The sequence below is a fragment of the Lathamus discolor genome, chromosome 2 (genome assembly GCF_037157495.1).
Source record: "Lathamus discolor isolate bLatDis1 chromosome 2, bLatDis1.hap1, whole genome shotgun sequence".
In the NCBI taxonomy this organism is placed as follows: Eukaryota; Metazoa; Chordata; class Aves; order Psittaciformes; family Psittacidae; genus Lathamus; species Lathamus discolor.
The window spans coordinates 80330750-80458887 of record NC_088885.1 but is presented as its reverse complement, the minus strand read 5'-3'; the positions used below and the strand labels follow the sequence as shown (position 1 = coordinate 80458887).

Genomic DNA, 128138 nt, shown 5'->3' with positions numbered 1-128138 from the left:
TCTCACTGTGACAAACTAAGTTTCTGCAACTGCACTACATGATGAACTTTAAACATTTATTTAAAACCCCTTCAGCCTCTTCTTTTCAGAAACCACAGTAGAGCGTTGTGGTCTATAAATTCAACAAATTCTGCAACTAGCCATTACAGAAGACAAAATGGAGTGTGTTCCCCTATACTATTTAGGAACCCAGTTGCTGAATGCTTTTTTCCTTCCTGCACCTTATTTGTTACTCTTCTAAGCTGCTATTTGCATTTACAGGACTATAGTCATGCCCTGCAAATAAGAATGTAACTGATTTCACTGACTGACATATTGTAGCAAATAATCAGGTTAGAGCAAGGAGTCTAAATATTACATTATTTGGCTATCTTCTAAATGTTCTTTCATTTTTTACTACTCAGCATTTTCTTCTGTAAGTACACAGGAACCCTGAAACATTATTCTGTGCCTCCTCCAACCGTCTCCACCCTTGATGGGCATCTCCCAGGTCTCTCTCAGTCTATCTAGTGAAGCTACTATGTAATGTTATAGAGTGATATGAGCTATTAACCACTCAACTAACAAAGCCATTCAGCCTTCCATCTTCTCCCCAATACTATCTGCCATTATCTGTTTTTCCTTACTTACTTTTTGCAGTATTTTTGATTGTACAAATTAAGATAAAGATAATTTTTAAAAAGTACTGAGAAGAAAAGGGAGAGAGATGAAGATTTCTAGAAAAAACCCATACTGGGCATACAAATGGAATAAAAAAAAAAAAAATTAAAAAAAAAAAAAAGAAAGTAGTTTGCCTGTTGCCTCCCTGAAAGGCTTTTATCCAACCAATTTTCTCACTGCAGGGGAAAGTGAAATTGGCATGCACTTCTCTGCAAGTCGTTGGAGCCTGAGTACTGTAATGGTCAGCCCTTCCTATTCCTCCTCCAGGCTGGCTGCCAGCTTGTCTGTGCCTGTTCTGGGAATACAGAAACTTTGGGAAGAGGGTTAAGACTGAGAACTCCCATTCACCTTTTACGTGACAGTTAAAATTTAATTTTAAAAAATTACTTTTATTAAAATTAGCAAAAGAAGGGTCTGCTGGAAGAAAATCCTATCTGTTTGAGGCTTATTAATGACTTCAGAGATAAATGGTGTGTGGATTTATTTTTTTAGAAGAAGGAAATTATATCTGTTAAGGTAAATAAAAAGATATTTAATGGTATTTTGTATATGGATTCAACTTAACATGATAAATTTAACATGTGCATTACCTTGAATCTACTGCCAGGTCCCATATATTATATTCAGAAAAGTAATACATGAATGTTTTCTGATTTGAAATTAAAATAGAACAATGATTTTTTAAAAGAACCATGTTCCCTAAAGTTACATCTTAATAGTTCCTCATTTTGTGCCTATCGTGTCAGGGCTGTAGGCATTAAATTGTCTGAAGTTTTATTTGTTTTATTAATAAAGATAGCTATCACACATGGCTTGCTTTCCCTTTTGCCAGTATGACTCCCTAAAGTAACTTTTGGGTGGCTGTTCTGAATGATCTAATGAATTAATGAAATAAATGTGCAAAGAACAAATGAAAACTTTAGGAAATGGTTGCTCACTGACCAAGTTTTGCTTACTCTTCTTATTTCCAGTCAGTGAGGTGTGGAAGAGTTCCAAGAGGCAGAGCAGATAGAGTGTAAAGAAATACAGTGTCTGATATAGTGCATGTGGAAAGGTTAGTAGTTTTTCAATTGCGAATGGATTAAAGGAAGTGTTGGCAATCAGTGGCTTCAGTCACTGCTGTGATAAATCAAGAAACCTCTCACTTAGCCTTCACATAAAATCTGAAAAGCAGCAGCTACACCTAGCTTATCCCAGTGTGCTGTCCCCTATTTGATTTTTCAGCTCACAGTTTCTCTGTATTGGGCTTCAGATATTAACTGTACATATAGACAATGAACGTAAGCACACTCACCAGTGTGCTTAAAATGCCTTTTTCCTACCATTGTCTTCAAGTTGAGAGGCTGCCTTAGTGGGGTTGAATACGTGAATGCTTTGTATTAAGCTTCCTCCAGTTAATTCATGTCGCTATTCAACATTTGATCCTCCAGACAGAGCTGAGTGGCAGAGGTAGCTCAGTGAGACTGCTGCTGTGCTGAGCTCCTTATAGTTATTCTTACTCGCTTATTCTCACAGCTCATATGCAGTACTGCTTGGCATAGCACCAGTCTGTGTATATGCTGACTTAAGCGAACGTTTTCAGGTTCTGTCCAATTTTTACTTTCCATTGAGGTCATGTTGCTACGCTGTGGAAATAGCTGTTCAAACTGCTGTCCTTTCCACTGAGGCTTCTATCAAGCCCATGACAACACTTATAGACTATGTTGGCTGAACTCTCTTTGCTTGATTCCTGAGGTTTGTTCCCATGCTATGATGCTCCCAGTATCTGTTGTACCCTTTTATCATTCATAATAATAACTCTTAAGCAGATTTTCTCTTTTGAAGCTGTTTTAAACAGAGTTCAGCTAAAACTTGCAAATGTCAATATGTTGACAGTCATATACTGAGTACATTACACCAGGAATCTGTTAAAACCCCTTGGAATTTTAACCTATGCATCTTTACATGATTTGTGACCTAGCTTCCCAGGAAATAGATAATGAATCAAGTTACTGTGGCTTACCAAGCATCAGCTGAGCTACCTTTCATGTACACTGTATGTTCTTAGCTTACAACAAATGTCAATAACATGATTTACCTGAACTCTTTTACTATGGGTTAAACTATATATGAATTAAGTGTGCAGACATGCTTTTAGTTCAGTTCATGCCATATTTTGACTGCAAGTATGAACATATTACAGAATAAATATTTGCCACCACATTCATATTAGTGAAGAGAAAGGGGAGAAAATAGTTGAGCAAGAGCCCCCTTGATCTGAGAAAGAGAAACTCATCAGCCAATTCAGCTACATTTCTTGGTGACTGCTGCACAGAACCAGGTGTTAGGGGCTTGCCTTTCGCTTTGCTCACCATGTTTCAAAGTCTCATTAGGCTGACCGAAATTCCTTGGAGAGAGAGGGAAACTCTCTGCAAAGGAACTGAGTTTTTTGGTCTACCCTGGGAAACCAAGTACAAAGAGTACACCAGGGAAGAGCCACGTCACCGTTCTTGTCAGCCTGCAACACAACCACAACTGTTGCTAAGTGTTCTACAGCTCAGATTTACAGCTCTAACCTGAACCTCAGTTTTTCTGCCAGGATGGCACACAATAAAAGATGCAAGAAAACTGCTGTTATTCCTTCTGTAATGGTATTTCTTTCTATGTATATATTTTTATTATTGCGGTTCAATGAGCCATACCTGATATTATTGCAAGTACCCAACACATAAGATGTATGTTAATGTATCACACATAAACAAGTAATGATTACATGAAATGTAATATAGAATGAGGATTTTAAGATCTTGTGTCTGGTCACTATAGTCTTGGCTTATGTACAGTACTTGCAATTTCATATAGAATTTGCTCAAGGCCAATGCCGGAAGAATCTCTTCTCCATTCATCTGCTGTCTAGACAGGCATACTTCTAAAGCTGTACAAGCTGTTTCAGGGTTTCCATGCTGATGACTATCAACTTTGTTTCCAAAGAAGTGCGGTGAACTTCAGTGATTTTAACTGCAAGCATAACATTATTTCAAATATTTTATGAGATTTTAATAGAATAGGTTTTTTATCATGTATGACAATCAATAAACATCAGCACCAATGAGGCAGTTACGTTAATGTTTAACTTTAAACAAGTTCCAGCATATAATAAAAAGAACATTACTAAAGGAGTCAAAGCGTCTGTAAGACACTGTGGGGCTTGCTTTGTTTTGTTTTGCTGGTCGGTTGGTTGTTTTTTTGGGGGGTGGTGTTGTGGGGGGGTTTGGGGGGGAAGGGTTTGTTAGTTTGTATTTTTTTAATGAGTCTTTTGCAGGGTTATGAATTTAGCACTAGCAAACTCAGAATTTCCTCCTAGTATACATATTTCTATAGTAACACTCACTTTGGAAATAACATAATACATATTTTTAATCAAAAGATTAAGTGACAATTTAAATACATATAAGTCTATGTTTGCTTAAGAGAAGCCTTGTAAAAGCAATGAAAACCTTCATGAAATTCTAACCTATGTTCATCTGTTACTAATACCGTATAGGCAGAGGATGATAAAACTAGGATCATAATTTTCCCATGTAAAAATGTCAAATTAAATCTCAGTTGTGTGCAGCAAGGTAAATAAAATTGTCTTTACTTTTGTTTCTGCAAAATTTTAACCCTATCTAAAGAAAAAAATAATCATTAGCAGCAGTTCTGAAAATAGTTATAGAATCAAAACAGTTTTTATAACTAACTTATTTTAGAAAGCTACAGAAATACTAAGAATTCTAATTTATTTTCCTCATCTATGTTAAAAAGTAACTTGTTTCATCAGTCTTTTATTAACATGCGTTTATTTTGTTCCAAGTACAAAACCATAATAATGCATTACACAATTTAAGCCCAATATAACAACTGATTCTTTTTATTGTAAGAATTTGTCGTTCTTTGTTTCTCTATCAATAAAACTGAAAGCTCTCTAAATTTCCAGAATAAGTGTATCACACATCCAGCTCCAAGTGATAACTGGGTTGTCGATGAAGTCCTTCCTTATGTCCATTTGACTGTAAAATGAATCCAGTCAGTATTGTGGGTTTCATTTAGCTTATTCAAAAAGTTACTTTGGTAATTATTTTAGGTACCATCAAGATTCTAAGAAGAAACTCTTTTCTTTTTCTCAAGAAATAGAAAAGAAGTCTCCATAAATGTAGTAAATGAGGCAATGATTGTGGTATTTTTACAGTGCTTGGGTCAACACAATCACTTAAGGCAGAATTGGAGTAGCAGATATATTTTTTAATAAAACAGCATTCTCTGACTACTCATTCATAATAATTTAAAAATGAGAAATTCATAGATTTATTTACTCACTATGTTTTAACCCAGGAGGTCACAGACCTCACCTACTAAATCTCATAAATAGACTTCTCACACATGACTTTTTTCATATACTGCATGTAGACTCTTTTTCCCATGTATGATATTCTACTTGACCCTTTTGTTTGCCACGAAAACTAATAGAAATTATTATGGAGGGAGAAATCTTACGAGCTTTATCACATTCTGCACCTTCAACCAGCATGACTGTTAGCACTTCCTTCAGAAATGTTAAATTAATTGTTTTATACTTCCTATGATTCCCTGTGCACTGTGATGTATTCATACAGTCCTGTAGGAATATGATCATTTGTTGTCATTTACTACTTGGATAGAGTACTCCTGTCAGAGACATACAAAATCATCTTCAACTACATGTACAGTGTTCTCACCACTACCTACAGAGGTACTAGCATCAGGGATCAGCTTGTGAAGGGCTATCCCATAAACCTTACAGCTGGAACTTGTTTGAGGAGGGAAACCCAAAATCAGAGAATTAAAGACTCATGGAATGGTTTGAGTTAGAAAGGACCTTAAGATCATCTAGTTCCAACCCCCCTGCCATGGGCAGGGACACCTCACACGAAACCATCTCACCGAAGGCTCTGTACAACCTGGACTTGAACACCACCAGGAATGGAGCATTCACAACTTCCTTGAGCAGCCCATTACAGTGCCTCACCACCCTAACAGTAAAGAGCTTCCTTATATCCAATCTAAACTTCCCCTGGTTAAGTTTTAACCCATTACCCCTTGTCCTGTCACTACAGTCCCTGACAAAGAGTCCCTCCCCAGCATCCCTATAGGCCCCCTTCAGGTACTGGAAGGCTGCTATGAGGTCTCCACGCAGCCTTCTCTCCTCCAGGCTGAACAGCCCAACTTTCTCAGCCTGTCTTCATATGGGAGGTGCTCCAGTCCCCTGATCATCCTCGTGGCCCTCCTCTGGACTTGTTCCAACAGTTCTATGTCCTTCTTAAGTTGAGGACACCAGAACTGCACACAGTCTTCCCAGGAAAACTATGTAATATCCTTGTGCTTTGCTGCCCCTTCAAGTAGAGCTGTCATTACGAACAAAAAAAACGAAAAACAAAAAAACAACAACAGAAAACATGTTTCCAAGGCACTTAAGCACAACAGAGTGATGACCAAAAGAAAAACCTGTCAAATGTGAGTTGGTCCACTGTAGTAGCTCTACACACTTTATCTACCTCAGGCGTCAAAGCTTAACAAAACCATCCATGTTTCTCCTCCACAAGAGGAGCATTACACTGGAGAAGACTAGTTCAGAATGTAGCAAGTACTACACACTAACTTCCTCCCTGACTGCTAACAGTGTAAAGCCTCACAAAGACAAGTGGAGAACTCTAACAAGAACTTTTAAAACAGAAATAGCATATACTATATATATATACACACATATTTATACAAATCCATACAGATGTAAAAAAAAAAAAAAAAAAGTATTTTTATGTCTATGAACATGCAGTTTGCCTTAATTTAAAGGTACAGCACCACCTGCTGTTAGCATATGTCATTAAACGTAAGCACTGCTTTTATGTATTCTAGTTGATTGCAGTTGATATTTCTTGGAAGCCTGTGCTGTCTACAGGTATTCTGGTAGTATCACTAAGGTTAGGATGTCATGTGTAAATTGAGCCAGAAAAGTTTTTGAGTTTTTTCCAAATAAAATTTATTTTTTCGATTTGGATGGGACAGAAATGAAGCCAGTGAACAAATTCTTGTTAATATATTGTGTATGAGATTTAACTTGGTCTTGTGAATGATTAGCAATACTGTAATTTGCCTCATGAATGCAAAAAAAAAAGTTCAAAAGGAGAATTTTCAACATGTTTTCATATGGAAAGCAAACAAATGTTTCTAGAGAAGTTTGTCTTATGTCCTCTTAAAAATACTGTTTTTAAATATTTACTTATTAGATTAATAATTTTGACCTCTTCTGTAGCAGAATGTCACTTCAAAATTACTCCACTTTTTTAAGACTACAATTAAAAATATATTAATTGCTAATGCAAGATGTACACATTTCTTAATACTTAAATACCTATTATGTAATGGGAATTAAATTTCACTGATATACTTTAGATTATCGTTGAAATGTCAGGCTATTATCTGGGTTGTGATCTCTACATAACAGCATTATTGGTTTTTTATGTTTGCTTAGTGACTCCTACAATGGGACCCCGGCCTGGCCTCAGTTTCATATCAGGAAATAAAAGTAAATCCAATAATAATCAAAAAGGGACCAGCTCTATTAATCAACCTTTCCCAAAGTTTCTAAATCCAGTCTTCACATCAGCTTTGTAAATGCTGGCAAGTAAACCCAAAGAAAACATAACCTTTCCATCCCCATTTAGTATACCGGAATATCACTTAACTTTTCAAACCTGCTAGAAAGATGATAATACAATACACTGATAAACCAGAAGCTAGCCAAATAACATCTCTGAATTAACATTAGATATTGTTATTTTGTTGTTTTTTTCAAGAATCTAGCTAAAATTTCACATCAGTAAAGTCAGTTAATTTTGCCAAGTTCTCACAGGAAGAAATTTAAACTCCCTCAGTACTGATGGAGTACCCAATAACCCAAACTGTTCCAAGGGCTTTTGGCCGGAATCCTGAAAATTTCCACTCAAGGATGCATATATTTAATGGATTATCAATGTATTTTAACTGTATCTTTTTTAGTGCCCTCCTGTTTTCCCAGTCACTTAGGATTACTACCATCATTACCATCAGCAAATGTAATAAAACCCACTGGAGTTGCAAGTACTGTATTATTTGTGTGTGTGCACAGTGTGAGAGACAATTGGCAGGATACAAGCTGACCTGTGCCAACACCATTATTAATTCTTCACGTACTATTAGTAGCTTCAGGCTACAGAAAAATAATCTACTTAGAAAAACAGTAGGGACATTTTATAAAATCTTGTAAGATGAAAAGCCATTTTTAGTTCTAAATACAGAAAGGCAGTAGTTTCCAGGGAATAAAGCACATTATCTCCAAGTAGCAATTTATTACCTAGTGCTTTGTCAGTATATTTTGTTAGTATATTTTGTGAAATTGTATTCATTACTCTGTGCATTTTTAAATCTGCTAATTTTTACTGTTACGCTAAGTATCCATATATTTTCCTCCTTGGAAACTGAGGGCTGCACTAGAGAAGTTAGAATCATACAATAGTAGAATAGTTAAGGTTGGAAAGGACCTCAAGATCATCCAGTTCCAACCCCCCTGCCATGGGCAGGGACACCTCATACTAAACCATCTCACCCAAGGCTCTGTCCAACCTGCCCTTGAACACCACCAGGGATGGAGCATTCACAACTTCCTTGGGCAGCCCATTACAGTGCCTCACCACCCTCACAGTAAAGAACTTCCTTATATCCAATCTAAACTTCCCCTGGTTAAGTTTTAACCCGCTACCCCTTGTCCTGTCACTACAGTCCCTAGTGAAGTGTCCCTCTCCAGCATCCTTGCAGGCCCCCTTCAGATACTGGAAGGCTGCTATGAGGTCTCCACGCAGCCTTCTCTTCTCCAGGCTGAACAGCCCAACTTTCTCAGCCTGTCTTCATATGGGAGGTGCTCCAGTCCCCTGATCGTCCTCGTGGCCCTCCTCTGGACTTGTTTCAACAGTTCCATGTCCTTTTTATGTTGAGGACACCAGAACTGCACGCAATACTCCAAGTGAGGTCTCACAAGAGCAGAGTAGAGGGATCACCTCCTTCGGCCTGCTGGTCACACTCTTTTTGTTGCAGCCCAGGATACGGTTGGTTTTCTGGGCTGCAAGCGTACACTGCTGGCTCATGTTCATTTTCTCATTGACCAACACCCCCAAGTCGTTCTCTGCAGGGCTGCTCTGAATATCTTCTCTGCTCAACCTGTAGCTGTGCCTGGGATTCCTCTGACCCAGGTGTAGGACCTTGCACTTGTCATGGGTAAACTTCATAAGGTTGGCATCAGCCCACCTTTCAAGCGTGTCAAGGCCCCTCTGGATGGCATTCATTCCCTCCAGCGCATCCCTTCACTCCAATGAAAGTTCCTGAACATTGCAACCAAAGATAACTGTAGAACCTCCGGAGATACCAGCCATACAACAGGTTTAAGTTAGAAACTTTCTCATAATCTAGAAAGATGACAGCTATGAATCAGACATGCACATAATGTGAAACAATAACTAAATCTTAATTAATCCATGTAGAAGTCGACAAATACTTCTGGCTGAGTAAAATCAGGATAAATATAATAATGTCAAATACCATTGTTTCTGATGTTCAGATCAATATATTTTAGATTTTAACTAAAAATTTTTTTTTCAAACAATTGTTGAGTATTGGGGTTTTATTTAGGTAACTTCAAAATGAAACATAGTATCTTGTTTCGTATTTAAAACAACTGATACACTAACCCCAAATAATTCCAGATTCCTACAGTTCAGATACCAAACCAGATTGTGTCATTCAGATAAATCTGGTCTGTTTCACTAGTGTCACTGTCTCATAGTGTTATGATAATTTGGTGTAAATACATATATTTGATAATACTCTGAAAACCACAGTCTAGCCAAGAAGTTAAGACTCTGTAGGAATAGGGTCAAGAAACAAATGCAGCTTCAATGAGGCACTACAGAATCTAAGGTATTTGCAGATTAATGCTGAAAACCGTTATTCTGCTTCTGGTCAGCTAGTCAGACCAAAACATGATTTAAATAGATACGCTAATGGCTAATCAAAATTTTTGCCTAAAACTGGGTTTAAATTAGCCGTAGCCATTGACAGTTTTTCTGAGGACATGAGAAGACTAAAAGATCTGGAGTCATCAGGTTACCAGCAAAATGCATAAAAATGCATACTTGTTGTCTAGAGCATGTGCTTAGGGAACAAACACGTCTTCACCTTTCTCCAGTGCAGAATCTTCCCCATCTAAACAGCAGCTCCATCGAGCCCTGGATGTGGCTGCTGCCATAAACTGCATACAAAATTGTACCATTGTCACATTTAGAAGGTGGGTCCGAACAATATTTAATGCATATGAACAGTTCCGAACCTTGTTTTTTAGTTAATTTTGTAAAGCTGTGTTTTAATTCAGCTTGCCTTTTATTATGAACCTAGTTATAGCAATATAAGAACAGCAGGCAATATCAAAGCGACCAAATCAGATCATTTGGGTATACTATCTTACAAAAACGAAATGCTTTAATAGTAGTCATTATCTAGCATTACAAAAAAGAAAGGAAACATATTTCTGGAAGATCTAGAGATCAGGATATCTAAAAAATAAGATTTCTTTCTAGTTTCACACTGGATGAACTTGCATGATTGCTGGTTTTCTTTGGGTTTATACATAGGTCTATACATAGAGAGGGATCAATATGTGTTACCATTTTTCAAGTATCAAATAGCCATGATAGAGGTGCTGGGGGGTGGGGGCGGGGAAGAGAGGGCAATGTTTTCGTAAGGTTTTTAGCTTATTTTCCAGAGAAAAGTTAGTTAAAATAAATTTGAAGCCCCTCTAAAATTTGGATGGCAATTCAAAATAAAATTCACCTCCAGACTTTCCGGGAATAATTTTCAGTATTTTGTTTAAAAACAAACCCAGTTTCCATGTATAAATAAGAGCCTTTTTAAAAGATGCAGGTCAGGATTCAGCCTTCCTAATTAACTCCCTGTGCTTGTATAGTTGGTTCGTCTCCCAGTACTGAGCTGCTAATCAAATTTCAGTAGTAACCAAATCCTCAGAACAGAATTTTAGTATGTAAGTTTTCATTTGCCAACTTCTCTTTGTGTTTGTTTGCCTGTTGCAGCTCTAGAGGTATTTTTTGGTGTTTTTTTTTTTTTATTTTTTTTATTTTAGGATCGGAGATTGAAGAGAAAAAACATCTGGATATCCCATCCTTCATGCCACATAATTATTTCTAGAACTAGCTCTTTCTCACATAAAAGCGGTATCTATTTTTATTGTCACTGCTGCTTTTAGAATACAAGATTAACCCTGTAACCACCTTCTTGCTGCTGACAACTCTATTTTCTGAATCAATTAAAAAAAAAAAAAAAAAGTAAAAAAGGTTTGTGTAGTAGAGCAACCATAATGAAGCTTCTATTGGATTATAATCTTCAATTTTTTTCTGCTATTACTTCTTTTTAGATTTGTTTCAAATTGTATCTACAGAAAGTCAACTGTGTCTCTGAATACCTGCTTCTTCACAAATAAGGCAATTCTTAAATGAAAATAATCTACAGCATTAATTTGCAAAGTCCACAAAAGAAATCGTGCCAGAGTATTAAAATAGACACTTCCAGAGCTATGAAATCTAGTTGTGCATTTTAATGCATACTAAGTATTCCTTAAGAAATCCTTCTGAGCCTATGTACTAATGAATGGCAGAACTGGGAGGGACACCCCTCTCTTCTGAAAGAATACACAGAAATGAAAAACTGTAAATTGCAAAGCTGTTAAGATAAATTTTTTAAATATTTTGGATTTTTTTTTTCAAAAGTAACCACCTTAAGAGAGACAAAAGCATGGAATAAATGTCTATGATTTATTACATAGGAAGAAATAAAAGAAGCAGAAACCTGATGATAAGTATGTCATGTTTATAGCTAAAAATAGTTACTTTTCTGGGTAGCTTTACTCTATCTAATCAAGTCTTTGTTGGTGTTCTGAAAAGTGCAGTTATGGGTCTTTTTCAAAAGACACATTCTTCCTTCAGCACATTGTACATAAATACACCAGACCCAAATAAATATAAATTGCATTAGGAATGACACTTTAAAAGCAGGACCTTCAAAACAGCAACAGAAATAAGTGACAGTGACTTGTTGCCAAATGCATTTCAAAGCATACAACTGGACTGCAAGAATTCATGTTAACTTGTTAAAAAACACATTATTTTTTAGTTTCTTAAACTCAGGAGTTTTACCAGTCTTCAGACATTAACAGCTGCTCACAGAGCAACTGCATTTTATTAATTATTTCTTTGCTGGGCAAGTAAAATTCTAAGAGAAGTATCATTCTTGGAGATTACGAGCAAGAACACATACATTGACTAGAACGTTTCTTTAAGAGTTGACTTTTACTCTGGTTTTGTATTGTGGTCTTTTTTTGTTGTTGTTGTTATTAGGTTTATTTTGTTTTGGTTTTGGTTGTGGGTTTTTTTTCCTCATTGATAGGAGTGTGAAACAACTAAAATTCAGTAAGCAATTTTTTGCTCCTTTATGGACAAAACACAATCTGTGATAACAGCCTAGTGGTCTTCACTACTAATTTAAGGGGTCTCAAGGAAAGAACCCTGCTTGTGGATAGGGCACCTGGGGAACTTTTCTGAGACTCATTTTCTGTCTTTTTTACTCGAAAAGGCATGGGCTGATCAGAGACTGCTCTAGAGTATATACAAAACCCCAGTAAAGTTGGGCCCATTAGAAGATTCACTACAGATGAGTATCCTGGGGCCAAGCTAAACAGTGATACAGCAAAACCTCAAGACTACTGGGGAACAATCAGCATGACAGTGGATGCAAACAGCTTGAACCCAGCTTTGGCCACCCGTACTTGGGGTAGTCTTTTCATTTACTACATTTCAGATTTCCAATTTCCTAAAATAAAAAAGTTATTTTGCAGTTTGCTTTTCATTTCATTTACATAATATAGACCTATATCATAAATACATAATTCGTTCCCACATATTTCATATAGATGAAATTCACTCCTACATCTATATTTCATATAGATGAAATACATAACGGGTCTTACAAAATTTAATTGCGTGGAAAGATGGAAATTATTAAGAAGTATCATACACCACAAGAAGAACAAGGAAAAAGATCACAGCAACTATTGTATCAATTACGAGGGGATTATTTTTATTTTTTAAATTTTACAAGAATAGAATATACACAAATTGTGGGAATTAGATTTGCACACTTGTCTGTTATGTATATTTTAATCTTTTGTTCATCCACTGCCTCTCTGGAAAACCTGTTCCAGTATTTTACCGCCCTCATTGTACGAATACTCAAACTATCCTTCTATAGCTTGTGAAAAAAAAAAAAAAACAACAAACCTGGTTATTTCAATTTCGTTCCTACCTGACTTCTGTTGTCTATCACAACAATAAAAAGTCAATGCAAAGAAAGATCTTGCCTTCTGGTCTTTTCAGAAAAGCGGTCAAGCCACACGGTAAACTCTAAGAAGTTATGCATTGAGATTACAGCTGGAGTTTTATTTTCCCAAAGTACTAAGACATCCAGTGTTTTGATAGTAGTAATTGAGCAAATTCTTCAGAAAAAGAACAGGTTTTCTCTTATGGCTTACCTACAGTCAACTTGCCTATCTTTTGTCGAGTCTTACTTGGCTGTATTTTCCATCTAAATAAATGTAGATACTTAATTTCTTTCATTCTTTGAAATGCCTCAAAATTTTTAAATACTGTCCTGGTTTCATTTAGGATAAAGTTAATTTTCTTCCTAGTAGCTGATGCAGTGTGGTGTGTGTGAAAATCAACTAGGGGGGAAATTAAAGAAACCTGGTGTTTAACAGAAGCTGTAGTGTTATAGAAACCTCTTCAGGGTAAAATAGAGTTGCTGCTTTCAGGAGGGTTGGCACGCACGGAATCTTCTTCACTATGGTTCCCTAGACAGCACAACCTGCTATCCTACAGGAGCAATGAAGGATGGAGCCGAGTGAGAGACACTGTGGTCAGGCTCTGTTGTACTCCCTGCAGGACTGGGAACTTGATGGTACCATAGAGCTGATAAACCACACAGGAGCTGTCAAATAGGAAATATATGAGAAGATGTCGGTTGTTGAGCCAGCAACTGTGGCAAAATAACTTTCCTTAGATGAACCTTGCTCGTTACAATACTAACGCACCCCTCCATGCCACATTACCCACCTCCAAGGTACAACCACTACTCAGAAAGGGTATAAAAAATTATATATATTATTTATTGGCTATATCTTTAAACAAGAAGCGAGAGAATTTTACACCAATCAATAAAAAATGAGTGCTTGACCAGAGTCACTCAAGCTCCACCTGAGAGTAAAGAAAAGTATAAAAGTGCATGAGAGAAGGGGGGATATCAGGAAGATGCCATTGTAACTTCTGGGATCAGTCAGGCTGAACCTGTTGTCTCCCCCATAGGGATGCCTATTAGTTAAAGAACTTCATGTTATGCACGCTAACAAACACTAGCTGTTATTAGTGATTATAGCCTGGTTGTGTATCACTACAAGCTTTTTTCTGACAGTCCCTATCACCATCAATCATTAACCTTAATTTGTCACAATTTTGTATTAATAAGGAGTGTTCCGTAAACTGTTAGTCCTTTGTGAGCACCAGCACTTACCAGTAGCAGGTAATCCTGCTGTGGGGTCCTCCTTATGCTGTTGGCACATTACCCTGAGCAAGTCAGTTGAATCACCCTCCAATCCAGCAGGACTGGTCATAATGTGTTGCTCACAGACTGGTTGGGCACAAAGGTCTTGGCTTTCCTGGGGTGCTGATAGATGAAACACTAGGGGTTGAGAAAATCTTCCCCCTTTCACGACAACTGTATTTAGCCTTAAAGGGGAACAATGTTGGTAGCACACTGATGTTTCAGTTGTTGCTAAGTCGCACTTACCCTGATCAAGGACTTTTCAGTATGACATACTCTGCCGGTGAGGAGGGGCACAAGAAGCCAGGAGGGAGCAGAGACAGGACACATGACCCAAACTAGCCAAAGGGGTATTCCATACCACAGCACGTCATGGCCAGCATATAAACTGGCAGGAGTTGGCCTGGAGGGGCCTATTGCTGCTCAGGGATGGGCTGGGTATGGTTGACAGGTGGTGAGCCATACACATGGTATTGTGCATCACTTATGTTTCTTGGATATTATTCCTCACTCTCATTTCCCTTTTCATTACAATAATTACTAATGCTATTATTATTATATATTACTTTATTTCAATTATAAAACTTTTCTTATTTCAACCAGTAGCATTTTTACCTTCTTCCAGTTCTCCTCCCCATACCACCAGGGTGGGGAGGGCGTGAGTGAGCAACCACATGGCACTTAGTTGCCCGCTAGGGTTAAACCACAACAAATACCATCTCCGTGAATAATTCCACAAAAAGGAACCTAAACTACTACAGATTTATCTAGATGATACTGTTTATTTATCTAGATGTTGCAATAATAGTCTTTTTTTTAGACTTCCCTCACACAAGTTCCTCCAAAAAATTTGTACGTAATTTTGTTAAATAACAAATTGCAAATGAGCTCATTACTTAATGTCATATAACTGTAATTTCTAATTGGCATTTAGGCTATCTGAAGCAAGTTTTTTTCTTTTTTGTTTGATTTTTTTTCTCCATATTTTTGCATATTTGTATAAATATCTGTAAATTAATAATTCAAATCCTAAATTTGTGCAACCATCTAAACTTTCAAGAAACATGATATGCCTTCTATTTCATGAAAATAAAATGCAATTCATGGAGTTCTGTTTAAAATTCCTTTTAAATATGAACATTTAGAAAATGTTTTAAAATGTATTTTCAGAGATTTTTCTGTCCTGTGTTGACTCTTAGACAAAGTAAATATTTAATATAGATACCAGGAGAGAAAGCCACCTGGGAAACACGGGCTATTATGTTTCATAAAATGTTAAGTGGTAATATTTAAATAGGGGAAAAAAATTTTATTTCTGCCATGGGATATTAATACTTTCTATTTTTCTTACGTTTGGACAGATTTCCAACCTACATTTGCTCTGCAAAAACCTGAGTATCATGTCAGTAGAAAATAACAAGCATGGTGACATTGGTTCCACTTGAGTATCTTTGAATTATGAAATGCACTAAAAACCTATTAATTCTTACGGATTCAGCCTAAATATCAGCTGTCATCCACTAATAAAGAAAACAACAGCAATATCGATTAGATGTCAGTTTGCAAATTTCCAAAGAAAGCAACTGTTTTCTGTGTGTGAAAAGATTCAGTCTTTGGAGTGAATAACTCTCAATGCTAGAGAGTTGAGGTGTTTTAGAAAGTAAATATTGACTGTTAAAATGTGGACTTTAAGAAAATAGTTTAATTTAATCTACTTTATGAGCAAAGAAATTAGGATAAAATAAATCTTTGACACTCCTGGCAGCCACTAAACATCCTCCCTGAGTTATAAAATGCTTGGGATGAAGTAACACCAGGATGAGCTTTCTTCTAAGTTATTAAAGGAACCTCTGCATACAATCTGAATGTCTGCATGCCTCAAAGACTGAGAGCAAGACACAATGAATACTGAGAAAATCTATCAAATACTGGTCTTTCCAGTCTCCAAAATAATGAATACTCCTTTTGACCAATATTAGTGGCTTTGCACTAGTAATTTTATTACTCTTTTTGAGACAAGCTGAAGTTCTGAAAAATGTTACAGGCACCTGCTATGTTGTTTTTCTTGTTATCACCTTTTTATTTCTTTCCAGAGCACTGAATCACTGGATTTGTCTACTCCAACTATTAACTTTTCCAGGAATTATAGGTGTTTTTAAAGTGGCTGCATACATAATAAAGACATTAATCTACATAATTAGGCTAAAATTATGTTGCCATATAGACCTAAGGCAGATAGGTTTTTCCAGAAGTCTTTTATGAAAGTAAAAAGTAAAATCAAAATAATTTAATAATATTGTGACTCTTTCAGCAACATTGCTCTACTATCTAGGTATAGAATCCAGTATCTCCACTGTTGTCCTTTTTAATCATAATCTTACACCTGTGGGAACCTTATGCCTGTGTCCTGAGAATCACTGATTTTCATCTTCCATCTTCCTCTCAATCCATTTCTGAAGATTTTCTAAATTTGGAAAAATGGAAGAAATTAGGCTCGCTATTTTAATGTATTGAAGACAAGTGTTCAACTCATTAAAATGCTAATAACAACTTGAGACCTCTCAACTGTTTTTTAAACTGCTGCAACAAGAAACATGATAGTTCTTGATCTGAGTATAAAGGTAATTCTTCCAAAATTACTTTCTTGGGTTTTTTTTGTTTGTTTGTTGTTTGGGTTTTTTTTTTGTTTGTTTGTTTTTTGTTTGGTTTGGTTTTGGTGTTTGTTTTTGTTTGGCGGTTTCCCTTTCCCCCCAAAAAAACAAACCAAATACCTGTCTACCCTGCTGAGGTGTACAGATCATAATGGTTATCCATATGTTCATATAAAATAAATGGGTGTATGTATCTGCCACAGACTGGAACATTGTTATAATTCTGTCCATAATGGGAACATTGTTTTGAAAGGAAGTATAAATTGTCAGCTTTATTCTTAGTCCAAGTTCTGTCAACAGCTAACATTTAGTTTAGAGAATTTTATTATGAGATGTTCCTAATTTCTTCTGTCATGCAGCTTTTTAATTAGATCTCAAATTAGTAAACATACTTAATCTCTCACTCAGTATTCCGCAGGCTGATAATGGCTGTGTTACACCGAGATTAAAATGTCTCAAAAGTTGTTTTGGGATTTTTTTAAATCTTCAGACTGGAAACCTTTTGGCAATGTCTTTGGAAACACGAACTGCTTCCCGATTCCATTTTCTTTTCCATTTATTTTCTTCAGTTTATAATATATGAAAACTATCTCTATTCCCTCAGTGTATGAGCAATGAAAACAGTACCTTTATTAGTGGGTTTTGAATGCTGACATAAAACCAATTTGCAGGACTTGACTAACAAACATAGATATTCCAAACAACAGTTACTTCAAACTTCTCTTCCTTACTTGCTCAGACACCAAACTGCAGAATAATATATGGTGCTTATAAGCAACCCAGATTGGCAGAAGAACCAGGCTATACCAAACTAAGGAGGAATAAGTTGCACACTGAGAGGTTTTTTTACTCTTAAAGTTTCCTGTACTTCTGATTTCCATTGAAAACTGTGTGCTGTTTTTGCATACAAACCCACTAAGTAATTAAAAGTAAAAAGAGATTCTCAGATAAATTATGGATGACAGCTTTAACTTTATTCTGTCTTTATTATTTTCTTTCTTCTAATAAAAATCTGTAATAAACATTCATTTTTATAAAAAGCTGCCTTTTAGTCTATTTACAAATCCATTAATTTGAAAGCTGCCTAAAGCTTTTAACAATTAGTCACAGCTAGTTGAACAGGGGAAAAAAAAAACACCAACACCACCCTTCAGCTGTGAATCATGTCAGTTTTCACTCATAAATAAACTATCAGGATAGTACACAGTCCTGTTTAGAGACCTCTACTCATTGAGCTTGATACTGTACAAAAAGAGACTGAAAATGGTCTTAACAGAAATTTCAAATTTAGTAATTTATGGAATGGGGTATTCAAAGAAGCAATGAAACTACGGGATCCTCCGTGGTAGGCCAATGCATATGACAACCGTTCAGACTGTTAAAAACTTCATGCAGGCAACACATAACAAGAAAATCTGAGGTAACATTTGGAGGGAAAAAATTGAAAAGCTGCTCATATGTTTGTAGGTAGGCTGCTGGGCAGCAATAGAATAAACCTGGTTGTGTTTATCTGAGAAGCATGGTGGAAACTGTCAGCATTTTGCTGTTGTCTGCAGCAATACTCTTGATGCTGAATTACAGATTACAGGAGGGGTGGAAGATGGACTTTGCAGCCTCAAGGCAAGAGGATTGTATAATTTATCACAAAAAGAACATGAACCAGTGAGGGGACAGATAGAGAAGAGTAACATGATAAAATCTGAATGCTTATAAAATTATATAGTATTAACACTGAATGGATAACATGAAGCAAAATTATATATGTCTAGGCAAGAGATGAACTTCTAAAAGTGATTGATATGCTAACATTCTGGTATGTAAGTCTCTGTCTCATTTTCTCTGATAACAATGAATAACCATCACATTTCCAAACTTTCTGTAATGGGTAGGGCTGGAATGGTATTAACTTCCACCATAGTAGTCCTCGGTGCTGAAGAATCAGTCTTCTAAATTTCTCAAGTCTATGTAATTTTTTTGCAGGGATGCTTGTTTTCCCCACTAGCATATTCACAAGCAACCTAATTCGCCTTTTTGGATCACTTATTAGAATCATTCTGGAATTATGATTCTTGAAGATCAAATTTTGAAAGAAGAGGAAGTGTTACTGTGGGTGTGCCACTGCAAGTGATTAGAAAGTCCTGTAGTGGAAGAGCAGAACACCACAGAGCTCTTTCCTCAAATGCTATGCAAGGAATTGGCTGGTTTACCTGGCTAGGCATTATTAAATTAGAAAATGGAATATCTGCTGAGTCAAAAGGACCCAAAGATGACTCAAAACATGATTAGGAATGAGCCAAATCTCACAAACTCTTACCAGGTAAGGGGACACAGACACACGATTGTAAGAAACAAAGTTCACTAAATTCAAGTCTAAATGTTCAGCTGGAGATTTCAGCTGGACAACACAGAATATGAATTTCAAGAGAAAACCTCCAATGAATAAAAATTCATATGTAATTCTGTCCTTCACTGTCTTTTTATCTTTATTGTTATGAATCATTCAAAAGTCAGAGGAAGGAATGACAGAGCAAGACTGAGAGTTTCACAGACATTTGCAAGAGAAAAAGAGAATATTGGAAGTTGAAAGATAAGAGGGGTAGTTTTGCCATAATAAGATAGTCAAATATATTACAGAAAATTCATGTTAGCATATATACTCAGGATAGATTTTCCAGTCTGTTTCATACAAAAGTAATTTACTTCAAAAATAAAACCTGGTTATACCAGGCCTCTTAGAACCTTGTATATCTTGTATGGCACATGCCAAATAACATTACAGTACATCCTACAAACATATCAAGGCAACTCAATGAATTGTTGTGTTATAGTCTCCAAAATAATCTCATTGAAGCCACACTTAAAAGCAATGTATATAATTTCATTGTGGAAATTATGTCTGGCAAAGATTAGATCACCCTGGTGAATCATCATAAAAGGATGCAATTTTTAATCTATTCCTTATAACAGTATATATGCAGGTCTGACAGAGAGTAAGAACTGTGAGAGAATATACAAGACCATGTAATACAAGTTATAGTTCTTTAGACCTATCCAAGTAAAATCTTAGAAAACAGTAATCCTTAACTGCTCAGTAAAACACCCGGGTCATTTGATAGACCTAGTTTGCGTCTTAAGGAGAAAAAAAAAAAAAAAAGGAATGAAAATCCTATATACAATGATGCCAGTCTTATTGTGCCCCTATTTGATTCTTGGATAGAAGAGCTGTTTAAATCTTCATACATGTAACCTTAGGTTGCATGCATGAAGTTATCCAGAGAAGATATCTGACAATTTCTTCCTCTCTCCAATACTCTCATGTAATTTTGATTGGAGATTGTGCCCAATGCAAGTATTTGGTTCTCCTTTGGCTTACTGCTGCAAATATATTTAAGGACAGAAATCTAATCATCTGAAATTAGGTATGCCAGGTTGGATGGGCTTGGAACAACCTGGTCTGGTGGAAGGTGTCTCTGCCCACGGCAGTGGGGTTGGAACCAGATGATCTTTAAGGGACTTTCCAACCCAAAGGATTCTATGATTCTCTTATTCTCTGCAAACACCAATTGATTGTGCACAATATGTATTTAAGTAAATAACAGTCATTTATAATCTTGACAATTCTTAGTAACTCCATTCACACAAAACATTGCATTACTGAACTTAAGAACTGCAGTAGATTGAGGATAGTCATAGAATCATAAAATCCTAGAATGGTTAGGGCTGGAAAGGACCTTAAGATCATCTAGTTGCAAACCCCCTGCCACGGGCAGGGATGCCTCACACTAAACCATCCCACCCAAGGCTCTGTCCAGCCTGGCCTTGAACACCGCCAGGGATGGAGCATTTAAAACTTCCCTGGGCAACCATTTCAGTGCCTCACCACCCTTACAGCAAAGAACTTCCTCCTTATATCCAATCTAAACTTTCCCTGTTTAAGTCTTAACCCATTAAAACTTAGTAAATCAAGAAGCAAGCAAATAACGTCAATTACAATTCTTTTTGAAAATACATGTGTGATGACATATCGACATGCACAGGTCCGTGAACATTATATGAACATTAAATAAGAGGAAAAATACTGAAAGTATTTCTTCAAAGCCTATTTGTTGTTTTCAGAGAAGCTTCTTCCAATTCCATTATTTCTTAGGCTATATTTTGATTCAGATTAGTCTGACTTGATCTGCTAATTTTGGGATTTAATGTATGGGATTATCTTCTACTGCCACAGTAGCCATCATTATAGAAAAGAAACCTAGTATTTGAAAAGCATGCTGTTAAAATGTAGACAATTTTGTATAGCTCTATAGCATAAAAAAAAACCCCAAAGAAACAACAGTCTGTAACAAAACAAAAAACAGTACTTCTGGAGCCTTATGTTTCCTTTAGGACGCAATGTATTTGCATTAACACAAGTCATGACTGGAAACTGATGTATTTGGTTCTGAGGCTTGAATTAGAAGCAAAAAACTATTTTGCACTATAGAAATTATGCCAGAGTGAATGACTCACTTTTTATTTTTTCTTTTTTATGTTGCACAGCTTTATGTCATGTCATAACATATCACAAGCTGTGGCTGACAAATAAGATAAAATACTATGCCAGTACAGCAGCCACAGAACACTCTAACCCAAGAGCATCAATTGCAATGTAAATGTACTCTAATGACAAGTACAATTACAATGAAAACATCAAAGATGGACCAAATAAATGATATTATTTCCTTAGCTACTTTGATAATACTCAAGAAATTTGGTAAACATATTTATTATTATATTTTTATATCTTTTAATGGTTTTGTATTTCCCCTCATGATGCAAATACTGGCATCTGCCACACAGATTAGATAATTAGCATGCAGAATCCTGTAGTGTTCTCTTTCTTACCTTCTTTTCATGGAGTATTTTATTTTGGCTGGGTTTCGATATTTTACATAGAATCGCTGATATGCAAGACTTCTATGTTGAAAATGACTTGTGAAAGTCATACAGACCAGCATTATGCTTTAAGCAGCTCCACTTAGAAACAGGTTGTTTAGGGCCTTGTCCTGTTCTCTTTTGAGTATCGCCATGACAGAGATCATCAACATCTAAGGGCCATCTGTGCCAGTGTCACACCACACTCAGGGTGAATTATTTTCCACTTAATATCTAACAAAACTTTACCAAGTTCCAGCTTAGTTATCTTGTCTTTTGTCCTACTGCTGTGCATCTTATGTAGGAGTCTGGCTCTGTTTTCTCTCTACCCTCACATCAGCTACTTCTATATAGCAACGTCTGCCTCCAGCCTTCTCTTCTTTAGACTGAACAAACCCTGCTCTTTCTGCCCCTTCTATCGTGCTTCAGCCCTCTTACCATGGTGGCTCTCTCTAACAGCATACCGCTGACAGTTTTGTACTGTGGAGCACAAAAGTGGACATTGAACACCAGATATGGTGTTATAAATGCCAGAGGGAAAGAACTGCTTCCCTTGATATTCTGGATATTTGATAATACATCCCAAGATGCAGCTGCATTTCTTCACTTCAAGGGTATACTGCTGCCATTTTTTAATATGCAAACTATGTTGTTGTGTGCATATGTTAGAGAAAGCACAACCAAAGAGGTGCCCTCATCTCTAAATCGTGTTATCTGTTTAGATAAAACAGTTAATAGCCTTACAATAGTCTTTAATTCCTGTGGGAGTACATTTCTCTCCCAAATCAGCTCTTCCTCCTACACAAAGGAGTGTTTGCATGGCTTCTATGTTGAAAATACTCTTATCCCATCTAGTTTCAGACCATTCATACAGCAAGCTAACATCTGCTATAAAAGCACCAGAATGAGGTCAACAATAAACGATGCACAAATTTCACAGCTAGTAAGTATTTAGAACAAACGAGCAAAAGAATTTTGTTCTGTTTAAAACTCTGCCCTGTTATGCACCACTGTAATGCACTTCTCCCAGCATGTAGTATATTCACCTAGTAAAATGCATTGTGCAAAATGGGTATTGGCGATTTACCTGAATGAAGGCATAGTTTTTGGTCAAAGCTGCATGATAGCAGTATGAAAGCCACATAGATAAAGTCACTGCTGAGATGTCACAATAGCAACAGGCAACTGAGTTGAGCCACAAATGACACATTCTTGGGCTGGTTTTTGTGTCACTAGTTTGTGTTGCTAGAAGAAAGCAGCTGGTAAATTATTGATCATATGATGATGAATATTGACAGACACAGGAATAAGCAAGTATAACCTATGAGCTATACTCTCAGGGCATAACAGAACAGTCTACAGATAAAGAGGAGACAAAGAACAGCTTATTACACTGAAAAGGAATCAGAAAATAGTCTTAAAGTTGCTGCTACACCGAGAGTTGCTAAGGGAAGGACCTAGATGTTATATATCCCTGTTTCACCAAATATCATTGAAGAAAACTAGAAGACAGTATCAAGATGCGTGTTTTAAGATGAAAGCTCTGCCAAAGCAGGAAACGCTGATTTTATAAGATGTACAAAGAACTTTTAAAGAGAGATGGATCTATAAATCCAGAATTCCATGGCTGTTTGCTTACAAACTCTCCTTTCTCACATTTTCCTTGCTGCTGCTTCACCCTCCTGACTCCTCTGTTGTGTTCCACTTTACCATGTTATCTTCCAAATAAATAAAAGCCATGGTGATAAAAGAATTGCAGTACTTGCAATAGTTTTCTACTATTTGACTTTCCGTCTGACTTACCTACTGAAAGTGTAAGAGTTGCGTTTTGTTCTACGTTTCATTGATCATTTTGATTTTGGGTTATGTTTTTGCTTGGCTGATTTGTGTTTTTTTGGTTTTATAAATCTTTCATTAAATACTTTTGAAATGTCTGGTTTAGTTTATTTTGGAAAACTGAATGCTTATATAAAGATTATAAATATTTTAGTGCAGTGGCCAGGAATATTATGTTTGCAGTATGGGCTATGTGATACATGGTTTGTAAAATTAATTTGATTAATATTATATATTATATAAAATATCATAATTTATGTAGGTTTTACTTCAAAGCATGAAAAATAAATCATTTTTTTCATCTTTTTTTTTTTCTTGGTAATTGTGAAAGTTCTAAAGTACACATTTTTAAATAAGCAGAAACAACAAAGTTGTTGTTATGCTCTTAGCTTCAAAAATAAAATACTATTTTGTGAATATTTATGTCCCTGAGTGACAGCTCAGCATCCTCTCATCCATGCAGACTTGCTCTGAAATATGGTTTCTACTCTGAGGTTACATATTCACTATCTGCAAAGATACAGAACATCTATTTAAGTATTCCTCACTGATTCCTCTCAAAATCACATTCTAGGATTCTGCAGTATTCACTTGTGATGTAAGACACCTGACAGTCAAGATTCTGAGAATAACAGTAGTTAGGAATGATTTTCTATATGCATCTGCACAATTATTTAGAAATCTGACATCTAGAAAAAATTATTTTAAAATAATATCATGAAGCTTAAATTAGCAAATATATTAAAAAGAGCTGTGCTAAATTGAAACTTCAAAAATGACAACAGAAAATTCTTCTAGGTTTCCACAACCATTCAGAGTATATTTCAACAAGCCAATTTAAATTTTAAATAATCACAAGTGGCACTACAAGTTGCATCTCTATTATGCCTGTCAGATGCTCTTCAATGTGATCAAGAGGGCCATTCAAATTTATAGAAGACACGTTTCACCAGATTCTTCAGAAACTGTATCTTACTTGAACGTTCTGACAGGACAAAGGAGAACAACTCTGAATAAAACAAAACCTTCCAAAGTCAGGCATGGTCTGATTCTGGCTGCCAGTGGCCAGCATACTAAAGATTTCCACAGGTAATAGGTTACTTCTCTGAGATCGTGATTTTTATGCAGCTTTCACAGAATGATACTGATGTGATTAAGAAATAATTAATCTAATCTGGGGAAGGAAAATGTCACATAGTAATTTCAGCTGTTGTCAAATTATACCAAATTTCAGAAGACAAATGCTATGATTAGCAGATGAAATAAGACGACTCTGGTTTACAAGGATTAGCACTACTCTATGGGAGAAATAAGGAATTAGTGAATATTGTTCTATTAAACAAATATGTGTGTATGCTGCTGGAGTGTTGGAGAATATTGTTTCAGAATTTGCAATCACTGACCATTTCATCCAAAACATACAAGATTATCTCTGGCACATGTGGATAAGCAATATCTTATATGGTCTGTGGGGCAAGCATCATGCATTTTTATCAGTTCTCTGAAATTCCTACCAATTCAAAGAGTAAGCCTTGCAAAATAATAATAATCTCTGAGAACTTTTTGATACAAAATTTCAACACTTTTATTCCATCTTTGCAAAAAAAAAAAAAAAAAAAAAATCCTAACTAGCTATGCAATGAATAGTGGTATCTAAACAGGACAGCTGTCATGGTTCAACATAATCTCAAAATTTTCAAGAGACATAATTAAGACCAGCAACTCTGTGTACTAAGAGCTCTTGTTAGTAAGAACTTGAATCAGCTGCTTTGTCCATAGTAGGCCTATTTTGTCTCTCTTTACAGCCTTTTCATACTGCTCCAAGCAAGTTTTACATATGCTGACAGTGATGGCCATAGATGTTCTTATGTAGAGCTGTTCATATGCTAGGGTTGATCTTTCTTTAGCTCAACAGACACCTGGAAGAACAAAATGTTTCACTTTGTAGAAATCCCCTGGACAGTCATATCCTCACACTACAAACAGAACCAAACCTTTAGGTGAAAAACTGCCCAATTGGCACTGATCAACAAAACTTCAAGGTTTCAGGTTCTTCTCCAGGCACTCTCCCTCACTAGGAAATGTTCAGAACACATCTACATTAACAAAGTTTCATGCTACTGAACTGAGATAATTGCAGATGTGGGCATACAACATACAGAAAGGATTCTGTGACATCCTGTGACATTGTTAAAAGTTGAACAAATCTTAAACCAGCTTAGCACTTCTGAAACTCATGTTCACCCTGATGCAATTCAGGAGAGCATTCTGCCTGTTACTTCCCTAATGTCTTCCAGTCTTTCTAGACTACCATGAACATAAGTTACCAATAGAACACTTTGTCCATAATAAACAAGTTTCTGTATTAAAATCAGAAGCCAAGAGAGTTATAAATGTTTCAGATAACAACCAATTTAATCATTCAAGGTCTCCCAGGACAAAATTCTGACTAATATGAAGATTAATCTTTTAAATACCTTTTCTGGTGTACCGTTAGTACGGCAACAACAACCATTCCCTAAGCATTTCTAGGCATATGCAGTGCTGGAGAGGTAATGAGTATATTATGCCATGCCCTAGAAGCAGCAATAGATTCACACCATAATGTCACTCACAATAATGGTATATCTATCTGGCAGCTTTAGTAATGTATGAATGAAAAAATGAATAATGCTGAATTTTCTCCATGTATTGTCTGTAAGGCTTTATGTAAAACAGTTTTATTTCAAAATAAAGTAATAAAAATTGTGTCACAGACTCGTTTATAAGGTCAAAATACTGCCATGTACCTTGACATGGAATAATTATCCTAATACTCTTTTAAAAAAGATATGGATACGTCACCTTTTCTAACACTTAAGGTTCACGTTCACCTGCAGATGTCATAATTTCTCCAGATCATTGTGTGGCTTACAAGACAGGTATTAGCTCACCTATACTTAATCTTGCATGTTCATTTCCAATATTTGGGTCCATTTTCAGGTTATTGTTAATTTTTTTTTAACTTCATACGTATAGGCTGAAACTTTCCATGGGAGGTAGATACCTCCTCATATTACTGCTTCAGGGATTTGTTTTTTAAAGTAGCAACAAAAAAAAAAAAACTATTACCATAATTAAAGAAATTATAGAATGGTTTGGGTTGGAAAGGATCTTAAAGATCATCTAATTCCAACCTCCCTGCCATGACCAGGGGTACCTTGCACTAGACCCAAGGTTGCTCAAAGCTCCCCTGCTACTTACACTTTGTTGTTCTTGTTTTGCTTTGTCACAATTTCTTCACTGCAGGTCTAGAAGCTTTGAAATTTAGCACACAGTGATCAGTTTGTCAGGTATGTACTCTTTGCCATTCCTCTGGGAAATAGTACCAAAGCAGCGTGTTTCTGCAGTAGACCCCTGCTAAGGCTCTGCCTCTGCAGACTGCCTGCATGGAGCTTGTTTCGTTCACCTTGCTTCTCCACATATACCAAGAAAGAGACATGTTTCAGAAATTACTGCTCTGGCAGCAACAGCCTGTACTAGGAAAGTATGCACCATTAATCCCTTTGCAATGTGAACAGAAGCTGAGACCCTCATGGTCCCTCCCACTCTCCCAGGCTCTGCTGTATGCTGTTGCCTTCTTTCTCACATCATCCTGTGCGCCCCACTGCCAGCCAAAAGTTTTTTAGCAATGTTTGCTTTCAGCAAACCCACGAGTATCTGTGCCAACGCCAGCAGGAGTGGGAACTATATGAACACACATTCAGATAGAGTGAGAAAACAAGGAGAATACTGATTTAGAGCTGTCATGGGACTGCACTCTCTCTTTCCATGTTTCTTGTGTTTCCACCTCTTGAAAACTGACTCGACCAGGATGAAACCGCTTTGCTGTCCTGCAGGAGACTAACAAGGAAACGCACTTGCACCGCAAACAGCCGGATTATGCACAGGTAAAGATCTCTACCGGCACTACAAAGAAAAAGCGGCGGGTCGTAGTAATAGAGGACTCTACTTTGAAAGGGATGGAAGCACTCGTCTGTTGGCCTGACCCCGTCTCAAGGGAGGTGTGCTGCCTACCAGGGGCACAGATCAGGGATGTTACAGAGAGGCTGCCTGCTCTAGTAAGTCCCATGGACTATTGCCCATTCCTGTTGATCCATGTGGGTGCTAGGGTTATAGATAGTAGTAGCCTGGGGACCATAAAGAAAGACTACAGAGCCCTGGGAGAGGTGGTTAGGGGCTCCGGTGCTCAGATAGTCTTTTCGTCAATTCTCCAGGACACAGGGGAGGACCAAGAAAAAGCTAGGAGGACTGGCCAGGTCAATAAATGGTTAAAAGGGTGGTGTCATAGTCAGGGGTTTGGGTGTCTTGAACATAGGACTGAAGTTAGTAGGCCAGATCTACTGAGGGCTGGTGGAGCTGCTCTGGTAAAGGGGAAGAACAGTTTTGGTAGGAGGCTTGCCAGACTGGTCAAGGAGGCTTTAAACTAGATGTATTGGGGGAGGGGGGCATCATTCCATCCCAACACACCCAGTCAGTTGCCAACACCTATAACAAATGCTCGTAACAATGCACATATATTCCGGCTGCTCCAGCCAACAAGCCGGCTTCAATTGGAGCTCGTCTCAGATGCCTCTATATAAACACCCATAGCATGGGGAACAAACAAAAGGAATTAGAGATGTGTGCACATCTACGGGGGTATGATATAATAAGCATCACAGAAACATGGTGGGGTGGCTCTTATGACTGGAGTGTTGGAATGGAAGGTTACAGGCTCTTTAGAAAAGACGGGCCCGGCAGGCGGGGAGGGGGAGTTGCCCTTTATGTTAGGGATAGGCTGGAGAGTATGGAACTCTGTCTGGGGGCAGGTGAGCAGTTTACAGAGAGTTTGTGGGTCAGGGCTAAAGGGAAAACAGCCATGGGAGACATTACTGTGGGGACCTGTTACAGGCCGCCTGATCAAGGAGAACCTGTGGATGAAGCACTCTACAGACAGATAGGAAAAGCCTCATGCTCGCAGGCCCTTGTTCTCATGGGGATTTCAACCACCCTGACATCTGTTGGAACAATGGCACTGCACGGCACAAGCAATCCAGGAGGTTCCTCAATTGTGTGGAAGACAACTTCCTTCTGCAAGTAATAGAGGAGCCGACAAGGAGAGGTGCCATGCTTGACCTTGTGCTCACCAACAGGGAAGGGCTTGTTGAGAATGTGGTACTACAGGGAAGCCTTGGATGCAGTGATCACGAGATGGTCGAATTTGAGATCCCCAGGACAGTGAGAAGAGTGTGCAGCAAGCTCACTGCCCTGGACTTCAAAAGAGCAGACTTTGGCCTCTTCAGGAGCCTGCTTAGTAAGGTTCCCTGGGATATAGCCCTGGAGGGCAGGGTGGCCCAAGACTTTTGGTTGATATTCAAGAATCACCTGCTACAAGCTCAGGAGTGTTGCATCCCAACTAGAAGGAAGTGCGGCAGGAGGGCCAGGAGACCTCCTTGGATGGATAAGGAGCTGCTGAGGAAAATTCAAAGGAAAAAAGAGGCTTATAAAAAATGGAAGCAAGGACAGGCAGACTGGGTAGAGTACAGGGATGTTGTCCGGGAATCTAGGGACCAGGTTAGGAAGGCTAAGGCCCAGTTAGAATTAAACCTAGCCAGGGATGTTAAGTATAACAGGAAGGGATTCTACAGGTATGTAGCAAACAAAAAACAGACTAGGGACAACATAGGCCCCCTGAGGAAGCTTCTGGGAGAACCGGTTACACAGGATTTGGAGAAGGCTAAGGCTCTGAATGACTTCTTGGCCTCAGTCTTCACTGACAAAGGCTCTGGCTGCACCACCCAGGTCTTAGAAGGTAGACACAGGGGCTGTGAGAATGAAGACCTTGGGCCCACTGTAGGAGAGGATCTGGTTCAAGACCATCTTAAAAATCTGAATGCACACAAGTCCGTGGGACCTGATGGAATCCATCCGTGGATCCTGAAGGAGCTGGCGAATGAAGTTGCGAAGCCACTGGCCATCCTATTTGAAAAATCATGGCACTCAGGTGAAGTTCCCGACCACTGGAAAAAGGGAAATATAACCCCCATTTTCAAGAAGGGGAAAATGGAAGACCCAGGGAATTACAGACCAGTCAGTCTCACCTTTGTGCCTGGTAAAATCTTGGAGCACATTCTCCTGGGCAACATGCTAAGGCACATGAAAAACAAGGAGGTGCTTGGTGACAGCCAGCATGGCTTCACTAAGGGGAAATCCTGCCTGACCAATTTGGTGGCCTTCTATGATGGGGCTACAGAATTGATGGACAAGGGTAGAGCAGTTGATGTCATCTACCTGGACTTGTGCAAAGCGTTTGACACTGTCCCACGCCACATCCTTGTCTCTAAATTGGAGAGACATCAATTTGATGGATGGACCACTCGATGGATAGAGAACTGGCTGGACGGCCGCACACAAAGAGTTGTGGTCAATGGCTCGATGTCTGGCTGGGGACCGGTAACGAGTGGTGTCCCTCAGGGATCGGTGTTGGGACTGGTCTTGTTTAACATCTTCATCACTGACATGGACAGTGGGATTGAGTGCGCCCTCAGCAAGTTTGCCAATGACACCAAGCTGTGTGGTCCGGTTGATATGCTGGAGGGAAGGGATGCCATGCAGAGGGACCTTGACATGCTTGTAAGGTGGGCTGATGCCAACCTTATGAAGTTCAACCACGACAAGTGCGAGGTCCTACACCTGGGTCGGAGCAATCCCAGGCACAGCTACAGACTGGGCAAAGAAGAGATTCAGAGTGGCCCTGCAGAGAAGGACTTGGGGGTGCTGGTTGATGAGAAAATGAACATGAGCCGGCAGTGTGCGCTCGCAGCCCAGAAAGCCAACCGTATCCTGGGCTGCATCAAAAGGAGCGTGACCAGCAGATCGAAAGAGGTGACCCTGCCCCTCTACTCTGCTCTTGTGATACCTCACCTGGAGTATTGTGTGCAGTTCTGGTGTCCTCAACATAAAATGGACATGGAACTGTTGGAACAAGTCCAGAGGAGGGCCACACGAATGGTCAGGGGACTGGAGTACCTCCTGTATGAAGATAGGCTGAGGAAGTTGGGGCTGTTCAGCCTGGAGAAGAGAAGGCTGCGTGGGGACCTCATAGCAGCCTTCCAGTATCTGAAGGGGGCCTATAGGGATGCTGGAGAGGGACTCTTCATCAGGGACTGTAGTGACAGGACAAGGGGTAACGGGTTCAAACTTAAACAGGGGAAGTTTAGATTGGACATAAGGAGGAAATTCTTTCCTGTTATGGTGGTGAGGCACTGGAATGGGTTGCCCAGGGAGGTTGTGAGTGCTCCATCCCTGGTGGTGTTCAAGGCCAGGTTGGATGAAGCCTTGTGTGGGATGGTTTAGTGTAAGGTGTCCCTGCCCATGGCAGGGGGGTTGGAACTAGATGATCTTGAGGTCCTTTCCAATCCTAACTATTCTATGATTCTATGAAAGGGGGACACAAAAATAAATGTGAGATGTAGTGGAAGCAGTCTTTAAGTAACAGTACTCCTAGACACAAAAGGATCTGATTGTAAAGGAGAAATTGTTATCAGGGAGCATCAGTGTTTCCCACCTAGGCCAGTAGTTGTGAATCTCGTAAGTTTCTCATAGATCTTAGAGTGGCCTAACTTTCCAAATGCATATTTTTCTGACCCTTTTTTAGAACACATACAAAAAAAAAAAAAAAAAAAGGTCACAAACCTAAAAATTGCAAATTTTAAAAGGTGGGATTAAAACTGCCTGTCCAGTTCTAATGGTCAATGACTACTGATCTTAAGATTCAGGAGCCAGTTCTCTGCAGATTTTTCCTGTCTCCATACACAGAGTAGGTCACCTTCATGAAACAAAACAATGACTGCATGCTGAGATATTTATTTACAGTGGGAAGATGCTGATAACCTCCCCGCTATAAAACAGAGAAAACAGAGACATTACAGCAAAGCAAAGCTGCACTTTGACCTGGAGAATTAGGTGCTGTCTTTTCTTTCAAAATTCCTGTACAAGATTAAATCTTTTTTCCCCAGTGTTACTTTGCATTACTGGCCATCATTTTGAAGTTTCATTTTGGTAAATAAACAAAATACAGCGTTTATTGACAGGGTATTGGCAAATACCCATATCTATCACTTATGTGGTTCAAGGTTATAAAATGTTATTCAAAATGGCAAATTACTGGGGGGGGGGGCGGGGCAGGGTGTGAGTGGTTTTGTCATTTCAGATTAAGATTCAAAATCGGTGGATGCTTTGAATGATTTTTACTGTGTCTTGTTCCATTTCTTCATCTGTCAAATACATATAATATTTCTTACCTCTCCTAGAGAGGAATTTTCAAGATGATAAAGGTTTCTAAAGAAAATCCTACTTGTTATTCTACTGGCAGTTCAACAAAGATGGTTTAAAGTAAAATGTCGTATGCCAGTAGAGAATAAATGATGACATATAATTAAACTGAGTCCCAAATACCTCTTAGAACGTTGTTCTTTTTACTAAGTCATGATTCCTGTAGAAAAAAAAAAGGTACTTGTGGAACTTTCTGCATGTGCATTTCTATGATAAAAGCTAGATTACCTGATGTAATTTCTCATCTGCTAAAACATCTGAGTATTTGAATTATATATGCTAATACTTGATAATTTGTGTATGTATGAGCTTGTTAGAGTTAAATGAAATGTATAGTTCTCTGTGTTGGATGGTTTTTGTTTTTCTCCTTCAGGGTATAATTAATTCCTGTTCCCAATAACTTCCATTGCTCTTTTCTGAACCCGAATCCATTTTATGAATAGCATGCTGGTAGGTTACTATAAAGAAATTAAGGGAACAACCCAGTTGCAATAGAAGTTTTCAGGTTAAAAAACTTTTATTGCTACTCTAATTCATAGCACTGGTGAAAACAGCTAAAAATCACAATTGCCTATTTTGGTATAAGTGATATTAAACCCTTTTGTCAATATGCAATCTGATTTCAACTTTATGGCTTTCAATATTATTTCTCTTTACATGTCTTCCAACCCTTCGGGTTATTTTGTTGTTGTTGTTGTTTTAACCAGATGCACAATGTTTCCACAGTTTGAATCAATGCCTATACTCTTCACTCACTAATTTTCTTTCATTTTTTTTACCTAGTAGAGAATTGGCTTTTGATTTCACAGGTGAGATACGTTATACATTTTGAAACACTCCAAAAATGAGTAGTTAATATTTTAAACTTCTGCTCACATTTTCAACAAGATTAATGAGTTTAAAATAAAGGACAGTTAGATCTTGTCTGTCCCATCTGCCCGAAAACAAACCTTATTGTAAGAATTAAAAAAGCAGCAGGAATCTGGGTTCTTTGCTGCCTAAAAATACCTGGTCCAAGCTACCTGCAGCTGGAAAAAGGGGCAGGTACAGAAAAATGCTCCAGAATTAAAGTATGTTCTACTTTCATTCATGCAAAGAGGAAAATTCAGCAGCCCAATATTCAGTAACGGAGCAATGAAAAGGATGCTAGTTTATTTTCTCAAAACCAATAGACACTGAACAGTCACTTCTTTTATATTCTCTATGTATATGTCTGTCTTAGAAATCAAACAGAACATCAATCATTAGCTCTTATCTGGGGAAATTTTAACATATCCATAATGTTATGGACATTTGTCATCTGCATACTGTAACTGTATTCAACCTGAGTGCTCAACACATGTCTCCAAAAGCATGTGTAGATACTTAATTTCTCAGAGCTCCTGCACGGAAAACACCATATAAATCTTGCAAATTTCTCTACAGAATCTGCTGAGAACATTAGCCAAGTTAACGTAGCTATATGATTTTCAAATGTCAAAAAAGCTTTAAAAATTAATTTTCATTTCCATTTTCAATATTTTTATGGTCTATATACATAGTGGGTATATGTTCATATATACACAATCATAGATTAACACTTCCAAATTGAAGAAAAAGATCAGAATAATTTTTATATCCATATATTGGGTACAGTTTTCTCAGACAAGGATAGCGAAGAGACTACATTGAGAAAATACAAAGAAATCAGTAAGTATTTCACTGATATCAGATAAAAAGAAATTGTATGTTTCATGCTGGGCTTCAGGTGAAGAAACTAATAAATATGGATGTGTATGCAAAACAGTTTATGCTACCAGCAACTGCAGCAGAACCTCAAAAGGGTTTCATTTTTAAGTTCCTTGTTTTGATCTGCTGTTGTTTCCCCCAAATATTCACTTTTGCAGTAAAAACCAGCATGGGTAATTTCTGAAATAACATTTTAAAGTTTAAAGCCAAATACTTTAGTAAGATCATACCTTTCCCATGGAAGAGGTCTAACCATGCTCCTTCTCAATACACTAAAAATATTAAAAAATTACTAATTTTAAACTTCAAATTTAGTGTGTAAATTTCTCCAAGATTGCAGCATTGAATTGTCTAATAAAATGTTACTAGTGGCACAATAAGCACACCAAATAAAGCAACTTGCAAGCTAATCCAGTAAAAATGAGAGAACCTCTGAATGCAAAAAAATAACAAAATCTAATTTATTTTCTCTCACTTCAACTGCAACAGGATTAGAAGAAAACCAGGCTGAAAGAACAGAGGCAGGATTGCAGAATTAGAGCTTGTGGAATCATGTGTGGTTATCCAGAAAGAGCTTAAAATGTCACCGTATCAGAGCAATGATGCATAATACTGTTTCAAGTGTAAATAGTAGTTCTAGACACAAAGAAGGCAACAAGTCTGTTCTAGACTAGAGGATAATTAAGATATTATTTATTTCCCTAAGTCATTTCCAGCTGTGGTGTAGCTCCCACTGCCCTGCATCAGCCTAGGCGAGAGTTTCCCCAAGGAGCAATCCTTCAGGCACAGTGGAACAAGATGCATGGCAGCCAGCGTGGAGCCACTGCTGTGCAGCACAAAGCTGGCATGCTTAGCCCCATAAACACAGTTGTTGGGATGCTTGCAACATAGTCTATGTCCAGCAGCAACCCTGCCCATTCACCATCCCTTGATCCCTTGGGTCCAAACAGAATCACAGAATCACAGAATCCCAAGGGTTGGAAGGGACCTAAAAAGATCATCTAGTCCAACCCCCCTGCAAGAGCAGGGTAACCTACAGTACATCACACAGGAACTTGTCCAGGCGGGCCTTGAATATCTCCAGTGTAGGAGACTCCACAACCCCCCTGGGCAACCTGTTCCAGTGCTCTGTCACTCTTACAGTAAAGAAGTTCTTCCTGATGTTAACGTGGAACTTCCTATGTTCCAGTTTACACCCATTGCCCCTTGTCCTATCACTGGATATCACTGAAAAAAGCCTAGCTCCATCATCCTGACACCTACCCTTCACATATTTGTAAACATTGATGAGGTCACCAATCAGTCTCCTCTTTTGCAAGCTAAAGAGACCCAGCTCCCTCAGCCTCTCCTCATAAGGGAGATGTTCCACTCCCACGGGACAAAACCATAAACTTCCCACACAATATCAAGAAAAACAAACAAACAAACAACAAACAAAAAAAAAAACCCAAAAAACCCAAACCCAAACAAAACCAGTCTCTGGAAAAAAGGTTTTGTCCCTTAAAGCATTTCTTTTGTGTAGTGCAATATTGAAATAAAATTTAAATAAAGACAGATTGAAGCTTTTGAGGCAACAATGTCACAGGACTGGCTGGATGCTGCCTGCCTGCCAGCTTTATGAATCTAAGCCTATAAAAGGTCTTTTTTTCTGATGATGATTTGATTCAATCTTTAAACAAAGCCGTACCTGCCTGCTTAAAATCAACAACAAGCAGATTAACAGTAAAGTGGTTTTTTTGAGGAGTGTGAAAGAAGAAAGCTTATTTACAATAAAAGAAAGAGATAAACTGGAGGGTTAAGAGGTCAATCAAGTTTACCAAGGAACTAAAATTTAAGGCATACAGAAAGCTGATGCTGAAAGAGCAAAAGGTATGCTTGTCCGAAACAATAAACATCAGAATTACCACTAAAAATCTATTTAACTTTGAAATTTTTTTCCCATCATTTAACTTCATTTAATTGACTGTACTAAATTTGTCTTGATCTATGATATTGATCGCCTGTTTCTGGAAAGGCTATCTTCTCTGAGGAAGATAAAACCCCTAAGTAATGTCCTGTAATTCCTACTAGATGCTAAGATGCTGAAAAGCACTAAGGAAGCTAACTTTGGATATGAAGCTTATGATCAAGTCACTTGTATTCTTTCCAAGATGGATTTTAATCTCCAGTAGAGCTGCAATTCCATAAACCATCATATGGATGGTTCTGTGCATAGTTTAAGATTGCATATTCTGTTCTCAGAAACCTTCAAGTCTGTTGTTAACCTAAGGGCAAGGAATAAACATGAAATGCATTATTTTATTTTCCAGGCAGCCATTATATTTGAACTTCACAATGTTTGAACTTCTCCATTCAGCTCCTGTGTATTAACATACTGTTGTGGTTTAAGCCCTGTTGGTAAGGCAGCCATGCAATTTCTACTCCCCCCCCCCCCCCCCCACCTCTTTCTTCCCTTCCACCCGCCCCTCCCCTGCTCCCAGAGGGATGGGGAGGAGAATCGAAAGAATGAAAGAATGTGACTCCCATGGGTTGACATAAGAACAGTCCAGTAACTAAATTATAACACAAATCACTACTGCTACCACCAATAATAATAATGATAAGAGAAAATAACAAGGGAAGAGAATACGATACCACCTGCCGAAACGAGCCCAACCGAGCAGAGAGTGCCCTTTCGGGTCACTCCCAGTTACATCCTGGGCATGCATGCTGTGATATGGAATACCTTTTTGGCTAGTTTGGGTCAGGTGTCCTGTCTCTGCTTCCTCCCAGCTTCCCCTCCTCCCTCGCAGAGCATGAGACTCACAAAGTCCTTGGTCAGACTAAACATTTGAGCTGGTGTTATCAGCACTGTTCCCAGGTCAAAAGTAAAAAACACAGTGATACACCAGCTACTAAGAAGGAGAAAAAATGAATGCTACTGCTGAACTCAGGACACATACTTTGCATAACATCATCAATTAATCTCTGGTAGAAATAATTTAGAGGTTTTACACATTTCCACACATGTTTAATACTACATAAAATAACTGTTATGCAGTTGTTGACAAATGACCTGTGTATCCCTATACTGGAGGGAGGAGTTTGGAGGCTGTATGCCTTTTATTCCTCAGGGGAAATACCAAGAGGCAGAGGGTTTTCTGGAAGGTGTCAGTTTATTTCAGTGCCACTGCGAACAGTGACATGCAACATCCATTTCGGAAGGAAACCGCTGCATACTTCTTGGAACAGAAACTTCATGCAATTCCTCTAAAGATAGCTAAGTTGTGAATGCCTTACAGCCCAGTGCAACCATATAAATAAAAACATTTATTTTCAGTCATTCTCCATTGCACCCAACTCCACTGAACACTTTTTCCAACAAAATTGTCTAACACTTAGAAATTCTGCCAGGTATCGTGTGCATATAGAAAGAAACAGGGTTTACCTACTTCACTCTCACATTACATCATTTTGTTGCCTGGTTCCTATAGCCCTTTCATACCTCCAGGTTCCAGAAGAGTTATTTCCTTAGCCCATCTATCTCACATGTCGACATTACCATCAACTCCCTCCCTGCACACCAGTGCACATCTACAGACATGAAAGACTTTTTTTAGCCCTTCCCAGTTCCTGGGAGGGTAACTTTGAAACATTCCTCCCTCCTCTCGTCTTTCTTCCGCATTGCTGTTAGAGTGCTAAATAAGAACAGATGAGCTAGAGGAAAAGGATAGAGATAGCAATGTATATTATAACTATAATAAAAGGGAATGCACAGTGTTTTTGTGAGAGATGATGTGGTTGTGGAAGAAAAATGAGGATCTGACAAGAAAGAGGTATAGAGATATTGGACAATGTACTTCAGCTACTTTAATGCCATTCTGGCAAAACAAAATAGATGTGAATGCTGATGACTAGAATCTACTTATCCTGCACTACTTGGCATTGTAAAGCAAAACAAAGTTGATGCTAAAGCTGTCATGAAGTTGACACACAAGTTAATCATTTAGAATCAGGATTTAGTGAATTAGGTTTCCACTGCCTTCAAGTAAGCTGCACTGTGGCTTAGTAGGTCCGGTGGTTTGAAGAGGACAGAAAATCAGGAGTTGATGAATACACGAACCGCAAACTTGGGTATTTCTACCAGCAAGTCTTGTCCATGATACTACACAATCTTCTTTTACAGGTATATCCATAGTTAGTTACTCTTCCAGGGAAAGACTTTTTCCAAAATCACCCCATATGTATTTCTCAAGAATGGTAAAATACACTTCAGGAACAGCCTTTATTTTCTATATTCTAATAGCATCTAAAAGCTCCCACCTAGAGTAACAGTTTAAGCACTGTACAACCACACAACAAAAGGCAGCTAGCAATATAATATTCTTTTTAAAATTTAGACAAACAAGACATATTTAAGAAAGATCACATTACACTTATTTTGCACAGTGAACTGTGTCACCAGCACACTGGCTTACCTAGGTTACACAGTAGTTTGAGGCATTAGGGAACAAGGGAATGGAACAGAAACCAGTATCTGCTGATTCCCACTACACTGTCCTAACCAAAACCCAAGGTTTATGCCCTCTAAAACCAGATTTTTGGTTTCTTTAAGTAAAAGAAATTAGTACCCAAAACTATATCATTATTGCACTAATTATAAATACATAAATCATTTTATGTATTATACTTTTTTCACTGCTTATGTCCTTTAACATCCTACTTTCATAATGGTTGGTTTTCATGAATTTTAACACATGCAAATGTAATTACATGAAATGCATAACATTGGCAGAAAATGTATAGAAACAAATTTTATATTACCAATTATTTATTCATAGATTCTCTTGGAATTAGAAAAGATGTTTTAATTAAGAATAATAATGAATGAAATTAAACTAGCTTTAATATATGGCTCTGCTGATAGAAACTAACCTATATTTATTTATTCAGCCTCAATATGTATTTCTCATATTCGACACATACAGATCTTCCTGACGTGGTCATTGTCTTTCAGGAAAAGGTTTTAGGAAAAAAAAAAATAAAATTCTTACAAGAACAAAATTATTTTGCTCAGTAATGGACTTCCCCTAGTGATTGCTCTTTCACTAACTCTGTAATTGTTTGCTTTATCACACCTTCATTTACACAGCTAATAAATACTCAGTTATCTAAAGAAAACAAACACCACTAATGCTGCCCATTAGTGTCTATAGTATGCTAAGAGGAACATTAATTCACACAGGGTTTTCCTTTTGTTTGGAAGAAACCCTGTCAAAGACTTTTACCTAGTTTTCAATACCTTGATTTACTTTGTAAGGATCATACTGGCAGTGGGCATGTCAGACATTTGGTAGCTCTTATTACAAAGAGCTTTTGCTTTAACATCAATATCTCTTGTCTGCTTGAATTTATTTATTTTGGGGGTGAGGATTCCTGACATACATAATGATCAATATGATTGCTTCGTATAGGTTTTCACTGCAGAATTGCTGCATGACTTTTATATTTCATTTAAAGCAGTGCAATAAACTGCAAAATGGCAAGAAAGAAAATTAATATTTTCCTCAATGACACAAAGCCAACAAAATTTCTGTTTACCAGTGAAAGAAAATAGATCAATAGAAAATTAAAACTTCAAACATAGGTGTTGCATACAAATAGAATCCAAAATGGTTGTTACTGAATGGACAATGGACTTCACTTGCTCTCTCTTTCTTTAGTTGGGAAAAGATTTGTAACTTATGGGGAAAGCTGGGTCACAGAACTGGAGAGAGTGCTAAAAGAATTCAACATCCATGCTGTGACCTACTAACTACCAGAGTACACAAAGCCATGTAAATGCCAAGATGAACAGTGCATTAATGAGAACTGCAGGGCTACGTCAAAGATCAAAAATTCCTGCCTTTGCCAACAGTCCTTGTTTATTTTACTGTTATAACAACTCTTAAGTTCTGTTCATGGAAATAGTCCATTTAAACACTTTTCAGACTGGCAATAAAGAAATTATACTTGGTTGTTCAGATTGTCCATTTTGATGACTTTTAAAATAATTGCTTCACATAAGAAATTTTTCAAGCTGTTTATTACTGCCTCGTTATTATTTTGTTTGACATGATTTGAGAATTGTTTTGCTTGTGTTCTGTATTTTCATCATCCTATTAAATCAATGCATTAGTCCCATCAGCTTCGGCTACTTAAAGATTCTTAAGCATGGGATTTTCTGATCCCTCTCCTTCTAAGAATTGTTTGACCTAATGACAAATTCTCCTTTGCATGATTATTGCACATTTCTTGCCACCTTGGGGCAAGAGAGCCACATTCCACAAGGCTGGCTGTGCCTGGCTGCAAATTTATTGTCTGGGGGGATGAGGAAAGAGGGCCTACATAAATGACAACACATTGTTTTACTCACACATGAAAATGGTGTATGAAGTATGCTAGATCTTGTCTTACAGAAAAAAAAAATGTTAATTTTGCTAGTGGACCATCCCAGCTACCTACTACATTTGATAGAATATGCCATTCTATTTCCTTCCTAGTTGAATTGCCATGGCTAATGGTGGTGGCTCTATCAGTTTCATAGCTCCTCAGGCACTGCATTCTTTCCCCCCTACTATTCCAGTGGAAGTGCCTATGAAGGCTGACATCAGGAAGGCATCTCAGTAATTAGGAAGGATTCACCTTTTCCTTCTTTAGTCATCTCTGCAGTTCCCTTCTTTGGGTAACTAATTGCAAGATATTCTCAATGAATTTTTAGTACTGCAGAAAGTCTACATTAGCCCCACCACTCAAAAATTCACTTTCACCATTATATTCTATTGGGATCTGATTAACTGTTTTTCTGCCTGGTCTGAAGACATATGCAGTGAAAACTGGCTTTCCATCTGCTTCCTATTTTTTTTCATATCAGACATCTAGGTTCAGGAGAACATTTAAGAACTGCTAATAAAGTTCTGCATGATTTCTTATCAAAGACACCCAAGCTTTTCATAGGTATAAAAATCTGTTATATTGAGTCATTAAATTTGTGAATCTGGGTTTTAAATGTCAAGCTGGACATGGAAAATTTTTGCCTTAATGACCTCCTACTAACCTTTGTCCTGGGTTCAGCAGTAGCAGTAATTTTTCTCCTTCTTAGTGGCTGGTGCAGTGCTGTGTTTTTGACTTTAGTCTGAGAACAATGCTGATAACACATGGGTGTTTTTAGTTGTTGCTAAGTAATGTTTACTCCAACCAAGGACTTTTCAGTCTCATGCTCTGACAGGAAGGAGGGGAAGCCGGAAGGAAGCAGAGACAGGGCACCTGATTCAAACTAACCCAAGAGGTATTCCATATCACAGCACATCATGCCCAGTATATAAACTGTGGGCAATTACCCAGAAGGACTAGATCACTGCTCAGGTCAGGCTGGTTATCGGTTGGTGAGTGGTGAGCAGTTGTATTCTCTTCCCTTGTTATTTCCCTCATCATTATTATTATTGGTGGTAGCAGTAATGGTTTTGTGTTATACCTTAGTTACTGGACTGTTCTTATCTCAACCCATAGGAGTTACATGCTTTTGATTCTCCTCCCCATCCCTCCAAGAGAGGGAGGAGAAAGAAAGGGAGGGAGTGAGAGAGTGGCTGCGTGGTTGTTAGTTACTGGTTGTGCTTAAGCCATGACACCTCTCACAGTAGTTTTTATATGTGCACAAATAGATCAATGTAAATCAAGAATAATTGAAGATAAGTTAATTTAAATCACATGGTACCTGAAATGTGGCTTACTGCATGAAATGGAGCCTCAACTAATGTGAAGCATTTCTGGATTTTAGTTGATCCAGCAAGTTTGACAGAACAAATCTACTTCTTAAATTGTCGAATAAGAGCTACTTCCTTTCACTGGATGAAGAAAAAGGACTCAGGAGATGCTGATTTTATTTCCAGTGTGCTATAGGCTTGACAAGGTACCAAGAATATTCAATTACTATTCTCTGTATCTCAGTTTTCCAATATATGAAATAAAAATTCTACTGACTTCATGATGTAGTATTGTGAGATCTACTGCTAAAAAGAGAACTAACAGAGTTGGGTAAAAATCATGATGAGGTCGTACAGTTTCAAGATTCTCATCCGCATTGCTGACACCAGATCAGCTCACTCATCTGCAGACTTGCTTATTTTCCTCAATAATTACTTCAAATGCATTTATTGTATTTCAGTCCTCACTTCTGGCAATGCAAAAATGTTTTATTAATACTCTTACTTCTTGATTTTATTAGTGAATGTTGTAATTCAGGGAAACCTTTTAAATAGCATAAATGCATAAACTAATATTTCCCATGTGTCTTAAAAACAAATCCATGTACTTTAATGGAATATGAATTAGAGTAATTTTTTATTTGCACTCAACTATTACTAATTTTTTATCTTATCTGACATACATCTAGAAATGCTGATATGTTTTTATAGCAAAATGCAATAATTTCATAGCATGTTATTAATCACTCACAGAACTTCAGCTAGTAAGTTTTCTACATCCATCTATTCGAGAAAATATTACTCTGTTCTTGAACATACTGGGAAATATCAGGGGTTTGGTACTGAAGCTTTAGAAGGAAAATATTCTCATTTTCAGTGGTTGTGTTTGAAAAGAGTTTATAAGCAATTTCTAGGTATGGATAGGTAGGAGAACAGTTCTTCCTCAGAAAAATCTGTGGTTAACAACTGCAGTAAAATTCGCATACTTTTAATTTGAAATAGTCTTTGAGGAAGAAAGACTTTAATCTAGATAAAGTGAAGTGGCTTTAAAAATGCCTTAGCTCAATTACCTTAATCACTGGAGTTAGTGGCCCACATAGTAATAGAAATAAAAGAAATAAATGATTTCTATGTACTTTTTTGCATTTTATGAAAATTAACAACAAACAGATATATCCAACACATACAGTTTTCTAAAACAGTTAGAATTAAATAAAACTCTACGATGAAAAGTCACCATCACTATGAAATAAATAGGCTGGTGGACTGAATCATTTAGTCACTGAAGATGAAGAGTTTTTTTCCATGTTACTATTTTCTCTCTTGCACCTCACAGGTGGCTGACATCAGTTTCTTTCCTCCTCCCTATACACAGTAGCTCAATGCTTAGAAAAGTTTAACAGCTAAACATACACTATTTAGAAATAAGAATCTGAAATAATAATAAATAATTTCTTAATACCTCCATTGCTTACCAATGGTATTTCCCCTTCTGCATTGGAAGGAATATCCCTTGAAGTGTTCTTAATCTAAATTTAAAAATGCCACTGCTACCTCTGAGCTCACTTCCTGTTTGAAACTGTTCTTTTTTCAAAAAAAAAAAAAAACAAAAAAAAAAAACACACAACCCCCCCCCCCCAAAAAAAAAAAAATTTCTTGAGGAGGATATTTTGGGGTGCATTCAATCATCAGTGAGATACAGAGTATCTCAGTAAAAGTAAGAATAGAGAAGAAACTTAAAATAGCAACAGGCTTTCTCAGAAAATTAGCCTGGTTGATACAAAAAGTGAATCATCTCTAGGATGTAGAGTTTGTGCAGAAAGAGATTATTCAAATCATACTGTATTTCTAACTTCAGTCAGAGAATTTTTTCTCATCCTGCTTTGGAAAACATAGACACAGACTCCAGAAAAGTAAAATAACATGTTCCAGGTAGAATCACTGCATCCCAGTCTCCTCTGGATGGGCAATTTTTGTCTTGAAAATTAGAGTTTCTAAGTCAGCTAGCTAAAAGACAACTAGAAAGAGAAATAATGCCCATAGAGCTTATGCTGGTAGGAAATGTCAATCAGCCTACTACTGAAAGAGAATAGGCAAAAATCTTCAGGTATTTTCGTCTATATTAACTGACATCAAGAAACCAGCAGTAATACGTATGCATAAAAGTTCAACATTCTCTCATCAGTACAAAGCTTTTTACTTCTATCAAAAAGGAAAACTGTGCATAAGAAGTACATTTGTGTGTGAACTTTAGAAATTAGTGAGTTTGTGGTGTCTTTTTAATTTCAACTGCTTTTAAAGAAAGCCAAGGCAGCTTCTATTTTGTCACCAGTAAATTCTGTTTACTATGAAAATTATAATTTCTCAGCTGTAACTCAGCTAGAAGCCTCTGAATCTCATAAGCTATGCATGACAGAAAACCAACAAACAATCAAATGTATGAATCAGACTAAAAGCAGTGGTCTTCTCTGAGAAGGTGAGACTTTTTTTAGTTACCACAGTCAAAACTCAAAACCCCAGCTAACAGAAGTTATGACAAACATTACACAGGATTTCTTGAGACTGATTTTAAAAAATACCACAGCAATGGCATGAAACTGCCCTTTTTTGTTGTTAGGATGACTATCAGAGTGACATGAATTGCCAACTTCACTATGTTCATTTGAAAATTAAACAGCTGTTCAATCTTCATCTCTGTGGAGGCAGTATTAGAGCAGCATAAAGGTATCAAAACAGACTTCTGTTCAACTACACATACATCTATCTTGGAGTACTGCTCATTTTTGTGTTTCCAAATAAATCCTCATTTAAGGATGACAAATACATTAAAAAAAAAGTAAATTAAAAAAAAAAAAACGGAGGTGGGGGGAACCTGCCACAAAACAACTTTCTATAAGGTATTGAAGTACTACATGAATTTCACAGAGAAAGAGCGAAGAATAGAGTGGTTTGACCAGGCTCAAAGAAAATATTAAAAGCAGAGTCCAGGCTAGCAGTTTATAGTCCAACTGCTCAAGCTGAGATGTTAGCCCCAGGGAAGTCTGTGAATGCTTTCTGACCGCATCTCTGGGGAGAAAACTTCACATAGAATCATTTACCCCAGCCACTAGAGAGAACACTGCCTCTCTCTGCTTACTCTGCAGTTTAATTCCAGAAAAAGTTGCAAGACAATATTAAAGTACAGCTGCTATGTGAGAACACTTTTAAATAAACAGGAGGAAACAGGTTTACTGTTCTTCCCTAAAATCTTGCATCTCAGAAAAACATCAAATTTATATAGCTTATACAAACACACTTGTATGAATATATCAACATAATGGAGGGAAAACAGGGTTTTGGAAAAAACCTATCCATCTATCATTTGTTGAATACAAAGATCATAAATTAGGGTATGTAGGCACAGAAATTACAAAATATCAGTTCAAATTAGAACTACATAAACATGACCTATAGAACTGTGTAACTGAGCAGGCATTTTTAATAAACATTCAGATTTGAATACAAATTTTATGCTTAAATTACCCCACATAATCTCTGAATAAAACTGGTTAATTTGTTCATGACAAATATCAGTCACATAGTAAAGTGAAAAAATCCATTGAGTAAACAAGTTTAACCTTAATGACTGTAATTAAAAATAGATGATAGCATTAGGGCTTTTTTAAAACTAGATGTTTATTTAGAAATAACAGGTAGCAGAGAGTACATTTAAATATTAAAATTAATGTTAGCAAACCAATTGTAACACAGGCCTAAGAAGTCCAGATTTTTTTCCTTCAGTGTTAGATCCAAAGTAGAGACTGCCTGAGCTGCTGGAATTTAACTGTTTAAGCCTGTCAAAAGTGCTTATGCTTCTTAAAAAATAATCAGAATTAGCATCAGCAATATTTTCATCGCTGTTGAATTACTTTGTTCTTGACAAAGACTCATTGCAAATCAAAAGTTAGATGCGGTTAGAAAGAATCCTCTATGCCTGACAATTTTATTTACCATATTTAAGGAAAGTGTACCAAATTCTTTGACCTCCTGGATAAGGTTTTAGATAGGCTGACCTTAACTCAATAAAAGCATGGTTGTCTGCCAGGTACAACATTTTGAATTTGCTATGCCATCTTAGAGTATTTAAATTACTTAGGAATAGTGTTGCAGCATTTCTGACCAGTCCCCATTCTGTAACTAGAGTAATTTATTAGTATTTTTTCTTGAGCTCTTATCTACCAAGTGCAATTGTGATTTATTAGTTTGCCATAAATACTCAGCTGTGCTAATAATTCAGGATTCATTTAAGATTTGGAAGAAAACTGCCCAAATTTATTCTAGTCCTTCCTTTGACCTTAAAGCTGTACTTGTTTCAGGAAGAGCAGATACAAAACATTCTGAGCTATAAAAGATGTTTTAAATCTTTTATTTAGCATGGCTAATATTACTGTTGACTTCTTGGGTAGCAGTAGCAGCTGATTAAACTGAAGAAAGAAATACTTTAGAAGGGAGTATCTACCTCTGAGAAAAAAAGCCAAATTCAGACCAAACATAGGGTTATTCCAAGTACCCTCTTCTGCCATTTTCTGCCTCTCAGTCTCAAGGAGCAATGATGTAACTGTACTTTGATCATTTGCTCTACAATCACATGTCATCTTCTGCAAGCGAGACTCAGACCACAGATGAAAAATGAAAAGCACATTAAGACACAAGCTACAGCAACACAGATACAAACAGCCATTGACTGCATTTTGCTGGCTGCTTTTTCATGCAAGAGAAAGAAGAGAAAACAAAAGAGTCATACGGTTTATGAGACAGTTTCTGAAACTGAGGCTTTAAAAAAAGCAAACAAGAAAAAAATGCCTATGGCTTTGGATGGAGGAAAAAAAAAACAACAAAACCAAACCAAAAAAAACCCCATCACTTAAGCGGCTCCAGGAGTGGAAGGAATACATTTAAAGAAAAGCAGCAGATGGAGAACAGAATAACATCTCGAGTTAATTTATTTTTGAAGTACACAATGAGTTTTAGAATATAATTGAATTAAAGAGTAAGAACAAGGAATAACCTTTTCCGTGTTCCGGATATTGTTCTCACAAAAACAAACATATCAAGTTGTCTGAGATTTTTAGAAATATCAGCCTAAATTTTTTTACTTAATGGTTCTAATACACACCTTCTGGCTGATGAACATGTCTAAGTGTGACTGGCCCTTTTACTGCAACCAGGTGCCTAGAATGCTTCGTTAGGCATCATAATACAATGTTTGTCATGCAGGTGTACTGGTTGTGTGATTCAGCAACAGTTGCATGTGAAATGTTTCCTCTGCTTTGTAAGATGTGCTTTAGCACCTGACTTCTTCAAAAGATACATTAATAAAAGCCTATGCTATGGTGACCTATAATGAATCACTCACTCATATGCTTAGTGTGAAATTTCACACTGATAACTAACAGGTACCCTATGTACAGGACGGTCTTTAGTAATCCGCTTGCATATCCTTAGCTTTCAAGACACTGTGGTCCAAGAACAATTTCCCCCTCATTTTTGAGCCCATTTTATGAAACATCTTATTTTAAATAGGGCAATAATGGAAAATAAGGAAAGAGTTATGAATTCCAACACTAAACAGGGTTAAGATCCAAACAATATCTAGTTCCACTAACTTAAGCACCCTGAAAACCCTGAATCATACTTCATCCATGAAGAACAAGTTACAGGTGTAGAGGTGCAAAAAACTTACAAACTTATGAAAAAGAATGACAATGCACAAAATGCACATTGATGGGAGAATTAAAACCTTTGCATTAGCGCCACACTAGACTAAGTTTGATAAAAATACACTAACAGAAGAGAGAAGGAAAATGTTAGGCAAGTGTGAGCTGAAACAAAAATGAGAGCATCCAAAAGAAAGTTTTGTAAAATAGTGACATGCTTTTTCTCCTCTTTTGTCAACTTTAGACTTGGATGAATTATGAAAGGATGCACCAAACTGAATGAAACAAACTGGATAATCTTTAAAAACCCTAAGCATACCTGTGTCACGGGAAAGCTGAAATATCACTTCTGCATTATGGAAATGCTGGTAGGAGGGACAACCCTGCCTCTATCAAACAGATTCCAAAAGAGAACACACTTTTCTAACATTTGCTTTTATTCTGATATAGACTTTTCAAGACTAAAACATCTTCCAGGAATTTTGAAAGCTGTAGTGAGTACTACTGTGGGTATCCAGACTGAGCCTTCCTGCAGACATGCAGCTGTGCAGGTCTCTGGCTGCAGCGAATGCCTGAGCCTGGCACTTGTATTGGAGGGAGCCAGTGACACTGCTTGTGTTCGCTGTGAGCAAATAAATGACCTGCTCAGGCAGGTGGCTGAACTGAGGGAGGATGTGGAAAGGTTGAGAGCCATTAGAGAGTGTGAAAGTGAAATAGATTGGTGGAACCACACCCTAAGGCAAGGGCAGAGGGAAGTGGTTCAACAAGCTATGGATCCCCTTCCCTCCTACCATCAGACAGAAGGAGAGAGCTTAATGGACAAGGATGGATGGAGGGAGGTTCCTCCTCGGAGAGGTAAGCGAAAACCCTCACAATCCCTTCCTCCCTCCCAATTGCCCTTGAATAACAGGTACGAGGTCTTGGAAATTCAGGGCCAGGTGAATGGAGATGGTGAGGCAAATCTATCTAGTGAGTCACCCAGGGCTAGTCACTCACCCCCATGCCTCAGAACTTCCCCAACCAAGAAGAAAAGAAGAGTAATTGTGGTGGGTGACTCCCTTCTGAGGGGAACAGAAGGGCCCATTTGTCGACCGGATCCACCCCACAGGGAGGTCTGCTGCCTGCCTGGGGCTCGGATTAGAGATGTTAAAAAGAACTGGTTAAAACTGTTAAAAAGAACTCTCTGAACTGATGCAGCCGTCTGACTACTATCCGCTGCTGGTTTTTTAGGTTGGCAGTGATGAAATTATTACAAGGAACGTAAGGGCAATGAAGAGAGACTACAGGGCCCTGGGACGGCTGGTTAAAGGGTCTGGAGCGCAAGTGGTGTTTGCCTCCATACCTGTTGCAAGCGAGGGTGAAGGGATATATAAGAAGACTCTGCAGGTTAATGTATGGCTACGTGACTGGTGCCAAAGGCAGGGGTTTGGGTTTTTCAGTCACGGGCTGCTGTATGTGACACCTGGTTTGCTGGTGACAGGCGGGATACACCAGTCCCAGAGAAGAGAAAGGGTTTTGGGGCAGGAGTTAGCAGGGCTTATTGACAGGGCTTTAAACTAGTTATGAAGGGGGGAGGGAATTTAACTGGGCCTGTTGGGGACAAGCCCAAGAGGAACATGCTAGGGATTGAAGGATGGCGGGCTAAGGAGGACTATCAATCTCTTGTTTCACTTGTGGGAAAGAATAGCTTTTTAGACCCTGTCCCGCAGGGGAAAAAGGGTACTAGGACTGGCTCCCTGAAATGCCTGTACCCCAATGCACGCAGCATGGGGAATAAACAGGAGGAGTTAGAAGTCTGTGTGCGGGCTAAAGGTTATGATCTAGTGGCAATTACAGAGACATGGTGGGACAGTTCACATGACTGGAATGTGGTCATGGATGGCTATGTCCTTTTTAGGAAAGATAGGTCAGCGAAGCGAGGTGGTGGAGTTGCTCTTTACGTGAGAGAGCAACTAGAATGTATTGAGTTCTGTCCGGGGTCGGATAAGGAGCAAGTGGAATGTCTGTGGGTACGAATCAAGGGGCTGACTGGCACGGGTGATACAGTTGTGGGGGTCTATTACAGACCTCCTGATCAGGACGAAGGAGTTGATGAGGCTTTCTACAGGCAACTGGAAGTAGCCTCGCGACTACATGCCTTAGTCGTCGTGGGGGACTTTAACTACCCCGATATTTGCTGGAAGACTCACACAGCCAGTCATTCACAGTCTAGGAGGTTCCTCGAGTGCATTGATGATAATTTCTTAATGCAAATGGTGGACGTACCAACTAGGAGAGCAACGCTGCTAGATTTAGTACTCGCCAACAAGGAGGGTTTGGTCGAAGTGGTGACGGTCAATGGCAGCCTTGGCTGCAGTGACCATGAGATGGTGGAGTTTAGGATCCTGTGTGGGAGGAATAGAATACCTAGCAAAGCCACAGTTCTGGATTTCCGAAAGGCCAACTTTGGCCTCTTCAGTCAACTGCTAAGGGAAGTCTCATGGGAAAGTGTACTAGGCGGTAAAGGGGCTCAAGATAGTTGGTCAGCATTCAAGGACCGCTTCTTCCAAGCTCAGGATCGGAGCGTCCCAATGAGTAGGAAGTCAAGTAAGGGATCTAGGAGACCGGCGTGGTTAAACAAGGAGCTGCTGGGCAAACTCAAATGGAAAAGGAGAATCTATGGATTATGTAAGGAGGGGCTGGCCGCTTGGGAGGAATATAGGACAGTTGTTAGAGGATGTAGGGAGGCAATTAGGACAGCTAAGGCCTCCTTGGAACTCAATCTTGCTAGTCGGGTTAAAGACAATAGAAAGGGCTTCTTCAAATACATAGCAAATAAAACTAACACAAGAGGCAATATAGGCCCACTGCTGAACGAAGTGGGTACCCTGGAGACAGAGGATATAAAGAAGGCAGAGGTGGTGAATGCCTTCTTTGCCTCTGTCTTTACTCCTGCAGACTCTCCCCAAGGGCCCCGGATTTCTATAGCCCCAGAAGGAGTCAGGACAAAGGAGGAGTTTGCTTTGGTAGATGAGGATTGGGTTAGGGATCAGCTATGCAAACTGGACATCTGTAAATCGATGGGTCCGGATGGAATGCACCCACGGGTGCTGAGGGAGCTGGCGGAGGTCATTGCTAGGCCACTTTCCATCATCTTTGGTAAGTCGTGGGAAACGGGCGAGGTGCCTGAGGATTGGCGGATGGCAAAGGTCACACCAATCTATAAGAAGGGCAAGAAGGAGGACCCGGGTAATTATAGACCGGTCAGCCTTACCTCCATCCCTGGAAAGATGATGGAACAACTTATTCTTGACTCCATCACTAGGCATATCAAGGATGAGGGGGTCATTAAGAACAGCCAACATGGTTTTATGAGGGGGAAGTCATGTATGACCAACCTTATAGCCTTCTATGAGGAAGTGACTAGGTGGAGGGATGATGGTAGAGCGGTAGATGTAGTTTTTCTTGATTTCAGTAAGGCATTTGATACTGTCTCCAACAGCATCCTCATAGATAAGCTAAAGAAGTGTGGGCTTGACGATCAAGTAGTGAGGTGGATCGAGAACTGGTTGAAAGGAAGAAGGCAGAGAGTTGTGGTCAATGGCGCAGAATCTATCTGGAGGTCTGTGACTAGTGGAGTTCCTCAGGGGTCGGTGCTGGGACCGGTGCTGTTTAATATTTTCATCAATGACCTGGATGAGGGAACTGAGTGCACCCTCAGCAAGTTTGCTGATGACACAAAACTGGGAGGAGTGGCTGACACACCAGAGGACTGTGCTGCCATTCAGCGAGACCTGGACAGGCTGGAGAGTTGGGCGGGGAGAAACTTGATGAAATTTAACAAGGGCAAGTGTAGAGTCTTGCATCTGGGGAAGAACAACCCCATGTACCAGTACAGGTTGGGGGTTGACCTGCTAGTAAGTAGTGAAGGGGAAAGGGACCTGGGGGTCCTGGTGGATAGGAGGATGACCATGAGCCAGCAATGTGCTCTTGTGGCCAAGAAGGCAAATGGCATCTTAGGGTGCATTAGAAAGGGAGTGGTTAGTAGGTCAAGAGAGGTTCTCCTCCCCCTCTACTCAGCCTTGGTGAGGCCGCATCTGGAATACTGCGTCCAGTTCTGGGCCCCTCTGTTCAAGAAGGACAGGGAATTGCTTGAAGGAGTCCAGCGCAGAGCCACAAAGATGATTAAGGGAGTGGAACATCTCCCTTATGAGGAGAGGCTGAGGGAGCTGGGTCTCTTTAGCTTGGAGAAGAGGAGACTGAGGGGTGACCTCATCAATGTTTACAAATATGTAAAGGGTAGGTGTCAGGATGATGGAACTAGGCTTTTTTCAGTGATATCCAGTGATAGGACAAGGGGCAATGGGTGTAAACTGGAACATAGGAAGTTCCACGTTAACATCAGGAAGAACTTCTTTACTGTAAGAGTGACAGAGCACTGGAACAGGTTGCCCAGGGGCGTTGTGGAGTCTCCTACACTGGAGATATTCAAGGCCCGCCTGGACAAGTTCCTGTGTGATGTACTGTAGGTTACCCTGCTCTTGCAGGGGGGTTGGACTAGATGATCTTTTTAGGTCCCTTCCAACCCTTGGGATTCTGTGATTCTGTGATTTAAGATAATGCTTTACTGAGGGCTGGAACAAGCCAGGTCCTCAGAGTAAGTGTTTGGAGAGGTTTATTAGGGGTTGTCTACAACATGAGACTTTCAAAACATCCAAACAGCTGGCATTTGGACAGTGCACAAACAACATTATATAGCATCAGTGTAACAGCTACATCTACTTTGTGATGGGTAGATCAGGTACACTGACATAATGTTTTAGTTAAGACACTGATTTACACTTAAGTTCTTTAACTTTGATGAAAATTTACTGTGGGAAAAATTTAGAGCTGAGATATACACAGCTATGTCTGGAAAGATCGGTAAATTTTACTGAACTTAAATCAGAGCTTTTAAAAACCATTAACAGATTTTATCCTTCTCTACAGTGGAGATAAAATCAAAATTGTATCCCAAGAGACTCTTGTAAAACTGTTCATACCAATATCAGTGCTATCTCCGCCCAGGCTTTTTCCTTTATTTTTAACCTACTCCCACTCAAGTTTAGTCTTCCTTACTGAGAAGGGGCTCTCTTAACTTGCACCCCACTATCAAGTTGCTGTTTTTTTTTGGTTTTCCCCTTCTGGTAAAGACCGCTTCCCTCTCCGCAGCTCCATGATGGGGTACACAGTAAAATTTACAATGCAAAGGCTGAGTCAAGGGATTTACACAGAGGTCACATCCTAGCCACGCTTGAAGTGACTAGTAAGATTCAATTTCATTGCTTCTTAAGAACAATAGGTGCAGTATAGCCATATATAGAAATGATAATAATTTGTAAACTTACATACATAACTGAAAATAGTTGTCACATGTTGTTCATATGAAACTTTTTTCTGTGCATATCATATTTTTAATCTACTTAGAAACGATATACAGTCTGATAAAGTGGACTGCAGCAAGAGGATAACATTATGCAATCCTCCTCAGAAGAGACAAAATAATTTTACTTCTGTCAGTTGTTTAATGCATTTGCATATTCAGCTATCAATTATAACATCTGAAAGTTATGCTCCAGGCCAGATCATCCAAAATAATTAAAATCTGCATACAGCATTGGCAGCCTAGAACTGAAACAAAACTGAATATGGAAAAGGAACATATTACTATCTCTCCCCGTTATTGTTTGATAACCTCTCTGAAAAGGTTTTTCTAAGAAGTCATTAAGGAGTTCATTATTTTGTAAGCTGTTACAGCACAATAAGCTCTAACTTGGCACCTTCAAGAGCAGGAGGTTACTGAGATTAGGCTAGTTCTTTCACGCAGAAACACACAACCCCCACTCTTTTTTTTTTTTCCTGCAAGAGATTTTGTGACATCAGATGTGCAGCAGAATCTATTAATAACCTATTCATCATATCTTCTGATGGCAGGTAACTTGTTACTACATGCTTCACTTTCCTTTCCTTGCTACAGACTGGCAGCTTCTGCACACTCTTCATTGTGCAGGTGCTATCTTTTGGCAGACTTGTTCAGATAATACAGCAATCCAATCAAAACATTACTGGGAACCCTTGACAGAGCATTTGCTGCCTTAGAAACATTTGCACTCACCATATGGCAAGGGCAGCTTGAGCTATGAAACTGTGATAATTTTGGGTTTTACTCAGTGAAGGCATCTGAGATTTATGATGGCCAAAATTCATTAAGTGTTGACAAAGCCATCCAAATGTTTAAAGCAAAATTCATTGAGTGTTGACAAAGCCATCCAAATGTTTAAAGCAACTTTGTAGGGTAGTTCCAGAGCTGAGTAAAGGAAAGGCATCTGGTTTTCACTGCTATTTATACACAGACATACCTCTTTCAATAACCATTTGTACCTTATAACCACAAACCTATACTAAAGTGAGGCAGCAGCTTTCCATAGCAATGGAACAAAATATAACAGCTTACAATACTAGTCATATTGTTTGCATTTTCTATCCAACATTTTTAGTAATGTACTTAGCAGAATATGAAAAAGAATGATAACATGAGTCATGATAATCAGATTGCTTCTTTCATATTTTAAAGGTACTAGAGTTCTTAAATATAACACATTTTTCAGTTTAAAACCAGAGGAGGTTAATTTCAGTATACTGTAATTTTAAAAATCAGCATCTTTTGTATATTCCCTCACATGGAAAGTATGGATAATACCTTATATAATTTAATATTATTGATATCTCATCATAATAAGATCTCACCATAAGTAGTTGGAAAATATGCACCAGCATAAGTCATCAAGAATCAATTAAAAATCCTCACAGATAATTGCTTTTTTATTTATCAGTATACCAGATCTCACGGCAATAGCATTTTTACATGATCGTGTTTCAATGGCAACAGAAACTTGCATTCCCATTTGCTCTTCAGCCAAAGGATCTTCTTAAGAACACCTGTAGTCTTCCCCTATGGATACCAGGTTGCTCACTAGTCAAGTGTTCAACGTAACTTTTTTTTTTTTTTTTTACTTAAGTGGAAAAGATTCCGTTAACAGAAAGAAAATTATATAATAATGAAAAATGTAAGGGCAAACACCCTTTATTCCCAGTTTATTGTTGGGGAGGGGAGGGGGGAGGGAAGGGGAAAGGCAAAAAAAAATTAGAAATGAAGCAGCTGTTCATGATGATGCCAGGGGTTTAACCACGAGGTATGCACACCTCAAACGCAAGATAATGTTTTGTTGCTTTCATGCTTTCTTCTCATGACTTTTTTGTAATCCATAGTTAATAGCTTAGACATTAATCATTCCCTTTTACCTGTGTTTTAAGACTTACATTATTCTATAAAATAGTGTGTGAATCAAACAGTCCTTGTTAATGGCTGCTTCACTTTCCAACTGTTTCCAGTAATTAATTTTATGTCAAATGACTAATTATCAGACCAGAGTTTCTTCATTTAAAACATTTTTTGAGATCTCATTTATTTTAATAAGTGAAAGAACAAACCCATGTTACATATACTCATGCTTCCTAAGATATCCAAAGACTAAAGCACACCTACTTGAAAAACTACCCCAAAATGCAGACTCAAGAGACCATATTTTCTTCCTCTGCTGACTTGAGTAACATTTGAACAACTTTGTTTCTGCCTAGACCATCCCACACTGGAAAAGTTTATGGCATTAGAAATAAGTAGAGTGCCCTGTTACAAAAGCTTCTGTAAACCAAAAGGAACAGTCCAGTCATGGAACATGGGGTAGGAGCAATGTCTGTTTTGTTTGATCTCTAAGTCAACAGCAGGACAGCTCTATAATGTTCTAAAAACCCCAATAAAACCAACCAATCAAAAAGCTCTGGATGTCTGTCTTTCCCTAGCAGGCCAATGATCATATCTCCAGCCTGGAACAGAAGTTAGATTTATTGACATTTAAAAATTAACAACAATCTCTTCCCCACTGAAAAAGTGAAAAATTAGAGGCAATTAAAAACCTCTGCTTCCTACCACTTGTGGTGGGCTCTCTGTCCATAAGGATGCTTCTCCATTTTACTGTCCTCAAGTGCTAGAGTTGTGCTAGACTACTTCAAAATAGCACAATGCCTACTAACATCTCTGACAGGCTTTGGGGAGCTGTACTGCAAGAGCATGATCCTGGGGACTGACAGTCCTGAAGTACCATCCTGGTACGGTGTTAAGTGGTTGGTGTTTAGCTGACCAAAGCCTAAAACTAGGAATCAGGGAAGGAAAATACTACAGCAGTACAGACTACAGATTACATTTTCATGCAAAGTATTACAACAATGCAGTAATAAGCTTCAGCCATCTAGCTTTCTGTTGACATGTAGAATTACTGAAACGTGGGTTGCTCCTATTCAAACTCATCTTTGGCCATAATCTTTATATAGCCCTACTGTCTTTGTTCCTCATGTAGAAAAAAACCAATCCATCTTCCAATGTTATCAGGATTTTATGAACTTCAGATTTTTACTTGTGAAACAATTAAGTCTGGGAAAAAAAAGCAAACAAGCAAACAACAACAACAACAAAAAAAAAAAACAAAACCAGACCATAACACTAAAAAAGACACATTCTATTTATATACCTAGTGGGGAACATTCTGTAGATTTTATATACGTAACGTACTACAAAGCAGTACTTGCAAGATAGAAAGTGCAAGATAGAAAGTAAACCCAGTAAAAATTACTTTCTCATGACTTTTCTTTAAATTCTGTCATAAGGGTATCTTGAGTGCAATTTTATAAGGATAATTTAATGCTTGAAATACTCGGACAACTCAGAATTCTACATTCAATCATCTTCAACATAAATATATTTTAAAATTCTGAAGTTACTTCCAGATAGCCAAGATACCTATTACCCTTAGTATAAGCAGATAGAAGTGCTGTAATTGAATGCATATGTGCTTTTGGACTATTCTAGCTGTAAAATGAAGCATACACATTAAGTTCTTTGCTTAAGGGGACCATTAATTCTTTACAGTGCTTTGAATGACGTACACGAACAGAGTGCACTTCGAACAAATTGTGGTCATGCATAATGCAGCAAAGATTAATGTCTACAGAGATGAAGGTTGTATGCTTTCCCAATGAGAGGGATCATTTCAGTACAGTCACAGCTCTAGTATATGATCAACATACAGAACACGATTTCAGAATTTAACCTATATTAGAAAGAAAGGATATGCACACAGTTTTAAATGCCTGAAATAAGTGACAAAAAAATTTAAGCTCTTCCACAGCATTGCAGAGGTTCCCTGCCTGTGTGAGCTTCCTTCTCCAAATCATATATCCATTTGGAGGTCTTTTTGCTAGCTATTCATTTCAGAAAGAGCCTGTGTCTTGCATTAAGATTCCTGGAGTTAGACTGCTAAAAGGTGATGAGCAAACACTACCATAGTCTCTGATATCAAAATCAACTTTTCAAGTTTAAGGATATTAATCTTTCTTAACTTTGTTCACCTCCATTAACTGTATTCAAGTGGAAGAGAGCACTCCCATGGCTTACCTTCTTGTCTCTCCATCTTCTCCATCTTAAAAAGGACATTCTTTTATTCAGTCCTGCAAGCTGCAGGATTTTATCTAAACAGAATCCACAACCACCTCTATGACTCTTTATTAAATGTGGACAATTTTACAAAGCCCCAATCATTACGGCACACTAGAGTCTAAGCACTACTGAAGCTGAATAGAAATTAGGTGCTTAACTAATCTTGATTCCTCTCTGTTTACAAACTAATATAATAGTGCTTTAGCTTTAACCTCCATAATTCTATCTAAACATTAGGAAACACTTCAGCATATAGATCAAGCCTTGTTTCAGCTGCTCCTGAAGGTAATGCATTAGCACTGTTAAGGAACATGTAAAGAAATTGAGCTGCCTAATAGGCTGACGTCTAGCTCTACCTAGATCAAACTGAAGTCTATCAGATCTACCTAAACAGAAGCCAAGTTTACTGATGGGTCCAAAATGCAGTTGGACACAGCTGCATACAAGGATTTGAAGTAGTCTTTAATTTCAGAAGGAATATACATTCTTAGACTAATTTTAAACACAGACTTTCATCCCATTACTGAAAACATGTATCACTAAAAAATTGCAATACAAGAAGGAAGTACATGAAAGTGTCAGTGTCATTTAGATCTACAACCACTTTGAAGTGCTTATAATTGAAAGCTACAGCAATCAAAAGACATCCAAAAGCTCCACTTCAACCAAAATCACAGTTAGAAAAGGAAAAGGTAATGCAAGCAGAATGACATAAGGAGGTATGGGCACACTGAAACAAAAACAAATAATGAATCTCCCCTAAAAGCCATCTTTTTTTGTATATATTTTATCAGGTTTGTGGGGGCTTTTTACATTTTAGCATTAGACTAGGTGCTTAAGGGATTTTTGGGGGTGACATTTTTGGAGCAATTCCTCTCTGGCCATGAACATTCTACAAGGGCAGAAATTGCTGTAAGTTGCTGCTGTGTGGGTGTGCGCTACGTGTCATCACTTGTCCTTCCCTCTTCCCCCATGTAAGACATTCACATTGGTCTCTGCCAAGATCTTGGTTAAATGCTAGATGCTACAACTACAAGAATCAAAGTATGACATTGCATATATGCTCAGCTTCACACTGAAAGTGTTTGAATAGAACATGACAAACTTGTGAAAGCAAAAAAATGGCAGGAGTAAAATTAACCTAGTCACGCCACAGAGCATATGTTTTTCTAGTAGTATGACAGTATTATGCAATTTCTTTGCTTTAAATTCTTCACCAAAAGGATTCTGAAATATTTTTAGTCCTTCTATTACCTATTTCATGTTCTTGAGACAGGAATCAACATTGACAGAAAACTGGAGCTGAATTATCAATCCCAGTTACTAAATCCTAGTTTGTTAAATGAAAACACACACATGCTGGCATTCCCAATTTGTGCCTGCAAGAATAAAAGTTATTGTTAGTACGTATATATGCATCTCAAACCCAAATGGATGCTTTGTGTGTTTTTCTATACCGTAGTCATTTTTCTTCTGGATGATTCTTCTTGCACAATTTGTGTCATAAGACATTTTCTTGGAAAAAAGAAATGCCAATATTTGAGGTGTAGATGATTGGGCCATGATGTTTATTTTTAACTAGAACTGAAAATTTGCTCTGTTTACAGGAGATCTGTACACTTAAAGGGCAGAGTTTATTACAGTGCCAGAGCCATGTTGTCTCAGCTGCTTTTATATTGATTAGCTGTACTGCCATGGGATGTCAGGTGTCATCTCTTGAATTGTGGTTGCACTTTGCATGCACTTCTCTCACCCATTACAAGTAAATTAAAATAAAAAACTGTTAATATACATACTATAGCAATAAGTTCTTAGAGATCTGTACATGGCTGACAAAGCAAAGAAGTTTTATGAAGTACTGTCAAATTATACTAGCCAACCATGTGGACTGTTAAGCAATATATTATTTTAACAGCTATCACCATAAAAAGAAAATGAATAGGACAACTCCAAGGGAAGACTAGAAAGCAAGTGGAAAACTGGATCCTGTTCTCAGCTCTTAGTCACCACTTTTGGTCAAGCCATCCCTGTGAGAGTCCTAAAATATTCTTTTCCCCTCCCACAATGTTTTATCTATTTGAATAGCAAGATATTTATAACAGTATATGCACCTATACTAGCCTAGGGCCAAGTCTGAAGATTACCAAATAAAGACAGACTGCAGAATTTTTCATGTAGTGGTAAGTGTTCAGGAGATGACTGCAATAAGCTGTAGAATACCTAAGTATTTAGAGTCATTCCATATTGTAACTTTTCAAAGAAACGCTGAATTGTTTGCCTGAATCTTCAAAGTAGGAAGAGAAGTTCGGAAATCTTTATTATCAAGCGAGTAGTATGATCCCTAAAATCCTTCCATAGTGCCTGCTGTGACCTGAAATCATAGCATAGAATAGAATCATAGAACAGTTAGGGTTGGAAAGGACATTAAGATCTAGTTCCAACCCCCCTGCCATGGGCAGGGACACCTCACACTAAACCATGCCACACAAGGCTACATCCAACCTGGCCCTGAAAACCACCAGGGATGGAGCATTCACAACTTCCTTGGGCAAACCATTCCAGTGCCTCACCACCCTCACAGTAAAGAACTTCTTTATATCCAATCTAAACTTCCCCTGGTTAAGTTTTAACCCACTACCCCTTGTCCTATCACTACAATCCCTAGTGAAGAGTCCCTCCCCAGCATCCTTATAGGCCCCCTTCAGATACTGGAAGGCTGCTATGAGGTCTCCATGCAGCCTTCTCTCCTCCAGGCTGAACAGCCCCAATTTCCTCAGCGTATCTTCATACAGGAGGTGCTCTAGTCCCCTGATCATCCTCGTGGCCCTTCTCTGGACTTGTTCCAACTGTTCCATATCCTTTTTATGTTGAGGACACCAGAACTGCACACAATACTCCAAGTGAGGTCTCACGAGAGCAGAGTAGGTGGTCAGGATCACCTCCTTCGATCTGCTGGTCACACTCCTTTTGATGCAGCTCAGGATACAGTTGGCTTTCTGGGCTGCTAGCATACACTGCCGGCTCATGTTCATTTTCTCATCAACCCACACCCCCAAGTCCTTCTCTGCAGTGCTGCTCTGAATCTCTTCTTTGTCCAACCTGTAGCTGTGAAATAGCTTTTTTCTGTTAATCATAAACAGAATTTCCAACAAATAAGCAGCTGAGGGGGGAGAACACTGAAAAATGTTTGGCTTCCACCTTCATGAAAAACAAAGGAATGATATTTGTACCATTTTTTCACTATCCAGGAATAAATTCCTCACAATGGTTTCTCTCTAGAGCAGCTTAAAGTTATTAAAAAAATAATAATAATCCTTATCCTTCTCTTGGAAGTAGTTTTAATTTTTATTAAAACATTAGACCATATTGTACTGGTCTAATGTTTTAGACCAATACAGTATGGTCTACAACCATATGGTCTACAGCTATAAACCCAGCATGATGAATATTAATAGCTGGAAGATGAATCCATTTTCAAAGCTAAGCACATCTGACCTATTAACATGAGTGTGTCACCATAAGGGTCTGCTAGACTGAAGTTTAATGTTAAAAGGCCTTTAAAAAAAGTCCTTTTTGTGTAGATACAAAATGTCACTTGGTGCACTGATGAATTTATACTAATTGCCAGCCTCATAACCAATGTTATTTTAGACTTACTGTTTTCTCTATTCCACCTTGAATACTCAGTAGGTAGATTATCCACATATAAACTCTCAGCTTTATACTGATGCTTGGTTGGGCATACAAGATGTTTCCCCTTCACTGTGTTCCCCAACCCTCATCCCCTCCTTTCCAATGGTCTCCACTTTTTTTATGTCTATAAATTAGACACAGGCTTCTACAGCTATCTTGGTTCTAGCTAATTTCAGAATACAATATGAATCATACAAGTCTAACCTGAACTACTTCTTTAGGTGAAGTAACTATGTAAGAAAACAAAATTTTTAGGCATGATCCCCCTCAGACAGGAAACAATCTGTGTACCAGGATAACGTTACACCCGTCTCAATAAGAGTAGACGGCAGGTTTATTTTATGTGATAGATAAGTAAACACATTCAGTTTAATTGCAGTGGAAAAAGTGAACTGTGAAGTGCCACTAAAAAATGGTTTAAAGAAGTTCTGAATTGGACTGCAATCTGAAGCTATGTATTTAGATGAAAAAAAAACTTGCTTTGGTAGAATTACAGAATCATAGAATGGTCTGGATTGGAAAGGACCTTAAAGAAAACCTAGTTTCAACCCACCTTTCACAAGCAAGAACACCCCACCACTAGACCAGGTTGCTCAGAGCCACATCCATCATGGCCTGGAATACTTTCAGGAATGGGGCCGTGTCCTGGGTTCAGCAGCAGCAGTCATTTTTCTCCTTCTTAGGAGCTAGTACAGTGCTGTGTTTTGATCTTTTGTCCTGAGAACAGTGCTGATAACACCGATGTTTTCAGTTGCTGCTCGAATGTTTGGTCTGGCCAAGGACTTTGTGAGTCTCATGCTCGCCCAGGGAGGAGGGGAGGCCGGGAGGAAGCAGAGACAGGACACCTGACCCAAACTGACCAAAGAGGTATTCCATACCACAGCACGTCATGCCCAGGATGTAACAGGGAGTGACTTGGAAGGGCTGGGGGACTGCAGGGTTGGACGAGGTATCGGTGGGTGCTCGGCTGGGGGGAGTGGGGCGAGTTTTTGGTCGGCTGGTGTTGAGGTGTTGTATTCTTTCCTCTTCTTATTTCTTTTATCGTTGCTATTACTGGTGGTAGCAGTAGTGACTTGTGTTATACCTTAGTTACTAAACTGTTCTTATCTCAACCCATGGGAGTTGCATTCTTTTCGATTCTCCTCTCCATCCCTCCAGGAGCAGGGGGAGGGCAAGAAGCTGGGGGAATGAGTGAACGAAGTTTGTGGTTAGGTTTAAACCACGACAGGCAGCCACAACTTCACTGGGCAATCTGTGCATGTGTCACCACCAGTGAAGAATTTTCTCCTTACATCTGATCTAAATCTACCTTTCAGCTGAAAGCCATTCCCCCTTATCCTAACACCCTTGTAAAAAAATCCCTCTCCCAATTTCTTTTAGGCTCCCTTCAGATACTGGAAGGCTGCTATAAAGTCTCCCCAGAGCCTTCTCTTCTCCAGGCTGAACAACTCTCCCAGCTTGTCTTCACAGAAGTGATGCTCCAGCCCTGTGACAACCATTGTGGACCTCCTCTGCACTCACCCAAGCAGGAACATATTACTCTCATATTGGTACCCCAGAGCTGAATGCGGTACTGCAAGTGGAGTCAAGAGCAGAGCAGAGGGGTAGAATCACCTTCCTCAACCTGCTTGTCACACTTTTTTTGATGCAGTCCGGGATATGGTTGGCTTTCTGGGCTGCAAGCACACACTGCTGTCTCATACTGAGCTTCTCATCAATACATTTACCCCTTACAGTTACCTTTCTTCGTACTAAACCTATGGGTTCTTACGGCAATACCTAGAATTTAAAGCATTTCAACTCCTGTAACCCATGATTCTTCATTTTTCCCTAAACCTCTGATTCATGTAATTTTTTCTTTGATTGCAAAGAAACATTAAGCTTTCAACGTAAGGAACCAGAAAATTTAAGGGTAGAATCTCAACAGTTCATGACACTGAAGAGGAAATAGCGTAAATATTAAGAACAAATAAAACATGACCACAGCTTACTTTTGTGCTGCATTGCCATATCTATACTTTTCTTCTTTGAGATAAAGCATGTTCCATTAATTTAGTACAGATATATACATTCTGGGAAGAGCTTCAGCTGAATTTTTGCATTTATGAAAGTGCATAAAGAGACACACAATTACCCTTACGTATTCTTACACTGATACACTGGAGCAGTTACCATCCATGCTTGGTGGCATTAAGAAAAACACCTATATTTATTGCACACATTTATTATTTTCCCTAATTTTGAAACAAAGCTGATGCTACACATATTACAGAAAATTTGATGATAAAGTTACTCTCAAATGTCCAAGTACATATCCACATTAGTCAAAACATTCTTCTAAATTACCTGCTTGTCTTATCAATATTTGTCAGCATGAAGGGCTTTCTGAGCAACAGCTATTTTTTTTCCAGAAGTAGTAATAACATCTCAATGCATAAAATACCAAACAGAAGAAACCTGATCTAAGGAGGTTCTTTTTCCCAACAAGTAATGTGTCAGTGTAGTAAAAGTTAACAAAAAAGGAATGCATATAACAGCTTGAAAAGCAGATTATCCTTATTTTACCAAGTAATAAAAGGGCATTTTACATTAAAAAAAATAAAATAAAAAAAACCAAACCAACCCTTAGAAATCCAGATGCATTACAGGATTTTCTCTTATTTTTAATTGTAACTTTGTTTTGATTTTTGTTGAAATTATTCCTGTAGCTTTAGTGATCCTCCCAAAATCTCCACAATATAATTTTAGTGGCAAGACAACATATTTAGTTAGAGAAGCCTGAGGATCTCACCTTGTTTTATATTTCATGAATGCCTGAGGATAGAAAAGGCATGCAGCTAGGTTAATTTCTCTAACTGAATAACTACTCATGATATTATGTACTTAAATGAATGGTTTTTTAAGCTGCAGAAATATTATGGCTCAAAAATGGCCTGATTAATAACTTCTATATTTGTCAGGTTTATTGTTGCAGATTGTCCTATCATTTTATTCCTTCTAAATCTGACAAAGGTACCAGAAACTTAAAGAGTTTCAAAAGTTGGCAGCTATACTGTGATACTGAATTAACCATGTGGGATCAACTTTTGAGGTACCAGTTTAAAGTGCTGAAGCATTCCCTGAAGCATCTTTCATTTGAGATATTAAATGTCATCATTTTCATACTTCATTAGCTCTGTAATTCAACAGGGAATAACTTTTTTTCACTGCACCAGGTTTCCAGGATCATTTGTTGTGTCTTGATGAGATCTTGTTTATCTCAGAAATTAAACTTAAGTAATCGTCTTATTTTATGAAGGTGAACATAATAGGGTAAAAACAATCAACAAATATTTGCTTCTTACGTCTCAAAAGCTGTAAATCCCAATATTTAAACTGTGTTCAGTCACACTTTTTTAGCCAATTAAGAAAGCTATTTACTCAGCCAAGTCATATTTGAATACTAAAAAATGGAAATAATTAATACTGAAGTAGCTTGACAAAAAAGAAAGCTGACACTGGGGAAAATTGTCATTTAAATGAGACTAAATCATGTCCTACCTTCATAGTTTATTTATGCAGTGACAGTTAGCTAAGTTTCTATTTAAATCTGAATTTCTAATACCTGCATCCAAGTAAAGACTAGATATTGATAACAGAGAACTGCCTGTCCCTACCAAGTCCTAGTACTGTCAAAACGTTTGAGCCTCACTTTTTACCATTCTTCAGAAATCCAGCCACTCAGTGTTGTGGTTTAAACCCAGGCCATAAATTAAAACCACAAAATCTACTCCCCCCCCCCCGCCCCAACCCCCCCCCCCCACTTTCTTCCCCCCACTCCCAGAGGGATGGCAAGAAGAACTGAAAGAATGTAACTCCCACAGGTTGAGATAAGAACAGTTTAATAACTAAGGTATAACAAATCACTACTGCTATGACCAATAATAATAATGGTAAAGGAAATAACAAAGGAAGAGGATACACCACCTCACCACCCACCAACCGATAATACCCAGCCTGAGTGAACAGTGAACTTCCAGGTAACTCTCTGTCACATCCTGGGCATGACATGCTGTGGTATGGAATACCTCTTTGGCTAGTTTGGGTCAGGTGTCCTGTCTCTGCTTCCTCCTAGCTTCCCCTCCTCCATGGCAGAGCATAAGACTCACAAAGTTCTTGGTCAGACTAAACATTTGAGCAGCAACTAAAAAACATCAGTGTTATCAGTGCTGTTTGCAGGCTGAAAGTCAAGAACACAGCACTGCACCAGCTACTAAGAAGGAATAAAAATGACTGCTACTGCTGAATCCAGGACACTCAGTATCAATGATACCTGGCCGTATAACTCTTTTGAAGCCTCCATCATAACTTTCAACCACAATTGGCTATGCTGAAGACTATAGCATTGTTGATGTATTACAAGAATGTATTTGCTCTTTCCCTGGCTTTTAAAAATGGGATAGGGATTGTGCTTATCTATACCCATTCTATCAGCATTTTCCACAATAATTATAACTGGGGAATACAATTAAAAGAAAAAAAAAAAAAACAAAAACAAAAAACACCAAAACAAAACAACCAAAAAAAAAAAAACCCCTAGAACAACTTTCATAGGTATATGCTTATTTTCTTCTACAAGAGGCTCCCAGAATATGAATTTATACTGCTGAGAACTGTATGGTTGGCATTAAATAATCAACAGCTGTTGCGACTTCCAGGATATAACAGTACCTGGGTGACAGTAATACTAACTTATTACATTCAGTAACATAGCATTCTGCAAGCCCTGTTCGAAACTGAAATCACAGTATGCTGGGTGTTGCATGTTCTTTCCTTACCACATCTGGAAGAGAACTTAAATTATTAGACAGAGAACTTAAATCATTGGACCAAAACTAGAAGGAACCCCAAAATGCAGAGCATCCATGGGTCTCCCAACCAATAGTTTCTCTCTCCCATGTTCCCTTCAAAGGAGCTGCAACCATTTGGGAATATTTATACCATCTACAATTAAGTAAAGCCAGCCAAACCAGAAGTGTATTTTGCTGACTAGTCAACACTCCTCCCATGGAAAGAGGACAATAGAAAGACTTTTCCAGAATAAATCAAGACAGTCTGTCAGGACTACAAAGGAAACACAGGGAGGGATTATCTATATTAACCAACTTAATTTGATAACAAATTCACATGCTCTGCATTTACCACTTTTTAATTACTTTTGTTTGACTGTTACTACTTAAAACATGGCAAGTTAAAAATCTGAACTCCCTCTCCTTCTGGTTCTTTCTACCATGTTATAGAGGGGATAAGCAGAAGTCTGCTAGAGTAACTCCTCTCCTTAGTGGCAGAGTTCTAGAAGTAGGAGGTGAGTAGACTAAGGAGGATCAGGGAGTCCAAGAGAAAGAAAGACTACTGGAATCACAATCTACCTTCTCTGGGACAGGTGCAGCACTCAGGATGCATGAAACTGAGGGCTCCCTATTCAATTGCCTTGCTGAACATGATGACTTAAGGGGAATGGCAACAATATCCTGCCCAGCGCAGCAGGCACCTCTCTCTTGTGACTGCCCCACATTCCTGGGTGCCCCCCGCATATAGGTGCAAAGCTCACAGTAACAAGGATGACGGTCCATCTAAGTTAGAGGAGTCATCAAGGTTAAGTTAGTCTACACCCCACATCAAAACCACTCCCATAAAAAAAAAAAGAGACAGGTCATTCCTTAGGAGACCCTCTCCTGGGAGCAACAGAAGGCCCAATGGGCTGATCAGACCCACTTCTTAGGGAAATCTGCTGCCTCCCTGGGGCCCAGGTTAAAGACATGAGTAGAAAACTTCTTACCCTCTTATAGCCCTCAGATTATTATCCATTATTGATTTTTCAGGTTGGCAGCAATGAATTTGCAACAAGAAGTCCAAGGGCGATCAAGAAAGACTTCAGAGGCTTGGGATGACTGGTTGAGGTATCAGGAGCACAAGCAGCATTCCCTTTATCTTTCCAATTGCAGGGAAGGATGAAAAGCAGAGGCAGCAGACCAGTATCTGGCTACAAGACTGTGTACAAGACTGGAACATGTTGTTCAGGGAATTGGTGGAATAAACATCCCTGAAGATATTCAGAAGATATTTAGACATGGCACTTTAGGATTTGTTAGTATCAGGTTTACAGTTGGATTCAATGATCTTAAAGGTTCTTTCCAACCAAAATGATTCTACAATTCTAAGAATAACACACTCTAAGCAGTATTTGTTGCCCTTGTTTCACTATTCTAGAAACTTAGATCTCACTGAATTTTTACTCATATTCAGATCAGAATAGCTAGGGAAAAAAAAAAAAAAATCAAACACAAACAAGCAAAAGAAACCAACCACCCAACAACTTCTCTATCATCACTATGTAAGTCTAAGATGAGAGGTAGGGTATTGTCAGTAACAATTTTCCTAACAGCGAACTCATATGCACTCAACATATGAACTCAACAGCACTCAACAGTCAAATGAATTCCGGAGTTTCTTACTTACACCACTATCTGTTCATCCCTACCATACACAGTTTGACACAAACCTAAAATAATTTCAACTCTCAGGGCCTATATATGAAATTTGGTAGTGTAATTATGTATGCCTGGAAATAAACCAAAAGTTATTAATGGATCTCTAAGTCAGAGTGAATTATTAGTGTAATGTCTTTGCAGTCTTCATGTAAAGCAGAAAATAAACCCCATGATAGAAATTGAAGCCAAGAAGTTAAGTTCAGTTTCTATTTCTGATAGTTATATTCCATAGATGTGAGGTGTTTACTGGTACTTCAGATCCTTGCCAAGTTTTTTTGGTAATGGGGAAGAAGAGTTCAAGGTATTGTATGTTTGAAGCTTAGACACAATAATAGATTGTATGCTGATGCATTTAAAAGCGCATAGGTGGATAGATCCAGATGCCATTAGTGAGATTGGAGATGACTTATCTTTAAATACTAAGAAATTGTCATTTAATTTACTGGATAAAACAGTATCTAATGACTTATTTTAAAAGATCTGGCATAACCTAACATGTGGCATGGAATGACTGAAAGTGTTTTTAAACTCACATGACATTGTTAACAATTTTAAAAAGTAATTAACAACAGAAATGAAATCGCAAAGTGGTACTAGCCTAAGGATTATCAGCCATCAGAGGTTAATCAGCAAGCATCAGCACCAACCATTTCTTAAATTATCTCCTGTGCAATGATCAGGACATTAGCTTGTATTAACCCTCCAATTAATTAAGCAATGAGGATTCAGCTTTCAGCTTTGTTATAAAAGTTACATCTTGCAGCATTTTGATAATAAGAGTACAACTCTACAGGAACATATAATCCTGTATGACACTGACTGCACCGTGCAAGCTTCACAGCACTGGCAATCAGCAACACCTTCACTTATTTCAGCGTATTCTTAGTGTCAGGTCCTATGATCAGTGAAAGCTCATCAAAAACTAACCGAGACATACTCCTAAGGCTTTGCAAGCCAGCTGAAGAGAGGTATGAACTTCTCAAAATTTGATCTTACCATTTAAATTATATGGCAAGGATATTAGAGTTTCTCAGAAAAGGCAGTATTAATACTCTCACTTTCTTAGTAAGAACTTGTTTACAAACTGTTGTCCTTTATTGGTTCAAGTCATGATTCCTTATTTAAGCAGACAACCTAAATAAAGCCGATTCTGGCATCAGATGCCAGTAAAATTTAACAGTAAGGTTCAATTCTCCAGTTAGTTAAAAAAAAAAAAATCTATTGCTTTACAGACTTCAGAAATATAGAATGCTCAAAGGTGGACCATTAGTTAACTAGGTTTTCAAAAGATTTATTTTGGTTTAAAAAAGCAACAACCCCTCCCCCCCCCCAAAAAAAAAACAAAACAAACAACAACCCAAAAGAATAACAAAAGCAAACAACAGAATGGATGCACAAGTAGTATAAAAAAGTTCTAGTAGAACAAGAACTTCTGTACCTTCCAAGAGAAAGGGCTGGCAAGTTTAGAACATTTTTCTTTTTATTCCTGCACAATGTATTACTACCTTATTGCACATTATCACAGGATGGCAGAATAAAGCCAGGATTTTCACAGAACTCCAAAAAAAGTGAATAGATATTGAAAAAGGCCAAAGTACTTTTATTAATTCAAAGCTATTGACAGAGCTTTGTTTGGACAGGTGACCTATACAGTTGTTTGTTTTGTTTTAAAAATTTTTATTAATCAACTTACATAAGTGTGATATCGCCCTTGTGACTTTGAGGTTCAAATGCAAAGCCCAATATTTCACTGCATATCACAAACCCTTCAGTGTTACTAGCAGTCAATATTAAGCCTGCCTCTCTGATCCTTTTGAGTCAGCCCCCCACAAAGCTCATGTCACCCAAATAGGGACCCCTTTAATAACTTAATACAATGGGGAGGGCTCTGTGTATTAATGACATGTGATACTTTATAAAGTGTTTGAGGATTATAATTTATAAATTCAGGGCACCCTTACATCACAAGTGTCTTAATCTAAAGTAAGAAAGGTCCAAATAAAAGCAGTTATTTAGCAAGAAACAAAGCAATCAAATACTTAGAAAAGACAAGTGTCTATACATAGCATCCTTTCACTAACACATCATTAACCATCCTCATTTCCACACCTTTTCCTTTCTATGTGCATGATTAGGTCAAGGATTGTGTGCTTTGGGCTTACTTTACACTACAGATGATGTTTATTTAGATTATGTAAGGCAACAAGCCAATTAGAAAGGGGCTTTTAGAGACTTTCAAGATAGTCACACAAAGTGCTAAGGAGCTCCCTTCTCAGATCTTTTAGGTAATGGTGGCAACAGCAGTAAGGGTCTTTCTAGAGCTGAGCTTTCCCTTGAATTCCTCTACCTAGGGCTCCTAGGTATTTAATTGCAGATTAAATATTTTATCCAAAAGCATTTTTTTCCTTCCTTCTGCAACACAGTCCGCTCACCCTCTTAATAAGAAAGACAGGAGGCTTTAGTTGTGGAAAAGGTTTTGTAGGATTGGTGATCTCCTTTTGGATTAAACTAGCAAATCCTTACTTTAGAGAAAGGTAAAATTTTTCCTTTTGCTGGTTGCTTGAAACCCTTCAGGGAGAATGCACATTTCACTGAAACTTATACTCCACATCAATTGGGGTATTAAAAATGATGTAAGCATCTTCAGTAATTGTTTTTAGTTCATTAACCATAAAAACTAGGTGGTGAGCAAATTAATTTGAGGTAAGTGATCCTCAGCTTCTGTTTAAGGCATAAAATAACAGTATGTTATTTTCCTCTAGAAAACAACATGGACAATTAATTTTGTCAGAGTAAATTTCAAGTAGAGGGTTGAATTAGAAAATAGTAAAAACTTATTTGCTCCAGGAAGTGTAAAGTGTTATAGTGTTTATACATCAGGTTTATTTCAAGATAGCAGCAGCATGCATCAAAAGTTTTATGAATACCAGTTAAATGTTTCCATTCTTAAAATTCATTTTTCAGGCTGGGCAAGTTTTTCAAACCTAGTTTAAATATTCTTTGCTAGAAGACAATTCCTTAAAGCTCCACCAAAAGGCTAATAAAAACAACACGTTTAAAATACTAACTCAGATCACAATTGGTTTAGAAAAAAAACTAGGACTTCCAATGGGAAAGGATGCCTGCTGATGCAAAACCTCACTTACCCCTACAAATAGCATCTGTTTCAAAATTGCTAGTAATCACTAGATGCCCACCCCTGCTTCAGACCAACAGAACATGAGGTAGTCTCATGTAAGGATCTTAGTGTAAGTTACACCGGTAATCTTACCTTTGATAATGCTTATTAAGAATTAAATTCCATAAGTTTTAATAATTTTAGTTATGTTATAAAAATCAGGAGAATTATTGGAGAGTCTATCTTATAAGTTATGTATTTGGAACAAAATATAAAGCATACAACACTGAATATTCAAGTATTCATCCATATTGTATAAAAGCTGAATTACTTCAATGACTAATTTCATGGTTGGCATTACATTTAGTTCTGTGGTACTTCAGAGTTCATCCCAAAATGAGCTTCAGTTGAAAAAGCCATTTGCTGAAAAGGATGCAATATAGCCTCTTGATTTGAGATACGTTGCTAGTAGTTAATGAAAAGGCTAACAATGACTCACACTTCCATATTTTTCACACTCACTTGCAAGTCATTGATACACAACAAATACATTGGTAAGTGCAGAGCAAGGCAGCTGCTTTTGTCTAACAAGGCTTAGTGACACCACTGGTTTTATTTAAGGAGATCAGGGCTTCTTATCAGGTACTTAAAGCATTTCAGACATATAGCTAGGGTTCCTACGTATGCATATTTGGTATTTCATATCTAGCCAGAGAGCAATGCTAGCAAGTGATTGTTTCTCACCTGCAATTGTTACTACTTTACATTTTTAACATTCCCATAAAAAGACTGGTTTAATATATGCCAGTAACAAAATTTAACACGTTTGCTACTTTTAAATTTCCCTTTTCCAAAATAATTTTCTAACTAGCCAGACATTAAAAGCAAACTTTTCTGAACACAGACTTTTTTAGCCTCTTCAATAAATACCAAGATCCTGCTTCAACCATCAAAGCACTCAGGGATAATGAAGAATTTGCAGTACAAATTTGGAAAAATGTTAACATTTGTATTTTTAGGTGCATTTTGATGACTCCTAACAGTAAAAGGAGAGAGATGTCTGATTCTCTGAAGACGTTTAAATGCCTACCCTGCGAGTCACTGCTATGTAGGAATATGTATACTTGAATTTTGTGTTTCAATCCTTCAGTTCATAAACATCACTAATCTTTCCTCCAAAACATTTTGGTTTTTAATTACAAGCCATTTAGGGATGCAATTATTCCTGACCACGTTTGTGAAATTTCGCAAACTGATTTTTATACCCAGTGGCATATTTGCCAATTAAAGTGATGTCAGTGGGGAAGAGAAAACAAACATAAAGAAGAGAACCTTGTCCACATTTGAAATATTCTGGAAACTAAAACCACAATCAAGAAAATTAGAAGGAAGAGCTGCCAATTAGTCTACAGGAGCATGACTTTAATATTATATACAGAACAAGAATGCAGGTAGGATATACATATCTCAGATATAAAAACAAAGTAACAGAAAGTCAACCAATTATTGTATTTCACACAACCCCGTTTATGAAACATCCAGCTGTGAGACTATGACATTCAAGCACTTGCGCAATTTCAGAAGCGGAATATGGGAAAAACAGGGAAGAGGGATCACAGACACACTTCCGAAGAATTAAGATAAAGTCCTTGCTTTGCTGTTCTAGGTAACTAAATTGTATAACCCTTAAACCTCTCTTGACTGAGAAATTACATTTCAAAATATCAAGAATCCCAAGAGCACCACCAGAAGTGAACAGGAATATTTATAAATGAGATTTAAGAAAAGTAATTTTATAAATTAAGACAAAATTGCTACCTAATAATCATCAATCACCATCTAATTTACGCAGGTGAAATGAAGTTGGGCAGGAGTGTTGATCTGCTTGAGGCTGGCAGTGCTCTACAGAGATCTGAAAACACTGGACTGATGGGCCAAGGACAGTTATACAAGATCCAACAAGGTAAAGTGCCAGGTCCTGCACTACAACAACCCCATGTGATGCTACAGACTGGGGGAAGAGTGGTGGAAAGCTGCTTGCCAGAAAAGGACTTGGGGGTACTGGTTTACAGCCAGCTGAATATGAACCAGCTGCATGCCAAAGTGGCCAAGAGCATCCTAGCCTGTATCAGAAATAGTATCACCAGCAGGACCAGGGAAGTGATTGTCCCTTTGTAGTCAGCACTGGTGAGGCCTCACCTCAAATACTGTGTTCAGCTTTGAGCCACTCATTGCAAGGTAGACATCAAGTTACTGGAGGCACGTCTGACAAAAAAGCAACTAAACTGGTTAAGGGTCTAGAGTTTATGAAGACTGCCTGTAGGGACTGGGGTTGTTAGGATGAAGAAATAGAGGCTGAAGGGAGACCTTGTTGGCCTCTACAGCTACCTGAAAGAAGTATGCAGTAAGGTGGATGTTGGTCTCTTCTCAAATAAGAAGTGACAGGATGAGAGGAAATGGCCTCAAGTTGCATCAGAGGAGGTTCAGATTGCATATTACAAACAAATATCTTCAAGAGGGTTGTCAAGCATTGGAATAGGTTGCCCAAGGAACTGGTTGAATTACTATCCCTACAAGCTCAGGAGTGCTGCATCCCAAGTAGAAGGAAGTGCAGCGTGAGGGCCAGGAGAGCTCTTTGGATGGATAAAGAGCTGCTGAGGAAAATTCAAATGAAAAAAGAGGCTTATAAAAAATGGAAGCAAGAACAGGCGGCCTGGGTAGAGTACAGGGATGTTGTCCGGGAAGCTAGGGACCAGGTTAGGAAGGCTAAGGCCCAGTTAGAATTAAACCTAGCCAGGGATGTTAAGGATAACAGGAAAGGATTCTACAGATACGTAGCAGACAAAAAACAGACTAGGGACAACATAGGCCCCCTGAGGAAGCTTCTGGGAGAACCGGTTACACAAGATTTGGAGAAGGCTAAGGCTCTGAATGACTTCTTGGCCTCAGTCTTCACTGACAAAGGCTCTGACTGCACCACCCAGGTCTTAGAAGGTAGACACAGGGGCTGTGAGAATGAAGACCTTGGGCCCACTGTAGGAGAGGATCTGGTTCAAGACCATCTTAAAAATCTGAATGCACACAAGTCCGTGGGACCTGATGGAATCCATCCGTGGATCCTGAAGGAGCTGGCGAATGAAGTTGCTAAGCCACTGGCCATCCTATTTGAAAAATCATGGCACTCAGGTGAAGTTCCCGACCACTGGGAAAAGGGAAATATAACCCCCATTTTCAAGAAGGGGAAAATGGATGACCCAGGGAATTACAGACCAGTCAGTCTTGCCTCTGTGCCTGGTAAAATCTTGGAGCACATTCTCCTGGATGGTATGCTAAGGCACATGAAAAACAAGGAGGTGCTTGGTGACAGCCAGCATGGCTTCACTAAGGGGAAATCCTGCCTGACCAATTTGGTGGCCTTCTATGATGGGGCTACAGAACTGAGGGACAAGGGTCAAGGAGTTGATGTCATCTACCTGGACTTCTGCAAAGCGTTCAACACTGTCCCACGCCACATCCTTGTCTCTAAATTGGAGAGACATCAATTTGATGGATGGACCACTAGGTGGATAAAGAACTGGCTTGACAGCCGCACACAAAGAGTTGTGGTCAATGGCTCGATGTCCGGCTGGAGACCGGTAATGAGTGGTGTCCCTCAGGGAATGGTGTTGGGACTGGTCTTGTTTAACATCTTTGTCGCTGACATGGACAGTGGGATTGAGTGCGCCCTCAGCAAGTTTGCCGATGACACCAAGCTGTGTGGTCCGGTTGATATGCTAGAGGGAAGGGATGCCATGCAGAGGGACCTTGACATGCTTGTAAGGTGGGCTGATGCCAACCTTATGAAGTTCAACCACGACAAGTGCAAGGTCCTACACCTGGGTCGGAGCAATCCCAGGCACAGCTACAGACTGGGCAAAGAAGAGATTCAGAGTGGCCCTGCAGAGAAGGACTTGGGGGTGCTGGTTGATGAGAAAATGAACATGAGCCGGCAGTGTGCCCTCGCAGCAAAGAAAGCCAACCATATCCTGGGCTGCATCAAAAGGAGCGTGACCAGCAGGTCGAAGGAGGTGATCCTGCCCCTCTACTCTGCTCTTGTGAGACCTCACTTGCAGTATTGTGTGCAGTTCTGGTGTCCTCAACATAAAAAGGACATGGAACTGTTGGAACAAGTCCAGAGGAGGGCCACGAGGATGATCAGGGGACTGGAGCACCTCCCATATGAAGATAGGCTGAGGAAGTTGGGGCTGTTGAGCCGGGAGAAGAGAAGGCTGTGTGGAGACCTCATAGCAGCCTTCCAGTACCTGAAGGGGGCCTACAAGGATGCTGGAGAGCGACTCTTCATCAGGGACTGTAGTGACAGGACAAGGGGTAACGGGTTAAATCTTAAACAGGGGAAGATTAGGGAGAAGTTTAGATTGGAGATAAGGAGGAAATTCTTTCCTGTTAGGGTGGTGAGACACTGGAATGGGTTGCCCAGGGAGGTTGTGAGTGCTCCATCCCTGGCAGTGTTCAAGGCCAGGTTGCATGATGCCTCGGGTGGGATGGTTTAGTGTGAGGTGTCCCTGCCATATGGCAGGGGGGTTGGAACTAGATGATCTTGAGGTCCTTTCCAACCCTAACTATTCTATGATGCTATGAGGTACTTAGAGGCATACTGTAGTAGTGGACTTGTAATATTAGGTTAGCGGTTGGACTTGATGATCGTAAGCCTTTTTCCAGCCTAAAGGATTCTATAGTTCTATGAAAATAGAATAATTTTTCAGGGAACTACCACTTCTCAAAGCTCTGTAACAGTGTGCAAGACTGGCAAAGTTCTCCAAGCACTATGCCAGCAGAAAGATTCTCCCTTTTTCTCCAGAGTATCCTTCAGAGATGCAGATATCAAGATTATTTTTTCTCCAACTGCACACTGGCAAGAGGCAGGGTGATGACACTTTTACCTCCTCCTGCTGTCCTCCCTGAAGTATGAATCAAAGATAAGCTCATAGCCATGGGATTCATTTCTATGGGAAAGTTGATTCAAGGGAGCAAGAGATCAAAGAACAAAATGGGATCTGAAACAGGCCCTAAAATATCACTACAGCGAAATAAACATCGTAAATGCTAGGGCCAACAAAGACTAGAAAACTCAGAAATACTTCTCTTGCCACAGTTCAAATGTCTACAAGTTACTAATAAGGCCATACAGGAAACAGCTTATCCATGTGCCCTTCATATTTGGAAAGTCACTTTGAACTATTTTACCAAGGTGTTCTATCTTATTTTAAAAAGTTATTCAGGACATTGATCTTTAATGGACTATCTTGTTGCCTAAGAAAAACAAATGCTCTTCCTTCAAGCAGAGTAACTCAGTGAAAGTAATGATATTAATTCTGTTACAACAAGCTTATAATTAATTTCTGCTTACTTAACCCTGAAGGTGGAGAATAAGTTAATTGGAACCATTTCTAAATAATGACAGGTCCCACACATTGCCTGGAGTATCAATGTTACCGCTGAAATAAGCATGTTGGACTTGCAAACTAAAGTCAAGATTTGGTGGTGGCATTCTCCATGAAGAAAGGGAGCGGGGAATAAAAGTGACATTTTTTCCATGTAATCAACACCACAGCAATTAAACCTTCTAACTACTTCCTAAAAATATAATCTATCCTGGTACAAACTCAATATCAAAATTTTAAATTTAATCAGTTTTTTTGGACTGAACTGCACATAAGTTAAATTCAGAAGGAAAAGAAGTATCTGAGTCAGGTCCTTCTCCTGGATCTCATTTCAATGAATAAAATTTCCCTAGGATACATATACATACGAGCATAGTTCCTCAGTAATCGTGATGATGGCTCATGATTACCTTTATCTCAGGACTAAAAATTCTTTACAAATACTATGAGGCTCCTTAAGTCTACAAGAAAGTAAACCTCTTTTTTATAAGCCTCACTTCATAATAAGTAGTTATGAAAAATTTTATTTCCCTCATTAGTCATTCAGTAGTGTAATGGATTTAAGTAGCCAAACCCAATCAAGTGTTCTAAAAATAGGGGAAGACAACAAGGCGTAAAAGTGACAGAAGCCGAGATTCTCTGAAGAACCAAAGGATTGCAAGATAGCAGAAATACTTGCACAATAAGGCAAGTGGCAGTATCAGAGCCCTTGTCATTCAAGGATGCCAGAGGTCGTAACAGGTAGGTATATGAACTATCAGATCAGATCTTTAGGAAGTGTAACATTTGTTTCCTTCACCTCTTCTACTGTGGATGTATTTTTAACCTTTAATGGACTATAGACCCTAGGAAGACTTCTGTATTTCTAGCTACAACACTGGGTACAGATAGAAGCAGTACTCAATTGAAAGAACAAGTGTGGTAATACCTATGTCAAGTGAAAAGTAACTGAACCGTAGCCTGATCAACACAATCAGTTTTCTTGAAGATCAGTTAGATGATTTGAACTGATAACATTATATACCTTACAACAAACACCATCTGCTTTAATAACTCATTTGTTTTCTACAAATGCCAGCTAAATTTCCCAAATCAGCAGGACGGATGATATTACTGGCACAGAACAACTTCAGGATAAGAAAGATGAGGGCCTGGAATCAAAGGCCACAAAAATCTTTCAAACCCGTTACAGAAACATTAACGGTGTGTGAAGGATAGAGATGGGTTAACCATAAGCACTGCTACCATATATGAATATTCTTCCTTATTTTCATGGTCAAGGAGGAAATGGAAGTGTCAGGCAGTAAACACCCCAACCAAAAGCCCAAAAAAACCCTTACCTTTATCAGCGGGGAATGTGCAAAGGAAATCCTCTATTGTGATAGCAAGGGATATCCTCTCTACTGCCTGCATCACAAGATGAAAAGCATGAGCAAGACTGAAGCATTATGACTGCTACCTTGTTACAGACAGCAATATAGGAGCTTGAGGCTGAAATAACAGCAAGAGAAGGTTATAAGCAAGTACAGAGTAAGAGAAAGGTGCAGGATTTAAAACCCTTGACACAAGTGCACAAAGGTAACAGATTGCTTTCCTGTTATTTAAACCCAAAGGTCTGACATACTTATTCCTCATTTACCATGAAATTACAGGGTTTAAAGACATGTTGCTTGATCATTTAACTTTATTGCCTTACCTTAAGGCATCATTTTATCTGCGTCATTTCTGACACCTGCATATCTACTCGTACTCCACTGTCAGAATCTACATCCAAGCAATTTGTTTTAGTTTTTCCCTACTTCAGCATTTTTGGCACATTTTATCCAACCTTAGTCTTCCTTAACATTCCAGGAATTCAATATCTTATCTTATTATGGACATAGTAATAGATTACTTTAGCCCTCTTTGCAATAGTGTTCTACACATTTAAGACACTCTTAAAGAGAACAACAAATTAAATCATGTTTTTCTTGTAAACCATGCTTAGCAGACATATAACCATTTGTGTTAATCCCTTTAAGCTTTCTCCAATAGTGCAGTGCAAAACTCAGAAGTGAAAAGAAGCCAAGATCTTCCTAGTATTCACAGAATCACAGAATCACAGAATCCCAAGGGTTGGAAGGGACCTAAAAAGATCATCTAGTCCAACCCCCCTGCAAGAGCAGGGTAACCTACAGTACATCACACAGGAACTTGTCCAGGCGGGCCTTGAATATCTTCAGTGTAGGAGACTCCACAACCCCCCTGGGCAACCTGTTCCAGTGCTCTGTCACTCTTACAGTAAAGAAGTTCTTCCTGATGTTAATGTGGAACTTCCTATGTTCCAGCTTACACCCATTGCCCCTTGTCCTATCACTGGATATCACTGAAAAAAGCCTAGCTCCATCATCCTGACACCTACCCTTTACATATTTGTAAACATTGATGAGGTCACCCCTCAGTCTCCTCTTCTCCAAGCTAAAGAGACCCAGCTCCCTCAGCCTCTCCTCATAAGGGAGATGTTCCACTCCCTTAATCATCTTTGTGGCTCTGCGCTGGACTCCTTCAAGCAATTCCCTGTCCTTCTTGAACAGAGGGGCCCAGAACTGGACGCAATATTCCAGATGCGGCCTCACCAAGGCTGAGTAGAGGGAGAGGAGAACCTCTCTTGACCTACTAACCACTCCCTTTCTAATGCACCCTAAGATGCCATTTGCCTTCTTGGCCACAAGAGCACATTGCTGGCTCATGGTCATCCTCCTATCCACCAGGACCCCCAGGTCCCTTTCCCGTTCACTACTTTCCAGCAGGTCAACCCCCAACCTGTACTGGTACATGGGGTTGTTCTTCCCCAGATGCAAGACTCTACACTTGCCCTTGTTAAATTTCATCAAGTTTCTCCCCGCCCAACTCTCCAGCCTGTCCAGGTCTCGCTGAATGGCAGCACAGCCTTCTGGTGTGTCAGCCACTCCTCCCAGTTTTGTGTCATCAGCAAACTTGCTGAGGGTGCACTCAGTTCCCTCATCCAGGTCATTGATGAAAATATTCAACAGAGGATTACCTCAAAACACTTTATAGACTGTATGTTTACTTATACCAGAATATAATATTTGCTTTTTTTCCAGAATGGCATAATTTCCCTGGGTTACTGCTCAGCTAGAGATCCACTATTAAGCTCTTTGGAATAGTTGCCATCTGAACATTTGTTTGACATCCTATACTCGCGTAATTTTTGGCTCTTACTTTCATGTACTTCCTCCCAAATTTTGCAACTTACTTTTTCAGTAACTGCAATTTCAACATTGTCAGTTATTGAGTATATAGCTTTCTCAGTTCAGTGACCTTGCATTTTACTCTCTATTCCATCACTCAGATCACTAGCAAAGCCCTGAAGAAGTATCATAGTTTTAAAAGTTGCATGAGTGGTCACACCTTAACATTTAAATATTCTAGGGTACAGTTCTGAGTAAGGTCAGTGATGCTTCTAAGCTATCAAAATATCTGTTTCTCTCTCTTTTGATAATATTAAGCTGTTATGCACTTTTTATTTGCTCTTTCAGTGTTAAGGCTGTCAAGTTACAACAAGGCTTTTTTTTCCTGTTTCATGGCTTCGTTTGTTGCAAGACTTCATTGTCTGACACCATACTCTTCAGTGTCTCCAGTCTCAGCAACAGTGCAAGTAACCAGTTTTCATTCTGACACTTCACTTCTTGGCAAGTTAAAAAGATTTTCTATGAACAAATGTTCTATGAGCTACCTGTCAAGGGGCAAGCAAGAAATACCCATATCAATTTTAAATTGTGACTAAATACTTAACTCACCAAGGATAAAGATTCACTGACTATTAGAACTGAAGAGCTCAGTAATTGAGTAATAGCACAGCCAAAATCAGACCTTTTCCTTCATACTCGTTTGAGGACACTGTCTAGAGTTAATGTTATTATGAAGCCATGCTTATAAATAAGCAGGATACATGCATGCTAATACATGCACATTAATCACATTAATACACATACAATATAACTAAAGATCACCCTTTTCCACAGTTAATGGAAAAGATGTTGAACTGAAGACAGTGCTAGAATTTGTATCTTAAATATATTTTGTGCTTAATACAGCTACTGTATTGATAGTTGTATAAAGATAATGCTGCTTTTATCTTCTGATTAAAATTATATTAGTGTCAACAAGAATCATCCAAATAAAACCTAGGCTAAGAGGAAAGCCTAAACAAAAAAGACAAAAATTAAAGTAAATGCTTTAATTAAAGTACAGTAAAACTAAAACCTGTCTTTTTTCTTTGGAAAATAATTTGTCTTTTCCAATCTAGTGATAACACTGGGTAAGATTTTTAAGTTTATCTACATTGCTGTATCTAGCTCAAAATTAAATAATTTTTTACTTTTTGGAAATACTGTATTTCAAAATATTTTATACATGTGTCCATCTTGCAAAGGAATTGCCTTGTTTCCTCTTTCTGACAATACAATTATGAGTTCAAACAGAGAAAACCTTGTGTTAAATACATCACAGAATCATAGAATAGTTTGGGTTGGAAGGCACCTTAAAAATCATCTAGTTCCAACCCCCCTGCCAGCAGAAGTGACATCCCCCACTAGACCACATTGCCTCAAACACTTCCAGGGATGGTTCTTACCTCTGGGCAACCTGTTACAGTGTCCCACCACATTCACAGTGAAAAATTTACTCCCTACATCTAATATAAATCTACCCTCTTTCCACATAAAGACACTCCCTCCCATCTTGTCACTACATACAACTGTAAAAAGGCCCTCTCCAGATTTGCTGTAGGTCCCCCTTCAGGTACTGGAAGGCTGCTATAAAGGTCTCCCCCAAGCCTTCTCTTCTCCAGGCTGAAGAAGCCCAATGCGCTCAGCCTGTCTTCATAGAAGAGGTGCTCCAGTTTTCTGATCATCATCATGGTCCTCCTCTTGACTCTGTCCTAAGAGGTACATATCCTTCTTACAAGTACTGAACACAGTACTCCAGGTGAGGTCTCACAGGAGCAGAGTAATTACCTGCCTTGACCTGCTGGTCACACTCCTTTTGATGCAGTCCAGTATACAGTTCACTTTCTGGGTTGTGAGCACACACTGACGTCTCATGTTGAGCTCTTCATCAACCAGAAGAGCCCCCAATTCCTTTTCCTTAGGGCTGCTCTCAATCCAGTCTCCATCCAACCTATAGCTGTGCTCAGGATCGCCCCAACCCATGTGCAGGATCTTGCACTTGCCCTTGCTGAACTTCATGAGATTCACACTGGCCAACTCTTAAGCCTGTCAAGGTCCCTGTGGATGGCATACCTTCCTTCCAGTGTGTCAACCACACCACACAGCTTGGTATCAACAAATTGGCACTTAATCCCACCATCCATGTCACTAAGAATGATGTTAAACAGCACCAGTCCTAATACCAATCCCTGAGGGAAACTACTTGTCACCAGTCTTCACTTGGACGTTTAGCCATTGACCCCAACTCTGAGTGCAACCATCCAGCCAACTCCTTATCCACTCAGCAGCCCATCTGTCAAATCCATGCCTCTCCAGTTCAGAGAAGCAAGAATGCTATGTGGGACAGCGTCAAATGCCTTGCACAAGTTCAGGTAGATGACGTCAGTTATTTTCTTTATCTATCTTACCCACCAATGCTGTAGGCCCATCATAGAAGGCCATCAAAATTGTCAAACATGATTTGCCTTTAGTGAAACCATGTTGGTTTGTCACCAATCACCCCTTATTGTTCATTTGCCTTAGCACAGCTGCCAGGAGGATCTGCTCCATGATCTTGCTGGCAACGAGGTGAGACTGACCAGCCTGTAGTTCCCTGGATCTTCCTTTTTTAAAAGCAGAGATTATATTTCCCCTTTCCAGTCAAGAGGAACTTCACCAGATTTTCACAACTCTCAGATAGGATGGATAATGGCTTAGCAACTTCATTCAGTTCCCTTATTTTTAATCAGCTGTATGAATACCTTGTATCTCAGAGCTCTCAGTGCTTGTCTCAAGTGTCAGCTAGAATATTTTGGTTTTCTATGAATTTGTTCAATTTGTTTAAATCTAAGCAAATATGAATTTCTGAGAACTTCAGCTGCTGCTGGTCTTTCTATATTGAAATACTGCATATTTATAATTGAGCATATGAATCTTACACAGGCAAAATGCTCAGTACTGCTACTAATCACATGGAACAGCAACGCAAGTATGATTCTTGTTATATATCAAAATATATCTTTCAGATTACTTAAATTGCAGAATTCTAGAAAGACAGACTGCACATTTACTTGACACATCAGAACATTCTTTTGTGCGCAGACTTTATGCTAATTGTGTCCTAAGGAAAAGTTCCCCTCCTGCCTTAAGGGCTGAGATAACTCCCTGACAGACATTACAAGAAAGGCCTATCTGGCTAAGGACATGATTCTGTACTAGGTAATAATTTCAGTCATATTCAAATCCTGCTGGCTTCACAGCTTAAGATGTCAAGGCATTTGTACACAGGTGTTTCTTGTTCCACAGTGGTGGTCTGAATAGAAGTTGGATTGACAAACATGAGAAATCTTACAACCTGCAGACTGCAGTGCGTTTAGATGTCTTCTTTTTGTTTAAAGCAGAAAGTAAAAAGCTGCTAGGGCTGCAAATTGTCTCCTTCATCCACATCAAAGGAGAAAGCAGCCAGCTGTTATAGCAAGATGTACTTGAAAAAGCCAGTTCCTGGCTTTGCCACCCCCTCCTCCTGCTGCTGAATTGGCAATTAAATATATGGACTGGTATCTGTAGCAAGAATTAGTAAAGGCTTCCCAAAGGCAGGTTTCTTGCCTTCTCTCCAGCCATTGGTAGCAGACTGCTTTTTCTCCACATGCCCACTCCGTTCCCAAGTTAAAAGCATTCAGTAATACAAGTAGGAATTTTACTCCCACTGGGTTGTACAGAACAAGACTAATGATTTTGAAAAATGCATTTTGCTCTCCTGTTGCAACAAAGAAGTTACAGGCAGAGAAAAGAATACAACTTATCTGCTTCAAGGAGAAATTGATGAACTAGATGCACCTACCATGGGAGATCTCTTCAAAACAAAGCAAATAAAGCCAGAATGATTTTGAATCACTTTTTTTACATTTTCTGAATACTGTGACTAATTTCCATTCTTCAACACACATGTTCCTACAACTTTAGAGCAAGTCTGCTTATTGTCAGGTTCTGGGTGGCACTGTTTGTCATGCTTGTAGCACTTGCACTTACAATTTAGTATTATGACATGATGAAAAGGCTAAAATGTTTTAAGTTAAGAGATGCTCTTCTGTGAAACTTCTTTTGCTTCACTTCTTTAACCCCTAGAGATACTTGTTTGGACCTCCACAGCAAGGTCAATTTCCTCCAAGATAATTTCTTCCTGCAGAGAGAAAAGGCTGACAAGACCCACACGCAAGGAAAGTTTTACTGTAAAGGATTTCCAAGGTGAGACCTTCCCTCTTACAAGAGCTGCTGTAACTGGCAAGATATATTTGCTATTTATCCTCTGCCCCTTAAGAATGATCACAGGATTTCTGTCCTTAATTGAACCAGGAACTGCTGCAGGTATAGTAGCACAATATACAGTAATCTAACCACATCAGTGTCTCAGAGTGGGATCAAATATTTCATTTTTTGACATCAGCCAAACACCATCCTTTATGAAAGTGTCTCCAACTCCCCATCCCTTCCCTACCCACCCCACTCCATATCTCCCATGGGGAACACGTACAAAGCAAAAGGCTGAAGGAGAGTCGATTCATTTTAACAGGCTGGATGTGTACAGAAGGCTACACAGTGTCCTCTTATTCCCTAGCACAGCCCCAAATCATAATGAAACAAGTAGGCATGTATAAGTTTATATGTTATAAGTAACACCCTAACTATGCTCCATCAAATACACTTCTATTAAGTCACTCTCAGAGTTCACAAACATCCATAATTCCTCTGACACAGGATTATTTCATTTGAGCATGATTTATGCTGTTAGGCTTTCAATCTGCTGGCTATTGGAATTAGAAATAGAGATACCTGAAAAAACAGGCACTAATGAAGTCTTAAAGCCAGTTTTCATTTAATCAACCTCCACAATACAAAAGTATGATTTTATAGTTTATACCAAATTCATCCACAATGGAAAAATAAAAGCAGGCAGTTTTAATTAATTACTTGGCACAGAATATCATTGTCAAGAAGGACCAACAAGATAACATATTAACAAAGCCAGATTTCTTATCACATAAAATTACAAAGTGATCCCAAGATCAGTGATGCTGAATGCCACTACTCCTTAAATCCTGATGTTGTACTCTGATGAAATTAAGGCCTTACATCAAGTGTTGAATACATTGCTGACAAGTTTGACTAGGAAATTCCCAATGCGTTTTAAACCAGATATACAGTAAACTGTGTTACTACTTGCTGCTAGGTAACAACTTCCTATTTAAGTAACACATGCATTTTAAAGTGCAATAATGCAATGATGCAAAAATACCATTTTCTTTGTCGTCTCTTTCCTGCTTCTTGAATTTGAAGCATCCAGATTACAGTCAAATTTTGCTAAAGACCCACTACCTGTAAATTAAGTAGGCATTTATCCCTCTAATTGCATATAAGCTATTTTAAATGTAGAAATCCTTAAGTAATTTCTCTGAGCTGTTCTTACACCTCTCCACAGGATGTTAATGCAACAGTAAAATTCCTTTTAGGGGATAGGTTAAGAAGTTACTGCTCCAGACCCTTACTGCAGATATCTCCTTGAATACTCTGACCAGCCAGCCCCTGATGTGGCTTTCATACAGTATTAAGCTCTGAATCCTGGGTGTCAGATCTGTTTGTTTCCTCAGAATGCACCCACTTCCCTCACCTTTCTGTCAGTCTTTGAGGCATCAGCTGCCACTAGGCTATTTCTGCACACTGCCTATGCATTTGGAACACAGGAGGCAAGAATCCTGGAGTCAAAGCATCAGCCAGGGAAGTGCCAATAGATGTATGTATGCACTATTCATGTATTGGAGAGCTATTGCAGATATAGGCTATTTCTGCACACTGCGTATGAGTTTGGAATGCAGGAGGCAAGAATCCTGGGGTCAAAACATCAGCCAGGGAAGTGCCAATAGATGTATGTATGCAGTATTCATGTATTGGAGAGCTATTGCAGATACATATATTGATCTATACATGCAAAATAGCTTTAAGTGCCTGAGGTTCTTTATTTTTTCTTGATTTATTAAAAAAAAAAAAAGAAAAAAGCTTTACAGCAGCCTGTTTCTGGCAGATTCCATTTTTCAAAGCAATGTCAAGAAAGTGCTGCTTCATGAACCAATTAAGACTGCTGGTGGAAACAGAGCAGCTTTCCCCTCCACACCACCTTTCCCCTCAAGCTTATTGTTGGCCTCATTTTTCCAATCTCCTTGCTTGTGCAGAAGGGATTTATAATGCTATTCCTTCACACAGTTGCTTTTGTTCAAGAAAAGCAGTTCATTTTACTCAGCTAGGTTTCAGCCAGATCAAGGAGTACTGGTGTGAACACTAAAAGATGTGACTGCCTCTTACATTATATTTAAATAATTCATAAAACCATACCCAAATCTTTCCTTTCTCCTGCTTTTCTTAAACAGCTCTCTCCCCAAGTGGTTCTTCATCATGTCAGAAATCCTTTGTTAGATAACAATATTGGTGGCTGAGGTTCTCATTACATTATAGATCTACCCTCCCTCAAAATATTCTGCTTCTTGTAGCTGATGATCCACCGAAAAGCTAACTGAAAGCCTCACGCTTATCAGCCCACATTACTTTTAGAGCATTCTTATTCATAAACTCTTCACAGAAATTCTAGGTCTCTAAGGTATAACAAATATTCAGAAAAAATTCAACAGCATAATCTCAAATTATCCCCTGGAAAAAAGAAAACTGAACATCTATAAATATGCAAAGAAAGAATGACAAGCTTCTGTGGTACAAACTAGTAAAGAGAGCAGTCACAGTGAGGATAAGATTTTCCAGGTTTCCACAAAGTATATATGCTATCAGTTACACCATCTCTCCTTCTCTATAATCTTATAGCACAGTGAAGTTTTTACTACAGCTGTTTTTCCTACACCATTTGCTATATATTTTTTTTCTGTAATTTCATCAGTTAGGTGCTCAAGAAAAAAATAAGTATTTAAAGACTGAACATGAGCGCATGCTGTGTAACTTGAAATTTGTACAGAAGTGGGGAAAAGATGTCTGATCACTGGTTTAGAGAGTACGTATGTTATTGGATGTCTGGAGTCTAGAGCTACTTTTCTCCAGCTCTTAGTCTAGAACTCTGACATTTGAAACACACAGCCAGCAACTAATGAAGTGAAACAGTATTAATAGTGTTCTGGTTTCAGCTGGGATAGAGTTAATTTTCCTCCTAGTAGCTGGTGCAGTGCTAACATTGATAACACAACACAGTTTTAGAGTTTGCTAAGTAGCACTTACCCTGAACAAGGACTTTTCAGTTCCCCTGATGTGCCAGTCAAGAGGGGGGTACAAAAATCCAGTAGGGAGGACAGCCAGGACAACTGACCCAAAATTAGATAGAGGGGTAATTCCATACCATACCACATCATGTCCAGTATATAAATGGGGAGGGGAGAGGGTGGGAAGAGTTGGCTGGGAGATGCGAGTGAGCCAATCACTGCTAGGGACAGACAGGTGGTCAGCTGGTGGTGAGCAATTGTATTGTGTATCACTAGTCTTTCTCAGCCTTTTTGTTATCCCCCTTTTCATTGCAGTTACGGTGTTTTACTTTAATTATTAAACAAAAATAAACTATTTTTCTAATCTCAACCTACAGGTTTTACCTTTCTCCAACTCTCCTCCCCATCCCACTGAACAGGCAGGAGGGCTGAGTGAGCAAGCATCCTGGTGGTACTTAGTTGCCAGCTGGAGTTAAACAGAACAAACAGAAGAATACTATTTCATAAAAGTATTAATTGGCTTGCAAAAGAAGATGCTCACTGAACTGTTCAAGGCTATGTCAATTAATTCTGCTTTCTACAGAGTAAGACAAATTCATTACTCCCCTCTCTCCCCCTTCTACCCCCCCACCTTTAAAAGAAAGTTTGTGTATTTGGCCCTAAGTGCCAATTCTGAAGTTCCCCCAAAGCTGAAATTTAGTGTTATTAACAAAAAAAAAAAAAACAAAACCAACAACAAAACAAAACAAACAAACAAAAAAAAACACAAAAAAAAACCCAACCAACCAAACTTTTTTGCTTATTACATTGGCTAGCTCCATGCTGTTTAATTAGCAAGTGCTACGAAGTGTTCCACAGCACTGCAATTCAATTATCCATCCTTTTAATCACTGCAACTGCCCTGCGTGGCTAAGTTTTTGGACTGGACTAACCAGTGCTTTCCCAAACTATTCCTAGGCATGATTCAGGATTTGGCAGCATTTAGAAATTATTCCCAAAAGCCAGTTTGGACAGAGTAATTTTATTTTTAACAGCTAAAAGTTTAGCATTCTGGCATTAAGGCTATCTGAAACTGTATAGAATCATAGAATCATAGACTCATAGAATGGTTAGGGTTGGAAAGGACCTTGAGATCATCTAGTCTGAATCCACCTTGCATGGTCAGCAACACCTCACACTAGACCGTGTTACACAAGACTCCATCCAAACCTGGCCTTGAACAATGCCAGAGATGGAGCATTCACAGCTTCCCTGGGCAACCCATTCCAGTGCCTCACCACCTTAACAGTAAAGAACTTCTTCCTTATACCTAATATAAGTTTCCCCTGTTGAAGTTTTAACCCATTGCCCCTTATCCTATCACTACAGTCCCTATTGAAGAGTCCCACTCCAGCATCCTTGTAGGCCCCCTTCAGATACTGGAAGGCTGCTGAGGTCTCCATGCAGCCTTCTCTTCTCCATGCAGCCTTCTCTTCTCCATGCTGAACAGCCCCAGCTTTCACAGCCTGTCTTCATGTGGTAAGTGCTCCAGTCCCCTGATCACCCTCGTGGTCCTCCTCTGGATTTGCTCCCACAGTTCCATGTCCTTTTTATTTTGAGGACACCAGAACCACACACAGTACTCCAAGTGAGGTCTCACAAGAGGAGAGTATGTCTGTATTCATAACATAGTCTTACACGTTTAGCTTCCCAATAAAGACAGAAGCATAACATCCCAAGGCACAGCCAAGCAATACATCCCAAAGCACAAACACCAAAAAACTCATACGTCACCAGTTTTTTGGCATCACTCAGATGACTGGAATCCTTTATATAAGGATCTAAAAATTTTGATAATAATATAAGAAATTTGACAAGTTTTCTAAGTTTATTCATGAAAAGGTTAAGCAATGAAGGACAGAGGCCAGAACTGCAGACCTGTTCTACTTCAAGAAGAGAATCTCAGTCTCAAATTTGTTCTTATGTTTCATCTGTAAGATGGTGGGGGAGGGAAGAGGTGAAAGCAGTAAGTGCTTGGAAAAGTTATATTTCATCCTACCTAACAAAAAGGTGCCTCCATAAACTGTACAAGGTACATATTGATTCATCCTACGGAATGGCAATGCAGTTATCTTAGATGGATGATAGAAGTAGACTGAATAAGAGAAATCCCCTTTCCTTTAAAATTTATTTTTTTGGGAACCAAACTGCACAAGGACACCCTTGTGTAAACTCTCAAAGGCGCTAAGAAATCTACCTAAAAAAAAAAAATAAAAAATCCCAGACCATGAAGTATCTGTCAAATATTGACTACTCTCATCATGTTGAGACTTTCAGAAAAGTAATGTATAAGTAACATATGCTGGAATAATAGTTTCTCCCCTTTCTGGGGTAACTGGGAGCTTTATTATTCCCCTTATGGGGAAATACAGTTGAGAATTCTTGGAGAAATAAGCCTCCTGAAATTAGAACAGGCAAACAACTGTAGGAAACAACAGTTTATTGGTTTCAGTGCTTTTTTAATGCTCCATCTAGGAAGTATTTACATCTTCACCTAGCATCTTCCAATTGCAGCAGTGTAATGTATTAACCTAAATAGTCTTCTGAAGTTGCATTCCTTTCTCCCCACTGACTGAGAGGTAAAACCAGTAAAAATTTCTTGATTCCAAAACAGTCATGATACAATTTAATTTTATGTCCTTTTAGGTATCTGCCTCCATCCTCTAATCCTGACTAGCGATCGTAGGTTAATGAATAATGTCTCACTTCAGCAGACATGTTCTGCTCCAGTTTCAAGTGAAACTTAGTAAGAAGTTTGGAGTAAAAAAAAAAAAAAAAAAAAAAATCACTGAGAGGAGGGAAACTACCAAGTAGAATGGGATGTATAGGAAAATACTATAAGCTTAGATTCTAACAACTAAAAAAGATTATTTTTCACTATGCTTTTCCCATGTTACTATATGCTCTTTTTGAGGACCTGTGCAAACTCCCTACTGGCTCCCCTTGCTTAATGATGCCATTAGCTCCAATCGGTTTGCTGACTAGGTGTAAATGCTGCACGTTAATCTATGCATACAGGGACTTAAATTACACAATGAAAGCTTTATTTAAAGGACTACCTAACTTTATTGTGCTGCACTACATAGTATAAACTCAAAACTACAAAACCAAGAAAAAGTACTAGATAGGAGAAAGACATGAATCTCCTGTCAGTAGCAGTCACTTGCCTTATGAGCCTGCCACAACAATACTACCAGTGTTTGCAGGTGTAGAGCACAAGACTAACGATCTGCAAATAACATGAGGAAAATGAAATACAGCTACTATCACAGAGGCCCTGGAAAACACTAACAGCTTTAGTGAAAGGCCATAGGGCTGCCTTCGTTACACCAAGCCACCTGTTATGTCTAACATGTAACATAAGAGGGGATTTCACCCTCAAACAGTGTGCCATTGTAGTTCCCACTCTAAGAATAGTCAGGCTTTTGCATTAAAAATATCTGGACAGCTCTGTCAATACAAGTTTCCATAAGACAGCATACATACTTCTTTCTAGATATCAAATCTGACCTAAAATGCATCTTTTTAGCCATCTGGGCTATGTAGAGAAAAAGAGTACTTTGTTTTCCTGCTAGTTTTGATGAGTTGATATAACTGCCTTGAAAGTAACATGTTACCTCCTGGTTCAAGACCCACTTTGACCAGATTAAAAAAACTCTCAGGAAGAAAACCTAATGCAGTATTTCAAAAGAGAAAAATACTTTGACCCAAACCAAAGCAGTGATGAAGGCAGCAAAAGCTGCAGCTGAAATCACTAAAGTTCCATTTTCTGAAAGGTTCAGTATTACTATCAAGGCATGTTTTCTTAAAAGTTCAGCATTAAGAAAAAATTATTGGATCTGCAGCTTACTAATCAGGCTGCAAAGTAGCATAGCCAATAGTATCACGACACTTCACAAAGCAGTATTTATTGAAATGAGAAACAGGGAACTGAAGTCCTGAAGGAGTAACTCCATATGTAGATTACTTCTTCTTAAGAGTGGATCAAATTTCATTGAAAGAAACCAAACTATTCCTGCATTTCTAACACTTATACCACAAAAAAAAAAAAATTGTCAGCTCTTTTGCAACAGCTCTAGAGGGTTCACAACTCTCTATTTAAGTCTAACTCAGAAGTATTGAAGATACTGCTCCAGAAGCTCAAATATTAAGCTCATTCAATTCTACCTGCAATGCATGACTTAAGCCAGAATCCAGAGTATTGCCAGTCATGTTCAGTAAGTAGTTAAGAGTGAGATAAAAGGTCAGTTATAGGATGCTAAGTCCTAATATGCTTTTGTCCATGTTTCAGCAACTGAAAAGTGGTCAACAAAAAATTAAATGCATTGCCTTTAGTTTGTGGGCATCTACTATATAAGCCAGTCTTCCAAAGAGTTGCATATACTCTATAAAGGCCTAGCTGATAAGGAAAAAACACATTATGTAGTGACACTAACACTTTTAGGAAAGAAACCATGTGTTTACCTAGCAAGAGGGAGTGCAATCCAGATAGTCCAGACTGTGATTCACATTTAACAGTAAAAGTTTTGGAGCTGCTAAAAATACCATAAAGACTGGATTCAAAACAAAATCTGTTCTGAAAGCTTTTCAGTCTAGCTATGGTTATGACAGTATTCATGTTTGCTTTCAAGTGAATTTTCAAATATTTGTGTCTGTTCCATTTGTATATAAGCAGGAATATTACTATTTAACCAACAAAACCACCCCTAAATGCTATCTGTTGGAGATATCAGCAACTTACTAGCAAAGAAACATCAGGTCAGGGTAACTAGCTGTCCACTACAGGAAACAGTTAAGCTGACCAAGAATAGACTTGTTAAGCTCCTGCAAGCACTAAATGTGTAGAAGTTTATTAACAAGCAGAAAAAGTTTTAGACACCTTAGTCTAATGAGCATGCTAAGCAGTTTGTTTCAAGAGTACACAAAATATTACTAACAAGTATTTTCCCCTCATGAACCTGTGAAACTGTAAAACACTGCTAGTTAAAAAAGGCTAAGACACGCACTGCGTTAAATAGCTGTGACCTGACATTCCGTAACAAAGTTTCTAGGCAAGGTCCTACAGCAAAAAAGCGCTCTTCCTCATTAGAAATCCAAATACAACTCAACTGGGAGATTATAAGCCTCCTCCTCCATGTAGGAGCATAATGGTTGTAAACTGTTACAAACACTATATACAATGTTCTCTAAAAAGATACGCCACTAGTGACTGACAGCATTAGGATTCTTCCTGCCTCAGTATTTCCCATGTTCACTACCTTGCCCAGTGAACAACTGCAAATGCATCTTCCTGAACAATAACATTTTTCTTTATAAAAAGTAGAATGGAAAATAGCTAATGTTAGAGATGGTACAAATTAAAGGCAGAAAAAAGATGCTTCTGCAAGGGTACTGTAAATGAATGAAACTAAATGTACTTTTATTAGCACTTACTCAACACAGTGAGGAAACATACACTCAAAGTACAAATGCAACATACATTCTATACTTACAGCACTAGCATCTTTCAGTTTTCACATGCAGGCACAGGTCAGACATGATTCACTAGTTTCAGATATAAACTTCTGTTTTCTAACGTTACCTGTGTATAACAAGATTGCTAGGCAACAGCTATATTTAAGCCAGCTAGTACTCCACAGTTAATGGAGTCTATGCCAATATGAGAACACACCACATGCATCTCCAGAAAATACCTATGTCCATTTTCATGTTCTATAATGTTATGCTATAGAACTGAGGTACAATTTCAAACACATTTGCTAAAGAAAATGGCTACAACCATATATAAGCTACCTTCCTTGCTGTTCGGGCCACTGTTTTATCTCCTTTTACAAAGGAGATTAACCTCAGCACACAGCAAGAGCTAAGACATAAAGACGATTTTACCAGTTACACATGCAAGTAAGGCCTACAGAGACACTGAAAAGCATCTAAAAGCTTAATTCCATGTAGGCATCCAGACACATTGAAAAAAATCCTTTTTTTTTTTTAAATTCAATACCTTCATAAAAATTCTGTAAGCCCATCAATATGATCTACATACAATAACCACATCACCCTTTCCCTTAAAAGCCCTAGCATGCCTTTGAAGAATTTCATGCAAAGAGCATGAGGTAACTGAAAGCACTGAACAAAAAAGCAGTGAAAGGAAGTAACTCACCATTCTAGATCTCTCACCCATCTGCTTTTGCTGTGTCTCCATTTTCAGGAATTTGGTTGTATAGGTCAGCAAACATTCCATCACATTCAGTGCTTCAGTCTCGTTACCTGTAATAATACTATGTAGTGTCAGTTCATAACTATCACATAGCTAAGCTTAAATGAAAAGGAATTAAACTCTTAAACATGACAAATAAACATACTAAAAACAAGGTCCTATACAACTTATACAATCATTTATCAGAAGATTAAGACTTGCAACGAGTTAAAGTTGGTAGTTAGTTCTTCAAAGGAAATTCAGACACCCATTATGTTGTCTCTAAGGAGATCAGGTACATCAGAGATACAAGCTCAACCTTGTACAAAAAGTCTCGTTTCCTTCTCTACTTCACTAGATTTTTGATACCTTTGGCTATAAGGCACTGCCTTGATTTTTGATACCTTTGGCTATAAGGCACTTCCTTGTAATACATTTTCTAGCAAAAGCCTTCTTGTACACAGTTCTCTAAAGCAAGTAATAGTCTTCCTCCAAAGAAACACCCTTTCTTCACCAGGAAAGTTACATGGGTCACATAATGAAACACCTTCAACTATCACACCACAAACCAGTTTTAATGCCTTTACAGCCAAATAATCATTATAAACTTGTTTTGCTGAAGAAAAATAAACAGATAAAAAAACCCAAAACAAACAAAACAACAAAAAAAAAAAAAAAAGAAAAACCAACCTCACAAATTAAAAAAACCCACCAAAAACATGCATTATCCTTCACAGCTTTCTGCAAGAAAGCTAAAATTTAAATTGAAAATAAAAATAGATTGCTTCACTGAGACAACAGGTACCACCAGACAAAAAAAATACCAAAAAAACAAACAAAACCAAGCCACTATTAAAAAGGAAAGAAAGAAAGCCACCAACTCAGTAAAGACAGAAGGCACCCCCAGTCTTCAAGTGCAACTACATCATTCTCCTATGCATTTTCTGTGTGATTCTTTTATAGAGTTGTCTGATTTTGCTCAGTATGTCTGATTGGGCACAGCTGTTCATCATTACCTTGCCCTGTACAGCTGTGTGAAAGCTGAGCAACAGTTGCTGCCTTGGCTGCTGCTATTTGCTAGTCTTTTCATGCTGCTATAGAAATAGGAGAGGGTTTGGTGGAGTGAGAGGAGATATAGTTTCATAATAAAAATGTAGTTCATAATCTGGTGCTTAAAGTGTTTCTTTATTGCAGAAATATATTAATCTTTTTGTTATATGCAAGAACAGTTTACATAAAAAACACAACGGAATGGAGTTAGTCAGCTCTTTCTCTGCTGTATATCTCCAGCCTAGTAGAAATCCCTTCTTTTTTTACTATTCTTATTTCCCTCTCACTGCAAAGTTACAGGTATGTGATTTGCTGTGTTTTATAGAGGATGTAGCAACAGAAGCCTCAGTCGCCTAACAGAACTTTTCTTCCCATCAAATTAAAATATGTACACCACTAAAGCCACAGCCGTAGTGCAAATTCCCAAAGCAGTTTAATGAGCGAGCATGCCTGTCTCTGCTCTGAGCAGTTGTTGAAAGTTATCTTCAGTTGTTTCATATCCAGCAGAGTACCCAATTATTAGACTGGAGTACCTAAGGCTAGTGGGTATAAATGTGGATATAAATGTGGGTATGCTGCTCCTCAGTTGTACTGCCCACAAAAACAGGTGGGCCTTTAAACAGTAGGCAACAAAGATCTAGATTTGGGTGTAACTGTAGCCTTGGTATTGGACATTGGCGAGCATCAGTTAACTCCATTTCAGACCTAAAGAAGTTAACAAGGATAAAAGAAATGCAGAGGGGAAAGGGGGGAGACAAGTGTGATGTATAAGAAACTCACAGAATGAACAGAGTAAAGAACACAGGAGGCACTTATGAAGAAAAGACAGAGAAAAAAGGTCTCTGACTGTTTATATAGCCACTGTCTGTGAAAGAACAGGGGAAGAGTTCCAGATTTAAACAGAAAGAATAAAGAAAAGATGCACATACAGCATTTTAAAAACACTTTAATGTTTTAATATTTTTGTTAAAATAATCTGTAGTAGTAGATGAAAATCAATATTAATATTTGATTTTAAAATTTAATGTCAGTACTTTTAAAAAAGTTTAATCACCGTATCCATTACTTTGCTGTTTACTTGAGTGAGTGCTATTAAGGTAAAAATTATTCAGGAACATTATAATACCATTAATGACTCTATGCAGGGACCATTGCTTTGGAGACTATGTCTCTGCTTTCCCAGAGGCCATGGCATGTTTTGATCTAGCCGTCTGTTCCCATCTAATGAAAATTTGTGTATGTATTATTACGTTTATTATAGATAATGTGTATCCAAATATGTATATTCTGTGTTTCTTTGACTCAGGCCTTCAAATTTCACTTTGCTACTAGGTTTTATATAAATGAATTAAAATCTAAGTAATACCTAGTACATTTATGCAGAAACCCAAATGCTGTCTTTAACAGCAACAAAGGGGTTTATATCACATACTTATGCTTTCATCACATTATGTAGCTTTAATTTCTTTCATATTTCATGAATTAATAATTTTCAAATTCAGACATAAGTGCACTGCCAGTGTACTTATGCTTGTACATTTGGCCTACCACAGTAGAGATTTTTAGGTAATATTCTGTTAAATTTGCTTCCATTACGCTAATTTGTGTAAAAGCTCCAGAATCATGCATACACTCTCAATACGGCACCACAGGAGAAGGCCCTTAGACTTCAAGCAATTTCTTAAGATAAGATGATAAATTAATATAAATCATTTTTTCATATGTTTTTAATTTAGTTCATGTAAAATTGTTTGATACTGAATTTGTGAAGCAGTAGTTACAGAGAATAAAAGACTTAATGATGACTAGCAATGATTAAGTAAAGTTAATTGTTATATTTTCCTTTTCGTTCTTATTCCTCATTATGTCAACTGTATTCTGCTACTTATCAACAGAATATAATTTTGTTAGACATTAATATTTATGGTAACTCACTTTTGTCATGTAGTAACACACAGAAACTAACAGCATGACTGCATCTCTGTTTCAACATGCTCTGAATTTTTTTTCAAGTACAATAATATTCTGAAATATATTTTTTACTTGAAACACTAGTTTCAGAGCTTAAAAATGTGTTTTAATGCCTAAGTATTCATCATAACTTTTTATATTCATTCAGCACTTTAAAGAACCATCTCAATTATACATACAGCAAAAATGTTGTTCTGCTTATGCATCTGTTCTCTTGGATCTTCGCATCTGTAGATCATCTCATGAGACCATAGGTACAGAGCCTGTATGGATTGTCCTATCCAAATTTCAAGTCCTTTATGGAGAGACGACAGCAAGCTTAAAAGCTTGGCTATGGTTAAAGCAGATTTTTCAGTGGCTGCTGTATATAACATTTATGATACTGAATCTTGATACAGCAATTATCTTGCTCTCTGTCCTGACAGAGAGCAAGATCACTGCTGTATCCAGAGAATTGCTCCTCAGGGCATGGACTGTCTTCCACTTTTTGTCTGGCACAAAGGTGCCTTAATCACTGATTGATTATTTCAGTGACATACTGTGATATAAAGGATAAGGTTGTTTGGGAGGCAAGTATCTTTTAGATAGACACACTGATATAGCTGGGGGTGAAAAAGCACTAGATTTCAAGCACAAAAGCCTTTCTACAGTCTATCCTCAGAGAATCAACAAATAAGTAACAGGTGGAGTTTGGGGACAGCAGCATTTTGAACAAGTTCATTCAGTGTAAGGATATTAACTGCACACATACATTTAATTACTTTGTGTCATCTTTTATTCAGACTGCAGAGCCTTAAATCTATGTCATCTTTTCTTTTAGGAATGTAATTACACACCATATTCCCACAAATCAAGTGCAGATTTCTTTGTTATCATATGCTCCCTCATCATCAAATGACAGCTTGATGTATCTTGCAATCTTAAACTCATCTCTTTTGTATCTTTCATGACAGTTGATTTTTGGTGTACATAGACTCAGCACTTAAAAGAGTCTAGAAGCCTAGCCTAATAAGGGCCCTCAAGGGAAGCATCTATTTTTTTCAGATTTCTGGCTGGGAATTTTTTCCAGAAACATCTCTTCACTGCTTAAAGAACCCCTTACACGTTTGAATCTTTTTGCTGCTGAGAACACTTGGCAGAAGATAGCTAAGAGTACTGCCAAGGCTCAGGCCTTTTGCAAAACTGCTGTCTATACATCCTTAACACGTTGAAATCAAAGCACAGTTTTCTTTGAAGTTACTTGCTCAGAATGCTGCATCCCAGTTTGTTTTCTTGTCAGTGGTCTCAGAAGACAGAACCACCTTCTCTCTTGAATAGCTCTTTCCTCTTGGTTTTAAACCAACAGATTAAGTGTAGCTGCTGACAGAGTTGAACTAACTCAGTGGACAGATAGAGATTTCATTCCCCAGCTTTCTCAAAGCTGCTTCTTTTGAAATCCTAAATTCAACGAACAAGAAAGAAAACATATAAGCCTTCCTAAAATAATCCAGACAATCATCAAATTAAATCTAAATACTATGTAAATGCATTCTGGGTTATTTGACTTGATGTATTTTATGACACTGCCTATAAGCTTTCTAATACTCTACATGATATAGTCCTTTTGTTCTTGATACACTGCAAAGCTGTAGTTGTTCCTGCACCTTTAGTGCTCAGGGAATCTGACTACGCAGGACAGGCTTTTAGGCTCAATGGGGTTTTTGGCTAAAGGTTAATTATTGGCTTTAGGTAGACTTTGGCTAACAGCCTTAAGGCTTACTACAGTTTATGTGTTCTTCTGGGATTATAATAAACATATAACACTAACATGGTGAGCTCTACTAAGTGGTGCCCCAACTGGCATTCATCACTCCTGTGGTAGTAGGCTCATGGGGTCAGCAAACACTGCTGTCAGTTTATGCTTATTACCCAATAGGGTTGGTAAGAAGGGTAATTTACAGGTCTTTTTAAACAGCTCATAAATGTCTATTATTGTGGTCTATATGTTGTATTGCTGACACTCATCCTGAAGGTGTGTTAGCGTAGGAACAAACACATAACCACTGGAAGGGTTATATGAGGTGCTTTATTGCAGTGCTGGGAAACCAGGGGTACGCACCCAAATCTGGTTCCAACCTCGTCACATCGTGTCCCCAATTTATATTCTAAAAGTTTCACAACTAATACATATTCAACATGGGTTACAACATGTAACTAATGCATATGCATTACGGATTGCCACATCAGTCTACTACGACATCAGCCTCTTCTGCGTTTGCGCAGCCCCCTCTGGTGGTCGCCTGGTGGTCGTTCCGATGAAGTAAGAGTCTTCCTCGGATGAAGTAAGAAGTCTTCCTCAGGTTGTTCTCTTCACCTTTCCCTTACTTGAGTATATTCCAGTCCTTGTGTGGACGCTAGCATTTTCTTATCTTCCTTTGACTGCTTTTGGGATGCTCTTCTGGCTATCTTATGCACAGGTTCTACTTGGGTATAGTCTCCAGTACATACTTTTCTAAATCCGCTCATACGCCTTTCACCATATCTGGTTATGGACTACCATTGCAACATTGGTTACAAAACAGCCATGATACAAAACTACAAAGTTATAACATTTTCTAATATACAAAACCTCACTGTTGATTAATAAATTTCTCAAACATAATAATTTCTACTATTTTATACAATTGTTTTATCATACAAAATTCTGCTCTTTTCCAACAGGTGTAGTTAACCCATTACTGATTAATTATTTGTTGCTAATTAATACCTCAACCCTGATTCAGCTTAAGACATGTGAGCTGATCATTTTTTTCTCTGTGACAGTGCTAGTACCGAGTTTTATGCCATGAGTCATGCAAACACTTAGGAGATTAGCAGAGGTCCTGGTTCACCTTTATTTCTGAAATATTTATTATTCTGAGAAAAATATTTTGGAAACCTTTGTAAGGAACTGCTGGAATAATGAAGCCACTTACAATGACAGGGTACAGAGGAGTGACACCTAGGATACCTGGCAATGCTGGAAAAGGGGGAGAAAGCTCCTCAGAAGCCAACAATGAAATCTGGACCTCAAGGGAAAGGCTTCTATAGCATGTTCATATAAAAAGAAGCAAGGGTTAACTTTGACCTGGAATGCAATCACGAAGCTGTATATTATTGTGAGCAGTGCACACAGGAATAAGAAAATCTGATGACATGAATACCATTACCCTTACGAGATCTCTCTTAAAAGTAGTTGTCTTTTTTTTTTTTTTTTCTCAATCTCGGATTCTAAAAACAGAATCTAAGGAAGCTACACAGGCACTGTGTTTTATGAAGAGAGTCTGAAATAGTGTTTTTTGGGTAAGTTATGATTTTTCCTATTTATGTGTAATGTGAATAACAAAGTGTAACTGGCTAAACTGTGCTGGTTTTGGCCAAATGAAACATCCATGATGTGCTGATACACACAGGTATTTTTAAGGTTATTCTCCATCTGCCTGAAATGATAAACAGCATTTAGATCAGCCTGAGGAACTGATTTATATTGTCACAAGAACAATGTGTTTTATAATGTTCTCTGACTCTACCCACCCATTTACAAATCCTGGTCCAGTTCACTGCTAGGCAATAACCTTGTCATTCCTTTTCTTCTCTCAATGTGCTCAAAATGACGACTTTGAGCTGTCCTTCCTCTTTCACTTCCACCTGGGAGCTCAGAATTACACTACCTTTTAAGTAAATATATTTGAGTACTGTAAAACTAGGTACCATTCAAATTAATTTGCTTCACAGTTTGATCAGTGCCATAGATGCTGCAGGTTTCATAGCGCTTTATAAGGTACATGTCATAGCACTGCTGTATCAGTACTGTATGAGCTACAGCTTTTTATCACAGCATTTTACAATATATTTTTGATAACATTTTATGTAGTCACTTTACCACCCAGCATGAATAGCATTTTACAGTAAACTTTTAAGCCATATTTTATGCTGTACAGTTGGCTACAAATATAAATATGGAGAAACAGAGATAGACAAGATGAAGAACAATGTTAACCCTTTGTTATTCTGAAGAAAGTATAAAGGAAGAAATTGCTAAACGTGATTTACTCTACCAGTATGTACTTCATACAAAGAAATGTAATACAGGATTTCAGGCAGAATTCTTCTCTTTGCTTCTTATGCAACAAGAGCTGCCTTCTCACAGGTGTTTTTCCAGCCCAGTAGTACTTGTAACATAATATTGCTGTATATCCCACTAATGTATTCTCATTCTTCTCTGGTATAGTTACTTCTTTCTGTGCTCAGAAATCAGTTCCAAGTCTTCTGACATAAGACACTCCTGCAGAAGTGCAGTCCTTATCCTTGACCCATCTAAACTCCCCGCTGTCAGTGCACTCTAGAAACATTCAAAGAATCTCTGCAGCCAAGCTCTCCAGACCAAGTCCACAAAAATTAACTCATGCATTTGACAAACAAGTAGGTACCAAAATACAGAAAAAGTTAAAAGGGTAGCATACAGACAGCTCCCTTAAGTAGCAGGAAGAAGCCAGAAGGAAGGAAACTCAAAATTGAGATTTCTTTTATTATTATTTGTTGCCATGGAAACTAAACAAAACCCCCAATAACTTCTGGGTTTTCCTATACTTCTTACAGGCCCAGCACATTTGACAGGGTTACCATGAAGAACACAATCATTACCAGTCTTCCAATACATGCCAAATGCGAACAGGAATTAGGGAAGAGAAAGAGATTATGTTTGGAGAATTTAAAATGAGGCTAGGAAGTGTTGGAAGGGGGTCTTTGGTATGAAAAGAAGGGCAGAGAAATTACATGATCTGCAGGTTATAACTGAACAAAATCTTGGTAGGATTTGGTAGGAAAAATGACTTAAAAGCCCAAATAAGCAAAACTGAGCTTGGTACATGGCAATGCCACCATATTTTCCATCTTCCAAAAATATGCCTTCAACTTTATCTCACAATATGTAGGTGTCAATTAGATAACTATTTGCAGCAATGCTTAGCACTCAGGGAAAGACTTCACTGGCCAAAGTCATGGAGAGAGCATTGCTCTCCCCAGACAAGAGCACCAACACTGTTAATGTTTACAGGACTAAACAAAGGAAAAAATAAATTGTTTTTTTAAAAAGTAATGATTCTATCATCAGAAGATGCCTCAATCTGTGAAGTCAAGTCAAATCATGATATTTCTGTATGGCAGCACCCATGGGCAAAATAAATTTTCATACTGGTTTCTTGGTGATGAATCACGTAAGTCCTAAAGCAAATTGTCATTCTGACGTTCCACTTCAACTAGGATCGTAGAATCATAGAATAGTTAGGGTTGGAAAGGACCTCAAGATCATCTAGTTCCAACCCCCCTGCCATGGGCAGGGACACCTCACACTAAACCATCCCGCACAAGGCTATGTCCAACATGGACTTGAATACTGTCAGGGATGGAGCACTCACAACCTCCCTGGGCAACCCATTCCAGTGCCTCACCACCCTAACAGGAAAGAATTTCCTCCTTATGTCCAATCTAAACTTCCCCTGTTTAAGTTTTAACCCGTTACCCCTTGTCCTGTCACTATAGTCCCTGATGAAGAGTCCCTCCCCAGCATCCTTATAGGCCCCCTTCAGGTACTGGAAGGCTGCTATGAGGTCTCCACACAGCCTTCTCTTCTCCAGGCTCAACAGCCCCAACTTCCTCAACCTATCTTCATACAGGAGGTGCTCCAGTCCCCTGATCATCCTCGTGGCCCTCCTCTGGACTTGTTCCAACAGTTCCATGTCCTTTTTATGTTGAGGACACCAGAACTGCACACAATACTCCAGGTGAGGTCTCACAAGAGCAGAGTAGAGGGGCAGGATCACCTCCTTCGACCTGCTGGTCACGCTCCTTTTGATGCAGCCCAGGATACGGTTGGCTTTCTTTGCTGCGAGCGCACACTGCCAACTCATGTTCATTTTCTCATCAACTGGCACCTCCAAGTCCTTCTCCGCAGGGCCACTCTGAATCTCTTCTTTGCCCAGTCTGTAGCTGTGCCTGGGATTGCTCCGACCCAGGTGTAGGACCTTGCACTTGTCATGGTTGAACTTCATAAGGTTGGCATCAGCCCACCTTACAAGCGTGTCAAGGTCCCTCTGGATGGCATCCCTTCCCTCCAGCATATCAACCGGACCACACAGCTTGGTGTCATCGGCAGACTTGCTGAGGGTGCACTCAATCCCATTGTCCATGTCAGCGACGAAGATGTTAAACAAGACCAGTCCCAACACCGATCCCTGAGGGACACCACTTGTTACCGGTCTCCAGCCGGACATCGAGCCATTGATCACAACTCTTTGTGTGCGGTCATCCAGCCAGTTCTTTATCCACCGAGTGGTCCATCCATCAAATTGATGTCTCTCCAATTTAGAGACAAGGATGTGGCGTGGGACAGTGTCGAACGCTTTGCACAAGTCCAGGTAGATGACATCAACTGCTCTACCCTTGTCCATCAGTTTTGTAGCCCCATCATAGAAGGCCACCAGATTGGTCAGGCAGGATTTCCCCTTAGTGAAGCCATGCTGGCTGTCACCAAGCACCTCCTTGTTTTTCATATGCCTTAGCATACCATCCAGGAGAATGTGCTCCAAGATTTTTCCAGGCACAGAGGTGAGACTGACTGGTCTGTAATACCCCGTGTCTTCCATTTTCCCCTTCTTGAAAATGGGGGTTATATTTCCCTTTTCCCAGTCATCGGGAACTTCACCTGAGTGCCATGATTTTTCAAATAGGATGGCCAGTGGCTTCGCAACTTCATTTGCCAGCTCCTTCAGGATCCACGGATGGATTTCATCAGGTCCCACGGACTTGTGTACATTTAGGTTTTTATGATGGTCCTGAACCAGATCCTCTCCTACAGTGGGCCCAAGGTCTTCATTCTCACAGCCCCTGCGTCTACCTTCTAAGACTTGGGTGGTGCAGTCAGAGCCATTGCCAGTGATGACCAAGGCAAAGAAGTCATTCAGAACCACAGCCTTCTCCAAATCCTGTGTAGACAGTTCTCCCGAGAGCTTCCTCAGGGGGCCTATGTTGCCCCTAGTCTGGTTTTTGTTTGCTATATATCTGTAGAATCCCTTCCTGTTATCCTTAACATCCCTAGCCAAGTTTAATTCTAACTGGGACTAAGCCTTCCTAACCTGGTCCCTAGCTTCCCGGACAACATCCCTGTACTCCACCCAGGCTGCCTGTCCTTGCTTCCACTTTTTATAAGCCTCTTTTTTCATTTGAATTTTCCTCAGCAGCTCTTTATCCATCCAAAGAGCTCTCCTGGCCCTCTTGCCGCACTTCCTTCTAGTTGGGATGCAGCACTCCTGAGCTTGTAGCAGGTGATCCTTGAATATCAACCAACAGTCTTGGGCTACCCTGCCCTCCAGGGCTATATCCCACGGAACCTTACTAAGCACGTTCTTGAAGAGGCCAAAGTCTGCTCTTTTGAAGTCCAGGGCAGTTAACTTGCTGCACGCTCTTCTCACTCTCCCGGGGATCTCAAACTCGACCATCTCTTGATCGCTGCATCCAAAGCTGCCCTGGAGCACCACATTCTAAACAAGCCCTTCCCTGTTGGTGAGCACAAGGTCAAGCATGGCACCTCTCCTTGTCGGCTCCTCTATTACTTGCAGAAGGAAGTTGTCTTCCACACAATTGAGGAACCTCCTGGATAGCTTGTTGCGGACCCTACCGTCCCTCCAACAGATGTCAGGGTGATTGAAGTCCCTCATGAGAACAAGGGCCTGTGAGCGTGAGGATTTTCTTATCTGTCTTTAGAGTGCTTCATCCACAGGTTCTCCTTGCTCAGGCAGCCTGTAACAGATCCCCACAGTAATGTCTCCCATGGATGTTTTCCCTTTAACCCTGACCCACAAACTCTCTGTAAACTGCTCACCTGTCCCCAGACAGAGTTCCATACTCTCCAGCTTATCCCTAACATAAAGGGCAACTCCCCCTCCCCGCCTGTCAGGCCTGTCTTTTCTAAAGAGCCTGTAACCTTCCATTCCAACACTCCAGTCATAAGAGCCATCCCACCATGTTTCTGTGATGCTTATTATATCATACCCCCGTAGACGTGCACACATCTCTAATTCCTCATTTGTTCCCCATGCTATGGGCTTTTATATAGAGGCATCTGAGCCGAGCTCCAAATGAGGCCGGCTCGTTGGCTGGAGCGGCTGGAATATCTCTACATTTCTCTGAGCATTTATTATAGGTGTTGGCAACTGACTGGGTGTGTTGGGATGGAATGATGCCCCCCTCCCCCAACTGTTGAGGGCTTTTTAACAAGCAATGAGCACATGAGCGATCCAGGGCTCTTGCAATTGGTTAGAGCTTGTAGTGAGGACTAATGGCCTAGTTCCTGTTACTTCAGAGCAAAGTCGTGGCCATGTATGCGGAAGTTCTGCAGGAGGGAAACAACTCCCGGATGCTGAAGAAGGGACCAATCAGCTAGTGTTGCTCCCAGATGCTGTAGAAGGAACCAATCAGCTGTCTTTGATTTATGTGTAGAAACCAATCATTGTAAATCTTAAGCGCGGGACCAAGCTTGGAAGCTATATAAGGCAGTTCTCTGAAGTGAATAAAGGTCAGTTTCTGATTACATTAATCAGTGTGCTGTCCGTTGATCTTCTGCACCCAACACATCTAGTTTAAAGCCTCCTTGACCAGTCTGGCAAGCCTCCTACCAAAACTGTTCTTCCCCTTCTTTATCATCAGACCAGCTCCACTAGCCCCCACTAGACCTGGCCTACAAACTTCAGTCCCATGTTCAAGACACCGAACTCCCTGTCTATGACACCACCCTTTTAACCATTTATTAATCTGGCTAATCCTCCTAGCTTTTTTTAGGTCCTCCCCTGTGTCCTGAAGAGTTGACGAAAAGACTATCTGAGCTCCAGAGCCCCTAACCACCTCTCCCAGGGCTCTGTAGTCCTTCTTTATGGTCCCCAGGCTACTACTATCTATATCCCTAGCACCCACATGGATCAACAGGAATGGGCAATAGTCCGTGGGACTTACTTGAGCAGGCAGCCTCTCTGTAACATCCCTGATCCGTGCTCCTGGTAAGCAGCACACCTCCCTCAAGAACGGGTCAGGCCAACAGACGAGTGCTTCTGTCCCTTTCAAAGTAAAGTCCCCTGCTACTACGGCCCGCCGCTTTTTCTTGGCAGCGCCAGTAGAGATCTTTACCTGTGCATAATCTGGCTGTTTGTGGTGCAAGTGTGTTTCTTCTTTATCCTCCTTCCGGACAGCAAGGCGGTTCTGCGTGGGGACAACAGATTTAGGGGGAAACCCCTTGCTTTTAATTGTCCTTTGCCTCCTTCTTTTGTTGGGTTTCTTTTTTTTTTTTTTTTTTTTTTTGTCATTAATTCCCAGCTTCCCGGGATAACGGCCTCCTTCTTTCCTTCATGACCTGGAGCAGAATCTTGAGACCCCTGCACAGTTTGGGGCTGGAACAAGCAGTCCTGCTTCCTCTCAGCTACCGTGATATCTTGCAGCCTATTAATAGCATCCTGCAGCTCAGCCCCTGCTGCAGGAGGACCTCCTCCAGGGAGCACCGAATGCAGCCCTGCCCATCGTGCACCTTTCCCTCACCAGACCAGTGCAGGCATCCTCTACACTCCGAGCTCTGCACTGCAGCCTTCCCTGTCATCTGCTCTGTCTGGGTGCCTACGATGGCCACCGGTAGGGCAGCCAGAGCAGAACTCCTAGACTGGGCCCTGGTCATACGACGGGTGCCCACCATCCTGCTCGCCTGCCCATGCAAACTGCCGTGCAAACTGCCTTGACCTGCTTTGTTTGCCCACTCTGCTCATCGCTGCTCCTGGTCGCTCATGTTCCCTGGAGCAGGTTTTTAACCACTCAATTTAACCAAAAAATTGCCAGATGACAAAAGTTTGCAGCAATCTTCTCACAGCAACAGCACCGAATCTAAACAAATATGGCCCAAGAAGAGCAAATCCTTCACATCCTGCTGTTACTGATACTGACATGTCAGTTACTAGGAATATCTACTGAAACTGCTATTAAAATTGTTTGATAGCGTAATGGTAATATGCATTGTGATGTTAACTGAAGATGACATAATTAATATTTCTTCTTGAACTGCTTTAACTGCTGTTGACTAATTAGTGGCATAGAATACTTTAGGTTAGACAGACATAATTTGGAAGTGGCACCTTCTGACTGCTGAGCTGTTGATGCAGTACATGACTGAAAAGTCACATAACTGTCCGGTTCCCATTATGCTTCCAATGGTGCACCACAGGAAAGAAAATAACAAAATCTCAAATCTTCTCTAGACTGTCAAAGTACCTCATATAATTCTGAAATCAAATTAGCTATGTTGCTCCAATATCTGTTGAAGGGGCAACACAGCAGGGTACAAGCCATACATGAGATTCCTGCTTGCACTGATGATAACTTTCTGACACAGATGACTGTGAAGCTGATCAGGAAAGATGTTTTGCTGGACATGATACTTGTGAACAAGAATTAGCTGGCTGGGGGTGTGAAGGTCAGGGACAGCCTTGACAGCAGTAACTCTGAGGTAGTAGAGTTTAAGAGATCAAGCGAAGGGAACAAAACAAAAGGCAGGATCGCACTCACAGATTTCATAAGAGCAGACTTTGGCCTGTTCAGGGTTTTTCTCGAAAAGTTTAATGGGATATGGTTATGAGAGAAGAGGGGTCTAAGAGAGCTGGCTGATTTTCAATTTAACATAGAAGCACAGGGGACTTCAGAAAGTCCCCCCTGCTGGAAAAAGTATTCTCATGTTCAATGGTTTTCCAGGGATTTCCCTGGGAAGACCCAAATAATTTTTAATTTGGTTTTCATTCTTGTTCCAAAGCAAACTTTAAAGTTAACAGATCTGTCACTTGCCAAAAGATTAGTACGTTCTCCTTCTCTCCAAAACTTCTCATTTAATAGTATGAGATTTCAACAAAATCTGAGCTCTTTCTTCTAAGGAAAGAACTCTCTAATGCAGATGACAGGTAACATGCACTATAAGAAATGGCAATAATAAAATATCTTTCTGACACCCAAATTGAAATTTAATGCAAATAAGAAAAAAAGTAGTAAAAGCTGATCACATTCTGATCCATTTCCTATGAATGTATGTTTAAATATTATGTAATATTCTACTTGCATCTTTTTTTCCAAGAAAGGTTCTTTCATTTTTTTTTTTATTCATGAACAGAAGAGAACATTAAATTCTACATGTACCATTCAACACTGAAGCAACATCTGGCTTATTTCTATTACTTCCCTTTCTTTGACTTGTAATGTTGTTCACCTTGGCTGAATTGTCAACAAAGACAAAGCAATTTAGATTTAATGTATGAGAGCATGTGTGCATATACAAGGCCTGATTCTGCAACTTCCCCTTACACAACTCATTTTAATGATATAAGAATCAATCTGTGGGTTCAGGCCTAAGAAAAGAAGGGAGAAAACACAGTAAACTGTCTAAAGGAAAGATAAAAGGTGTAACTTTATTTCTCTAGGGATCACTGAACAGGTTACTGTGTGATATCTCTTTACATGGAATCTTAGCTGCAATCACAGACCAACTACAGAGGCGCAGTAAGACCCATATTTTAGAAGTTTCAAGATGGGGAAATCATGAACAAGTAAATGAAAATGTACAAACAGGGAGGCAGAAAGCCACTACAATAATCATCATAAGTTTTCTGTCATGACATGAAGATTTCAACAAATATATGTATAGAACTAAGCTCTGGATGATGGACTTTAAAATAAATTCATTGTCTGTTATGAATAAAAGCAAATAGAAACAAAAAAATAGTAACATTTAGTATCCTCAGATAGGTCAGACACTGAAGGCTGTTAAAAATCAGTAACATGAGAATTCTGCAGCTTTCTGGTTTTGCTCATATTACAAAAGATAGACTGTAGCATCAAAACCTTTTTTTTTTGGTGTATAAACATCTTCTTAGTCTAGCTTGGAAAAGAAAAACATATGTTGAATAACCCTCCATATTTTATATTTTTATTAATGTGAATCAGCAACCACAAACAACTACAAAAACAATCCACTGATGAGCAGGCAGCATTTCACCAGAAGCAAAGAATAAACTTCCTTTCTCATATATGAGCGTTAGTGTGTGTACCTTAGCTGATATTCGGTATTGCATAGAACAGTATTAATTAACAACAGTTAAAGGGAATTAACAAAAATAACTTGCATTACTCATTCCTCTCAAGCCCAGAAGCCAATGGAATAATTTAATATATAAGCGATACATTTAGCTAGTAACAAACCCTTGCAGGCAATGAAAGGTATGTACTAATTTTAATGATAGTAAAAGTCAGTTCCTATTTCAAACAGATACTGCCAAAGTGTGATATCACAGGAACTGACCAAAATCTGAGCTACAATGACATTCCCTTTGTTTCTGTGATAGATTATCAGAGAACATATTTGTAAGGCGATGATTCTCAGGGCCTATTTTGTCATGGTTTACAGTACCTATCACACAGGGAAGCCAACAGAAATTACACATGCTTTGAAACAGGCCAGGATATGCTTTGAGTTGCTGGACCCAAACTAGCTTGAGTGCCTGTCCAGACCTCTTCAGTAAGATCAAAAGAATTTCTAATTGCAAAAAGGTTGTTTTATTAAAATGTAAAATCAAACGATTTAGCAAAAATGACTGGGTAAGACAAAACAGCAATAAATAGGAAGAATGGAAATAGAACAAACACACAAAACAGATACCATACACCACACTTCTCAAACCGGTTACAACTGCCCATAAACAAGCAGGTCAGTGATAAATATATCCAACTTTTACAGAACTCATAACTTTTTTGCTTTCATATTCACAGGTCCTCAGCAACTGATGTTACAGCACCTTTTAGATATTTCTTAATCTAGGTGGGCAAAAGATAGACCAGATATGATGCTAGACCCATCCTTCACTGTTTTTCTGCTCAGCTTTGATGAGGAATTTTAAAGTATGTCTAGTACACTTTGCTCTTACCTTTCCAAGCAGTGGAGTTACAAAAAGTCTTTTATTCATCCTCTTTATGGGCATATGATCTAAGAACAGATAATAAACCTATTTTGAATACAATTTTTAACATCTTATGAGTTTCACTTGGGATCTAATTGTTGTATTAAATTTCACAATCACTTATAGTCTATGGCAACTATAAATGGAGATATGGAATTCAAGTTATAAATGAGTCATGAGCATGAAAGACGTGTTTGTTCTATGACCTTAATATGCATAGCAGGGTATCAGGGCTATGCTTGTGCATATGCCCAGTGGATTTAACTCATTAATTTCCTGAGTGATGCTGCCAATCTTCACCATAGAGAAAATAATGGACTCCTTTGAAACAACGAATTGACCTGAAAGTAGGTGACTGACTGAACTCTAAGCCACCTTCACAAAGCAGCAGTATTTGACAGTTACAGAAGCACTTCATGAGGAATTTTGGATTATTTTGTAGATTTCTTCAGTAAATCCCTGTTTTGCCTCGTCCAACCTGTATGCCTAACTGTTGATTAACATCCTATGCAGCGTGACCTAGGGATTCCCAGACAGTTCCTGCTGGTGAAGTGATCATATTTTACATAGATAAGACACTTGTAAAAGTCTATTTAGGATAATTTTTACATGTAGCTAATCAATATCAATGGGTTATGCATGTGCTGCAGTGTTCACGTAGGACCGTGGATTGAAAGAAATGAGCAGAACAGCAGTTTGGAGAAACTCATCCAATCCAGCTAACAACACTTGTGCAAGGACACTCAGAACAGGTCACCACCATCCAGGCAACTGACCAGGCTATTTAAGAGATATTTTTAACTGCATGATCATTAACATGTAGAGGGAACACATTGTCATTTTCAGTAGATCTCAAATTCAGGCTTACTCTACCTACTAATATAAATGTTTTATCAGCTTGACAATTGCTATTATCTTTTGCTTGTAATAAGGTGTGATTGGTTTGGTGACTAGTCTTTATTTATGAGAATGAAGTCAAGTACATTGAGTTATGTGGATTAGCTGGCTCTTGAAAGAAAGAATGCCAGTTTCTATCAACTGCATTCCTCTGCCTTATCAGTTCATTACTTTCTCATCTTTACATAATGCTGAAAAAAGAAAATAGTAAAACTAGCAGACAAGCAACACAGATTATATAAAATGACACTTTAGCTTACCATAACAACCCTTTTTTTGATTGATTTGATAGCTTTCAACACAGACTAGCTTAACAGAAAACCAACAATAATGCTAGGTTTATCTTGTTCCAGAGTAGGGCAACTTCTTTGGAGTAACTGGCACTTGTGAGAACAGTGAATCTGTTTTTTCATTTGTTTGTATTGATTAGGTGTTTTAAGTTTCTGCTAGCCAGGAGGATGTTCCCCAGAATAATTTTTCTCTTTGCTTCTTGTTTTTACAATAGAGATTGTAAAACTATGTTACAAAGTCAGTTACTTTAATGGAAGAGGAAGGTGATATCTGTGTTGACATTGAAATTAATAGCAAACTATATAACTGGTTCTGTAATAGATACAATGGCATACACATTTCCAATCCTAGTTACCAAAGGCTTGTCTTGGTAGCCAAGAGGTTTTTAGTCTACTACAGAGGGAAGATTGCAAACAGATGCCAAGGGAAAAAAAAAAGCAAAGGTCTTTGCTTGTATCTTCACTGAAAAGTTCAGCTGCAGTCTGTGGCTAATGCAGCCAATATGAATGGGAAGAAGTAGGATAAATTGGATATAAGGAGGAAATTCTTTCCTGTTAGGGTGGTGAGACACTGGAATCGGTTGCCCAGGGAGGTTGTGAGTGCTCCATCCCTGGCAGTGTTCAAGGCCAGGTTGGATGAAGCCTTGTGTGGGATGGTTTAGTGTGAGGTGTCCCTGTCCATGGCAGGGGGTTTGGAACTAGATGATCTTGAGGTCCTTTCCAACCCTAACTATTCTATGATTCTATGATTCTATATGCCAAGAACACATAATAAATTATGACAGTAAACCAAACCACACCACTTTATCCACGAGTGTCTGTGCAAAAAGGCATATCAATATAAGGAAAAAAATCATGTGAATATTCTTAAGCAACTGGAAGGAATAGGTATTCATTTGCAATAGTAATGGAAACTATCTAGATGCAAGTAGACTACTCTCGTGCGAAGAGTTCAAATGCTTCTAAAACATCATTTTTCTCCAGAAGAATAAGAGGTTAAATGACATACTGAAGTAAATGGAGTTCTTCACCTTTAATCAATTAGAACCCTTAATTTTTGATGAATTTTTAATGCGATTCCATGAAATTCAAATTATCAAATTTTGAAGTCACATTTTGGCAGAGCATGCCTTTGGAAATGCTTGTAGGATTTTTATCTACAGCAGCAGCCCAACCTAACAGCTAGCATCCCCTGAGAATGAAAGGATGAGTTCTAAAATAGCAACAGTAGTGTTAACCTGAGTTTATTCTACTACACAGAAGATATACTGCAGAAACTCAATGGCTTTATAAGTAGTTAAGCCATATATGGCTACTAAAATGGCATGCAATTTTTAGAATAAAATACTGTACGATAGCAAAAATATTCAATCAAGACAGTCCTCTAAAATAATAGCTGAGAAATAATGACAGTAATAACTGTCAAAATCATTAGGAAAAAACTGTTGAACTCATCAGAAAGATGGTGACAAATCTGGTCAGTTGTAATTCAGTTTTAAAGTACTGTGAAGCAGAGATGGTACCCCTAATGAGATTCAGGGTATGTTTCCATTAGCAGAATTCTCAGCATGCTTCGTATCAGTTAGTATGAACCTCAGAATGTTTCCTGTTTTCACATTACTCAAGGTGATAATTTTTCTCATCTAGTTCAGAGAAAAGGAGATGAGCTCATTTCTCTCTGCAGCTTCCTGAGGAGGCAAAGGGAGAAGGAGGTACTGATCTCTGCTCCCTGGTATCCAATGACAGGACTCACGGGAATGGTTCAAAGCAGTGTCAGGGGAGGTTTAGACTGGACGTCAGGAAACATTCCTTTACAGTGGTCAAACACTAGAACAGGCTTTCTAGAGAGCTGGTCAATGCTGCAAGCCTTCTGTACCAGCTGACACTATCTTCTGAGTTTATATGTGTGAAGGCAAGATCTGCTTCCACCAGGACTCCAACGACCCTAAGGTCCCCTTTTCAGTAGTGATTTCTGTGGCGAAGGGGTGGACTGTGGGGAGATGATTCAGACCACATACAGTGTTTTGGCTGGGGATCTGACCTTTTGTTGTACTGGGTCCTGAGCTTTTCAACCTGCAATCCCTGAAATTTCCTGACAAATGCAAAATGACATTGGTGGTTGGTGACCACAGAAATGGCTGAGGAAGGGAGTATAGACTGCTCCTTCGGATCTGATTCCAGCGCTCCTGAGGAACAGTTGACCCACACCTTGGCGGTCTCCCTTTACTTGGGAAATTGGGTAAGGATACTTCCTTGGGAACTGAGTCACACCTACTAGGTAAATTATAAGGGATCTGGAATAGGAGCAGAACAGTTCCTACTCAAAGGGTGGTGTCATTGTTTTCTACTTAATAAGGGCCTTATTGTAATAAACCTTGCTTTGTGCCTTGGACTTGGAACCTCATTCCTTCAAGGAGCAGATAATGGCAGACAGTCTGATCACAGCAGATATTATCAGAAAGCAATTAAAGAATAGTAGCAAAATTGATGGGTTTATGGAAAATATTATTTTTGCTACAAAATGGGTATTACACACTGTACTTAGAGGCCTAGCTGAAAAAGACAGTTTTGGATTTGTGTTCTGTGAAACTGAGCTGTCTATTCAAGATCTCCCTCTTCTGACTCTCACACCACACAACTGGGAATTCACATATTCCCATACAGTGCCATAACTTCTTTGAAGTACATCAGAAAGTCCTGTAAACTTGCTTACACACATTCAGAAAAAAAAGCTGTACTTCCAGTGTAGCAGAGATGAAGGTAAGGAGTACTTCTAGAGTCCTGCGTTTAGGTATTACGATGTGTCCTGGGTTGGGACTATGAATATCATATAACCTATGTGAATTAGAGGGATGCACATGTTCGCACGTGAGAATGTCAATCCATGAATAAAGATAACTATGTCAAAATAATAAGCCTAAGCTTGCAAAATGAAGATAGCTATGGCATTGTTTTGGTAAGCTTTGACTCTTACCCAGCTCATTCAGAGTGAGCATTAACCTCCCTGTGTAACTTGCCCTATTCTGCTATTGAAAGTGATTTTCCTAATGTCTGGATGAATCAGACAAGTTGCAATTGGAGACATTTATTCTTTCCTGCACTGTCTTTCAGTTGGTTCTGTCACTCAATATGGAAAATTGTATCCATCTTCTCTTGACCAATGAGACAAGCATTCATGGTCTGTTTTCATCTTCTCTCTGAATTTGTAACTTTTTCTCCATAGCCATACATATAATAAGGATTTTGTGGATTTGGATAGAGAGTAATACATAAAAATTATTCTTTGCCTGTTTATGAGCTTTACTGTTTCTCTATGCGAATGTGTGCATGAATACGACAAGATGTAATCTGAAACTAAAAATCCAAACTGTAACTATATATGTATTTGTACCAGTATTGAAAGCTGTAATTACATAAAAGTTGTCAGTGCTATATATATCTACTAATTAGACAGGTGGATAGTTTTTCACAAGAAATACATCAACGTGTTCTTCTTGCTAACCTATTTTTAATCATCTTTATATTTTAAGCAAGTGATCATATAAAAAAAAATAAAGGAAAAAAAGCTTGAAGGCAACTCAAAACTAAGCAAGGACTATTTTATTTTCTGCTTTTATGTTCTGCTACATCCTTTTAATTTTCTCCTTACTGTTTTCATGTGCAACTTTTTCTTCTACATTTTCCTTTATCCACTCCATAGCATGATGAAGCTGCTGAATACTGCATTTTTTATATGCAGAAAAGAATGTAATGACCTCAAGTGAGGGATGACAGTCTGGGCTGGTAGACACTGTTTAATACTTTCTACAAAAACAAAACAAAACAAGCCCTCAAGGATTCATACATCACTTGAATCTCGTACATCAAAAAAAAAAAAAAAACCAAACAAAACAAAAACCAAAAAAATCCCACCAACCACAACCTGGTTTCATTATCATTGTTATTCTTAATTGTCTTAATGTGAACACTTATTCTCACCGCTTTTAAGCTTTCCAGCAATTGTGTTAACACCAAAGAGTGGAACATCTTGACTGAAATAGAAATATCCTTCTTCCTTCTAGTATCAATATTATTCTATTATATCAATTCTTCTATTCTTCTATTATATCAATATGGTAAAAAAATGAAATGATCCCTCAGTGTTTTAAAGATAGCGCTGACAGTTAAATACTATTAATGACATTTCATAATCTTGTGAAACTGCATTACTTCTGTCATCACTATATCTTATTAGGAGTTACATTTATTACCCTTTTACTTGTTGTTCCAGTTTCTTATGCAGCAAGTGTCCAATATGTATTGAGACATTATAGAAAAACGTGTTTTCTTCAAAGCAATTAACTCCTACATACTTGATTAGATATTGCTATATCTCAGATTTCTTTAAGTTTCAGACTAGACTTTAAATTTAAAATATAGACTTAAATCTCCTTTTTAATAAATCATTGCACACTTGGCTGGGACATGAATGTGTTACAACAGGAAATTTGTTACTAATCTAGTACCAGTTATTAGGCTGATACTCTACTGCAGAAACAAATTGTAGAGAAAGCAAAAAAGTAGTATTAGAAACAGTAATTCAAGCCTAATGAAGCAACATTAGAACTTTTATGTTGGGCTTTCTAATTAGGAAGTCTGTTAATGAAATTGGGGCTTTTACTTAATTGCTGTGAACAATTATTTTCAAATTAAGCTTCACAATTAAATAGCATGATTAAACTCATGGTACAGGCTTTTTAGTAGAGATATCGTATTTCGCCTGCTGTATTATGCATGGTAGTCAAAGCTGCAAATATGTCCTGATTAGCCCATGTAAATCAAGAGCAATACCATTCCATCAAGAACATGAATAAATATGCAAAGAGCGAAAGAAAAAATCCAACCACTTTTATTGTGGAGGCCAAGTAACAGCCAGAAAAACTGCTGTAAATCTATTACATTGGTGATATTTTTCCTGATTTCTTCTGTAAAATGGAGGGTCAAGGAGATGAATGTGAATTCATTGTATTAGCTTGCATTCTTTGTAACAGAGAAAATGAAATAAACCACATTTTCCAGCTGAAGCCACAGGTGATGCTGAAAGCCCTTTAAACCATTGGATCTCTCTTAACACATCACATCACATCAGGAATTCTGCTTGTGAGCGTACTGAGATAATTAAGCAATGTGAGCTAGCAGTAAGATTGCAAGATGATGGGTACAATTTCACAGGACATATATGTTTCCTTGAAACTATGAAACACTTATGACATCATTCATCAATGCAGAAGACTGGATTTGGTGTTTCGTCTCACATGAGATGCAAATCCTGTTATATGCTACTGCTTCAATCCAATAACCAAAAATGTCTTGAAACTTGGATTATTTTCAATGTTGAGCAAACTACCCGAAGGACATAGTAAAATATATGATAATTGCAATATTACAAAGAGAAAGAAAGAAATATTAATAGCAAGAAAAACCGAGATACTGCTCTTTTTTTCAAGTAACATTTAGGTGCAACCTTTTTTTTTCTACCAATAGCACACAAAAAATTATACTAAATATAAATAAGCATTCCATCCTTTTCATAAAAGCTTTGGAAAGCAATAAAAATAATCTACTTCAGAGCTTTCGTTTTCAGATAGAAATTGATTCAGAAAAATGCTGTATCTCACTTGCAATAATTCACATTAAAGTAGTTCAGCATGTGATTAGCTATTACTCATAAGTACTTAAGGAAATACATAGAGTTTAATGGAATTGAAACATTAAGCACATTCTTAAATGGCTCAATCAAGGACTTCAAAAGTGAAGAATGCAAAATATGTAATGTGAAAGGATGCGTCTAAAACACTTTAAAAATAAAAAAGAAAGCTTTAATAAATTTGCCCTATGACTTGAATTAATTTTTTTCTCAACTCAGAGTTTCTTATAAGCTGTCTTGGGTTCAGATGTCACCCAACACGAAATAAAATGCGAAAAAAAGAAATGAGAATATGATAGAGAGAAAGGTGAAGAATTAACACACATAAAAAATATCAGTTACATTTTACTTACTATTTTAAAATATCCAGTTGAAAATATGAGACATTCTTCTGTTGAACTTGTGTGTTACATCTCAGCAATCACCCCAACTGCCTATCTGTCTATTCACAATTTCTGGATAATGTCAAAAGTTGATTCTGTGCTTTCTTTAGAAAAGCAAGACTTAACACTGGGAAATGGCTTTCTTCTTAATAACTAAATGGAAAGAAGTACAGTCACTACAGCACTGTACTATTTCGTATATCATAAAGATTCACATACTCAACAGAGTTGTTAAGGAAGTAAACGCATCTTTCAGCCTTGAAACGAACATGGAAAAGGGAGCAACCTGTGATTAAGTGCTATGAAAAAAATGAAGAAGTCAATTATTGTTGGGAGATGAAAAGTTTACAGAACTTAATGTTCAAAATTGCCTGCCAAGAAGGTAAACATCTTACATGAAAATCAGGATCTCTACAAACACTTTTGTCATGTGAATTTATTTCATACATTTCTCTCCTTCCAACTGATTGTTGTTTTTCCTCTCCCAACTCACTGCCAGAGCCCAGGGGTGCACCAGAAGGCCCTGAAAGCTCAGTGTGTGCTGTAGACTGACCTTGTGGCCTGCACCCCATATCACCCCAGCCTGGCTGGGTGCTGCAGCAGGATCCAGGCTGCAGCTGCTAGGTAAGCACCAAGTGAAAGGAAGCCTGGAGATGCCTTGGCAAGGGTCTCCCTCCACACTCACATACGCCTCAGAACCCCAGTTCTCAGTTCCAGCTCTGCTTGGGCCATGGGCTTAGGTGTAGGGAGTGAGTGTGTTTTTCTTCTGGTATCAATGGCCATCACACAGCCACCTGCCCCGGCAAATTCTGCTGTGATCATTGAAACGTTGCGCTTGGAGCTGTGAGCACCAGATCCCTGTCTTACGCTCTACCTTTTTTCATCATCCCATGTGAGTGCACCATGTAAACCACTGCTTTGCTGGCTATGGGGGTATCCCATAGTTTTGTAGCCTTTTGGTTTTCTCAGAGTGACGGATTTTCCACTCAGACTTAGCCCGCACCACAACCACAGTCACTGCCATAGATGGGAGCAGAACAATGGGCCTATTACCTGTGGGACCAATATCTGAAGGGGCCTACAAAGATGCCAGAGAGGGACTCTCCATCAGGGGCAATGGGTAATGGCTTTGAACTTAAATAGGGGAGATTTAGGTTAGACAGAAAGAAAAAAATCTTTACCGTGAGAGTGGTAAGGCACTGGAACAGGTTTCCTGCCCTGGTTTTGGCTGGGATTGAGTTAATTTTCTTCCCAGTAGCTGGTGCACTGCTGTGTTTTGGATTCAGTCTGGGAATAATGATGATAACACACCGATGTTTTAGTTGTTGCTAAGTAGTGTTTACCCCTATCAAGGACTTTTCAGTCCCTCAAGCTCTGCCAGTGAGGAGGGGCATGAGAAGCTGGGAGGAAGCAGAGATGGGACACCTGACCCAAACTAACCAAAGGGGTATTCCATACCACAGCACATCATACTCAGTATATAAACTGGGGGCAGTTGGCCAGGAAAGACTGATCGATGCTCGGGTTGGGCTGGGTGGTGAGCAATTGCATTGTACATCACTTGTGTTTATGGTTTTTCTTTCCCCTTTTGGTTCTATATTTCTCTCTCCTTCTTATTCCCTTTATCATTATTAGTATTAATATTATATTGTACTTCAGTTATTAAACTGTTCTTATCTCAACCTATGGGTCTTTACATTACTTTGAATCTCCTCCCTATCCCACCCCCAGGGTAAGGAAGGGAGGAGTGAGTGAATGGCTGTATGGTACTTAGTTAAGGGCTGGGTCTAAAACATTGCCTAAGGAAGCTGTGAATGTTCCATACCTGGCCAGGTTGAATGGCACCTTGAGCAACCTGATCTAGTGGAAGGTGTCCCTGCCCATGGCAGGAGTCTGTAAGTGGGTGATCTTAAGGTCCTTTCTAACCCTAACCCTTCTAAGATTCTATGACTTCCTGCAGGAAGGGCATGGCCAGAGCCTGAGGGAAAAAGCCAGGGTTTCTCAGGGGTGCTTTCCTTACTTCTGCATCAGCCTGAGGAGTTTTCTGGCCACACAACTGCCATGACTACTGTCACTAGACTTACTATGTGAGACTGTGCTCTTTCAGGGAGGAAACTGCCCTGCCTGCTCTGTTGTCAGCTTTAAACCTCCGTTTGCCTCCTCTTGCAGAGCAGGACCATCTTTCTTGTAGACACTAATGCATCAGTATTCACCTACAAAAATAATGTTCTGGGATACCTGGAATGGTTGTCTTGGTTTTTTTCTTGTCAGAAGACAGTCAAAGAAGAATATAATCCCAAATGGGTATTGTTAGTATGTAGTAAAACTTTAGGTAAATGTAGCACACATTTTCACATACATGCTACTTCAATATTGTCCTGGGTTTACCAGGAGCCGTTTTGCTCCTTCTTAGTGACTCGTGCAGGCTCTGTGTTTTGACTTCCAGCCTGGGCAGAGAGCTGATAACACCGATTGGTTTTAGTTGTTGTTGAGTGGTGTTTATTCTGACCAAGGACTTTGTGAGTCTCATGCTCTGCCGGGGACGAGGGGAGGCTGGGGGGAAGCAGAGGCAGGACACCTGACCCAAGCTGGCCAGGGGGGTATTCCATACCACAGCACGTCATGCCCAGGGAGGTAACTGGGAGTTACCCGGAAGGGCACACTCTCTCTTTGGGGGGGTCGAACTCGTTCGGCGGTGGTATTGTATTCTCTTGTTATTTTCTCTTATCAATATTATCATTGGCGGTAGCAGCAGTGATTTGTGTTATACCTTAGTTACTGGGCTGCTCTTATCTCAACCCGTGGGAATTACATTCTCCTGATTCTCCTCCCCATCCCTCCGGGAGCGGGGAGGGTTGGGGGGAGGGGTGAGTGGACGAGCTGTGTGGATCGGTTTAAACCATGACAAATATGTTTCCATATAATATAGTAGGATGGAAAACACACTAGTATAATTACTGATGTCACAATTAAAAAAACTGATCCAAATCATATATTACTTTATCCTCTTTTCAGTATGGAATTAATTAGACCAGAGATATGTAATTCAGAATAAAAACAAGTCAGTATTATCTTCAAAATAGGATGACTTATATGCACATACATTTTATATTTTTAAGTCTGATTATATAGCCATTGTCATAGATAAACGTGAAAAACAAGGACAATATATAGTATGCTCTACTAGATGACACTACAGTAATTACAACTATCTGTAACAAAACAGACTTTTTCAAGTATCTTCAGCTTGAGCTTTGTTACCCTACCCTGTAGCCCCATAAATATCCTTTTTTTCTGTAATAATTAGATCTGGACTAATAATGAGTCTTGTGATAAGACTGTTTACATTTTTACTATATTTATAAAAAATGATTTGCTTTATGTGAAAGGTGTGTTACCTCTTTGGCCATATATAAGATTTTCAGAATTACTAATTGGTGAAGAATGGGGACATCCCTTCCTTATCTACCCTTCTACTATTCTGGAGGCACTCCTTATGTATAAACTTTGGTGGGTTAAAGCCTATACTAAACACAGAAGACCAGGAATGCAATTAATGTTATTCCTGTGGTCCCAAGAAGTATCTTACTTAGAGTAAACAACTGATTTATAAGGAATCTGAGCAGACCTTTCTAGGGACCTGTTGACAATCTAAAAAAAAAAAAAACCAAAACAAAACCAAGCAGTAAATTAAAAGCTTTGAGACAGAGCAACACAGAGGTACTGCGTTCTCTGCTTTTGTCCTGGGGGATGAAGCATTTCACATTTAGAGATGGGAGGAAATCCATGCCAGAGTTTAATTTATAGAAAGGCCAATATGTCTTGGAGGAGCTAAAAAGCTTTTTATCTGTAAGTAAGAGGTGATAAAATCCAAAATAGCTCTATTTCTGTGGCCAAATTTATACAGAACCCCTGGAAAAATACCTCTGCTTCTTTCTCCTCCCTTCTTCCCTCTCCCACAAACACCCCCACCCCCTCCCCACAGTTGCTAGCACCCTAATTTTGGGGCAGAGTATTGTTTTGCTTGAAATTAAAAAAAAAAAAAAAGAAAAGAATTAGGAGAAAATAAGTCCTTGTTATTAGTGAATACACCCCCCCTACAGAAAGTTTTTCTAGACTTTGGGGCTATGACTTTATTGTGGAACTCCATCTATTATGAAGTAGTAAGAAGTAATCCTTGTAAGCCATTTTTCATAGATGTTTTCACTTAATAAAACTTCCCCAGGATTTATGTATGTGTGGAAAAAACAAACAAAAAACAGAGTTTGCAATTATAGCAGAATTCAAAGGTTTGTCATATATCAGGCATATAGCAAGAAGAGGGATTTGAGACGTGAAAAATCATACTAGTCACAGTTACACATGGGGCAAAAAAGAATATCAGGTGTAATATTCAATAGAAATAGCAGAAACAAAGACTTAATTACAGTTTCTGAAAATATTTTCTAGATATGCCAACCAAGTAAAGTATTATGACCTCAATATAGTAAATGAATAAAAACTGTGCTGTCAAAAGAACAATTATACTGGCAAGTATTAAATAAACTGCTTTTGCTGACTCCTTACTCCTTCAAATTACCTCAGTCTTTCAGTTCTGCAATGATTTAGTAATTCCGGTGTAACAAAGGAAAAAACAACTTGTCCATGTATGGTACTGCAGCTTTCCTTTTGTGTCTGTGTTTTGTGTGTGTGCATATATGTGTCAACAGAATAACAGTAACTCATCATGGAATGATCCTTACATTCTGGAATTTGAAGCATGGAAAAAATGTTCTGAATTTCTATCTGTGTATCTTTCTTTAAAACATACACCATAATATATGTTTTCTAAACTGGTAGTATTACATTTTTAAATAGTAATTGACCTATTTGAGAAATAAAACAAGGATAGTCATAAATACTAATAGTGTGTATTTTGAGTTTAATTTAATTTGGGTGAATTTCTTTGCAGTGACTATTTCAGTAACATACAAGAAAAGCTTCCAAGAGACAAAGCACATTTGGCCACATGATATATCCTAGATAAAAATATTTGACTAGGGTGGCAAGGGCCAGACTTCAGGAGACTTTTTTTCTGCAAATCATTAGAACTGTCAGTGTTTTAACAGTTGTATGAAGAACACTGACATTGTCCTTATTATACAATTTCTCCTCTAAGATGTTTCTTCCCAATTCTCAGAACTAATTATGAATTATGTAATCTCTAAAATAAACTGCTGAGCCCTACAAAAATTTCAGTTCACAACTCTTTGTATTTTTTTTTTTAACTTGTTCATAGCCCTTACCTGTACAAGACATCATTTGAAAAGGGAAGACTTCCTAGACCCAACTCCAGACTCAGGGTTAGGGGAAAAGGTAGAGGTAAGATACCAGCTTGATCATTCCATTAGGACTGATCAGCAGGAGGCTGGAGAGAGCTGATAAATGTGCAGTGCAAATTATTAATGGAAAATTAAGACAATAATGGCTGTACAAGTCTCCACTGGTGTGGCTATTGGCCACTGTACCTAACCGGATGGATCATATACTCTTTCAGGCAGGAGATTTCAATCTGCAATACTGTACCATTTCCCAGTCTGTGTGTTCTCTTCATTCATTTGTATGTGCCACTACTTAGACATTCATTCACAGGAAGGCTGTCAAAACCTTTTCAACAAAAGAATGTAATGGTAGCTACTAAGAAAATGCTTAAAATGCTGAATTGCACAGAAAAAGAAGTATTTTCAAATTAAATTCACAGTTTATATATGGTATGGGAGGTCCTGCATCTTATAAATTTTCTGTGTATGGGCAAATTTTCAGTAGATTTTCTATGCTGCAAAGACCTGCAAAAAAGCTCTTTGTCTTTTTTGTCCACAAGTTTATTAGTAGGAATTTAAGTAGTTATATAATACTGAAGAAACATGTAAACACTGATCAAAAATTTTTCAAATTCCCTTTGGGTTTGGCAGCTGCATATTATTATAAAGATCTTTCTCTACATAAGTGAGTGTGTGCCTACATAAGCACTGAGAAGAGTATCAAAACAAGTATGTAATTTTAAAATAACATTTTGATCTTAAATTCTGATCAACTAAACTTGATTTACCATGATAGTCATCTCTGTTAGATATGCCTGCTGTAAACAGCATTACTGTAGTACACATGAAGAATATTAATATTTGTTTTTCCTAATGATATTTCTTCAAGATGTATGCCACAAAAATATATTTCCTTGTAAAGAAAAAAAAAAAAAAAACAAAAAACAAAACCACAAACACAAACAAAAAAAAAAAAGGCAAACTAAACAACAGCAAAACAGACCATATGAAGTACTTTTTAAAGGAATACAGTTCCTGGGCAGATGCAGCCCAGGACTGGACTTGCTTTTGTTGCTGCAGCAGTGCACTGCTGACTAATGTTTATCTTGCTGTCCATCAGGACCTCAGGTGCTTTCAGCAAGGCTGCTCCTCAGCCACACAGATCCTAACCTGTAGTGGGCTTTTTGGTTATTTTTTTCCCAGGCGCAGGACTTTATACTTTCTTAAACTTCATACTGCTCTTGCTAGCTCACTCTTCTAGTCTGCCCAAGTCTCTCTGTAAAACGGCTCACCCTTCTGCTGCATTCACTTCACCACCCAGTTTGGTCTCATTAGCAAACTTGCTGAGGGTGCTTTTAATCCCATCATCCAACTAATTTATGAAGATGCTGAACAACATGGGGCTCAGTATTGATCCCTGGGTGTCCCCACTTGTGACAGGCTTCCAACCTGAGTAAAAGCCATTGATTACCACACTCTGGGTGTGATCTGTTAGCCAGTTTCCTACCTACCTCATAGACTACCTATCCAGTCTGTGTCTTTCCAGTTTGTCCAGGGACAGCTGTGGGAAACAGTGCTGAATGCTTTGCTGAAGTCCAGGAAAGCAAGTTAAGGAAGGAGGAATTTCTACACCTATGCAATGCCAGTAAAGGTAATTCCAGCTATGATTTTGTTGCTTACTTTTCCAACTGAAATGCCAGAAAAACTTAGAAGGCAACAGCTAAAAGTTTAAAACACATTTTGTGGGTTGGCAAGAAGTATTATGTATAGGGAAGTATAGTGTAGGACAACTCAGTACATGTGGCTTATTAAAAACTAAAAATAGATAAAAATTAGAAGTAATTATGTTACAGTGCAAACTGCCTCCACAGAGAAAGATATGTTGGACATTGTAAGCCTCTGGAGTCTAGTAGCCAAGGGCAAAAGAAAAGAAAAATTACAGTCAGAACTGAGGATGAATACATGCTGCTCTATTTGTAGTTAAAGTTTGTAGTTTTTGTAGTTTTTAAACAACACTGTATTATTTTCACGAGATGATGACTAAAGGAAACAGTCAGAAATCTATATTCTTTGCCTACTGATGCCCTTAAATGACCTTGATGTTTTTCTAGTTTAGCTGTTTGGTAAATTAAGCTCTAGGCAATTAAGATCTGTTCTAAAATTAACAAACACTTGTGTACTTTATCAGTAAAGAAAAGCACTTTCTTATCCAACTCAAAGGTATTATACAAATTTAGCTTTAGAATGTAGACAGAGTGGATCAGAGCTACACTGAACGATCTTTTCTCTTTGGAACTAGGATGTCATGGAAACCTTGTGTTTGAGTTCAAAGCAGCTGCACTGCCACAAGAGGTCTTATTCATACTGAGCCTCAAATAGGCACTCAAACGATAGTTATCTGATCCATTTGTTCAATATGTGTAGCGCTGAGGTTGTCAAAACCTTGCAGATACTATATTTGCAGAAGAATTTTTGGATGTATGAGGGGTAAGAGGTGAGCATCAGCTTTGAAACCTATCATCCAGGAATAAAACTTGCCTGTTCTTTTATCCATGAATTGCACTCTGATCTGTCATCACAACCCCTTTTTTTCATTCCCTTCCTCTGGTACCACCATGGCTTCTCAATCCTTTCTTATTGTTTCTCCTCTTCTAGTACTAAGGTCTGAGCCGTCTTCCTCTAATTAAAGCTATCTTGCCTCCTCCTGATCCAGTGTCCTACCTGCCCTATGCACACCAGATGTTCAGCAACCTTTAGAGTAGAAGGCTCTGAAAACCTATGCATTTCATATTCTCAGATACTGTAAGGCAAGAGAAACAACAAACGATATTTTTTCACTGAAGATGTCATGCTGTTTTGCTGTATTAATTCTGTTATAGGAAGACTGGAGGGAAGCGGAGATTAGTATGCTAAGGATCTTACAGCACAAGCAGGAGCTGAGGATGTAGAAGTGGGGAAACAGGAACTGACAGTCAAAGCTAGAGGTGTGTTTGTTCTTTTGCAAACACCCTTTATCTGAACAAAATACAAAATAACCATTCTACAATTCAAAACAAGGAATTATAGTTTTGCAAAAATAGAGGGGAATTGTGAAAGTTACACAGTGCTGATGAGCCAGTGTTTTCCCCTTATAACAAGCCTCAGTGGAAGAGTAAAACGAGCAGTCTGGGAACCCAAGGGAAAACACACTGCAATGTATTGGTTGCACTTGAACACTATCTGCTTTTAAAATACAGTTTCATAGAATCATGGAATAATAGAATCATTCAGGTTGGAAAAGACCTTTAAGATTATTGAGTCCAACTGTTAACCTGACTGCCAAGTCTGCCACTAAGCCATGTCCCTAGCTGCCACATCTACACATCTTTTAAATACCTGAGATGGCGACTCAACCACTTCCCTGAGCAGCATGTTCCAATGCTTGACAAGACTTTCAGTGAAGAAATTTTTCTGCGTATGCAATCTAATCTAAACTGAGGCCATTTCCTCTCATCCTATCACCTGCTACTTGGGAGAAGATATCGACACAAACCTCGCTACAACCTCTTTTTAGGTAGTTGTAGAGAGTGAATAGGTCTCCCACAGACTCCTCCAGACTAAACAACCCCAGTTTCCTCAGATGTGCCTGGGTACCCCTGTCCAAGCCATAAGCAGCCAGTTTCTCCAGGAGAATGTTGTGAGAAACTGTAAAGGTTTAGCTAAATTATAGGTAAACAACATCCACAGCCTTTCCCTCATTCACTGAGTTGGTCACCTTGTCATAGAATGAGACCAGGTTGGTCAGGCACAATCTGCCTTTCATAAACCCATGCTGACTGGGCTTGATCATCTGGTTGTCCTCTACATCCTGCATGACTGCACTCAAGACAATATGCTGCATAACTGCCCCTGGCACCAAGAACAGGCCTATTCCTCCCAAAACCCTTCTTCCAGCCCTTCCTGTAGATGGGTGTCACATTTGGTAACTGGGGAGGTCAAATGGGAACTCCCTGGTTAGCCAGAACTGCTGATAAATGATTGGAAGTAGATTGGTGAGCACTTCCATGAGCTCCCTCAGTACCCTTGGGTGGATCCCATCCAGCCTCATACACTTGTATGTGTTTAAGTGGTACAGCAGATCACTAACCACTGCCCCTTGGATTATGATTATTATGATTATTTTTTAATTTTTCATTAATCAGATTTTAATTAATCTTTAGAAATGGTCCACGTACAGATTAAAAAAACAACAACAACAAAACAAAACACGACACAACACTGTCTCTCTAGAACTTTCAGTTTCAATAATGCACAATTTGGTTAGCTGTCAATACTTATTTGGGACGGCATCCAGTATTTATGTCATCCACAGAGTAGTGAAGATTGTATAGGAAGTGCTTCTTTTGGGTAAAACAAAAAGCAGTCCTGGAAGGAAAATGGCAGGCCACCACAATATTTCATGGTAGAGAAGCACACGTGCATACTTAGGTAGGAAATGTAACATTCATTTTGTTTAAAAATATCTTTTTATAAACAAGTGGACATAAGCTTCAGCTTAAGAATATTTTCCATAACACTTCCAGCAGAAGTATTAGCAGAAGAATATCATCCAACCTCAAGGGATGTCAGACGAAATGATTTTCAACCTGTTTTGTCTACTACTCCAATTAAAAATATAGCTAAGAAAATTGTTATAAAAATCGTAATTGAGTCAAAATACATTCATGATTGCATGACCTATGCTGTTGACTCACCTGACTGGTGTAATGCCAGCACACAAACTAGATTTAGTAGGGGTTTCCATTCAGTTGCAATTAGAGAAAGCTACTTTTTTTTAGTGAAACACATTCCATCAGAAAATGCTGCTTCATTGATATGGCATGTTGCACAGAAATATATTTATTCCAGCAAAGCTCTGAACAGATAATCTAAAGAATCCAGAACAAGAAAAACTGTTTCTCTTTCTTATAATATGCTGTAGGAGATGAATTACAAATGCATTTGTATTAAACTCTTTAGATTTAACATTGCCAGCTTTATTTCAACTAAAAATATTCATATCTCCGACATTTCTAACAGCTTTCTATCATTTTGTAGTGTATACAATATAGAAAACAAAATTCTGTAATACCTTTCATGTAATAATAAATGAATGTGCTGAGGGAGCTTTTCTTTTAAGAGACAGTGAAAAGAACATGCTGTGTACAAACCCCTTTGTACACTGGAGATATAGTAAAATGGTGTGGAAACAATCAGTGCTGCAACAGTAGAGTGTGACAAAAAACAGATGTCAAACAATATGACAATGCAAAATAAAGGGAACAGGGGAAGTGGAAAGCTAGAGCATGAAGTCTTTAATGAGATACAGAATAGGAATTCCCCTTTTCAGTACATAAACAGAAGGGCATTAATTTGGGAGCTTCAGAGGCACACTTACAGTCACGAGTGCACTGAAGCTCTAGGTCTGGATGTGAATCTATCAAATTTCTCCAAGCCTGTTTTATGGTCTTTCAGCATTTCCAATTCAAGCTGTAAAGCAGGAATGAAATAAACACTGTCAGAGCCTAAAAAGAGCTTAACATAAAGCAGGATTCCAAACATGAACACAATTTTAAAGGTTTATCCTTTCACTCTTTGTGAACTGATTCATCAAAAATCTTATGAAATGAAAGCAAAATTGTAAATGCTGTTTAAAGACAGTACTTATAACCACAAAATGAAAGACAATCAAAATGCATATTCTGACTCTTTTCTTTTTGTTGTCTGTTGTGCCAAATACTGCAGGTGCCACCAGAAAAATCTGGTGAAAAGAAGCATGCACTGCAGTATTTTGCACAACAGGGCCACTGCAGATGGAGATAACAATTTTCTCTTGAAGTTAATGCTACACAGATACCTTTGAGTAAAAAAGGAATCAGTTCTATATAAATTCAATTTGATGAGAATTCAATATGAAGAAGACTCAATATGAGTATTAGATACACTGAGCTTGGGGGGGAGGGGGGAGTGAGGGTGGGGCAGACAACCAGTCTATTTATTTATTTTCACACTGGCGAATAAAAAGTCTTTGGATGGGTTTACAGAATCCATGTCTACACTGATCCTGAAAGAATTAAAAGCAATGACAAGAAAATTACAAACAAAATAAAGAACAGATACTCTTCAAACATTTTTCATTCAGGAAACAGCAGGACTGGACATGCTGTCTGTCTTCCAGCTTCAGTACCTGTTTTTATTCTAAATTATTTTGATGATCTCTTTCTATAATTAAATATTTTATAAGTGGGGTAGTAGATACATCTTGTCTCTGCAACAGAGTAATTCCCCTGTCAACAGAAAGATAAGATAGAACAAAGTGGAATGAAGCTGAGGCTTAGTCCTGAATTAAGGAATAAACCAGTAGACCAGTGAGACACATTAACATCATTTCTGTCTCTCTCTCCCAAATTCCCGCTTAACATTTCTCTAATTTTATTTTAGGAGAGGCAGCATAAACAGTGGCTACTTCTATTAGACTGAAACAGAGATATTCTGAGACAAACTTATGAAAAAAAACCCAAAACAAAACAGAAAACAACCATATTTCTGAACTTAATCTGTAAACCAAACAGATTCTCATAAAATGAATTCTTAGCCTTTTCTCAATTTGGAGTCTTATATGAAGCATTGTCTAGTGTATCCAAGTACTTGATTTATCTCAATGTGAAAGGCTGATACCTATTCCCATCCTCTGAAAGTTTGGTACCAGGAGTCTAAAGAAGGAAGTAAAAACTAATACACCCTCACTACACAGAGTCATTTCCTCTCTTATCATCACTGGTCAATGGCAAAAAAATGCATGGAAGAGCAGAGGTTGCTAGAGAGTGAAACAGAGTGAATATACAGTTCAGCTTCTAATAGACACATTTTGGTAAGAAATGCTCCTTTAAAAACAAGCAAACAAAAAATCCTGGTTTGGTGTAGTTATTAACCAGCATACCATGTTCATGAAACATGGAATGGACAGCCACAAATCTACTAAAAGAAAAAAATAATTAACAGTCAAATCAAGCAGCATTTGGAAACCATTACTGAAGAACAGAAGAACTCAGACTAGATGGTAAACGAGATTTCAAAAGGAAGGAAGAAAGGAAAAGAAATATTGTAAACGGTACCAAGAAATGAGTCTACATGTAGAGTTAAGCATGCAAG

General features: G+C 38.6%; 1 long non-coding RNA gene across 1 annotated transcript; it reads right to left on the bottom strand.

Moving 5' to 3' along the window:
* Window positions 1-16785: 16785 nt before the first annotated feature.
* Window positions 16786-93251, bottom strand: LOC136009272 (uncharacterized). The gene is made up of 4 exons (XR_010610453.1): window positions 93227-93251; window positions 92310-92416; window positions 76992-77058; window positions 16786-16864 (listed from the first exon to the last, which is right to left on the bottom strand). It is a non-coding gene; the product is annotated as an uncharacterized LOC136009272 (long non-coding RNA).
* Between the last annotated feature and the right edge of the window lie 34887 nt (window positions 93252-128138).